This window comes from Heterodontus francisci, chromosome 8 (genome assembly GCF_036365525.1).
Source record: "Heterodontus francisci isolate sHetFra1 chromosome 8, sHetFra1.hap1, whole genome shotgun sequence".
NCBI classification, from domain to species: Eukaryota; Metazoa; Chordata; class Chondrichthyes; order Heterodontiformes; family Heterodontidae; genus Heterodontus; species Heterodontus francisci.
The window spans coordinates 75,742,023-75,879,037 of NC_090378.1; the positions used below are offsets into that span (position 1 = coordinate 75,742,023).

The 137,015-nt window shown below is 43.6% G+C and overlaps 3 protein-coding genes across 5 annotated transcripts; 2 read left to right on the top strand and 1 right to left on the bottom strand.

Annotated features, from left to right (window-relative positions):
- Positions 1–6,741: 6,741 nt before the first annotated feature.
- LOC137372920 (actin-related protein 2/3 complex subunit 5-like) lies at positions 6,742–34,943 on the top strand. The gene is made up of 4 exons (XM_068037391.1): positions 6,742–7,023; positions 25,936–26,008; positions 26,872–27,048; positions 34,582–34,943. Exons 1-4 carry the CDS (start codon positions 6,884–6,886, stop codon positions 34,642–34,644), a joined length of 453 nt encoding a protein of 150 aa, XP_067893492.1. The 5' UTR covers positions 6,742–6,883; the 3' UTR covers positions 34,645–34,943.
- A 15,495-nt stretch (positions 34,944–50,438) lies between these two features.
- Positions 50,439–68,877, bottom strand: LOC137372552 (nmrA-like family domain-containing protein 1). 2 transcript variants are annotated; one of them, XM_068036465.1, is made up of 6 exons: positions 68,513–68,877; positions 64,045–64,167; positions 61,725–61,991; positions 59,776–60,031; positions 55,011–55,204; positions 50,439–54,037 (listed from the first exon to the last, which is right to left on the bottom strand). In XM_068036465.1, exons 3-6 carry the CDS (start codon positions 61,986–61,988, stop codon positions 53,843–53,845), a joined length of 909 nt encoding a protein of 302 aa, XP_067892566.1. In that variant the 5' UTR covers positions 61,989–61,991; positions 64,045–64,167; positions 68,513–68,877; the 3' UTR covers positions 50,439–53,842. The 2 variants fall into 2 exon arrangements, with proteins under 2 accessions (XP_067892566.1, XP_067892567.1); XM_068036466.1 differs by lacking the exon at positions 64,045–64,167.
- Positions 68,878–69,015: 138 nt separating this feature from the next.
- ncf2 (neutrophil cytosolic factor 2) lies at positions 69,016–120,558 on the top strand. Of its 2 annotated transcripts, XM_068037392.1 has the most exons (15): positions 69,017–69,350; positions 78,018–78,100; positions 78,437–78,545; positions 81,416–81,550; positions 82,242–82,349; positions 84,291–84,350; positions 86,855–86,898; positions 88,602–88,743; positions 92,569–92,616; positions 93,216–93,291; positions 94,166–94,224; positions 103,982–104,133; positions 110,264–110,378; positions 110,506–110,590; positions 119,906–120,558. In XM_068037392.1, the coding sequence occupies exons 1-15, from the start codon at positions 69,177–69,179 to the stop codon at positions 119,989–119,991; spliced, it is 1,476 nt and encodes a 491-aa protein (XP_067893493.1). In that variant the 5' UTR covers positions 69,017–69,176; the 3' UTR covers positions 119,992–120,558. The 2 variants fall into 2 exon arrangements, with proteins under 2 accessions (XP_067893495.1, XP_067893493.1); XM_068037394.1 differs by lacking the exon at positions 82,242–82,349 and having other exon boundaries at positions 69,016–69,350.
- Positions 120,559–137,015: the final 16,457 nt, after the last annotated feature.

Here is a 137,015-nt window from a genome sequence, read left to right on the forward strand (position 1 = left end):
CGACCATGACTCATGGCCTTCCTGCCTTGGGCGCTTTGGCATTGGAAGGATGAATGAGAATGCACAGAGACTGCTTGAGTTGTGTACCTATCATAACCTCTGCATCACCAACTCATTCTTTCACACTAAACCCTGTCACCAGGTTTCTTGGAGGCACCCAAGATCACGTCGTTGGCACCAGCTGGACCTCATCGTCACAAGACGAGCCTCTTTAAACAGTGTTCAAATCACACGCAGCTTCCACAGTGCGGACTGCGACACCAACCACTCCCAGGTGTGCAGCAAGGTTAGCCTCAAACCAAAGAAGCTGCATCACTCCAAGCAGAAGGGCTGCCCACGCATCAACACTAGCAGAATTTCTCATCCACAGCTGTTACGCAAGTTTCTAAATTCACTTGAAAAAGCCCTCCAAAACACTCCCACAGGGGATGCAGGGACCAAGTGGGCCCACATCAGAGACGCCATCTGTGACTCAGCAATGACCACCTATGTGTGAAGCGGAATGCAGACTGGTTTCAATCTCACATTGAAGAGCTGGAACCTGTCATAGCCGCTAAGCGCATTGCACTGCTGAACTACAAGAAAGCCCCCAGCGAGTTAACATCCGTAGCACTTAAAGCTGCCAGAAGCGCTGCACAAAGAACAGCCAGGCGCTGCGCAAATGACTACTGGCAACACCTATGCAGTCATATTCAGCTGGCCTCTGACACAGGAAATATCAGAGGGATGTATGATGGCATTAAGAGAGCTTTTGGGCCAACCATCAAGAAGATTGCCCCCCTCAAATCTAAATCAGGGGACACAATCACTGACTAACGCAAGCAAATGGACCGCTGGGTGGAACACGACCCAGAACTGTACTCCAGGGAAAATGTTGTCACTGAGATCGCCCTCAATGCAACCCTGTCTCTGCCAGTCATGGATGAGCTGGATGTACAGCCAACAAAATCGGAACTCAGTGATGCCATTGATTCTCGAACCAGCGGAAAAGCCCCTGGGAAGGACGGCATTACCCCTGAAATCATCAAGAGTGCCAAGCCTGCTATACTTTCAGCTCTGCACGAACTACTTTGCCTGTGCTGGGACAAGGGAGCAGTATCACCGGACATGCGCGATGCCAATATCATCACCCTCTATAAGAACAAGGGTGACCGCGGTGACTGCAACAACTACCGTGGAATCTCCCTGCTCAGCATAGTGGGGAAAGTCTTCGCTTGTGTCGCTTTAAACAGGCTCCAGAAGCTGGCTGAGCGTGTCTATCCTGAGGCACAGTGTGGCTTTCGAGCAGAGAGATCCACCATTGACATACTGTTCTCCCTTCGCCAGCTACAGGAGAAATGCCGTGAACAACAGATGCCCCTCTACGTTGCTTTCATTGATCTCACCAAAGCCTTTGACCTTGTCAGCAGAAGTGGTCTCTTCAGACTACTAGAAAAGATTGGATGCCCACCAAAGCTACTAAGTATCATCATCTCATTCCATGACAATATGAAAGGCACAATTAGCATAGCGGTGCCTCATCAGACCCCTTTGCTATCCTGAGTGACGTGAAACAGGGCTGTGTTCTTGCACCTACACTGTTTGGGATCTTCTTCTCCCTGCTGCTCTCACATGCATTCAAGTCCTCAGAAGAAGAAATTTTCCTCCACACATGATCAGGTGGCAGGTTGTTCAACCTTGCCCGTCTAAAAGCGAAGACCAAAGTACGGAAAGTCCTCATCAGGGAACTCCTCTTTGCTGACGATGCTGCATTAACATCTCACACTGAAGAGTGTCTGCAGAGACTCATTGACAGGTTTGCGGCTGCCTGCAATGAATTTGGCCTGACCATCAGCCTCAAGAAAACGAACATCATGGGACAGGACGTCAGAAATGCCCCATCTATCAATATCGGCGACCACACTCTGGAAGTGGTTCAAGAGTTCACCTACCTAGGCTCAACTATCACCAGTAACCGGTCTCTCGATGCAGAATTAAACAAGCGCATGGGAAAGGCTTCCTCTGCTATGTCCAGACTGGCCAAGAGAGTGTGGGAAAATGGCGCACTGACACAGAACACAAAAGTTCAAGTGTATCAAGCCTGTGTCCTCAGTACCTTGCTCTATGGCAGTGAGGACTGGACAACATACGTCAGCCAAGAGCGACGTCTCAATTCATTCCATCTTCGCTGCCTCCGGAGAATCCTTGGTATCAGGTGGCGGGACTGTATCTCCAACACAAATGTCCTCGAGGCAGCCAACATCCCCAGCATATACACCCTACTAAGCCAGCGGCGCCCGAGATGGCTTGGCCATGTGAGCCGCATGGAAGATGGCAGGATCCCCAAGGACACATTGTACAGCGAGCTCGTCACAGGTACCAGACCCACCGGCCGTCCATGGCTCCGCTTTAAAGACAGCTGCAAACGCGACATGAAGTCCTGTGACATTGATCACAAGTCGTGGGAGTCAGTTGCCAGCGATCGCCAGAGTTGGCGGGCAACCATAAAGGCGGGGCTAAAGCGTGGCGAGTCGAAGAGACTTAGCAGTTGGCAGGAAAAAAGACAGAAGCGCAAGGAGAGAGCCAACTGTGTAACAGCCCCGACAACCAATTTTATCTGCAGCACCTGTGGAAGAGTCTGTCACTCTAGAATTGGCCTTTATAGCCACTCCAGGCACTGCTGCACAAACCACTGACCACCTCCAGGCGCTTACCCATTGTCTCCCGAGACAAGGAGGCTAAAGAAAAAAGAAAACAAAAAGAAGATAGGATACTAACTGTAATCCTCAGATCCATTTAATATTCCAGCAATCCTATTAAATACAAAAGGAATTTTATGATTGAATTTCCATTGAAAGATAGTGAATTGTCACCCTGATCGAAAATCGGACAGTGTATAAAAAGTGCTGCCAATTCGTTATTGTGGTTCATTTATATGAGTGACCAAGACTGATTTCACCCAAACGCAGCTACTAGCTGCCGCCCCACTGGCCGCTCTCCCCCCTTGGCAACTCGCTTTCTCCCCCCTCCTCCCCACTGGCCACTCCCCACCCCCCCCCCTTTAGCTGCTCGCTCCAGACCTCGCTGCTCCCCCCCCACTCTCCTGGCCGATTGTTCCCCGCTCGCTCCACCCCGTTCTCCAGTCACTCACTTGCTCCCCACTACCCACCCCCCCCCCCCACCGCCCACCAGCCACTAGCTCTAGGCCGCGCCACTTTTCTCCTCTCGGCCACTCGCCACCACGTTTAATCGTTCTCCATGCACAGCCCGAAGAAGCAAGGCGGGCTGCAAGGAGTGATGTCGGAGCGAGTGGCCGAAAGGAGGAAAGCGGCGCAGTCTAGAGCTCGCGACTGGAGGAGGGGGCAGGGAGCCAGGTGACCGGAGAGCGGGGTGGCGCGAGCAGGGAACAATTGGCCAGGTCAGTGGGGGGAGGGGGGTGCGGAGAAGTAGCGAGGTCTGGAACGAGTGGCTGAGGGGAGGAAGCATGAAGGTCTGGAGCGAGTTGCCGAGGGAGGAAAGTGCCAGCCTCAAAATCTCCCCTTCAGCCACTTCCTCCAGTCGAGTGGGGAGGCTGGATTCTCAATGACGCTTTAGCATGCATGCAGGAAGATGGACCAGGCGCTGATACGCGATGGAGTCAGCGCTGTGCAATGACATCATCCCGCGCACGCGCCACTTACTCCTGGCAAGATGTAGCTGTGCATGTGCACAGCATGGTGCACTCTGATGATGTCAGCAGTCTGCTGCATTGTCAGGAATCACTTTGGTTCCAAATAAGGAGCTAGTCAAAAGACTAACCTGCTGGGCAACCTGGGGTTTTTTGAATTGTGCCACACAGAAAGGAACAGAAGGCAGTTCGCAACTGAAGCTGGAACAAGGAAGCCGTTCTCTCTCTCTCGCTTTCTCCCAAGCCACCGGACCCACAGAAGACACGTAAACCTCAAGAAAGAAAAGACTCCGACATCGAAACAAGTTGAAGTATGCACTGGGCCCCAACGAATTGCAGGACTTACCGGCAACCAAAGACTCCACAGCAAACTCAAAGGACGGTAAAACAGAAACCCATCTGTTGCCTCAAAGTTTTTCCCTTTATTCTTTTCTACTTTTTCTGTCTCTAACTGCGTGTGTGTTTATTGAATATGCATGCTAGTGTGGTAGCGTCGCATATTTGTAGTCGGTAACCGGATTATAGTTTAAGTTTAATAAACTTCCACCTTTCTTGTGTAAATCTAAGGAAACCTGTCTGATTTTGTTGCCTTACAGTAGGAGCAGTGAACAAGGATTCACTGAGGGGGGAGCTAAAAACACTGTGTTTTAAAATTAAACCCTGTTACGGTTAAACCAGGCAAAGGCTGAGAGGGAACCCCTAGACCCTTTCTCACCTGGTCATAACAGTGACTTACTAACTTTAAATACAGCTAGCCTTTCTAATACCCCTTCATCATCAATTTTTAGCCCATTCAGTGTCTCAACTGGCTCCGCTTTCCCAATGACTTTGGCAGCACCTTCTACATTGGTAAAGACAGATGCAAAGTACTCATTTCGTACCTCAGCCATGCCCTCCGCCTCTATGTATAAATCCCCTTTTTGGTCCTTACTCAGTCCCATCCCTCCTTTACGACAGTTTTCTATACGCCTATAGAAGGCTTTTGGATTCCCTTAGATGTTAGCTGTCAGTCTCTTCTCATACTCTCTCTTTGCTTTTCATTAGTTTTTTCACTTCCCCTCTGAACTTTATATATTCAGCCAGGTTCTCTGTTGTATTAACAACCTGGCATCTGTCATACAGAACCTTATTCTACTTCACTTTAGTCTCTATCATTTTCATCATCCATGGAGTTCTGGCTTTGTTTTGTCCTACCCTTTCTGCTCTTAGGAATGTACCTTGACTGTACCCAAACCATCTCCTCTTCAAATACAGTCTATTGTTACATTACAGTTTTGTCTGCCAATCTTCAACTTCAATTTACCTGGAACAGATCCATTCTCACCCCACTGAAATTGGCCCTCTCTTAATTAATAATTTTTACTCTGGATTAGATTAGATTAGAGATACAGCACTGAAACAGGCCCTTCGGCCCATCGAGTCTGTGCCGACCATCAACCACCCATTTATACTAATCCTACACTAATCCCATATTCCTACCAAACATCCCCACCTGACCCTATATTTCCCTACCACCTACCTATACTAGTGACAATTTATAATGGCCAATTTACCTACCAACCTGCAAGTCTTTGGCTTGTGGGAGGAAACCGGAGCACCCGGAGAAAACCCACGCAGACACAGGGAGAACTTGCAAACTCCACACAGGCAGTACCCAGAATCGAACCCGGGTCCCTGCAACTGTGAGGCTGCAGTGCTAACCACTGCGCCACTGTGCCGCCCATTGGTCCTTGTCCTATTCCATAGCTAAACTAAACCTCATGATACTATGATAATTATCCCCTAAATGTTCCTCGACTGTCACTTGATCCATTTGACCCACCTTATTCTCCAGATCTAGACCCAGCAATGCCTCCTTCCTCATTGGACCAGAAATTTTTTGATATAGAAAATTCTCCTGAGCACACTTTAGAAACTCTTCCCTCCCTCTGCCCTTTACACTATTACCATCCCAGTCGATAGTAGGATAGGCTGCATTTGCTGACAATGCAACCACAAGGTGGCACCGTACTGGCACATGCACAAATGCAGGCTCATCCACTGAAACGTCACTATCTGCAACGTCTCAGGCAGCTGCCAGTAATAAAGATGGCGCTGCTCAATTTATCACGAAATCAAATTAAACCCAAATCCCCTCAATGGCTGCGATCGCCGCCTCCATCCCATCCTCAACAGTACACCGCTCCCTCCTGCCATCGTGCTGCTCTTCGTCGCTCCCTCACGCGCCCGTCTGCTTGCCGCTTGCTCCCCACCTCGCCGCTGCCTTCCCTCAGCCATTCGCTCCTGCCCTCGCCACTTCCCCCTTTGGCAACTTGTTCCCCTCCCCACCCTCGCCGCCGCTTTGGGTGGCATGGCAGACAGCGATTGGATGGGGGGGGGGGAAGCAGCGAGAGCCTGAGTGAGTGGCTGTGGGGGGAGGCGGGGGAGAAGTGGCGAGGGTGGGAGCAAGTGACTGAGGGAAGGCAGCAGGGAGGCCAGGAGTGATCGGCCAAGGGGGGGAAGCGGCAAGGCAGGAAGTGAGCAGCCGAGGGGAAGTAACGAGGGGGGAAGCGGTGAGGGTGGGAGCGAGTGGCTGATGGAAGGCAGTGGAAATTGAAAGCGGCAATTGAAGTGGGAATGGCGGGAGGGAGCGGGGTACTGTTCAGGGAAATGAGGGGTGAGGATGTCATTGCATGGTGACATCAGTGCGCGCATGTGTGCATTCATACCAGCAAGTTGGCAAATGTTCGTATGCACTGATGACATCCGCAATCGCTCTGTGTTGTCAGGACTGAATGTGATTATGATAATTAGAGTTCCCTGTTATTACCACTTAATAGTTTTTTTAACTCTCTGTAGATTCCTTGCAAATTTGTTCCTCATTATCTTTTCCACTTGTTGCTGGCCTATAGAATACACTCAGTAGTGTCTTAATAACTTTTATTCTTTCTAAACTCAGTCCCTGACCCCTGTTGCACATCCTCTTTCTCCAGCATTCCTTGATCAATATGAACACCCCTCACTGCGCGCGCGCGTGGGGATGCGCTCCGCGTGCTGTGGGCGCGCGCGGGCGGGGATGCGCTCCGCGTGCTGTGGGCGCGCGCGGGCGGGGATGCGCTCCGCGTGCCCGGCCCCTCCCCGGCGCTGTCACTGCGGAAGTGTCGGCCGCAGTTTACTTTGGCGGCTCCGGAGCGAGTGACAGTGAACAAGCGGCTCCCTCTCCTTAACTGAAATACAAGAACCGTCCGGGTCTGCGACATGTCCAAGAATACCAGCGCCGACAAGTTCCGCCGGGTTAATGTCGATGACTACGACGAGAACAACTATGTGGACGAGGAGGAAGGCGGCGACAACCAGCTGGGACCTGACGAAGCCGAGGTGGACGCTTCCATTAGGCAATATCCTTCCTGAGCTGGGGTGGGGGTGGGTGCAACGGCCGCACCTGGGCCCGAGGGGAGGGGAGGGAGGGGAGTAGCGGCTCACGTGGGCCCAGTGGGAGGGGGTGGTGGTTGGCAGCGGTGGGGCGGCCCGGTTCCTGCCGGAGACTGAGCCGTTCATTCAGTGAGTCGGACGTCGCTCTCTGACGGCTGTATTCATTGCATTTTCCTGTCGTCTGGGCGTGGTTTTTGCTTCCAGTGTAGTGGTTTCAGATTTAACATCAAGGATCTATTTTATGCTTCTGCATTTAATGCAATGTTAGTTTTTTAAAAATTAAAACATATTTTTGAGAGATTTAGTGCAAGGACACCCTGTGTTTACACAGTCAATTATTGCATTCTGGGGTCAAACAGAAGTGATAAGCAGTGGTTAGCGAGACAGCTACTTACTGAAGGACGTGGCTGAAGATTTAGTTTTTGGGGGGGGGCGGAATAACTTGCCAAAGAGTATAGGGTTAAGACAGCTGTAGTTCTGCCTCATAAAGCAAAGAGGGGTGAGGAGAGATTTGAAGATGAAGATTTTATTTTACTTTGGTTCATTTGGGTACATTCAGTAGAGATTGGTGGGGGTAGGGGTGATGGAGGTATGGGATTTGGGTAGTAGACTTTTGGACAGGTTGGAATTTTTGTAGGACGGCTTCATGAGATAGCTGACGATGACATTGGATAAATCAAGCTTAGAGTTGTTCAACAATAACTTGCATTTATATAGTGCCTTTTTAATGTTGCAAAATGTCTCAAAGTGCTTTACAGGATACCAAACCACATAAAGAGATGTTAGGAAAAGTGATGAAAAGCTTGTTCAGATGTAGACTTCAAGGAGTGTCTTAAAGGAAGAGGCAGAGAAGTTCAGGGAGGATATTCCAGATCTTGGAGCCTGAAGGCATGGCTGCCGATGCAGAAGCTGTGAAAATCGAGGATGTACAAGAGACCAGATTTGGAGGAGCCCAGAGATCATGTAGAATTGTAGAGCTGAAAGAGGTTTCAGATATGGTGAGGGACTAGGTCACAAAAGGATTTGAAAACAAGGATGAGAATTTTGAAGTTTTGGTGTTGCCAGAATGGGAGCCAATGTAGGTCAGTGAGCAAAGGGGACAGGGGTGATGGGTGAATGAGACTTGGTGCAAGTTCGGGAATGGGCAGTTTTGGATGAGCTCATGTTTGTGGAGGATGTGAGGTGGGAAGCTGGCCAGGACAGAATTGGAATAATCAAATCTACAGCCAACAAAGACATGGATAAGGGTTTCAGCAGCAGATGAGCTGATGCAGGGCTGGTGATGGGTGATTATAGAGTTGTAAGTGAGAGCCTTGATAGAGCGTATTTGGGGTTGAAAGCTCAGTTCAGAGTCAAATAGGGTGCTAAGGTTGCAAACTGTCTAGTTCAGCCTTAAACGGTGACTGGGAGGGAGATGGAGTCGGTGGCTAGAGGATGGAGTTTGTGGCGGGGACCGAAGACAATGGCTTTGGACTTCCTAATATTTGGAGAAAATACTTGCTCAACTGGTACTGTAAGTCGGACAGACAGTGGAGAGGTTATGGTGAAGTAGAACTGGGTATCGTCAGCATACATGTAGAACCTGAACTGTTTTTGGATTATGTCACAGAGGAACAGATAAGCAATAGAACGGAGCCAAGGATGGATTGATGGAGGTTGCCACAGGAGCATGAAGACATAAACCTACCGTAATGGTAGGCCCAGAGTTTGTGGGGTGGTGGTTGGAGGATGGTGATGTGGAGCTGGAAATAGGCAGTCTTGGTGATAGATAAGATGTGAGTTTTGTCAAGCAGGACATTAGGATTGCACACCATTGGGCCCAGTTGTCAGGGAGCAGGCTGGAATTGGAATTAGGGTATAGGACAGGTGGCTGCAGTGTTGCTTTTCTCAAGATGGAGAAAGTAATCTCATATTTGAATCATTTTAGTCATTTCCTCATGCAGAAGGAGGAAGATGTCTTTTTGTGCACTACTTATATGGAAAACAGTGTAAAGCTATTAGATAAAACAACCAGTACCATTCGGGGTTCAAGATTTTTTTAAAAATCCAGTTTCACTGACAACCCAAGAAGACTGGGGTCTTATTTAAGAATTATAAAAGGACAAAACATGGATCTGCGCCTCTCCCACTGCTTACACTTCTATTAAAAATTGCATTATGCCATTTTGGTAAAATTATGCGAACTTTGAATGCATCACCAGTATAGACCATTTCCTTAGTGATGAAGTCATGGGTGAATTTTATGAGATATTCTCACTAGGGTTTCCAAATTTGTATCACATTTACTATACTTGCTTGGTTTTATAAACTTCCCTTTTGCTGTGGTGCTGAGCCACATAAACCAGGAAGATCCAAGGTCTCCATTTGTACTGAGTTCACTTATCTTGGGCAGGGAAATAATGGCACTATAATTTGGTTTTAGACTGGGAAGGGGGAAAAGATCAGCCTGGGTTATCACTACTGTTCTTGATCTCCCTGAAAAGTACATGTATCTGAACATCCCAGTGAGTACCAGATCAATTTCTTATACCTTCCATGGTCAAATAGCTTAATAACCTCTGTTCTCATGAAGAATGATGGCTTTATAGGGTTGGTGGGGGGTCCCTGCACAACTGCATCCTAGTCACATGATCTTAACCTGCAAATAATTGGTTCAGATTGCAGTAGCTTTGGAATAGGAATTCAGGATATGCTCATCATTGGAGGATTTAAAAGTTAATTCCCTGACGGCATAGCCAAATTGTTCAGGCTAAGATCATAGGGTGAGATGTAGGAATTTTAGTTATTGGTTGTGGCAACTGTTAGTGCAATGGTCACCTGTGTTGTGGCTTTGTTCATGTTGATGGCATGGGGAAAGGTGTCTAGTGGGGATGGACCAGCAGCTTGGAAATGTGTTGAACAGATCCCAATCTGTACGCCATACAGCAAGTTAGATAGAGTCAGAAACTTCCTGTGTTAACGGTGCATCTTTTCAACACAAAAGATTGTCACCGTTGAGTTAAGTACTGCCTAAAATGGCTGCTTTTCATACCTGCCTTTACTTTCCACAGACACTGAACTATTTGTATGTATGACTTTTAAAAGGTCTCAAGTTGAGTAATGATTAAGCTTTTATATGAGTAGATCTTTAAACATAATTCTTCTTTGACATACGGGTACAAAAGGTGTGACATTGAGGTTTTCAAAAGGCGAACTTTGTTTACTGTGTATTGTGATATGTTTGACCCCTCCCCCAAACTTGAATTTATGGTAAATGAAAATAAAGTATTGTAGATGGTGGAAATATGAAATAAAACAGAAAATGCCAGAGATATTTAGCATCTGTGGAGAGGGAAAGGTAGACTTTAATATTTCAGTTCGATGATGCATCAGCTGATGTCTTTTAGTGAAATCTGTGGAAATGGATGAGTTGAATACTATATTTTCACTGAGTTTCATAAAGATAGGACTTCTAGTTTGTGAGTTATTGGAGAAAATCGAATATAATCTGAGGTACATAGCACAATTTTATACCCACTGAGTAGGACTAGGTGTTTTTAAGTTAGTAGGATGGAATTCTCTTATGGAAGCCCCACTGTTTGTTTCTTGGTTGCTGATGTCTAGTGCAATAACTATTGTGATTACTTTTCACATTCTTAACTTTATCTTCAGCCTTGACCCCAGCTAATCTTGTATAGAAGAAGTATCACACTTGCACATTGCTGTGTTTCAAATGGAATTTCATTTGCTGCCTCCATACTGCCTGCATGTAAATCTTTTTTTGTACTCAGTTCTATTGTGTTTCTCTAGGAATCTTACTATAGAAATTTCAGCATAGGAGGTGACCATTAGTCCCATTGTATCTGTGCTGGAGCTGGCTTTTCAAATGCAAAATTAGCTAGCTTTTCAATTTTAATAGCACATTACTCCAAAACCATATTAAAGATAATCCCTGACTTTTCTCAATTACTAACCATTTGCGTAATCCCCTGCCGCATCCAGCAACAAGTGTGCTGAGCTTGTGGAATTCTTTTGTCACTAAGAATGAGACCATTCATTCAGTTGTCTTTGCTGCTTCCCTTCTCCTTGTCCTCCAAGCCAAACATTCCCCTACCCCAGCTCTTATCCTGTCTCCTTCACTGGTTTCTCTCCTTTCTTCCCTTCATGCCCTCTCTGGGTTCATCTTTTCTGTGAAACTCTTGACAGCGACTTACTGAACCCCTCACCCACCCCCCAACTTGCCTTCCTGGCTCAAACCCCCACTGTCCCCAGCCAGTTGACATTGTAAATGGTTCCCGCTCCTCTGGTATTGCTTCCTTTTAAAAAAAAACTCCCATCATTGCTCACTTCCTCAAAAAAAAGCACTTTTAACCCCTCTGTCCTTGTAAACTACCACCCAACTCCATGTGTCCTTGCCTGTCTGCAGTTCTTGAATTTGGGATGCAACAGCATGCTCATGTGCAACAAAAACAAGAAATGCTGGATTCACTCAGCAGGTCTGGCAGCATCTGTGGAAAGAGAAGCAGAGTTAACGTTTCGGGTCAGTGACCCTTCTTCGGAACTGACAAATATTAGAAAAGTCACAGATTATAAACAAGTGAGGTGGGGGTTGGGCAAGAGATAACAAAGGAGAAGGTGCAGATTGGGCCAGGCCACATAGCTGACCAAAAGGTCACGGAGCAAAGGCAAACAATATGTTAATGGTGTGTTGAAAGACAAAGCATTAGTACAGATTAGGTGTGAATATACTGAATATTGAACATCAGCAAGTGCAAACCTGAAGAAAAACAACCTGAAAAAAACAGTGGGTAAGCAAACTGAACAAACTAAGATGGAATGAAATAAATGCAAAAAAAGATTGTAAAAAATGTAAAAAGGAATGCAAAAAAAAGGAAGAAAAAATGACTAAAAATGAAAGTAAAGTGGGGGGCTGTCATGCTCTGAAATTATTGAACTCAATGTTCAGTCCGGCAGGCTGTAGTGTGCCTAATCGGTAGATGAGATGCTGTTCCTCGAGCTTGCGTTGATGTTCACTGGAACACTGCAGCAATCCCAGGACAGAGATGTGAGCATGAGAGCAGGGGGGAGTGTTGAAATGGCAAGCAACCGGAAGCTCAGGGTCCTGCTTGCGGACTGAGCGGAGATGTTCCGCAAAGCGGTCACCCAGTCTGCGCTTGGTCTCCCCAATGTAGAGGAGACCACACTGTGAGCAGCGTATACAGTATACTACATTGAAAGAAGTACAAGTAAATCGCTGCTTCACCTGAAAGGAGTGTTTGGGGCCTGGGATAGTGAGGAGAGAGGAGGTAAATGGGCAGGTATTACACCTCCTGCGATTGCAAGGGAAGGTGCCCTGGGACGGGGACGAGGTGGTGGGGGTAATGGAGGAGTGGACCAGGGTGTCGCAGAGGGAACGATCCCTTCGGAATGCTGACAGGGGAAGGGAGGGGAATATGCGACTGGTAGTGGCATCACGCTGGAGGTGGCGAAAATGGCGGAGGATGATCCTTTGGATATGGAGGCTGGTGGGATGAAAAGTGAGGACAAGGGGAACCCTGTCACGGTTCTGGGAGGGAGGGGAAGGGGTGAGGGTAGAGGTGCGGGGAATGGGTCGGACACGGTTGAGGGCCCTGTCAACCACAGTGGGGGGAAATCCTCGGTTGAGGAAAAAGGAGGTCATATCAGAAGCACCGTCATGGAAGGTAGCATCATCAGAGCAGATGCGTCGGAGACGGAGAAACTGGGAGAATGGAATGGAGTCCTTACAGGAGGTAGGGTGTGAAGAAGTGTAGTCGAGGTAGCTGTGGGAGTCAGTGGGCTTATAATGGATATTGGTAGACAACCTATCCCCAGAGATGGAGACAGAGAAGTCGAGGAAGGGAAGGGAAGTGTCAGAGATGGACCATGTAAAGGTGAGAGAAGGGTGGAAATTGGAAGCAAAGTTGATAAAGTTTTCTAGTTCGGGGCGGGAGCAGGAAACAGCACCGATACAGTCATCAATGTACCGGAAAAAGAGTTGGGGGAGGGGGCCTGAGTAGGACTGGAACAAAGAATGCTCATGTGCAAGTTCTCTGCAACTTCATGTCTGAATCTCTTCAATCTGATTTCCACTGCAGCCAAAACACTGAAACCATTCTAATAAAATCATAAGTGCCATCTGCTGTGACTGTGACCATGGTGCATTTTCCCTACTCTTTCTCCTCAACCTTGCTGCAGCCTTTGACTGCACCAACCCCCTCTATTGTCTTGCTCATTGGGACTGCCCCCACTTGGTTCCAATTTTACATATTCAGTCATAGCCAGAGCATCCCTAACAATAGCTGCTCTTCCCACCCTGCACTGTTATTTCTGGAATCTCCCAAGAATCTGTCCTTGACCCCTCTTTCTCATCTACGTCCTGCCCCTTGGCGATATCATATTTCCAAGGGTGGGATCCACCATCCGTGGTTAACTAAAACAGTTAAAGGTAGTATCAAACTTAAAGAAAAAGCCTATAATTGCACAAAGAGGCAGGTCAGAAGATTGGACAAAATATAAAAAACAGCAAATAATGACTAAAAGATTAACAAGGACGGAAAAATTAGAGTACAAGAGAAAGCTAGCTAGAAATATAAAGACAGATAGTAAGAGTTTCCATAGCTATTTTAAAAAGAAAAGTGTTAAAGTGAGCGTTGGTCCTATAGAAAGTGAGTCTGGGGAATTCATAATGGATAATAAGGAGATGGCAGATGAATTGAACACATTTTGCATCGGTCTTCACTATTGAGACTAGACACATCACTGTATTAGCTGTAAGTCAGGAAATGGAAGGGAGGGAGGAAGGAACTCAAGAAAATTACAATCACCAGGGAAGTGGTATTGAACAAATTGTTGGAGCTGTGGGCTAACAAGTCCCCAAGTCCTGATGGACTTCATCCTAGGGTGTTAAAAGAAGTGGCTAGTGAGATAGTTGATGCATTAGTTTTAATTTTCCAAAATTTCCTAGATTTGGGGTAAGGTTCCATTAGATTGGAAAGTAGCGAATGTAACTCCTTTATTCAAAAAGGGAGGGAGACAGAAGCAGGAAACTACAGGCCAATTAGAAGCTATTAAAGACTTTTTAGTAGGGCATTTAGAAAAATTCAAGGTAAGCAGGTAGAATCAACATGATTTTGTGAAAGGGCAATCATGATTAACCAATTTATTGGAGTTTTTTGAGGGAGTTGCATGTGCTGTGGATAAAGGGGAGAACCGATGGATGTATTGTACTTAAATTTCCAGAAGACATTTGATAGGGTGCCACATCAAAGGTGATTGCAGAAAATAAAAGCTCATGGTGTAGGGGGTAACATGTTGGCATGGATAGACGATTGGCTAGCCAACAGGAAACAGAGTAGGCATAAATGGGTCATTTCCTGGTTGGCAAGAAGCAACGAGTGATGTGCCACAGGGATCAGTGTTGGGGCCTCAAATTTATACAATTTATATAAATGACTTGGATGAAGGGACCGAAGGTATGGTTGCTAAATTTGATGATGACACAAAGATAGATAGGAAAGTAACTTGTGAAGAGGACATTAGGGGGCTAGAAAGGGATATAGATAGGTTAAGTGAGTAGGCAAAATCCTGGCAAATGAAGTATAATGTGGGAAATTGTCCACTTGGGCAAGAAGAATAAAAAAAAGCATATTATCTAAACGATGAGAGGTTGCAGAGTTCTGAGATGCAGAGGGATCTGGGTGTCCTAGCGTATGAATTGCAAAAGATTAGTATGCAGGTGCAGCACGTAATTAGGAAAGCTAATCGAATATAATTTATCGCGAGGGGAATTGAATGCAAAAGTAGGGAGGTTATGCTTCAGCTATACAGGGCATTGGTGAGACCACATCTGGAGTACTTTGTACAGTACTGTTTTCCTTTCAGGAAAGATGTAAATGCGTTGGAGGCAGTACAGAGAAGGTTTACTAGACTAATACCTGGAATGGGCGAGCTGTCTTACGAGAAATGATTGGACAGGCTAGGCTTGTATCCGCTGGAATTTAGAAGAGTAAGAGGCGACTTGATTGAAACATGTAAGCTCCTGAGGGGTTTTGACAAGGTGGATGTGGAAGGATATTTTCCCTTGTGGGAGAATCTAGGACAAAGGATCATTGTTTAAAAATAAGGGGTCACCCATTGAAGACCGAGATGAGAATTTTTTTCTCTGAGGGTTGAGAGTCTTTGGAATACTCTTCCTCAAAAGGTGGTGGAAGCAGAGTCTTTGAATATTTTTAAGGCAGAGGTAGATAGATTCATGATCAGCAAGGGGGTGGAAGGTTATCGGGGGTAGGTGGAAATGTGGAGTATTCAGGCGTGAACTTATTGAATGACAGAGCAGGCTCGAAGGGCTGAGTGGCCTAATCCTGCTCCTGATTCGTGTGTTCATACATATCATCTAAAGACTTTGGGTCAGCTTCCACATACATGTTAACACCCAGATCTACATCCTACCACCTTGTGCTTCAGGGGTAGGCGGTGGCGTAGTGGTATTATCACTGGACTAGTAACCCAGAGACCCAGGGTATTCCTCTGGGAACATGGGTTCGAATCCCACCACAGCAGAAGGTGGAATTTGAATTTAATAAAAATCTGGAATTAAAAACTAGTCTAATGATGGCCATGAAACCATTGTTGATTGTTGTAAAAACCCATCTGGTTCACTAATGTCCTTTAGGGAAAGAAATCTGCTGTCCTTACCTGGTCTGGCCTACATGTGACTCCAGACCCACAGCAATGTGGTTAACTCTTACATGCCCTCTGAAATGGCCTAGCAAGCCACTCAGTTGTACCTAACCGCTACGAAGTCTATAAAAAGGAATGAAACCGGACGGACCACCCGGCATCGACCTAGGCACCGGAAACGACAATGGCAAACCCAGCCCTGTCGACGCTGCAAAGTCCTCCTTACTAACATCTGGGGGCTTGTGCCAAAGTTGGGAGAGCTGTCACGCAGACTAGTCAAGCAACAGCCTGACATAGTCATACTCATGGAATCATACCTAACAGACAATGTCCCAGACACTGCCATCACCATCCCCGGGTACGTCCTGTCCCACCGGCAGGACAGACCCACCAGAGGTGGTGGCACAGTGGTATACAGTAGGGAGGGAGTTGCCCTGGGAGTCCTCAACATCGACTCCGGACCTCATGAAGTCTCATGGCATCAGGTTAAATATGGGCAAGGTAACCTCCTACTGATTACCACCTACTGCCCTCCCTCAGCTGATGACTCAGTACTCCTCCATGTTGAACACCACTTGGAGGAAGCACTGAGGGTGGCAAGGGCACAAAATGTACTCTGGGTGGTGGACTTCAATGTCCATCACCATGAGTGGCTTGGTAGCACCACTACTGACCGAGTCCTAAAGGACATGGCTGCTAGACTGGGTCTGCGGCAGGTGGTGGGGGAACCAACACGAGGGAAGAACATACTCGACTTCGTCCTCACCAATCTGCCTGCCGCGGATGCATCTGTCCATGACAGTATTGGTAGGAGTGACCACCGCACAGTCCTTGTGGAGACGAAGTCCCACCTTCACATTAAGGATACCGTCCATCGTGTTGTGTGGCACTATCACCGTGCTGAATGGGATAGATTTCGAACAGATCTAGCAATGCAAAACTGGGCATCCATGAGGCGCTGTGGGCCATCAGCAGCAGCAGAATTGTACTCAACCACAATGTGTAACCTCATGGCCCAGCATATCCCCCCACTCTACCATTACCATCAAGCCAGGAGACCAACCCTGGTTCAATGAAGTGTGCAGGAGGGCATGCCAGGAGCAGCACCAGGCATACCTCAAAATGAGGTGTCAACCTTGTGAAGCTACAACCCAGGACTACTTGCGTGCCAAACTGCGTAAGCAGCATGCAGTAGACAGAGCTAAGCGATCCCATAACCAATGGATCAGATCTAAGCTCTGCAGTCCTGCCACATCCAGCCGTGAATGGTGGTGGACAATTAAACAACTAACTGGAGGAGGTGGCTCCATAAATATCCCCATCCTCAATGATGGGGGAGCCCAGCACATCAGTGCGAAAGATAAGGCGGAAGCATTTGCAACAATCTTCAGCCAGAAGTGCCGAGTTGATGATCCATCTCAGCCTCCTCCTGAAGTCCCCAGCATCACAGATACCAAACTTCAGCCAATTCGATTCACTCCACATGATATCAAGAAACGACTGAAGGCACTGGATACTGCAAAAGCTATGGGCCCTGACAATATTCCGGCAATAGTACTGAAGACCTGTGCTCCAGAACTTGCTGCGCCCCTAGCTAAGCTGTTCCAGTACAGCTACAACACTGGCATCTACCCTGCAATGTGGAAAATTGCCCAGGTATGTCCTGTACACAAAAAGCAGGACAAATCCAACCCGGCCAGCTACCGCCCCATTTGCCTACTCTCAATCATCAGTAAAGTGATGGAAGGTGTCATCAACAGTGCCATCAAGCGGCACTTGCTTAGCAACAACCTGTTCAGTGACGCTCAGTTTGGGTTCCGCCAGGGCCACTCAGCTCCTGACCTCATTACAGCCTTGGTTCAAACATGGACAAAAGAGCTGAACTCAAGAGGTGAGGTGAGAGTGACTGCCCTTGACATCAAGGCAGCATTTGACCGAGTATGGCATCAAGGAGCCCTAGCAAAACTGAAGTCAATGGAAATCAGGGGGAAAACCCTCTGCTGGCTGGAGTCATACCTAGCGCAAAGGAAGATGGTTGTTGGTCAATCATCTGAGCTCCATGACATCACTGCAGGAGTACCTCAGGGTAGTGTCCTAGGCCCAACCATCTTCAGCTGCTTCATCAATGACCTTCCTTCAATCATAAGGTCAGAAGTGGGGATGTTCGCTGATGATTGCACAATGTTCAGCACCATTCGCAACTCCTCAGGTACTGAAGCAGTCTGTGTAGAAATGCAGCAAGACCTGGACAATATCCAGGCTTGGGCTGAAAAGTGGCAAGTAACATTCGCGCTACACAAGTGCCAGGCAATGACCATCTCCAACAAGAAAGAATCTAACCATCTCCCCTTGACATTCAACGGCATTACCATCGCTGAATCCCCCACTATCAACATCCTAGAGGCTACCATTGACCGAAAACTGAACTGGAGTAGCCATATAAATACCGTGGCTACAAGAGCAGGTCAGAGGCTAGGAATCCTGAGGCGAGTAACCCACCTCCTCACTCCCCAAAGCCTGTCCACAATCTACAAGGCACAAGTCAGGAGTGTGATGGAATACTCTCCACTTGCCTGGATGGGTGCAGCTCCAACAACACTCAAGAAGCTCGACACCATCCAGGACAAAGCGGCCCGCTTGATTGGCACCCCATCTACAAACATTCACTCCCTCCACCACTGACGCACAGTGGCAGCAGTGTGTACCATCTACAAGATGCACTGCAGCAAAGCACCAAGGCTCCTTCGACAGCACCTTCCAAACCCGCGACCTCTACCAACTCAAAGGACAAGGGCAGCAAATACATGGGAACACCACCACCTGCAAGTTCCCCTCCAAGTCACACACCACCCTGACTTGGAACTATATCGCTGTTCCTTCACTGTCGCTGGGTCAAAATCCTGGAACTCCCTTCCTTCCAGCACTATGGGTGTACCTACCCCACATGGACTGCAGCGGTTCAAGAAGGCAGCTCACCACCACCTTCTCAAGGGCAATTAGGGATGGGCAATAAATGCTGGCCTGGCCAGCAACGCCCACATCCCATGAATGAATTTTAAAAAAGTTTCCCCCGGTTAAGCTTTGGGAAGACCAAACCTATTGTCTTTGGACCCCACTACAAACTGTGTACATTATCTTGCTGTTGATTACATCTCCCTCCTTGACCATAATCTCAGGCTGAGACAGTCTCTTCCCAATATACGCATACTTTTCAACCCCAATTAGAGCTTTCGACTCCGTATTCTCTCTATCACACAGATGGCCTACTTCCACCTCTATAACCTTACCTGTCCACCAAAGTCCTCTCTAATTTTTCTTCGTTGTGTGCAGCCTATTCACTTAAGTGCACAGTGCCTTTACGATTTTTTCATGGCTGCGGTGTGTGCTCTTTTAAAGGGGCCAACTTGTGCACAGCCTGAAGGGTAACTTCTGAATTGCTTAAAGGGAACATCACTTCTCACGCCTCGGCCTTCGCTCATTTTGTGCCGAAACTCTCATCCATGCATTTTCACCTCTAAGACTCAGCTATTCCAGTGCTCAATGGCTAGCCCCCAAACCTGCAAGCGATGTAAACGTAGTTTATCCACCCTTCTTTTCCTTTTGATCCTTCAAAAAAAACCAACCTTTTCGACCAAACTTTTGCTCATTCCTCATTTTCATCTGTGATTCTACCTCCCTTTTTTTGATTACACCTCTGAACTGCCTTGGGCCAAATTGATTTATTATACTTAAAATCCATGAAGAAACTGAATACAGTTTTTGCAGTGAGATCTGTCAATATTCTGATGCTCTGAATGAAAAGTCACTTCTGAAGACAGGTAATTCTGAGCTAACTGCTTGACCTTTTGGGTGCAAGCTGTATGGATTCACATCCTGAGACTGGTGTTTTTAGTATGGAGGGTGGGGGAGAGAGCCATTGTACACCTGACTCCCATTGTTTCCAAAAAAAAAAAAGCAACAGTCTAGATTCCATATTGGTTGGCTCCCATTACTGCTATACTAGCAGTGGGAACAATTATTGATGTGTCACAGTAATGGCTGCAGTGAGTTAATGCTCATTATGTAGAAAGTCTTGAGGGTCTGTGCACATGGGCTTATAGTCACCTGAAGTTTGAGACTTGTGAGATGAGAGTGGAGTGAACCCTGATTTAAAATGACCCACTTCCTTGCTTTGAAAGGGAATTATACACTTAGTTGTAGATGCATGTATGGAGTCAGAGGAATTGCCACCCCAACTAAAGTGATGTCAATGGGTGCCGAATGAGGACTTGAGTGCTGTGATGTGCAGACATAAACACTGCTGGTGACCATGGCCTTCACACATGAATGCTCTTATTCCTGGTAATGTTGCTCGTTACCTTATTCTCTGTCCCCCACTCATGACTTCCCTTTTACAGGTTCTGCTTCTGACTCTGAGCTCATTTGAAAACTTTCTGCTTGCTTTCAAGTTCATTATTTTTAACTGTAACCAGCATTTTTCCTGACTTTATCATTAATGTAGTGTTTGTGAGGCTGTATCTAGAATAAATTAAGAACAATGGGTTAAAATGAGCATTTTGAAACATGTTCTCTGAGTGATGAAGTGATTAATTTTAGAAGGAAGAATGAGAGGCAATATAAAAACCAAATTATACAATTTTAAAGGGGGTGCAGGAGTAGAGTCCTGGGGCTGCATGTACATGCAACTTTGTAGGTGGCAGGACAAGGTGAGAAGGCAGTTGAAGTATGTAGTTTATTAATGGAGGCAGATTACAAAAGTATGGTTAGGTTTCAACTATTGTGTTTAATTCTGGGCACCACAGGAAGGATATAAAGGCTTTAGAGAAATTTACTAGAATGGTACAGGGGATGAGGGACTTCAGTTATGTAGTGGAGAAGCTGGGCTTGCTCTCCTTTTAAGCAGAGAGGGTTAAGAGGAAGATTTGATAGATGTGTTCAAAATCATATAGTTTTGATAGAGTAAATAAGGAGGAATTGTTTTCAGTGGCCGAAGGGTCAGTTACCAGAGGATTTTAAGTGGTTGGCAAAAGCACCAGAGGCAATGTGAAACTTTTATTTTAAATGCAGTGAGTTATGTATGATTTGGAATGCACAGCCTTAAAGGGTGATGGAAGCAGATGAAACAAAACTTTTAAAAGGGAATTGGATAAATATTTGAAAGAAGAACATTTGCTGTGCTGTGTGGAAGGAGCGTGGGAGTGGGACTTGTTGGAGAGCTCTACCAAAGAGCTGAGACAGGCGTGAGTGACCTCCTGTGCTCCTCATTCTGACTATAAAAGAACACTTAATTCAAAAGCTGAAGTTTTGTTAACACTTCATAGCACTAATTTATAAACTTTGGTTTTGCTCCCTCCAGGAAGCCCACAGCCCCAATCCATTAAATATAAATTTTGAAACATGTTATTCAGTCCTAGCTTGTCACTCAAGCCTGCACAAGCCCAAAATTAAGGAAAGAACCAGCACAACTCAAATTTCTCTCCTGTCTGCTTAAAATAAAAGCTTTTCTAAGTTGATTTTTTTCAAGTTAACACAAATGAGGTAGCTGCATGTTGTAGCAGATACAATCTAAGTGCCAGCCTCAAAACTAAGAGTGGAAAGATTACTGGGAATCCACTAGTGAGTAGAGAGATGTGATGTAAAAACTAGAAAGAGAAATGTGCATTGATAAAATGCCTTATCGGTCGTCTCTAACATCTCAGTTCCTCACGTACAACGAATAACTTCGAAAAGTAATATAGTGGTAATTGGCCAGTTTCACCTGAGGCGATTTGAATAAATTATGTAGGAAATTGACATCACTTTTGAGTTTAGTAAAGGAAAGGAACTGAAGTTTGGATTGAAGATTGTTGGGAAAGTATGCACACTATGTAATTCAGCTAATGGAGACTTATTTTAAATTATAGCTATCCAATTCGGTGTGTACGTATGTTTTACATATTGCAGATCAATTGCTTTGCTAATGTGCAATTTGTACTGGGTTAATGTGTCACGGGACATAAGGGGAGTTGCATGGGACACATGAATTCCTTTGTATATTGTTTAGGAATGAATTGTTCCAGGTCAGCTCATGACTTACAGATTGCAAAGTGGTAGACTTCTTGGGGATATTTGTAAAGTTGATATAGATGGTAAGGGGTGAACTTGTAGCTGTCTGCCCCCAGCTACACCGGACATTACGGCCTCAACTTGTGGTGTGCAGTGTTGAAGTCGAGGTTGATTTGCTCTGGAGCTGTTGTGCTTTGATAGGGACATGTGATTTGTTTTCTCATGCATCAACTTTGAGTGGCTTTGACAGGCTAGTCAGTTCCTGTCTGAGTTAGCCAGACTGGGTCCCTCTGTTTGTATCCATACATACCAGAATAGCATTTGCTTATCTTTTTAAGGATAAATTACTGCTGGGATTTAAAGGAGCAATTTAAAAATGATCTTCACTATTACACTCAAGGAATCTTGATCAGTGTAATGTTTTAGATTGTGAGTGTCACAAAATGGCTGTATTAGTTTTTAGACTAGTGATTTTAACATCTGGTAGAAATGTAATTTTTGAGAACTGGAAGGGAGGTCAGATATTAAATCTCCAAATAAATGTGTTAAAAAATCTCACGGTTATTAAAGATGTGGGGCTAAGTCATGTAACTTTGGTCAGACATTACAACTTGCCCGTTCACTTGAGCATTTTGATTATCTGAACTGCTCTGGAATAGTTGGGAGTTGAATATTTGGGAACTCAAGTGACTGAAAGTTGCCAATTAAAATGTTTGGATAAACATCAAAATAACTGATTAATATGTAATATTCTCACAAAGTAGAAGTGTTACAGTAGTCTCTGAGTAATACTATTCATTGTGATCTTTCATCTTCCTTAGCTTGCAATCTTGAATACAAATCTGCCTCCCCTAAATGAGCTTTTCTGCTTGTATTGCTTTTTAATCATGTTGATTTGGGCTGTTATAATCATCCATTTTGGACAGCTTCTCAAATTACTTTTTAGTCAGGTTAGAGATTAAATGTGATTTAGAAACATGTAAATATTAATGTGCCAGATTTTACATAGGAACATATGAACATACGAATTAGGGCCACTCGGCCCCTTGAGCCTGCCCTGTCATTCAACAACATCATGGCTAATCTAATTGTAACTTTGACTCCACATTCTTGCCTACCCCTGATAACCTTTCATGCCCTTGCTTATCAAGAATCTATCTACCTCTGCCTTAAAAATATTTAAAGACTCTGCTTCCACTGCCTTTTGAGAAAGTGAGTTCCAAAGACTTGCGATGAGAGAAAAAAATTTTCAGCTGTCTTAAATGGGTGACCCCCTATTTTTAAATAATAACCCCTAGTTCTAAATTCTCCCACAAGGGGAAACATCCTTTCCACGTTTACCTTGTCAAGACCCCTCAGGATCTTATATGTTTCAATCAAGTCGCCTCTTACTCTTCTAAACTCCAACAGATACAAGCCTGGCCTGTCCAACCTTTCCTCATAAGACAACCTGCCCATTCCAGTTATTAGTCTAGTAAACCTTCTCTGAACTGCTTCCAATGAATTTACATCCTTCCTTAAATAAGGAGACCAGTACTGTACACAGTACTCCAGATGTGGTCTCACCAATGCCCTGTATAACTGAAGCATAGCCTTCCTACTTTTGTATTCAATTCTCCTCGCAATAAACAATAACATTCTATTAGCTTTTCTAATTACTTGCTGTACCTGCATACTAACATTTTTGCGATTCATGCACTAGGCCACCCAGATCCCTCTGCATCTCCGAGCTCTGCAATCTCTTGCCATTTAGATAATGTGCTTTTTCATTCTTCTTGACAAAATGGACAATCTCACATTATGCTCCATTTGCCAGATCTTGCCCACTCATTTAACCTATCTATATCCCTTTGAAGCCTCCCAATATCCTCTTCACAACTTACTTTCCTCCCTATCTTTGTATCATCATCAAATTTAGCAACCTACCTTCAGTCCCTTCATCCAAGTAATTTATATAAGTTGTAAAAAGTTGAGGCCCCAGCACTGATCCATGCGGCACACCGCTCATTACATCTTGCCAACCAGAAAATTACCCATTTATGCCTACTCTCTGTTTCCTGTTAGCTAACCAATCTTCTATTCATGTCAATATGTTACCCCCATACCATGAGCTTTTATTTTCCGCAATGAGCTTTGATGTGGCACCTTATCAAATGCCATCTGGAAATTTAAGTATAGTACATCCCCTGGGTCCCCTTTATTCACAGCACTTGTTACTACTTCAAAGAACTCCAATAAATTGCTTAAACATGATTTCCCTCTTACAAAACCATGTTGACTCTGCCTGATTACCTTGAATTTTTCTAATTGGCCTGTCGTTGCCTGCTTTCTGTCTCCCTTTTTGAATAAAGGAGTTACATTTGCTATTTTCCAGTCTAATGGAACCTTCCCAAAATCTAGGGAATTTTGGAAAATTAAAACCAACGCATCAACTATCTCACTAGCCACTTGTTTTAACACCCTAGGATGAAGTCCATCAGGACCTGGGGGCTCGTCAGCCCCGCAGTTCCAACAATCTGCTCAGTACCACTTCCTTGGTGATTGTAATTTTCTTGATTTCCTTCCTCCCTCCCTTCCATTTCCTGATTTACAGCTATTTCTGGGATGTTACATGTATCCTGTATAGTGAAGACCGATGCAAAATATCTGTTTAATTCATCTGCCATCTCCTTATTTTTTCCATTATTAATTCCCCAGACTCACGTTCTATAGAACCAACGCTCACTGTTAACACTTCTTAAATATCCATAGAAACTCTTACTATATGCATGTCTTTTTATACACACCACAGAAAGTTAAGTCATTTCAAGTCTTAAATACCTTCTTAATGTGATGAGTTTTAATTATGGCAAAACAATCTAGCACTGAAAATTAATAATTGGAAGCATGGAGTCTCATTGTTTCAAGTTTTAATTGTTATTTTAAAAATGTTAAATTTTAAATTTAATCTTTTCTGCTTGTCCTTTGTCTCCTTTCTCTCTCAATCCATCCTTTCTTTCCTTCTCTTTCTCTTCCTGTACCTGATTTGACATTGAATTTACCCACTCAAATTTTTACTTCCTTCTCAGTCGTTTTGCTGTTAATTTCACAATCCTTCAGTCTGATTGGTTAAAGTGGTACACAGTTGCTTGCCCTGTTCACTCAGTTCTCCAGTTTCCTCTTTCTCACTTTCAACAACTTGCCATGAAAAAAATGTAAAAACCTAAATGTGCATGGACAAGTCTAACTAATGACAAATGCTATTAGATGTCCTACCACAGCAAATTATGGCCCATTGTTTAATTTTTTAAAAATTAAGCTTTACAATTACCAAATAATTCATTATAAAATATATGTAAAACAATATTTTCACAAATTTGTAGTATCTTTTCTCCCTTTCCTGTTCACTTTGCTTAGCAGTTTCATTTGCTACAAAATGTCAGTATAGCTCACAAATACTGAAATAAAAGCAAAATACTGCGGATGCTGGAAATCTGAAACAAAAACAAGAAATGCTGGATTCACTCAGCAGGTCTGGCAGCATCTGTGGAAAGAGAAGCAGAGTTAACGTTTCGGGTCAGTGACCCTTCTTCGGAACCGAAGAAGGGTCACTGACCCGAAACGTTAACTCTGCTTCTCTTTCCACAGATGCTGCCAGACCTGCTGAGTGAATCCAGCATTTCTTGTTTTTGTCACAAATACTGAAGGTTGGTTGGTTGAAAGATACCTTCAACCTGAATAGCCAGCAGAGCTTGATTGAGGATCTATTGGTGATGTGGTGTATTAGTATCTGCAGACAGCAGGACAATAAGATCAGCCTGTCTCTTTTTTGTACTATATGTATGTGTCATCTTGGCCTAGTTGTGTCATCTGTGGCTCAATTGGTAGCATCTCACCTCTGAATCAGAAGATTGTGGGTTCAAGTTCCGCTCCAGGACTTGAGCACAAGTCTGATACTCCAGTGCAGTACTGAGGGAGTTTCGCAGTACTGAGGGAGTTTCGCTGTACTGTCAGAGTTGCCGTCTTTCAGCTGAGACATTAGACCGAGGCTGCCCCATCAGGCAGGCGTGAAAGATCTCATGGCACTATTTCGAAGAAAAGGGGGGTTATCCTTTGTGTTCTGCATTCTTATAGGCAAATTATGAATTCTGTGGTATTCCTTAATGTCTATGAACAGGAAATCTGAATGCAGCTCTCCAGGCAGCACTGAAAAATCCCCCAATTAATACAAAGAACCAAGCTGTTAAGGTAAGGTTGAAGGATTAAATGGCTAGCCCTCTCAGCATTTTGAAACTTGGAAGAATCTGAGGTAATTTTGCTCCTGTCTGTTCCTTGGGATTTGCCCCAATACATGAGATGGCCTGAAGATTTACGTGCAAACTCCAAAAGTGACAAATTTTGATGCAAAGATTTTGTTTGCTTGTAAAGGTACTTAAATGTTTGTCAACTTCAGGAACTTAATTTCAGTTTGAATTGAAATTGGGTTAAACCTCATGTGGAATTTAGAGTAATGGACCGAGTAGGATTGATTCAATGTCAATTTGTTACATTTGGCAATTCTGTTTAAATTGAGGCCTAATCAAACTTGCCATCAGAAAAAAACACTACTACTTCAAAACTAGTGTCTCTTGCTCAAATTCTTATCTGCTTACAATATGACCCACCTTGGGATTGGTTTGCACTAGAATCAATTTGGGCATGTGCTACCACAATCTCAACCACACAAGTCAATGAATAGTGTCTCATAGCATCCCCTCTTCCTACTTCTACAGTTGAAGTGCATGTTCTGTCTGCACAATCGGATGCATGGACATAAATGAGTTGTGGGGGAGGGTAGTGCAAGGGAAAGGTTTTTGTGAGTTGCCTTATTGAAAGTATTCCAAATAACCTTCTGCTCCACAAATTCACTTGTCTTTGCTAAACATAGGGACCTCACTTTCAATTTGCCAGTCAGTACAAGCTATTTGATACAGTGGTAGTTCAGTAGTTAGCGCCTCTGCCCAGTTCATGTCTAAAGTAAAAAAAAAACAAAATAAACATTTAAATTCAGTTGATAAAAATTCAAATTTAATATAATTGCCACTGACAAAGCTGCTTTTTTTTTTAAACAGGATCGGGCAGAAAGTACTGTTGTTAAAGTTTTGACTTCATTTAAAAGTAATGATATTGAAAAGGCTGTTCAATCCCTTGACAAGAATAGCATTGACCTCCTGATGAAGTACATCTACAAAGGTTTTGAAAAACCAACAGAAAATAGCAGTGCAATTCTACTACAGTGGCATGAAAAGGTTAGTATAGTATTTATCAATGTGAGAATAATTCTTTTGCATTTTCCCTGCCACAGGTTTATAGCCGAACTTGATAGGTTTTGGGGAAACTACAGCCCTGATATTAATATGAAGGCGGTTTCCAGGCAGGGAGGTGGAATTGCATGGGAGAAACCAGGCCGTCAACTCATTTGGTCAGAATCTGCAATCTCAGCTTTATTCAACCAATTAATTTTGACTTCTGGGTTTTGCATCTCCAAGCTGTGCAGCCAAAGTGATTTACAACGTCATGACTCTGTATTTAAAACAGCAGTGTACAAATGGAAATTGGAGGTGTTCAGGATGAATGATTTGCAATAAAGCAACAGTAACACCCAGATTTAATGATGCATCCTTGGAATTACTGCTGGGTGCAGTCAGGAACAGGAGGAGGGACATACTTTACCCCAGTAGAGGAAGGAAGAATTCTGTGGCTCTCAAGAAGGTCTCGGAGGAGGCTGAGGAGGTGAGCAGCAGCAGCATTGTGCCTAGGTCTTGGATGCAATTTAGGAAGCAGTTTACTGACCTAACAAGGTCAGGAAAAGTGAGTACATTAGCTGAGTCAAACTATATCCTATGGTTTAAGCACCCACCCCCTTTCACTCTGTCTTGCTAAGCATTCTGCATCACATCACTCTTCACACTCGCTCAACTTTCAGCAGTTCCCAGCTTCACTTTCTATGCAGTTCATCACCTTATCCCAGTTCTTAGACAATTTGATGCAACTGTCTTATGGTCACCCTCACTGAATGCATTGCATCCAAACAGTTGAATGCCTAACCTTCACTTATTCACAGATCTGTTTCACGCCTCTTTTAGAGAGCACAAAAAGCGAGGGAGAGGGCTGGAAGTGGGCCGCCACAAATAGTCCAGCTAATGGATGCAGAAGAGGGGTCCTTGAGATAAATGTGCCCCCCTCAGTTGGAGATGGAGAGACAGGGAGCTTGCTGAAAAATCCACAATTTTGACAATCAAATAATATCTTTTCAGAGCTTTTACATACACGACAAATGTTCTTGGACATGCATGAGGCCAACTCCTCAGAGGACCTCATTCCTTCTTAGTGTGCACTGTTACCAGGACATACAACCATGCACCAGTGCAAATACTCTTTCTTTAGTGGTTCCACTTAGCCAGTCAGTTGTCTTTTCACCTGGTGATTCACACCTCACAAATGAGCATGAGCAGACACTGGTGGCATGAACAGCTGCGGAGAATTATGTCGAGGAACACAATCCTCTCCAAGCTGTGCCCAGCTGTACACTGATGCTGAACCCCTGAGGGGCTGCTGTTGGGAAGGAGAATGCTAGATGTGCATCAGCAACTCAACCAGCTACTCTCAGATGTGCCATGCGCACACTCGACAGACGAGGAGAGCGTGGTGAAACCTAACTCAAAGGCTGGTGGATCAGTGGCACATGCAATTGTGTCTGCCAAGACAAAAGTAACAGCCTCCATGGAGCTTCAGACATGGCTCTGAAATGAGTCCACGTGACTGTGGCCGTACAAATTTTTGATGCCAGCTTCTCTGCAGCCTTAAACAGGATGACATACTGTCTCTGGCTTTATGACACGTCACTAGTTTCCATTAGGCTGGTCTACAACATAGTGGTAGAAGTGAGTTGGGGCTGGTTCAGTGAGGGATGATGGCAGAAGGGAACTCCATTCAAAGCACCTGTACTCTTTCCCCACCATCTCCAATCCAGTATATGGCATGCTGCCTCATCTGATGGCCATGTCTGCCCTGTGCGATTGCAGGTGGAGCTGTCTTTGGTGGGGCTCTTAGACTTCAAAATCCAGAGGGCATGGCTCAAAAGCATCTCAGCAGGCAGAGATCCGAGCAGCCTGCCTCTACCTCTGTTGAAGTCACACAGGATGCACAACATAGAAGTGGTAGAAAGCATAAGCTCAAGAAATTGTAATTCACCAAAGGTATGCTCATGGGTATTCGACAAAACTTTTTCCTTTTTTAATATTTTATTGATCAGCATCACTTCCATATCTTCCCATTATTGTCTTTTCCCTTGTTTCATGCTGAATGTAAATATATAATGGGACCCACTCGGTGGATATGCAACGGGTGGATGAGTGGTTGAAGGACTGTTTTAGTGCAGAAGGATGGGTGAGCGTGGACCTGGTGGTAGGAGAAGACTGCAGAATCTCATTTCTTAAATTTTACACTCGGTGAACTTTATAATATTAGAGCATCCCTGGCATCTCAAACAGCAATGTGCAAGTGGCTGGTCTGGCACTGGGTGCCCCATTTTCATCCACATCCTTCTCCTTCCTCTTCCATGTTCTCCTCATCCAGAAATGAGTGATGAGCCCTTTCATCCTTCTGTACCTGCAGTCCTCTGATGCACAGGATACAACACAGCATTATTTTTATGGAGACCCTTGCTGGCGAATACTGAAGGGCACCTCCAGACATATCCAGGCATGTGAAGCACATCTTCAGCATTCCAGTGGTTTGCTCTGCCAGATGGTCATGTGGCTTTTGCAGTGTACCTGTGCCTCACAGGTAACATGAGGCAAGTTAGAAGGGGTGGCCCTTGAGTTGCTGGGTTAAAATTCTGGGACTTCCTCCCTAACAGCACTGTGGGTGTACCTACACCACACGGGCAGCAGTGATTCAAAAAGGCAGCTTACCACCTCCTCAAGGGCAATTAGGGATGGGCAATAAATGCTGGCCTTGTCAGCAACACTCACATCCCATGAACGAATAAAAATAAACTGCTTCCTGGAATGAAAGTATAGGAATGTTGATTTGCTACAGTTTAAATGCATCATGATGGCTACCAGGGAATCTGGCACAGACTTGCATGAACCTCTTGTCGTTGCATACCAGTTGTGCATTGATAGACAAATGTCCCTTGTGGTTTATTATAAACTCCTGGTTGCTGTGATGCCACTTTGATTACCACATGTGCAGTTAATGGCAACCTGTATCTGTGGGAATCCAACCAGAGGGGTGAATCTGAACGCCCACTCATTCTGGTTATCGTCATGGTGGGGTGGGGGAGTTTTTTAATTGCCGGCCCTGGTATACAATCCATCGGTGATCGACCTTGTGCATTTAAGTACAACCAACTGGGAGATCTGGATATGATTCACGGTAGTGTCCTGGAAGGATCCAGAGGCATAAAAAGTTGAGGGCAGTGGTCACTTCCATAGCCACAGGTAGGGTGTGGCTCCCAGCTCCATCAGGGAGCAGGTCTTCCTCCAGAAGGCTGAAGATAATTGTCACCACCTGATGTGGCAATTTCAGTCTGTGGAAGTGATTTTTGAGAGATTAAGGAAACTGAACTTCTGTTAGTAAAACGTGTGTGGGTAGTGCCTCCTGCAGCCCCTCCTGTGTATGTGTTGAGCCCACCACAGCTCATCGTGGCACCACGAATGGTGATTGTCTTTCTCTTAATATGCTTTCAGATACATCCAACCCATCTCCCGTTCTGCTATCCGTTTGAAAGCCTCCAAGGTTGGGGGAAAAGAACTATATACACATGAATGCTCAGTCACATGTTTGGCATCAATAAGTGAACTTTTATTCAAATAGGGCAATGATCAGTTTTAAATACTCACCTGAACTCCATCCTCAAACTTGCCTCTGTTTTCCTTGTCAGTTTCCCAAACCTCGGAAACCATGCTGCATAGGTTAAAGTTAAGTGGTTTAAATCCATTTCCAAAAATCTTATTAACGTCTCCTAAGGATGTCAGTTGCACCAATTACCCACCTGCCTGCAATATCTTTGGTGAGTAAGTTTCTCATCCACATCCAAACACATCTCAGTCAGCACGTTGAAATGGGGCTGCCGTCGTGCTTCATGTTTCTCCAACTTTAAGTACACACCTGATCCCACCCTACCCATTCTTGCCTGTTAAAATTCCCCCCTACATGTCTGGTGTATATGTGAAAATGTGACCGTGCAAGTAGGCAGTAGTGCGCTAGTTCTACACATGTTCCATAAAGCCCCAAGACCTATACCATTGTACTCATTCATTTTTCCCCAACTAAAAATTCTTTACTTCCCATGTTGGATATCTCATTAAAAGTTCAGGGCAAAGTCACTGGCTTCTCTTCAGGAGTAAGTTAGTTTGGACAGACTTGTGTTTTTTTTCCTCTGGAGCCTATGTTTTATGACATTTGGTGATGAGCTGCTAGTAAATAGACTAGACCGTCATTTCAGAAGCGTAAAAATTAAAGAACAGCTATGCTCTTTGGATTGTATGACTAGCAACCAATCCAGTGTTCCCCAAATGGCTATATTGCAAAATATCTCAAAACAAATGAGAGTACTAATGAACAATGGGTTATGTGCAGAACGTATAACTATATATTAATTGCAGTAACAAACTGAGATCCCTTGTCCTTGCAAACAGATTGTTTTTATATAGACAATGATCTGTACAACAGGGTTCCACTGTACTCCATTTGTTGATGCTGACAATCATTCCATAAAATACTTGATGCTTAAATACGATGCAGTGTACCAAATTTGCCTTGCGTTCATGACACATGCCCTTAAGGAACAGTTGCACCATGTTTCTTGCATTATTCAAAGTACAATAGATGAGTAGTTTAAGACTAAGAAATCCAGTCATGCTTCAGGGTCCTGGAATGGTTTTCAAGGAATCTGTAGCTTTAACTGACAGTAGGGACTCACTGGCGTCAGAGGACACAGACCAGCCAGCCTAAGTGACAAGGGCATTTTTATGCACAAAAATTTCAAGAGTTATTTGGCACTTGTAGTACCAAGATATTGTTGGCACAGACCAGGCAGTTTATTTTGTTCAAGGGTAGAATACGCCCAAATCCCAAAAAAGGTAACTGAAATGGATAACTAGCTGGCTGCAAGACAGAAAGTAGGGGTAAGTGTAGATATTCGGAGTGGAAGAAGGTAGAAACTGGGGACCCATAAGGATCAGTGCTAGGATCACTTGCTCACAATTCATCGTAATTTAGATTTTGGAATCAAACAATTTCTAAATTTATGGATGGCATTATGGTGAGGTGAGGGTGGGGTGGTCAATACTGAGCAGGACTGCAACAAATTATAAGCCAACATTGGTAAACTTTCAGAATGAGCATATAATTAGCAAATGAGTTTCAACACAAGTAAGTATGAGGTATTACATTTTGGTAAGAAAAATAAGATTACTTAGAAAATAAGAATCTAAATGGGGTAGAGGAGCAAAGCGATCTGGGAGTACAAATACACGTCACTAAAAATAGTGACACAGGTTAATGGGGTTATTTATTAAAAAAAAGAAAACCAAGGAATCTGGTTTATTTCCAGATGGATAGAATTCAAAAGTAGAGAAATTATGCCAAACTTGTATCGAACCTTGATTAGGCTACATTTGGAGTACCATATACAGTTCTGATCACCATAATATAAAAAAGATAGAGGCACTGGAAAAGGCCCAAAAAAGATTTACAAGAATGACACCAGAAATGCGAGGTTAGATCCATCAGGAAAGGCTGAATAGGCTGGGTCTCTTTTCTGTTGAAAGAGAAGGCTGAGGGGTGACCTGAAATGTTTTGATAGTGTTGAAGGAAGTGGCTATAGAGAGTGATTATCTTCCAAAATTCTATAGATTCTGGAAAGGTTCTTGCAGACTGGAAAGTAGCAAATGTAACCCCACTATTTAAGAAAGGAGGGAGAGAGAAAATGGGGAACTTGAGACCTGTTTGTTTGAAGTCAGTGGTAGAGAAAATGTTAGATTCCATTATAGAGGATGTGATAACTAGACACTTAGAAAATCTGATTGGGCAGATTCAGCATGGATTTATGAAAGGGAAATCATGTTTGACAAACCTGTTGGAGTTTTTTGAGGATGTTACTTGCAGCATAGATAAAGTAGAAACAGTGGATGCGGTGTAGTTGGATTTTCAAAGGCTTTTGACAAGGTCCCACACAGGAGGTTTATAAACAAAATTAGAGCACATGAGATTGGGGGTAATATACTATGGATTGAGAATTGGTTAACAGACAGAAAAGAGTTTGTGAATAAGTGGTTCATTCTCAGGATGGTAGGCTGTTACTGGTGGGGGTACTGCAAGGATTAGTGCTTGGGCCACAGCTGTTCACAATCCATATAAATTATTTGGAGGGGATCAAATGTAATATTTCCAAGTTTGCTGATGACTAGGTGGCAATGTGAGTTGAGGAGGATGCAAGGAGGCTTCAAGGGGACTTGAACAGGCTAAGTGGGCAAGAATATGGCAGGTGGAATATAATGTGAATAAATGTGAAGTTATCCACTTTGGTAGGGAAAAAAAAAAGAGAGTATTTCATAAATGGTGAGAGTTTGGGAAGTGTTGATGTCCAAAGGGACCTGGGTGTCCTTGTTCATGAGTCATTAAAAACTAGCATGGAGGTGCAGTGCGCAATTAGGAAGGCAAATGCTATGTTGGCCTTCATCGCAAGGAGTTTTGAGTACAGGAGTAAAGAAGTCTTGCTCAGTTTTATAGAGCCTTGGTGAGACTGCACCTGGAGTATTGTGTACAGTTTTGGACTTCTCATCTAGAGAAGGATGTACTTGCCATGGAGGGAGTGCAACAGAAGTTCACCAGACTAATTCCTGGGATGGTGGGATTATCTTGAGTAGAGATTGAGGAAACTGAGCCTGTATTCTCTAGAGTTTAGAAGAATGAGAGGTGATCTCATTGAAACTTAAATTCTGACAGGATGGATGTAGATAGGATGTTCTTCTGGGCTGGTGAGTCCAGAACCAGGGGACATAGTCTCAGGATAAGGGATTGGCCATTTAGAACTGAGATGAGGAGGTATTTCTTCATTGAGTGTGTGGTGAATCTTTGGAATTCTGTACCCCAGAGGGCTGTGGAAGTTCAATCATTGAGCATGTTCAAGACTGAAATCGATGGATAGCTGGATACTAATGACGTCGAGGAATATGGGGACAGCACAGGAAAGTGGCGTTGAGGTAGATGATCAGCCAAGATCGGCAGAGCTGAACGGCCGCCTCCTCCTATATTCCTATGACAGAGTGTCTTTCCGCTGCAGGAATCCAAAACCAGAGGGCATTAATATAACACAGTCACCAAGAAATAAAATAGGGAATTCAGAAGAAACTTTTTCACCCAGAGAGTGGTGAGAATATGGAACTCGCTGCCACAGGGAGTGATCGAGGCAACTGGTATAGATGCATTTAAGAGGAGGCTAGATAAGCATATGAGGGAGAAGGGAACAGAGTGTTATGCTGCTAGTTAGATGAGGAAGGATGGGAGGGGGTGTCTGAAATGAAGCATCAATGCCACCATGGATTGGTTGGGCCAAATGGCCTGTTTTTATCTGTATTTTCTGTGCAGTTTGCTTAGTGATACAGGACTCCTCTCAAATAAGGAACCTTCAGCTCCAGGATCCCAGCAAGTACCAATGAAGCAACCAAGCAGCCAGCCAGTAATGGGTAGCTTTTATACTGAGTGGCTAAAATATTCACACACTTTTATATCTATTAGAAGTTATTAACACTGAATCTCTTGTTTCTTAGGTATTAGCAGCTGGAGGAGTGGGATCTGTAGTGCGAGTTCTAACAGCAAGGAAAACTGTTTAAGCAATGGAACAAAGAGCAGCTGTCTGGTACAGAGAAATTGCTGGTGCCGAGACCAAAAGAACCAGTTTGTGCAACACTGGAGTCATATAATCTCCTTCTTTCATTTTTTAAAAGAAAATTTTGGCTTGCTTTTTATGACCAGTCTGTTATTAGCTCTGTTCATTTGTCTGTTAACCAGAATCAAAGGTGCAATCCAATCTTCATTTTATAAACTCAGTATTTCGTACAATTTTTGTATCCAAACAACATTTCTGAAGCCCAGTTTTATTTAAAATAAAAACTTGCCAGAAAATCAGGAATTTTTCTTTGCAGAAAACTGTATCTTTTTTTTTTACTTTAAATGTTTAATTGAATAAAGGTACAGTATATGAATGTGTCATGCAGAAAGTGAATAAATCAACTAAAATTTAATGCATTCAGATGCAGCTGGCCCCACATACAGCTGTTCATGAGCATAGCTTAACCACATAAAATCACCAGAAATATTTGTTTGAAATCATGTCTTGGTTGATAATAGTAATAGTGAATAATGAGGTTTTGGCATGTTGGGGGTTACTTAACATGCTATAATTATCCCTGGCATGAGAGGTGATCCTGATACAAGCAGGCCTCAAAGATAATTGCTTCCTATTAATCTGTAGGTGCTGCATAACATGTCACTTTTTTGAAAGTACATTTTTAAGTTTAAAATTAAGAATCGCACTAGAAGTGCACAAAACAAATAAATAAAATTCAGACAATTACTGCATCAATATGCAAGGGGTTTACAGTACTGTGGTCACTTACAGTTTTGCTACCGTGTCAGCAATGATGTCATCCAAGTTTTGTAGACTTGACTTGCCTTAATATTATTTCAGAATTATCTAAAATCTTCAAATTATTAAATTAAGAATGAAACTTAAATACAATGGTTTCACTGATTTAAAAGACACAATGGAAATTGTCATTTGGATTTACTGTCCATCAGTTGAAAACTCAGTTCAAAAATGGCACAGAAGCTTACAACTAATGGCCTTTTGGTTTGCACCACATGTCCTGGTTCTAACTAGTGTAAGCATTTCAAAATGGTGCATTGAGCTGATGATGAATGTTAATGTTTAATTTTAGAGCAAATCACTACTTAAATTAAAAATTGTTGGGTTCACATTGAAAATGCAAAAGTGGATCAACTGACCTACTATTTGTCTATCAAGTTTATGCCTTTAGCCAGGAGCTGGTTTTCCACCTATACATTCGATTTATCTTGAGTTTGATGGTAAGTTATCTTTTATACTACCTGGGTCAGGCATCAATTAGACCTGATTTCGAGTCTCTGCTGGTGATATTCAGTATTTTAACTACTTCCTCTTTGTGGGGGAGTGGCTTGGATTAGGAACTCCGCGTGGATATTGAACCTGATTTCAGCTCTCCTGGCATAGGAAGCTGGGAACAGGAGCAGGCCATTTCAATCTCTCACACCTGTTCTGGCATTCATTTCATTCATGACTGATTTGTAGCTCAACAATCCAATTTGTTATGTTGTTGTGCTAAATTGAGTATGTAATTAAACTGAGGTTAAATTAATTTCACAAAACACAATTGGTGTGCTTCATACTTTTTGAAACTTGGGTTGTGAATATACTTAGAGACTTAATACCCCATTATACTTGGGTCACAAACATAAAAGAAGCACAATCAGCAATGCTGTGTCTTTGAATTTAGTGCAATATTGTGAAATGGAGGTTTTTTTTTGCACTGTTGGTGCCATCTATTACTATATTTCTTGTTAATCCTGACACACCTGTAGTGATCTTCCCTCCCCACATGGCTAGCTAAATAGCCACTTAGCTAGTAAAGTTGATACAAGTTTGGTTGTTCAGCTGTACATTGTACATGCTCATTTGTCCTGACTTTAAAAATGCTGATTTACCCACCAGGCTCAATTGTTACGAAGAGCAAATCCCAGGTTTATAACATTTTTATCAAAGTCAACTATACAGACTTCTCCAAAGTAAAGTAATGCATAAGTTATTTTTGGATTTTAATAATGGAGTTTTTAATGCGGGCAATCTCCGCTGAGCCCAGCATTATTATGCTTGGGAGTGCTGAGGTTAGTTGAACTTGCCCTTGTTAAATTACAGTGGCATTACTTACCCTGTTGATAGATTTGAGGAATATGTCAACACTAACACTTATAGACACGATCATCACAGTGCTTCTAACAATCAAACTAAAAATGAGAAACCAAGTCTGAGCTTTTTATCCATGGCAATATCTAGGTCTAAACCATACAGAATCAGACCATTAAATCATTCAATCCCATTTCATTGCTCAAAGAGCCTTCTTTCACACTCTGTAAAGGAGTTGACTCTGTTTATTGTCTAAAACATTTGCCCAAATATAAGCGCAGTGGTGTGGGGTGGGGTTGGGGGGGGTACAGTAGGAAGAGTGCTCCTTGGTTGCTTATCCAATTCAATTATAGGGATAAAGAAAAGATATTGAACCAGATGAGGTTGAAATCCCATTTTCTGCCGGGCTTTCTATAATGTCAATGGTAATTCTGTACATTTGGAACATCAAAGATTTTGTGTTAATTTCAACAGACTCTTATCCTAAACAGCAGGATACTCATTGCATTTATGCATTTTTTTTCTTTCAATTCAGTAGTTTTCATTTATTTGGAGCTGAATTCAGTCACATAACTTAAGGTTGAACCAGACTGATCACAACCTTAGTGTCATATTTGACCGAGACGAGTTCCAGACTACATTCACGCCATCAATAAGACCACCTATTTTCACCTTCATAGGATTGCCAGACTCTGCCCCTGCCTCAGTTCATCATCTGCAACCCTTATCTGTGCTTTTGTTATCTCTAGACTTCGCAGAATCGTTACAGTGCAGAAGGAGACCATTTGGCCCATCATATTTGCACCAGCTCTCTGAAAGAGCAACTCGCTCAGTTCCATAACCCTGCACATTCTTTTCATATAACTGTCTAATTTCCTGCCTCCACCACGTTCTCAGGCAGCACATTCTAGACCTTAATGAATCACTGTGTGAAAAAGTTTTTCCTCTTGACTATTCTAATGCACTCCCATCCAACCTCCCATGTTCTACCCTTCATAAATTTAAAGTTGTCGAAAACTCTGCTGCCTATGTCCTTGATCACAGCAAGTCCCATTCACCCATCACCCTGTGCTCACTAACATTGGCTCCCAGATAAGTAATGTCTTGTTTTTTTTCAAATTCTTGTTTTTTTTAAATCCCTCCATAGTCTCCCCGTCCCTATCTCTAATCTCCTCCATCCCTACAAAACTCTAAGATATTTGCCATTCTGGCCTCTCAAGCATCCACTATTGACTTCAGGGCCAAGGCCCTAAGCTCTGGAATTTCCTCTCTAAACCTCTCTGGCTCTCTATCCTCCTTTTAAGACACTCCTTAAAACCCACCTGTTTGACCAAGGTTTTGGTTATCAACTAATATTTCCTTATGTGCCTAGATGTCAAATTTTGTTTGATAAAACTTCCCAAAGCATAACAGGAGCTTTACTACCTTAAAGGAGCTACATTAATACAAGTTGCTTTTGATGGTTAAAAGCAACTTAGATGTTAACATTGGTAGAACATTTGCAACCCAGTAGATTAACATTGGGACTGCAGTGACTTGTTACCCTGGGAAAGATAGGTAGCTAATTGGTGGCTGGCGGGTAAGTAGGAGATAATGGGAATTTGAATTAGATCAGGAAGGAAATTCAAGTTGCCTTGAATGGATAATGCAAAACAGGCATGAAAGTCACCAACTTAGATGGACACTGACCATGAATTGAAGGAACTTAAGCAGGCAGGTGGAAAACATGGTCAATGAGATGGTATTAATTCAGGTGGCCAGGCTCGGTGAGGTTGCAAAAACATCCAGGGGTGTGTTTGTACCATTTAAGAAAAGGTTTATTTAACGTTAAAACCATTAAAATTTCCATATCTCCAATGACCTGTTTGTGCGTAATTTGTCTTCCAAGATATTTTAAAGTTGCACTTGTGTTATTTTAGGCTGCAGGCTTGTTTCCTGTAGCTACACGATCATTCCACTGTTTTAAGCTGAATTGCCATTGTATGGATTTGGAAGTAAACTCAGCCTGTTTGTTTACCCCCTCACCCACTCAACATTCAAATTGCATCTTCTGGGGGACTCAATACTTTCGTAACTCCTGAGTTATGTCGCAGAAGCAGTTCCGCAATAGTGCATAGAGAAAAAAAAAGAGCTCGAGCACATTGTACATTGCACATTGTAAATTGCTCCAAGTTTACTAGACAGCCGGGCCTGGTACCACTGTCAGGGTTTAATCAGGATTTAAAAAGCAAAATACTGTGGGTGCTGGAAATCTGAAACGAAAACAGAAAATTCTGGAAATACTCAGCAGGTCAGGCAGCATCTGTGGAGAGAGAAACAGAGTTTAGTTTAGTTTAGAGATACAGCACTGAAACAGGCCCTTCGGCCCACCGAGTCTGTGCCGACCATCAACCACCCATATATACTAATCCTACACTACTCCCATATTCCTACCACATCCCCACCTGTCCCTATATTTCCCTACCACCTTCCTATACTAGGGGCAATTTTTTATAATGGCCAATTTACCTACCATCCTGCAAGTCTTTTGGCTTGTGGGAGGAAACAGGAGCACCCGGAGAAAACCCACACAGACACAGGGAGAACTTGCAAACTCCACACAGGCAGTATCCAGAATTGAACCCGGGTCGCTGGAGCTGTGAGGCCGCGGTGCTAACCACTGTGCCGGCCCAAACCGAACTGGACAGAACCATCCACTACAAGAATCAGCTTACCACCTCTGGTGGTGCCACTGCCTGCCTTCAGAGAATAATTAGGTCAAAGTGTCCTTTAGGTAGTCTATCTCTGAAATGTTAATATGTGCAAGTGTACAGACTAAAGAAAATCAATTCATTGTCCCTGATGACTGACCTAAGAGATTGGCTTGTTTGTGGGGAATGGGGTAAGGGGGCAGTGCAGGGGGGAAGATAGTTAATATTTCATTCAAGACAACATTGTATTGAAAAACTGCCCCCAGCTGTTCCGCTTTAGTCCAGTTTGTCTGCTAAATTGGATTCCGAGGGGGTTGACACAAATAGTCAGCACTGTAACACCAAATTTCTGTGAACCTGAATATCAAATTAGTGAAGGACCTACCCGCCGGGGAAAGTACTGATCATCCATGCTCCCAATGCCAAGGCAACCTCGGAGTTAACGTTTCAGGTCATTGACATTTCATCAGTTCTGATGAAAGGTCGTACAAACCTGAACAATTATCTCTGTTTTTCACTCCATAGATGCTGGCTGACCTGCTGAGTATTTCTAGCACTTCCTGTTTGACTCCATAAAACCTTACTTGATTGTTAGGGTCAAATGGGTTCCTCCCCACATGGTATGGGCACAGTCATATGACCCAGAAAAAAACTTTTTAAAAAATGTACACTATGTGGCTCTGCAACAAGCAGTAAATAACTATATTCCATATCACTAGCCAGTGTTCCTCTGTAAACTCTCCAGAGACTGCTTTGTTACAAAATCGCAAACTTTTTAAAAAGATTTTGCCACACAAAGCACAGAAAATAACGCCCGCCCCCCCAAAAAGATCAGCTTTTAGTGATTAATGGAAATCACCTCCCAAAATACGTTTTTTTTTACACTCTTCTAGAGAGAGGGAGCAGCTTAATGCAAAATGAGTCATGATATACACTAGATCTCTTGTTTGTTATCCACACAGTCTAAGGTTTAGACCTTTACACTAAAATATTCAAAGTCCATATAGATGGTTTTGATAAAAGGTCACAGACCTGAAATGTTAACTCTGCTTCTCTCTCCACGGATGCTGCTGAGTATTTCCAGCACCTTCTGATTTTATTTCAGATTTCCAGCATCTGCAGTAGTTTGCTTTTATTTATGGAGTCAAACATTTACTTTTATTTTAAATAGTTTAACTGAATAGAAATCACTTGAGCACACCCAGTTGATTCTTCAACTCAGCCTCTGTAATCTTCCCCAAGTTTTCTCCCAAGGTAGTTCCCATGAATAGTGAGGCTGTTGAATGGGAGGCACTGTCAGTCCTCCTACACAATGAATCGTTAAACAAGATCTTAGCAAACAAGTCTCATTTTAGGATGAGAGTAAGTCTCAATAGTATGTAATAGAGGACAAAAAGTCCCTCACTACTTGTTTGCTTATGCCTACTTGTTTTATGCTAACTTGACCAGAGGAAAATATCCCCCAAAGCTTTTATTTCAAGATTGGTTTTCTAGTGACCATATATGGCTGCACACTGGTGTTCTTAGCACTATCTGTCTTATACAGAAGAAGTGCTATTTATAATATTGCTGTGTTTTTCTTTTAAGAGCAATTACATTCAAAGAAGGAGCAACGGATTCAAAATGGACAAAGTTTAAAAGAAAAACGTGCATTTATATACTGCTTTTCACAACCACCAAATGTCTCAAAGTGTTTTACAGCCAATGAAGTATTTTTGAAGTGCAGTCACTGTTGTAATGTAGGAAACACAGCAGCCAGTTTGTGCACAGCAAACGCCCACAAACAGTGATGTGTTCATGACCAGATAATCTGTGATGTTAATTGAAGGATAAATAACTCCCCTGCTCTTCATAATAGTGCCGTGGGATCTTTTACTTCAACTTGAGCAGATGAATGGGGCCTCAGTTTAACATCTCATCTGAGTGAGAATTGAACCCAGAACCTTGTGATTCAGAGGTGAGAATACTACCAACTGAGACACAGCTGATAGTAATAAAATCCCTGATGGGAGGCAATGTTCCTGATATATGGTTGTGTGATCTCGTAGTCCTATTTATTACTCCACTGATTCCATATTCACCGCAAGATTAAACTACCAATGTTCTGAGAGTAAAGCGGAAGGAATAACATCACCCTTATGAAAATTTATGAAGTAACAAGCTGAATTTCTGCAGAGCTGAGCAAAAAGCAGGATGTGGTCAAAGCAACGTGGCAGAAAATGAATGAACTATTGAAATTATTTTCAAAATCTGGTGTTCCTTTTAAGGTTTGCCTTCACTTGAGATCCTTTTAAGGTGTGCCTTCGCTGGGGTTCTATACAAGAGCTGCTTTGAAGTTCTTTAAATGGACACTATATGGGCCTGTAATTCTGCCATTGAGATAACAGAGATGGTTTTGGTTATGTAAGTATGGAGAGCTTGGTCCTTTTATTTCTGTGGGCTGTGGTATAGAAACAGAAGCCAGAGCACCAGCCACCCAATTCTAGTGTAAAAGTGATGGAACAGTGCACAGACAACAACATTCTGCAACAGATGCAGTGTCAGCACATGTATGAAAGCAGTGTTTAAACATTCATTAGGAACAAAAAGAGTGGCCCTACTAAACTTGGCATTTTCCCAGATGTATACCACTTGTAATTGAGTAGTGTCAAATAATCCTCAAGCTTTCAACCTTATTAAGCAGCACTGTGTTCAAAATTCATGTACTTTAACAGATGGTTCTCCCAAAATAGAAATCTTGCTGTGAAGATTGACAGGCCTAGGACAGAGACGAGATACCTGAGCTTTTCATCCACAGATTCTGATTGAATGCATTCAAACCATGTTACAAAAAAAAGAATAACAGATTGGGAAGAACCTCATTCCTCGTCTGCGCTGAGTTTACTAATGCGGAGCATTTAGGGTACTCTAATTGGCTTCAATGCTACTGTGCAAAGGAGAGGAAATCAGTCAGAGTACCTACTGCTATTCTCTGTCCAGTGATCCTGCTGGAAAATGTGTGGTGTGAACATTGGATGAGGGCGATGATTCTCTTCTTGGTCAAATAGCCTGCTGACACCTTCCAGGCTCGATGATAGGCACCTGGCCAAGGGCTCTGACACTTGTGTAAATGCAGCCCATTGACAGTATCTTCAGGAGGATGGAAAATTCATTTTAAAAAACAATAAAAATTAGAAAGCTGCAAAAATAAAAATACACTTTTTATTTTTGGTAACTTGGTCCCATATGTCATACACATCAGCTGGGAGACCAAACCAGTTTCAGTTTTTAGATTTGCCTATTACTTTCCTACCAATGTTAGTCATTCCACCTTGTGGCCCAGGACAAGGTGATCAACGTAACTGCTGCAGCAGGCAAGATGGTGATAGAGAAATTTAACCTGTAAACATTTTGGTATTTGGACAGTTTCTAATGCCTTTTCTATACAACCACCCCACATCACTGCTGTATCTGAAAGCTTGTTTAGAAATTTCAATTAGCCCTCAGCCAAATAGCTATAATCTGCACATTAAAACTAGTTCATATCCAGTAGCGTTCATACTGAGCTGAGGCCTCCTGGAGTCTGGTGATTGACAACAGATTCAGAAGGCCACAAAGCCAAGATCTGATGTGATTGAGGCTGTATGTATGGTTGGGGTAGAGCAAGAGAGAATCACTCAATCTTTGCTGCCTTAGTTTAATAATGCAGTTCTCATAATAACTCACACAAACTAGTAAACTTTCATGTGGTTTACAGCACACTGGCTGAGGCTTATGCACTGAACTTCCATTTATGGCCTTCCTAGCTTTGGGATATTAAGTTTTCCCCCTTCTGCATCCCAGCATCCACGGAGCAAATGAAGGCTCCAGTGAAACTATGGGATCTGTAATTTTATTAGTATTCCTAAAGTTTTCTTCTTCCCTGATTTTCAGGAAGTCCTTGGCTTCCATTTGGCATTTGCTCATAATGACACTACTGAAATTAGCACAGTGTATGGGTGTCCTGGTCACAGGTCTGCATTCTATGGTGCAGCAAATTAGTACAGTCTGGAGATTTTCCCTCATTTAAGATACTGCTCAACAAAAATACTGGTTTAAGAACCCATGGAGTAAACAACAGCCTTCATACTCACTCCCAACCATTGAGGATTGTACATCTTCTGTTATTTATTTATTCTGGCCTTTATTACAAGGGGGATTGTTATGACTGAGGTGGGAGGAGTGCACTGTCTTTTCTAGTTCCAACACTCCACAGGTCACAACATATATTTAAATGTTTACCCAGTTACCGATATGGTCAATCATAGACTCTGCTCTTTATCCCAGAATAAAATACATCAACCAGGTTTCTTCAATAAACAACAAAATTATCCGTTTATGACCAGTAACAAAGCAAAGCATTAACACAGAGTGAAATATGAAAGTTTCCTTTTACCTTAGCCCCTCACATATAGACACACACACCAGTTAACTGAAAAAAAAAGAGATTTTCTTTTTAGAGCTCCGTTACAAAAAAAGGCAAAAATAATACTTTGGCTAAATACTTGCTAATTCTTGAAAAAAAAGGAAGATACTGCAAGATGTCAGTTGTCCCTTTTTTGGTTTGGCATCACAAATACGCATAGACGTCAGTCACTGGGATCTTTCTGGAACAATTCTTTTCAGGTGATATTAAAGATCAGTTTGGCAGATTTTCTGGGCAAAATGCAGCATCAGGAGTTTCTGGCTGGCCTTTCAGGAGGAATGCAGCATCAATTTCTCACACTTGCTTCAAAGAGCTCAAAGAGATGGAAAAGCTGGCAGGCTTTTCAAAGAGATGGAAAAAGCTGAGCTGAGGTCTCTGATCTCTTGGCTGGCTTTTAAAATTCCTTTCAAAACACTCCACACCCCAACTCACTGTCCAAAGCAAAACTAAAAACAACATTTCAAGAGTTAAGCGTCCTAACCCCTATAAATCTTGACATGTCATTTCTCTGTAAACATCTTCCCCAGGTCAAAAAAATCCCCTGGTGGGTATTTTCTGAAGCCAGGTGACTTCCAGCTGTTGAAAATGTTGTTTTCAAACAAGACCTCTCAGTGCCCCTTCAATGACCCCAGTGAAAAAAAATCCATGAAATTCTTTTCAGTTTTTTTTTTGCACTGGAGTGCTGACTTGGGTTGTATTAGAGTGCTATAGTGGAAGTTTGGTAACTGAGGATAATTAAGGGTTAATTTTATCTTAAATCTAATCTGTCTTTTATTTAGCCAATTAATTTAACAGTTGCTGTTAGAGTTGGAGAAGGTAAGTTTTAGACCAGCTTTAAACAGGGTTCACTCAGGCTCTGCTTGCAGCTGCACCTTGTTAATTAGATAACTGGCTTAAACCAGTTTTCAGGGGGCTAGAGTCAGTCAGTATAAAAGTGAGCCATCTTACAGTGCTGACTTTTTTGCACTAGAGTGCTGACTTGGGTTGCATTAGAGTGCTATAGTGGAAGTTTGGTAACTGAGGAAGTTCAGTAAGGAGGGAGCGAGGAGCTCCTTTATTTCCTACCTGTCCTCAGAGTGAGGGAAGCCCAGAGCTTCAAAACAGCTGACTGGGAGAAGACTCGGAGGGCGGAGTTCCAGACCGGTAAGTATAAAAAAACTTACCTCGTAAAAAAACTGAAAGTGACATCACAGGAAAGCTGTCACCTGATTGGCTGGTAGGGATTTTTTTTTACTGAATTTGAAAATAAAACATTGATAAAAATTGATTAAAACCCTAATTAACTAACTAATAAGTAGAGTAACTAAACCAGAGGGAGGAGATTACTGTATTTACTTAACATTTTATATTTATAGTAGGAATCTAGAACTAGGGACCATATAGTTAATTATAACAATTTAGTAAGGATTTAATAAATATTTATTTATTTTAAATTAATTTACTAATTAGTGCTAGAAATGTCAGTTAGAGGGGTGAAGTGCTTCACCTGTGAGATGTGGGAGGTCCGTGATGCTTCCAGCGTTCCGGATGACTACATCTGCAGGAAGTGTACCCAGTTGCAGCTCCTCACAGACCGCATGGATCGGTTGGAGCGGCAACTGGATGCACAGGAGCATGCAGGTGGCAGAAAGTGTCATAGACAGGAGTTTTAGAGAAGTGGTTACACCCAAGGTGCAGGCAGATAGATGGGTGACTGCTAGAAGGGACAGGCAGTCAGTGCAGGAATCCCCTGTGGCTATCCCCCTCTCTAACAAATATACCATTTTGGATACTGTTGGGGGGGATGGCCTATCAGGGGAAAACAGCAGCAGCCAGAGCAGTGGCACCACGGCTGGCACTGTTGTTCAGCAGGGAGGGACAAAGCGCAGAAGAGCAATAGTTGTAGGGGACTCTATAGTCAGGAGCACAGATAGGCGCTTCTGTGGACGTGAAAGAGGCTGCAGGATGGTATGTTGCCTCCCTGGTACCAGGGTCAAGGATGTCTCTGAACAGACAGGGGGCATTCTGAAGGGGGAGGGTGAACAGTCAGAGGTTGTGGTACACATCGGTACCAATGACATAGGTAGGAAGAGTGATGAGGTCCTGCAGGGGGAGTTCAGGGAGTTAGATAGAAAGTTAAAAGACAGGACCTCTAGGGTTGTAATCTCGGGATTACTCCCTGTGCCACGTGCCAGTGAGGCTAGAAACAGGAGGATAGTGCAGCTAAACACGTGGCTGAACAGCTGGTGTAGAAGGGAGGGTTTCAGATATCTGGACCATTGGGATCTCTTCAGGGACAGATGGGACCTGTACAAGAAGGACGGGTTGCATCTAAACTGGAGGGGCACAAATATCCTGGCTGCGAGGTTTGCTAGCGTCACTCGGGAGGGTTTAAACTAGTATGGCAGGGGGGTGGGAACCAGAGCAGTAGGACAGCAAGTGAAATAAATGAGGGGGAACTAGTAAATAAGGCCAGTAAGACTGAGAGGAAGAGCAGGCAGGGAGATGTTGCGGAGCACAGCGGGACTGGTGGTCTGAAGTGCATTTGTTTCAATGCGAGAAGTATAACAGGTAAGGCAGATGAACTTAGAGCTTGGATTAGTACTTGGAACTATGATGATGTTGTTGCTATTACAGAGACTTGGTTGAGGGAAGGACAGAATTGGCAGCTAAATGTTCCAGGATTTAGAAGCTTCAGGCGGGATAGAGGGGGATGTAAAAGAGGTGGGGGTGTTGCATTACTTGTTAAGGAGAATATCACAGCTGTACTGTGGGAGGATACCTCGGAGGGGCCGTGCAGCGAGGTATTATGGGTGGAGCTCAGGAAAAGGAAGGGTGCAGTCACGATGTTGGGGGTTTACTATAGGCCTTCCAACAGCCAGCAGGAGGTAGAGGAGCAGATATGTAGACAGTTGTGGAAAGATGTAAAGGTAACAGGGTTGTAGTGGTGGGTGATTTTAACTTCCCCTATATTGACTGGGACTCACTTAGTGCTAGGGGCTTGGATGGGGCAGAATTTGTAAGGAGCATCCAGGAGGGCTTCTTGAAACAATATGTAGATAGTCCAACTAGGGATGGGGCCGTACTGGACCTGATATTGGGGAATGAGCCCGGCCAGGTGGTCGAAGTTTCAGTAGGGGAGCATTTCGGGAACAGTGACCATAATTCCGTAAGTTTTAAGGTACTTGTGGATAAGGATAAGAGTAGTCCTCGGGTGAAGGTGCTAAATTGGGGGAAGGCTAATTATAACAATATTAGGCAGGAACTGAAGAATTTAGATTGGGGGCTGCTGTTTGAGGGTAAATCAACATCTGACATGTGGGAGTCTTTCAAACGTCAGTTGATTAGAATCCAGGACCAGCATGTTCCTGTGAGGAAGAAGGATAAGTTTGGCAAGTTTCAGGAATCGTGGATAACGCGGGATATTGTGAGCCTAGTCAAAAAGAAAAAGGAAGCATTCGTAAGGGCTGGAAGGCTAGGAACAGATGAATCCCTTGAGGAATATAAAGACAGTAGGAAGGAACTTAAGCAAGGAGTTAGGAGGGCTAAAAGGGGTCATGAAAAGTCACTGGCAAACAGGATTAAGGAAAATCCCAAGGCTTTTTATACATATATAAGGAGCAAGAGGGTAACCGGGGAAAGGGTTGGCCCACTCAAGGACAGAGAAGGGAATCTACGTGTGGAGCCAGAGGAAATGGGCAAGGTACTAAATGAGTACTTTGCATCAGTATTCACCAGAGAAGGACTTGGTGGATGATGAGCCTAGGGAAGGGAGTGTAGATAGTCTCAGTCATCTCATTATCAAAAAGGAGGAGGTGTTGGGTGTCTTGCAAAGCATTAAGGTAGATAAGTCCCCAGGGCCTGATGGGATCTACCCCAGAATACTGAGGGAGGCAAGGGAAGAAATTGCTGGGGCCTTGACAGAAATCATGCATCCTCATTGACCACAGGTGAGGTCCCAGAGGACTGGAGAATAGCCAATGTTGTTCCTTTGTTTAAGAAGGGTAGCAAGGATAATCCAGGAAATTATAGGCCGGTGAGCCTTACATCAGTGGTAGGGAAATTATTAGAGAGGATTCTTCGGGACAGGGTTTACTCCCATTTGGAAACAAACGAACTTATTAGCGAGAGGCAGCATGGTTTTGTGAAGGGGTGGTCGTGTCTCACTAATTTAATTGAGTTTTTTGAGGAAGTGACAAAGATGATTGATGAAGGAAGGGCAGTGGATGTTATTTATATGGACTTCAGTAAAGCCTTTGACAAGGTCCCGCATGGCAGACTGGTACAAAAGGTGAAGTCACACAGGATCAGAGGTGAGCTGGCAAGATGGATACAGAAATGGCTCAGTCATAGAAGACAGAGGGTAGCAGTGGAAGGGTGCTTTTCTGAATGGAGGGATGTGACTAGTGGTGTTGCGCAGGGATCAGTGCTGGGACCTTTGCTCTTTGTAGTATATATAAATGATTTGGAGGAAAATGTAGCTGGTCTGATTAGTAAGTTTGCGGATGACACAAAGGTTGGTGCAGTTGCGGATAGTGTTGAGGATTGTCAGAGGATACAGCAGGATATAGATCGGTTGGAGACTTGGGTGGAGAAATGGCAGATGGAGTTTAATCGGGACAAATGTGAGTTAATGCATTTTGGAAGGTCTAATGCAGGTGGGAAGTATACAGTAAATGGCAGAACCCTTCGGAGAATTGACAGGCAGCGAGATCTGGGCGTACAGGTTCACAGGTCATTGAAAGTGGCAACACAGGTGGATAAGGTAGTCAAGAAGGCATACGGCATGCTTGTCTTCATCGGTCGGGGCATAGAGTATAAAAATTGGCAAGTCATGCTGCAGCTGTACAGAACTTTAATGTGGCCACACTTAGAATATTGCGTGCAATTCTGGTCGCCACACTACCAGAAGGATGTGAAGGCTTTGGAGAGGGCACAGAAGAGGTTTACCAAGATGTTGCCTGGTCTGGAGGGCATTAGCTATGAGGAGAGGTTGGATAAACTCGGATTGTTTTCACTGGAACGATGGAGGTGGAGGGGCGACATGATAGAGATTTACAAAGTTCTGAGCGGCATGGACAGAGTGGATCGTCAAAAGCTTTTTCCCATGGTGGAAGAGTCAGTTACTAGGGGACATAGGTTTAAGGTGAGAGGGGCAAAGTTTAGAGGGGATGTGCGAGGCAAGTTCTTTACACAGAGGGTGGTGAGTGCCTGGAACCTGCTGCCGGGGAAGGTGGTGGAAGCAGGTACCATAGAGACGTTTAAGAGGCATCTTGACAAATACATGAATAGGATGGGAATAGAAGGATATGGGCCCCGGAAGTGCAGAAGGTTTTAGTTTAGGCAGGCATCAAGATCGGTGCAGGCTTGGAGGGCCGAATGGCCTGTTCCTGTGCTGTACTGTTCTTTGTTCTTTGTTTGTTCTTTTCTCAAATAATAACAATGTCCAAAATACTAAAATATGAGTCCTCAAAAAAAACGCAACAAAAAATATATAAGCACCTTCATAACAGGATGGAGTATAAAAGTAGGGAAGCCTTACTTCACCTGTACAGGTGAACCACACCTTGAGTAATGCGTATAATTATGGTCAGCTTATTTAAGGAGGGATATACGTGCATTTAAGGCTGTTCAGAGAAGGTTCTTGAGGCTGTTTCCTGGGATGAAGAGGTTTGTCTTATGAGGAAAGGTTGAGCAGGTTGGGCCTATACTCATTGGAGTTTATAAGAACAATTGGGGATCTTATTGAAACATATAAGATTCTTAGGGGGTTTTAAAGGGTAGATGTTGAGAGGAGTTTCCCCTCGTGATGGAATCTAGAACTAGGGGGCACAGTTTCAAAAAAAAGGGGTCTTCCATTTAAGATGGAGAGGAGGAGAAATTTCTTCTTTCAGAGGGTCTTTAATCTTTGGAATTCTCAACCCCAGAGAACGTTGGAGGCTGGGTCATTGAATATATTCAAGGCTGAGCTAAACAGATTTTTGATCGACAAGGGAGTAAAGGGTTATGGGGAGCAGGCAGGAAAGCGGAGTTAAGACCACAATGAGATCGTCCATGATCTTATTGAATGGTGGAATAGGCTCTAGGGGCCAAATGGCCTACTCTTGCTCGTTTTTCTTATGTTATAAATAGAGTCATAGAGAGATACAGCACCAAAACAGGCCCTTCAGCCCACCGAGTCCACGCTGACCATCAACCACCCATTTATACTAATCCTACATTAATCCCATTTCCTTCTCCCACCACCTACCTACACTAGGGGCAATTTATAATGGCCAATTTACCTATCAACCAGCAAGTCTTTGGCATGTGGGAGGAAACCGGAGCACCCAGAGGAAACCCACGCCGTCACAGAACTTGCAAACTCCACACAGGCAGTACCCAAAACTGAACCCGGGTCGCTGGAGCTGTGAGGTTGCGGTGCTAGCCATTGCACCACTGTGCCGCCCTTTATAAAGTTAATTCTAAATGTACCAATGTAATGAATTTTTCAGGAGTGTTGTAATTCTGAGAGAACCACACAATACAAAGGACACTTACAGATTCATGTGAAGTATTTTTTAATACCAGGAATGAAAGCTTGCTGCTGTAGAATAGTAATGAGGGATTTGTGTTTTAAAGCATTGAGAAAAAACTGATGTCTATAATGCGTTCTTTATGTTGTCTGATGCAACATACATGATATGTGTGGAGTCAAGTTTGCTGAAGATCTCAAACAGGTTTATTACAGCGAAACTATTATATACAGTATAGACCAAACTATATACAGAACCTTCCTCTAGGTGTTACTTTTGCAGAGTGACTCTGGCTTCAAGTCACATGACTACGTCCTGGTACTTAGCTCATTAACATACTAAGCTCTTAAAGGGACATCACTCTTAAAGACAATCGTATAATAATGTTAGTTGAAGTGTGCAATAGTAGCAGTGTTAACTAGAGCTCCTAGGCATTATGTCATGGGCAGGTAGGATAAAGGTTTACACTTGAGAAAAAGAGAGTATCACCTTGGCTTGTTCTCAAATAAATCCTAATACCGGGCAGTGTCTAGCCTCAATTTCGCTGCTCACCCATTCATTTCAAGGATACTAAGTTACACAGGGAACAGTAGGGAGTGGAGAATTTTATTTTAAAAACTTACAGAAACAAAATTATATGATAGCTGCAGAGTCCAAGAGAGTGAAAATGATGTGGCATCATGGAATAGAAACACCTAAAATATCTCTCTGTATGCACTAAAATCAGATAATATGAGCAATGTACAGGAGACGAAGGGTCTCCACCTGAAACATTACTTTTTTGTCTTTCAAATACGAATTACCTGTGTATTTCAAATTTTTCTTTTTATATCCATGTTTACTACAGGCTGAAATGCTATGCTTGATCAAGAAGATTGACATTTCAAATTTAAGTATTCCTGAAAATAGAGACATGTTGTTGAAGCTTGTCCTCTTGCACTCATCAGGACAACTGGCAAGAATACCAATATAAGGGAAAACAACAACTTGCTGTTTGATACAATCCGCTAGTCTTTGGGATGTACGGTCTATATACCTAGCATCACAACATGTCCCTTCTGCTGTTCGCAACAGGAAAGGTACAGGCTGTACCCAACCAACCCATGCTTGCAAAACTCAAAACACAGTGTCCAACATTACATGTGATTCCACGATTGGACAACATGTGCTGAATAATCCTCAGTGTGCCAAGAATTACACTGACAACCAATTTAAGATTGTCAGTAAGGCTCACAGTGTGGTGCATTTGTGCGTTCTGGAAGCTGCATATATTAATACACAGGGCCCTGTTCTTTGCAGACAGAAAGAATATATACAGACATTGCACCTGTTTCAGCTAGACAAAATAAGTGACAGCCATTCACTGGTTCATTCCTCAGGGCAATACCTTGACCAATCAGAGTCAAGCTGCCTGGTTTAAATTTCAAACAAAACTTGGCAGTTAACTGCCAATCACTGTAAACTGGCGCATTCTCCATGGCAACACCTCTACCAATCAGAGTTCACTTGCCAACCAATAAGCACTCTCTTCTCATAAATATAAAGTTGTTGTTTTACTTTACATTGGTATTCTTGCGGATTGTCCCAATGAGAGCAAGACGAAAAGCTTTGACAACATGTCTCTATTTTCAGCAATAATCAATTTCAAATTTAGTTTAGATATGTAAAGTTTTCCGATTCCAGGCCTGGGATTTTTCAGAGGCGGCAGGTGTCCTACCACCGGGGCTGAAAAGAGGGTGGGGTGACATTTTATGGGCAGCAGCCAATTAAGGACAGCGGCCCGCCCCCAAAAGCTGCCAGCTGAATCAGAGGGCTGGCAGCTCAGTAGCCTCAGCAGCACCATCTGGAGCAGTGGCTACTGCTGGGGCGGCACCTGAAGGATAAAGGTGCATCGATGGACGTGCGCCCTCACAACCAGCTAAGTGGGGTTTGTAGGTTCCAGGGCCAGTCAGGCAGACCCTGGCAGGGGGGTGGTCTGGGGTCATTGCTGAGGATGGGGGTGGTCACTGAGGGCAGGTGGTGCTGATGTCGCAGGAGCTGCTGGGGGTCCCTTCATGCACCATGGTCCAAAATGATTTACTTCTGGCGGGTCTCTCCACGTGACGAAGCACCCCCACCCCGCCACTAGTAAAATGCCAGCAGAGGTGAGAAGAGGCCCTAAATTGACCATTTAAGTGGCTCAATTGGTTTATAGGTGAGACATCTGCCACCTTTCCCACCACTGGCAAAATTCCCATGCCATTTTGCCAGCCTTTCTGCCTCCAAGCCCATCCCCAAAGACCCCATAAAATTCCGGTCCAGGACAATGCAGTGGTGTGTGTGTGCTTCCTTATGCTACACAACAAGTAGGATAGATTTGGGCATGGCAAGTATTCCCACATGGTGACAATGAAGGAGCTGTTCCCAGTCTATGGAGTGCAACACACATGGTGCACCAAAAAATATGAAGGAAAATCTGATACGAATCGAGCTGCATCAGTTGTGTTCTCCCTCATCAACACTAACAGTGTAGCATTGGCAAAAGCTGGGAGGAACCTGCTGCACAAGTTCACAGACCAAGGTGGGTAGACAGTGTGGGTGAACTTACAAGGATTAAAAAAACTTGAGTTTCCAAATAGGAAGTGACATTTCAACAGCCTATGACCACAGTATGAGAGAATTAATGGAAAACTAAATATTTATCAATGTTCACAATATTGGAGAAACTGCTAACAAATTAACATTTGCTCACTGGTTAATTTATTCATGGTTAAAATTAGTTTTAAAATGAAATTTTCTTAGTGGCTGAAAATTAAAACAGATTAGTGCTTTGTATTTATTACACAGCACACTTCTTGTTTCTATAAATTGCTAATGAACGTTCCATGTAACATGGTGACATTAGCAGTTTGTGGCTGAGGTTTTAACCTCACATACAGATGGATGATGGTACAAACATATGTTAAAATTAGCAGTAATACTGCAGACATGAATGTGGAGATTAACTCAGTTGTTGCATCCCTAGTTTGTGGGTATTTCATTTTTCTTACTGGGGTAGTTGGGGCAGTGTGTTGTAGAACCAAATGTGCTGTTGTATGGCTGTGGGGACCACAGTTTGATCCCGCCAGATACTAAACTCTCCAATATTAATTCTGAAATCCTGAAATGGGAGGAGGAGATTTTAGAGGATGCCATTTCTGGGCTACTCATTTCTTCAGAGTGACACTGGCAGAGGCCAGTGAGGAAATTGTTTTATAGGCGTCAGCTAGAGTTTGACACAGTGAGATGAGGATTAGAGTGAAATAGAGAACTTTTATGCATGTAAACCCAAAAGAACAAATGTTATTTCTGAATACCAACTTTTGCTAAACAAGGTCAATGTTGCATTCTCCAATGGTGTCCCATATCAAAGCTCTTTACCTTCCTATATAAGATCCAGAAACAGGCACCTATATGTCTTCAGCTGCCCATCAGTACTGCCTGTTAATTATCCAGAGCAGTCCTGAGTAAGGTGCTGTTTACTGAAACCCACTGTTGGAATTGTTGTAACTCTGGATACAGTTCCAGAGTCAAAGCACTGTTCATTTTCTGCCCACCTCGCTTCCAGAATTCAAACATATTCCCAAGGTCCTGAGCTCCTGGTCCTCCAAAAAACTCCACAAAGTCTCGCACTGAAATCTGTCACAAAGAAAAATAAATGGCAAAATGTCATTCAGATTATTAGGGAAACAATATAAAATGTATTGACTGGCAGAGTGGGTTGTTCCTACTTTGTTCATTTTCAAAATGACTGCCTGTCACACTTGAAGAGAATTGAGATAAGCTCTTATGACACAATGGAGAGGATTAAAGTACATTTTCCCACTAGTACTACTCAATGAACAAATAAATCAAACTTTAACATTTTCCATTTAAAACATTCACCTTTCAGTTGTTGTATAAAATGAAAAGTGTGAGATAATCATCTGGTACTGTTTTATTAAGCTGGGTTATCAAAACCTACACAAAGTGGGATAAACTGGCTACCACAATGTTTTTGCTGTTCTCGTCATTCAAAAATTAGTTTAAGTCGACCCTCCCCTATCAGATCTAGGGGTTTGTTCTGCACATGGCAGTGATCCTATTGGAGAGTAATTGAATAGTCATAGGTAAATAATGCAAAAAAGCATCTTAAAAAGTTTTTATTTTTGCTGCCCATTTAGTATCTAACTCTTGGAGAAAGGGATTTCTTTCAGCTATCATCATCAGCTATTTCAAAATAGGTAAACTATGCAGAGTTAAAGTCTGGGTCAATTCAGAGGAGCACCGCTGCTGCACTAGTGTGATGTTTCCATTTTTCACACCTCCTTGTGATCTGAATTATGCTGTTTAATGTCACATTAGGGGCAGTTCTGTGCCAAAAATTTACATCCAGTAGAGATTAGGTGGAGTTAGTCTATAAATTCATTTTACTTTGGGTCTTTAACAGCCAATATGGAGGACACACTCATCTGTGTTGTCCAGATTTCAAATCTAAATCCCTGAAGTGGAATGACTGTGTCCTGACCCATTGCACCATGCCCTTCAACTGCACCTCTGTTTCACTTTCACTCACAAGATGCTTATGAGAATAATCTAATTTAATGACAGTACTTTCTTGAGACAGTCATACCCGGGAATCTTTAAACTGTTTGGGATACAGATGATGTGTCAGGATTTGTGCATATTCCTGGATCCTCAGCCTGCCTGCTGACAGAAAGCAGCTTTTTCCTATCCAGCGCTGTGGGTTTTTAAATAAGGTGGTGACAATCGGACCGATCTGTTTGATACTTATTCCGTCCATGGCTGCTTCTCCCATAGGAATGGCTGAAAACAACACAAAAGTTCTAAAAAGCAAAACAACAGCATCTATAATAGTTCCACCAACTGAAAGAATTAAACACTCTTTAAACAGTTAATAAAGGTTATACAGGTTTGAGTCATACCTAGCGCAAAGGAAGATGGTTGTGGTTGTTGGAGGTCAATCATCTGAGCTCCAGGACATCACTGCAGGAGTTCCTCAGGGTAGTGTCCTAGACCCAACCATCTTCAGCTGCTTCATCAATGACCTTCCTTCAATCATAAGGTCAGAAGTGGGTATGTTTGCTGATGATTGCACAATGTTCAGCACCATTCGTGACTCCTCAGATACTGAAGCAGTCCGTGTAGAAATGCAGCAAGACCTGGACAATATCCAGGCTTGGGCTGATAAGTGGCAAGTAACATTCACGACACACAAGTGCCAGGCAATGACCATCTCCAACAAGAGAGAATCTAACCATCTCCCCTTGACATTCAATGGCATTACCATCGCTGAATCCCCCACTATCAACATCCTAGGGTATACCATTGACCAGAAACTGAACTGGAATGGCCATATAAATACCGTGGCTACAAGAGCAGGTCAGAGGCTAGGAATCCTGAGGCGAGTAACTCACCTCCTGACTCCCCAAAGCCTGTCCACCATCTACAAGGCACAAGTCAGGAGTGTGATGGAATACTCTCCACTTGCCTGGATGGGTGCAGCTCCAACAACACTCAAGAAGCTCGACACCATCCAGGACAAAGCAGCCTGCTTGATTGGCACCCCATCCACAAACATTCACTCCCTCCACCACCGATGCACAGTGGCAGCAGTGTTTACCATCTACAAGATGCACTGCAGCAATGCACCAAGGCTCCTTAGACAGCATCTTCCAAACCCGCGACCTCTACCAACTAAAAGGACAAGGGCAGCAAATAAATGGGAACACCACCACCTGCAAGTTCCCCTCCAATTCACACACCATCCTGACTTGGAACTATATCGCCATTCCTTCGCTGTCGCTGGGTCAAAATCCTGGAACTCCCTTCCTAACAGCACTATGGGTATACCTACCCCAAATGGACTGCAGCGGTTCAAGAAGGCAGCTCACCACCACCTTCTCAAGGGCAATTAGGGATGGGCAGTAAATGCTGGCCTGGCCAGTGACGCCTACATCCCATGAATGAATTTAAAAAAAACACTCTTTATGAGCTAACATGCGGTTTAGACATTAACAGTTATCTTTGCTTCAACCATGTACTAAGAAAAGAAATAATGTGCATTTCTAGCACATTTCACATCTTAGAACATCCCAGAACACTTCACAGTCACAGCCAATTAATTATTTTTAAAGCATAGTTATTGTTGGTATGTAGGCAAACTCAGCAGCCATTTTGCTCATGGCAATAACCCACAAACAGCAAAGGACCAGTTAATTTGTTTTGTTGATTGAGGGATGACTGTTGGCCAGGACACTAGCAGAACTTCCCTGTTCTTCTTCAAATCCTTTTTGTCCACCTGAATAGGCAGCTAGAGCCTCATCGTGAAGTATCATCCAACAGATAACACTGCCTCTATAATGCAGAACGCCCTCAGCACTACACTGAATGGTGAGCTTCAAATTGTGCACTGAAATTCTGGAGTGGGGCTTGTGTCATCTTGATCAGAAGTGGCAGTGTCGCTACCCATCAAACTGATGCAAACTAGAGAAACAGAAAGGAGGCCACTGTCTCCTTTGCAAACAGAATGCCTCTAATCAATAAGAGATCCAATTCAATTATTCTATTATCCCCTACCTTCCTTCAGAATCATAACAACAATGGCACAATTATTGTAATGTCCACTTCTTCACAAAGCCACAACTACCTGCTACATCAGGTGAATTAAGTTTTATTGGTATAATAAGTCAGAAAAAATATATAATTTTTGCTTGAACTTCTGGTGTAGATAGAAATCATATTAAGGTTCCAGTGTATACAGTATTTACCAAATGAGTGGACCCAGTCTCATTTCATATTTCCTTTGTGCAGTACCAAAGTGTGGGGCAATGCTTCAATGCCCAAACAGCTGATAATGTATCACAGTTATCATGAATGAAAAATACCACTCACCAGACCAGTTCTACAATCACCTTTTTAAATGGTTGTTGGGAAGGTTTTCATGAACCTCCCTATCCCAAATACCTTCTCTGGCGACCATCTCCCATAGAAGCATAGAAAATAGGAGCAGGAGCAGGCCATTCGGCCCTTCGAGCCTGCTCCGCCATTCATTATGATCATGGCTGATCATCCAACTCAGTAACCTGTTCCCGCTTTCGCCCCAGACCCTTTGATCCCTTTAGACCCAAGAGCTATATCTAACTCCTTCTTGAAAACATACAATGTTTTGGCCTCAACTGCTTTCTGTGGTAGCAAATTCCACAGGCTCACCACTCTCTGGGTGAAGAAATTTCTCCTCATCTCAGTCCTGAAAGGTTTACCCCGTATCCTTAGACTATGACCCCTGGTTCTGGACTCCCCCACCATTGGGAACATCCTTCCTGCATCTACCCTGTCAAGTCCTGTTAGAATTTTATAGGTTTCTATGAGATTCCCCCCTCACTCTTCTGAACTCCAGCGAATATAATCCTAACCGACTCAATCTCTCCTCATACGTCAGTCCCACCATCCCAGGAATCAGTCTGGTAAATCTTCGCTGCACTCTCTCTATAGCAAGAACATCCTTCCTCAGATAAGGAGACCAAAACTGCACACAATATTCCAGGTATGGCCTCAACAAGGCCCTGTATAATTGCAGCAAGACATCCTTGCTCCTGTACTCGAATCCTCTCGCTATGAAGGCCAACATACCATTTGCCTTTCTTATCGCCTGTTGCGCCTGCATTCTTACCTTCAGTGATTGGTGTATTGAGAACACCCAGGTCTCGCTGCATATTCCCCTCTCTCAGTTTATAGCCGTTCAGATAATAATTTGCCTTCCTGTTTTTGCTACCAAAGTGGATAACCTCACATTTATCCACATTATACTGCATCTGCCATGCATTAGCCCACTCACTCAACTTGTCCAAATCACTCTGAAGCCTCTCTGCATCCTCCTCACAACTCACCCTCCCACCTAGTTTTGTGTCATCTGCAAATTTGGAGATATTACATTTAGTTCCCTCATCTAAATCATTAATGTATATTGTGAATAGCTGGGGTCCTAGCACCAATCCCTGCAGTACCCCACTAGTCACAGCCTGCCATTTGGAAAAAGACCCATTTATCCCTACTCTTTGTTTCCTGTCCGCCAACCAATTTTCTATCCATCGCAATACACCACCCCAATCCCATGCGCTTTAGTTTTACACGCTAATCTCTTATTTGGGACTTTGTCAAAAGTCTTCTGAAAGTCCAAATAAACAATATCAACTGGCTCCCCCTCATCAACTCTGCTGGTTACATACTCAAAGAATTCTAGTAGATTTGTCAAGCATGATTTCCCTTTCGTAAATCCATGCTGACTCTGCCAAATTCTACCACTGTTCTCTAAGTCCTCTGGTACAAAATCTTTGATGATGGACTCCACAATTTTCCCCACTACCGACATCAGGCTGACTGGTCTATAATTCCCTGTTTTCTCTATACCTCCCTTTTTAAATAGTGGGGTTACATTAGCTACCCTCCAATCTGTAGGAACTGTTCCAGAGTCTACAGAATCTTGGAAGATGACCACCAATGCATCCACTATTTCTAGGCCCACTTCCTTAAGTACTCTGGGATGCATACCATCAGGCCCTGGGGATTTATCGGCCTTCAATCTCATCAATTTTCCCAACACCATTTCTCTACTAATACTGATTTCTTTCAGTTCCTCTCTCTCACTAAGCCCTGTGTTCCCCAACATTTCTGGAATGATATTTGTGTCCTCCTTTGTGAAGACAGAACCAAAGTATGCATTTAGTTGGTCAGCCATTTCTTTACTCCCCATAATAAATTCCCCTGTTTCTGACTGTAAGGAACCTACATTTGTCTTCACCAATCTTTTTCTCTTCACATACCTATAGAAACTTTTCCAGTCAGTTTTTATGTTCCCCGCAAGCTTGCTCTCGTACTCTATTTTCCCCTTCTTAATCAATCCCTTGGTCCTCCTTTGCTGAATTTTAAACTGATCCCAATCCTCAGGTCTGTTGCTTTTCCTGGAAAATTTATATGCCTCTTCCTTGGATCTAATGCTATCTCTATTTTCCCTTGTAAGCCATGGTTTGGCTACCTTTCCCGTTTTACTTTTGCGCCAGACAGGGATACCCAAGCACTCAAACTGGGTACATTGAATGAGGCTGGGTGACTCCCTCTGATATCACCCTTTCTCAATGGGAAATGCAGGAGCTTTCAGGTCCCTCCCATAGATGTATAGCTGACATGTGAGCAATTGTAAGCACAATTCCATATCCTACCAGTCAGTGACCCAACACATTGGGGCTTCAACTCACTGAACCATTGTTATTCATTATCTTTGAGGGATACATTGTGGGTTGTTCGGAATTTTTCCCCTTAAGATTATAGTAAATAGAAGGTTTTATTGCAATTCATTAAAACTGAAATTCAGTCCTTACCAATTTTATAAATATTATTTCCAGCTGGACTTGGTTTGAATGTTGTCAGAAAACTTTCAAAGTAAAATGGAACTATGATCTCAGTCTTGGGCAAATCAATTTCATTCATATATTCATTGATGCAGGCCTTTGCATCCATGTGCCTTGCTGGGAGGCTGTATATCCTGTGGACATGATGAGCTCCACTCAACACAACCTGCCTGATGTTGTGCTGTTTACATAGGTCGGCTATCCTGTACCCCTGCTGAATTTCAGTCTGTAAAAGATGCAAATGTTTTCGGTAAGAAAAAGCAACTGTTTTTAAATAGTAAACTCTCGAGTTATTGTCTTGTTTCTTTCAATGTCTCATCACCCCATCAGCCGCAGGAGCAGCCCAGGCTACTTCTGATATAGACTGCGTCCAATGGAGTGGTGGATGTTGAACAAGTAAAGGTGCTGGTGGAAATGATGGCATCAGTGAGCAGTAATGTCATCACATTTGTGGACTTTCACAATACTTGGCACTGTAAACTGTCTACTATTTTCTTTCTTGAAAACACAAGATAATATAGCTTTTAAACAGGCTTTATTCAGGTGACAAAATGGTTTGTTCACTTGAGAGAGGAGTGAAAATGAAGTCATCTTATACTGAGCTGGTGATGTGAGGATTATGCTTGTTGGTTATGCAGTTGTTTTATTCAGGTAATTGTTGGGCCAAGACTTGTAACAGTGGTCAGACATCTCTTTCCCAAGTGCTTTTCATAGTCTTAACTGCAGGGATAATCAGCTGTTTGCTAAATCATTCCAGGACTTTCACCTTCACCTCCTAATCAGAAATCCATTCCATGTCTCCAGACCTTTATAGTCCTAATTTTACATTTTTCCCAGTTTGAACTTGTGATCTGATAGTCACGGTTTAACTTGGAGTTATGTTCTGGGTGGGGTTGCAGGGGTTGCCTTTTCTATGCCATTTACTATCTTTTATACCTCTAGATAGTCACCTCCCAGTCTCCTTTTCTCTATGTTGTAAAGCCCGTGTTTCTCAGTTTTTTCTCACAACTCCATTCTCAGACACCATGAGCAGAATTTTCACTGGTTTGCTGATTTGCCAGCACCATTCTGCCTCCAAGCCATTTTCCTGGAGGTGAGATCAGGTTGGAAGGGCTGCCTGCCCATAAATGAGGTGTAGCCAATCAAGATAAGTAATAGGCCAAGTATCAGAGGCCAACTGGAATTTTCCAGTCAACCTGCGGGGCCCCCGCAACATTGGGAACAGGCCAGCTGAATGGAGGCAGCCTCTCTGTGGCAGAACAGGGGGCCAGAGCTCCCGGCAGGCTTTGAGGCCCTCCTTGCCTACCTGGCCACAGCTGTGGCCATTTTTTAATTGAAAAGTTTTAAAAGTGTTGAGATGGCACTTCAAGATGGAGGCGCTTTCTCTCTCTCTCTCTCTAACCTGCAACAGCAGCCTTCAGCTCCTTCTGTGCTGGAGGGCCTCCCATTGGGCCTCCAGCTTCAAGAACCCGCCCGCTGTCCGTAATTGGGTGGTGATTGTGCCCTCTGGCCACAAATTGGCCAATTCAGGGAAAATCACTGCCGTGTGTCTGTTTCTCACACAGTGTGAGGTTGGGACCTGCATTTGACGCCAAAGTTGGGGTCCAAACCCAGAATCCTGCCCCAGGGGTCACCACATTTCTGTTCTCTGCACTGCCTCCATGGTTTGAATCTTTCTCTCTTGCATCTAGGTGATGCATGTCTCAGTTGGCTCTTTGCCAGACAGCTCTCCCCGCACCACCCCCCCCACCCCACCCCCCACCCCCCACATCACAATGTTAAGTGCTAGTTCATCACTTCCCTTTCTGTATATGTACTTAATATCTTCAGTAATTAAGACAGACTAAGCTGTGGGAGTGACTAAAATAAACACATCTCCTATATTTACATGTTTGATTGTAAAGGGCAATGAGACTAACAATTAGAGGATCCGTGTTGTTGAAATCTGTGTGGGTGATGACAAAGCATTTGTGTGCACCACACAGTGCAGCGTTGATGCTTGCAGGTTTGTTATAGTCTACCAGCAAGATGTGTGCCCCGCCTGTCTGCAGCTGCTGAGCAGTTGGAGAGGTTAACTCTTGCACTACAGCACGCACTGTGAAATGACCATCCTCGAGCAAGGCAGTGGCTACCGCATTCCCTTGACACTTGTCAGCACCAAAAACAGTCACGGTCTCAAGCATACTCTGGAAAGAAAGGATAATGGAGGATTAACAGGGTATGTTGGGAGAGAAATACTTCCTGCTGTAAATTGAACGGGAAAAGATAAAAATCTTATTTTGCATTTGCACAGTTTTTCTCTGAAATTATCAACATGATGAATTTCTTTCCCATTAGAATCATAGAATGTTTAAGGCACAGAAATAGGTCACTTGGCCCGTTGTGTCTGTGCTGGCTGAAAAATGATCCACTTATTCTAATCCCATCACAGTACTCAAGTGGTGGCCTAACCAATAAGTTATACAGTTCCAGCATAACCTCCCTGCTCTTATAGTCTACACCTCGGCTAATAAAGGAAAGAATGCCATATACCTTTTTAACCACCTTATTGACCTGTCCTGCTACCTTCAGGGATCTGTGGACATTCACTCCAAGATCCCTCACTTCCTCTACAATTCTCAGTATTTTCCCATTAATCATGTATTCCTTTGCCTTGTTTGACCTCCCCAAATGCATCACCTCACACTTTTCAAGGTTGAATTCATTTGCCACTTTTCTGCCCATCTGACCAGACCATCAATATCTTCCTGCAGCCTACAGCTATCCTCCTCGCTCTCTACCACATGGCCAATCTTTGTGTCATCTGCAAACTTCTTGATCATACCCCATACATTTACGTCCAAATCGTTAATATATACTACAAAAAGCAGGAATCCCAGTACTGAGCCCTGCGGAACACCACTGGAAACAGCCCTCCAGTAACTAAAACACCCTTCAACAATTACCCTTTGTGTCCTGCCACTGAGCCAATTTTGTATCCAGCTTGCTGCGTTTCCCTGGATCCCATGGGATTTTATATTTTTAACCAGTCTGCCATGTGGGACCTTGTCAAAAGCCTTGCTAAAATCCATGTAGACCACACCAATTGCACTCCCCTCATCTATCTTCCTTGTTATGTCTTCAAAAAATTCGATTAATTTGATGCATTGGGGTGTCAGTCCAGTGACAAGTAATTGAACTAGCAAGAAAGCTAGTAATTGAGGTGTGGGTACTCTAAATGTAAGCAGGCTTTTTGACTTATGACTGTTGATTACAGCATTGAAGAATATGGGGGTAAAATTAGCAAGACTGAAGTTCAGGAGAAAAGTTCTTTCCTTCAGAGCATTGGATATGTGTAACAGTAAAATCAGTTAAATCTCAGATGCTCAGTCTCTTTAGGAGCTGAATAAATCTTTGGGATTAGAGATTATAGAGATAGGAGACTGAGATGAAGTCTCAGTGGGAGACACTGTGCTGTGGGTAAAGTTATCGGAGGACTGCAGGTCAGTTTAAAACAATGGAGAGTGAAAATGTTTTGGTGTTTGCCTTTTAATTACATTTGGGAATTGGGTAGAATTTCAAAAGGATTAAATGGAGTCCACAATAAGACAGGTGACACAAGTCCTATATTTAAACTGAGGGTCAACTGGCCTTTTTTCCACTTTTTTATGTAGGTCTCAAAAGGTGTAAAGTCTGCCAACAGAAGATTAGGCTACAGCATAACCAGGGAGGAGACATTGAGACCAGGGCGTACAGTGTATCCAGGGAGCAGAGATTGGAATCAGCGACTACAGTGTGGTAAGGGAGGAGAGTTCAGGACAAGGGCCTACAGTGTGGCCAGGGAACAGAAATTGGCACCAGGCCCTACGGAGTGACCAGGGAGCAGAGATTGGGACCAGGCCCTACAGAGTGACCAGGGAGGAGAGATCAGGATGAGGGCCTACAGTGTAGAAGGGAACACAGATCAAAGCCATGGCCTATAGTGCGACTAGGGAGTAGAGATCAGCACCAGGGCCTACAGTGTGGACTGGGAGCAGAGATTGGCACCAGCGCTATAGTGTAATCAGTTAGCAGCGATCAGGACCAGTTGCATCAGACAACACAAAAAGAACTCATTATATGGTGGCAGCTGTGGTGAGAAGACAGAATTTAAGATTGAAGACCACAGGGAAAACAGCTTTAAAAACTACCTTCCTACAGTTAAAAGAGAGAAAGTTATAAGCAATACTGGCCCAAACAGGGAAAGAAGAAAACACTTACCTCAAGCTGTAGAAGACAGAGCACTGAACGACAGGCTGCAAATCAATCACTACGATTGGGTGAGTCGTTATCCCAATGGTCCAGGAATCCCCTTTGAAAGAAAGCTTTGAGGTGCTTGTAAAGCTGATTTTTTTAAATGCTCAGTTAAAAAAAACATTGGGGAAACCCAATCCCTATCTCAGGCTAATCAATTGTTTTCAAAGGATCCCCTCCCAGGTTGTTCGAAGTCAGCACCATTACAGGAGGCACCTGACAGCAAAAGCGCAGAAATCATCCATTCACACTGCTGGCAACTAAAGCTTTAAAAAAAATCATCAAACCACTCAAGTGTGAAGACCTTTCATTCACTCAGCCAGAGTTTTAAAAACTCAAAAAACCACTCAAGCATGAAGAATTCCCTATTGAATGGCTATATAAACAAACTCTAGCAGAAAATAGTAGTTGAAATGTCGATTGCACAACTGTGTAAACAGACAGACTAGAGTGCTGGAAGCTAGATAAACAGACAAGCACTGCTAAACACATGCTCCTGTCAATCAAAGCAGTCAAGAGAGTTTTCTTTAAAGGGGAAACAGAACAGACTCATAGAATAAGTCTTAAAGCAAGTTTTAAGTAAAAGAACAGCAGGAAGATGGATACCAAATTTCCCATCATGAACTGGAAGGGCATGGATATCCTACCCTACTTCCAACTTTTTAAACAGAGAATGCAGTTATGTTTTACAGACCAAGTAAATGTAGAACGAGCAAAACAAGATGTAAAAAAAACTAATGGCAGTTGGAAATGAGGAATTACACAGAATTAATACCTCAGGCTTATCTGAAGAGGACCAGAAAGATCCCACAAAAATATGGAAATTGCTGGAAGATCAAATCTGTTACGAGTGAATTTCAGAATTCACCACCTGGAATTGATGTCCTACAGGCAACAGCCACAGGAATCAATAGACCAGTTTGTCAGTAGATGACGTAGTAAGGGCAACGAATGTGATTTCTCAGAAACTGAGAGTTGTCAGACCAAATAATGGAGCTAGTGATTGTATCGACCAACACCCATTGAAGCATTTCAAAAGGACCTCTTGGGGGAAAAAGGTCACAGCATTGATGCACTGCTGGAAGATGGCTGGAAACACGAAGCCATTGTAGCTGGACAACAGCACTTGCAAGCACTAGGTGCAGCCAACAGTATCGGCACAATAACTAGATCAAAAAGAGCAAGCAAGCTGTGTGGTAAGTGTGGTTGGTCCCACTCATGGTGAAATTGCCCTGTATTTCGTGACCTGTGCAAGATGTGCGGTGCAAAAGGACACTAGGCCTGCCTATGTAAGAAATCTGGCTCCAAAGATGCAGCCAGAAGTCATTGTAGAACACAAGCAAACAGAAAACAGGGCAACAGCAGCAAGGAGAGCACCAGAGACCTGTATAAATGCAAGCCAATACACAAAGTCCACAGCGAAACAGACCTGAGATGAGACTCAGGGAGAAGTAGGTCTCAGCCAAAAGATGAACAGGCATTCCACATTGTGAACCTAATACATCATATTGATTAAGTCAAACAACTAGAAGCTTTCGACACTATTAACATCATGTTTGGGGCGGCACAGTGGCGCAGTGGTTAGCACCGCAGCCTCACAACTCCAGGGACCCGGGTTTGATTCTGGGTACTGCCTGTGTGGAGTTTGCAAGTTCTCCGTGTGTCTGCGTGAGTTTCCTGCGGGTGCTCCGGTTTCCTCCCACAAGCCAAAGACTTGCAGGTTGATAGGTTAATTGGCCATTATAAATTGCCCCTAGTATAGGTAGGTGGTAGGGAAATATAGGGACAGGGTGGGGATGTGGTAGGAATATGGAATTAGTGTAGGATTAGTATAAATGGGTGGTTGATGGTCGGCACAGTCTCGGTGGGCCGAAGGGCCTGTTTCAGTGCTGTATCTCTAAACTAAACTAAACTAAACTAAAGCTGGCAAACACACACTCTGGGTCAAGAATGACACCGGCGCTAGTGCAAATATCCTACCAGTCCGAATCCTCAAAGCTTTGTATCAGAGTCACTGGAAATCAATGATACAACTGCCAACTGCCAAGTTATCTGCATACAATGGGTCACCCATCCCTTGTAGTGGCACACTGATAATGCAATGCAGCTATGGCAAGTCAGCATGGAAACCACAAATATTCTACCTGGTAGACACAAGCGGACCAGCAGTGGCAGGACTACCAGCGTATAATAACCTCAACATCATAACTATCCATGGGCGCATTGCCAAGGGGAGATCTCCAAGGACTGGAACCCGCTCACAAACTCTGACCAGCATCAAGTCTGGAAACCCAGCAACAGCACAACTATGCCGCACCTTAATTTCTGCTCTCTAGAGAACCGTCAGCACCACAATGAGCCAGAACAGACAGGTATCTGTATGAGACCAAATATTCTTCCCCCAACAAGTCCTCGATCTTGAGCCCCAACCCGTCAAGTGTGAAGGATAAGGAGAGGCGAAGGACATACAATGCCCTGAAGAGGCAGGGGAGGAATGAGTTGAAGCATTGTCTATTGGCTCTTCGAGATGAGGTGCCGGACCTTTCCAAGAATGACAAGGCCCCAAAAGTGGTCATCTTGAGAAAAGCAAGAGAGTATGTTAGCAATAAAAACAAGAAATGCTGGAAATACTCAGCGGGTCTGGCAGCATCTGTGGAGAGAGAAGCAGAGTTAACATTTCAGGTTAGTGACCCTTCTTTTGCTTTTATATTAGAGTATGTTAGCAGGCTGAAGGCAGAGCAATAGAGGCTGAATGTAGAGAGGGAGAAACTTCAGAAAGAACAGCAACAGATGAGACACAGATTCCCCGAGTAAGAGTTGTCAAATTACTGAGATGATAATGGACTTTTGAGCCTCTATATTTGTAAATATCACAATCTCTATTCATGTGTAAATAATTTTGATATCTAATCTTGTGTGTTTCTTACTTTTAGCATACGAGACTTATCTTTGGAAAGAAGGGGACTGTTGTATGATTGCCTTTAAGAGTAATGTGCCTTTAAGATCTGAGTATGCTAATGAGCTAAGTACCAGGACATAGTCATGTGACTCAGAGCCAGTGTCACTCTGCTACTGTAGCACCCAGAGTAAGGTTCTATAAATAGTTAGCTCTGTACTGTATACAATAGTTAGCTATTTAATAAACCTGTTTGAGATCTTCAACAACCTGGACTCCATGCATCTCATTTATGTTGTAGCAGACAACATATAAAGAACTCATTATAGGCACCAGGGCCTACTGTGTGGACAGGGGGCAGAGATCAGTGCCAGGGCGTACAGTGTGGACAGGGAGCAGATACTGGCACCAGGGACTACAGTATGGATAGGGAGCAGAGATCAGCGCCAGGGCCTATAGTGTGGACAGGGAGCAGAGATTGACACCAGGGCCTACAGTGTGGACAGGGAGCAGAGACTGGCACCAGGGCCTACAGTATGGATAGGGAGCAGAGATCAGCGCCAGGGCCTACAGTGTGGACAGGGAGCAGAGATTGGCATCAGCACCAACAGTGTGGACAGGGTGCAGAGACTGGCACCAGGGCCTACAGTGTGGACAGGGAGCAGAGATTGACATCAGGGCCTACAGTGTGGACAGGGAGCAGAGACTGGCACCAGGGCCTACAGTGTGGATAGGGAGCAGAGACTGGCACCAGGGCCTACAGTGTGGATAGGGAGCAGAGACTGGCACCAGGGCCTACAGTGTGGATAGGGAGCAGAGATTGGCACCAGGGCCTACGGTGTGGACAGGGAGCAGAGACTGGCACCAGGGCCTACAGTGTGGATAGGGAGCAGAGACTGGCACCAGGGCCTACAGTGTGGATAGGGAGCAGAGACTGGCACCAGGGCCTACGGTGTGGACAGGGAGCAGAGACTGGCACCAGGGTCTACAGTGTGGACAGGGAGCAGAGACTGGCACCAGGGTCTACAGTGTGGACAGGGAGCAGAGACTGGCACCAGGGCCTACAGTGTGGACAGGGAGCAGAGACTGGCACCAGGGTCTACAGTGTGGACAGGGAGCAGAGATTGAGACAAGGGCCAGAGAAAGTCAGTCAGGGTGTTCTTTGGAAATCTGACACACAGTACCAAGGAGCAGTAGATTGTGTTTGTGCCCTCAGTTGCCCTCAAAACATTGAGTGATTGGTTTCAGCCATACTATTATAGTGTGGTGAAGTAAAGAATAATGCAAACACAAATGTAATTCTTAACTAGGGAATGATTGCTATTGAAAAGAGTGACTGCTGTCGAACAGAACAATCTCCCATCTACTGCACCATTTGGTACCCGAGTGGTGATGAAGTGGAATGTCGTCACGCAATTGAAACAAAAAATTGTATTAAAGTTAATCACTTGGGAACATTAAACTGTATGTAGTTAGTGACTGACTCACATCAGCATAATTATTGACAGAAAGTCAGACAAAATGCACAAAGCTACTCACCAAATCTCAATGCTTTTTGCCTTTTTCCTAATTGGGAAAGATGGCCCTTCAGCAGTTTGTTGTCTCTGCATCTGGTCTCTCTCGGAGGTGGATGGCTGAACTATTTGTTGTTAATTTCCTTGTTGCCATGGAAACATCAAGGCGGAGCTGTTTCAGTATGACAGCAGCCAGACTGTAGACTGCCTAGAGTTAGATCCTTTATTCCATTTAACAAGTGAATTCCAGTGTCAGATATATTTGATTAATAAGTTTGCAACAGAAAAATAAAAGACAAAATATACAAAAGGATTTGTAGAAAGGAATGGGATTAGGAAAACAAAATACTTTGCATCCATATTTTTCTAATCCTTCTTGTCAACATCATTGTAGGGATCATATTTTTCAGACTGTTTACATTTGCACACGATCCCTAGCTAATGAATCAAATGGTAATGGCAGTGCATTAACTTCCTGTGAAACTGATCCAGTCAGAGCTGAAATTAGTCACATTGTCACATTTCCTGAAGTATTTTTGCAATGTATTCTGTCAGTGGAGGAAGCAGATGGCAAAAGAGGTAGTGTCTAGAAATGACTAGTTACTAGTTTGCTAGTTAAACCAGTGCACAAGATATACTAAATTTATCACATCACCGCCTGTGTGTAAGCACACACACCAGAGCCCAGCATGTCTTTGACGGATACTATAAGACTGTGGGATGAAGGCATCACCGCAGCAGACCAGCAAGAATGGGTAACAGCACTGGATATGTTTACTGCTATTCTAGAGCCCAGCTCCAAAATCTGCTTCAACATCGGCTGCCTGCACCTCTTACTGGGGCAATTGAACCAGGCTGAGAAGGTAAGTGACTCCTAATTCAGTTCCACCATTTAAAGGAGTACTTAGTAACCTGAGATACTTATTTATCCATTCCAAGGCAAGAAAAATGATTATAATTAGCAGATTAACATTGTAAATCCTTGAGCAGATTAAAAAAAGATATGATGTTCTAAGAGGTTCAGTTCAATAAGAATAGTAGGAAACATCGTTTTTTGCTTATTATAGGGAAGGGGTGTAGTTGGTGTATTGTTTTATGGATTCAAGCAATTTAACGAAAAAGTGGAAATGAAACTGCTCATGACACAGATATAAATCAGTTTTAGAATATACCGGATATTAATCTAACTGTTGTGTACTGCATTGGTGCAGTTGTGACATTCAGTTGTAATATCAATCAAATAAAAGCAAAGGTTACCACAACCTCCTTTGAACATTACAAATGGCAGGTTTGGGTTAGCAGGTGGCAGCTGTCATTCTTGCCGCATGTACCAGGCAATGACCATCACCAACAAGTAAAGGCTTAAGCACCTCCCCTAATTCTCAATAGCAAAACCATTGCCATGTTACCCCACCATCATCATCCTTGAGGTTACTATTAACCAGGACACCATCGTTTCCAAGTCGCACCCTAGCTTGATTTGAATAGTATGTAGTTCCAGCATTGTCACTGGGTCAATATCCTACAATTTCCTATCTAACAGCGTCTTGAAAGTCTCATCATCTCAGCTATTTCTTCCTCATTTTACTCAGAATCCTAAGATGTATCCCATCAGGTCTCAGCACCTTTAGCTGAACAAACTTCTCTAATATTTTACTTTTTATTTATAATATCTCTCGACTCACTTTTAACCATTTCAAGATTTTCCTGCTCTCCAATATCCTTCTCTTTTGTCAACTCTGAAATGAAGTACTTGTTAACTATTCCCACCAATTTCTGCTTATCGTCTGCTAACTCACTATCCTCTCCTCTCAGGATCCATCTCACATTTAACAATTCTCTCTTTATTGAGATTTGTAGAATACTTTACTGTTCTTTTTAAGGTTTTTGAGATTGTCTCCCCATACTTCTTCCTTGCTTTCCTTATCCCTCTTGTAACCTCTTTCCTTATTTTCTCATTTATCACTTTTGTCAAAATTATAGGCCCCATCTGCCCTGTTCTTCAATTTTAATTTGTTTTTAACCTCTTTATTTATCCACAACATCCTGAAACTTGAGGTAGTTTCCATTTTTAATTGTACGTATTTATTCTGCAACTTATTCTATTAATAATCGTTGAATAATCGGACAAAACGAAAGTCCTGGGAACAGAGTAGCACTGCGATTTGACTGTGAGTCTGAATGGAATGGAAGGGAAAAAATAATATTGAAAAGTGATGTTGCGGGTCAAGGAGTCACAAGGGGTGAGTATACTGGTAAGTTTTTATTTTAATTTAACTTAACCAACTATAAAATAAGACTAGATCAATTAATTAGTGTAAAGACTAAAGAAAATTGATAATTTATCATCTAATTACGATCAGTGTTCACTCTGGTGAGAGTGATGGTTCCTCTGGGGAGTGCAGACAGAATCAAGTCCATGGCACCATGGCTGGCTCAGCTGTACTGATGACTGCAGGAGGAATGTTGAGAAAACAATAGTGATAAGGGATTCTGTAGTTAGGGGAACATACAGAAATTTCTGTGGCCGCAGGTGTGAATCCAGGATGGTATGTTGCCTCCCTGGTGCTCGGGTCAAGCTGCACAGCATTCTCAATGGAGGGAATGAACAGTCAGAGGTCATAGTCCATATCAGTACCAATGACATAGGTAGAAAGAGGGATGAGGTTCTGCAAGCAGATTTTATGGAGCTAGGAAAGAAACTAGCAAGTAGGACCTCAAGGGTAGTAATCTCCGGATTATTCCAGGTGCCACCTGCTAGTGAGTATAGAAATAGGAGGAGAGAGCAGATGAATGCGTGGCTGGAGAGATGGTGCAGGAGAGAAGGCTTTAGATTCCTGGGGCATTGAGGCAGGTTCTGGGAGAGATGAGATCTTTAATAGGCTGGGCGGATTGCACCTTAACAGAGCCGGGGCCAATGTCCTTGCGTAATGGTTTGCTAATGCTATTGGTGAGGGTTTAAACTAACTTGTCAGGGGGATGGGAACCAGGAGGTAACATTAGAGAGGAAAAACATGGTGCACAAAGAATTGGGAGAGACTGATAGCACTAGAGTAAGAAATAGTAAACTATTATGTGGAGTCAGAGTAAGAGGAAGTGCAATAGGCCTAAATTAGGTATACTGTGCATGAGTGTGCTAAATAAGGTTGGTGAGCTGCAGGCACAGCTAGCTACGTGAGACTATGATGTTGTGGTGATAACAGAGACCTGGCTCAATAAAGGGTAGGACTGGATACTAAATATTCCTAGGTACAAGTGCTGGAGAGAAAGGTTGTTCTAGTGGGGTCAAGGACAGAATCTATCTAGTTAGACCTAAGGAACATTAGAATACTAGATGTATTCTATAGGCCACCAACTAGTGGGAAAGATATAGAGGGACAAATTTGCAAGGAAATTACAGAGAGGTGCAAAAACTGTCGAGTAGTTATAAAAGGGGGCTTTAATTATTCTAATATAGACTGAGATAGTAATAGTGTGAAGGACAGAGAGGGGAAGAGTTTTTGAAGTGTGTTCAGGAGAATTTTCTAGATCAGAACATTTCCGACCCAACAAAGAAGAAGGCATTGCTAAATCTGGTTCAGGGGAAGGAGGTGGGTCAGGTGGATCAAGTGTTAGTAGTGGAACATTTAAAGGACAGTGATCATAATATCAAAAGGTTTAGGTTAGCTATGGAAAAGGACAAGGAGCAACCCAGAGCAAAAGTAATTAATTGGGGGAGGAGCAATTTCAGTGGGGTGAGAACAGGTCTGTCCCAGGTAAACTAGCATCAAAGAGTGGCAGGTAAAAGTGTACAGAATAATGACCTCCCTTTGAAAAGGTTTGGGTACAGTCGAGGTACATTCCCATGATGGGGAAAGTTAGGACAATCAAAGCCAGAGTTCCCTTGATGCTGAAAGAGATAGAGAATAAGATGAAGCAGAAAAAGGGTCTGTGACAGATCTCAGGTTGCTAATATAAGTGAGAACTAGACTGAATATAGAAAGTTCAGAGGGGAAGTGAAAAAAGAAATAACAGAAGCAAAGAGAGAGTCGAGAAGATGCTGGCAGCTAACATAAAAGGCAATCCAAAAATCTTCTATAGGCATATAAATAGTAAAAGGGTGGTAAAACAATTAAACAAAAAGGGAATTTATACATGGAGGTAGAGGACATGGCTGAGATACTAAATGAGTACTTTACATTTATCTTTACCAAGGAAGAAGGTGCTGCTAAACTCGTAGTGAAAGAGAAAGTAATTGAGACAATGGATGGGTGAAAAATTGATAAAGAGGAGGTATTAGAAAGGCTGGCTGTACTTAAGGTTGGTAAGTCAGAAATCAGACAGTGTGAGTAAAGGGTAGTTTTCAGAGTGACAGAAAGTGGGAAGTAGTGTTCTACAGGATCAGTGATGGGACCACTGCTGTTCACAATTTGCCTTAACAATTTGAACTTTGGAATCAAAAACACAATTTCTAAATTTGTGATCACAAGAAGTTGCGGGGTGATACTGAAGAAGACTGCAACAAATTACAGGAGGATGTTAATAAACTTGCAGATAGGCAAATAATTGACAAATTAAATTCAAAACAAATTAATGTGAAGTAGTACAGTTTGGTAGGGAGAATAGGGAGATCACATTACTTGGAAGATGCAAGTCGAGGTGAGGTAGAGGAACAAAGTGATGTCGGAGTTCAAATACACCGATCACTAAAAGTTGTGCCACAGATTAACAAGGCCATAAAAAAGCAAACCAAGTACTAGACTTTATTTCTAGAGGGATAGAGTTGAAAAGTGGGGAAGTTATGCTAAACCTGTATCAAACTGTAGTTGGACCACACTTAGAGTACTGGTCACCATATTATAAAAAGGTTGTGGAGGCACTGGAGAGGGTGCAGAGAAGATTTACAAGGATGATACCAGAAATGCGTCAGTATATATTGTGATGGAGTTCTCGTGAGCAGATTGCGTTCTGTGCAGCTGGCCTGTTGGATGCTGTGACTTTGGATTCAAAGTGTTTTTTTTTTTAGACAGACCTTGATTTGAAAATGAAACTAAAAGCTTCAATGTTCTGGGAGGTCAGAATCAGGTTAACAAAACAAACATTTTTTTTACCAGAGACATGTGATTGGAGCTTCAGTTTCAGTTTTCGCAAGAAGTCTCCAGTAGGTGGAAGCCAGTTGCAAAGCTGGATGTTGTTGTTTTTTAAAAAAGCAAAGCTCTTTGAATTGGAACCTGTTTCCTGGAAGCTGACTCTTGGAAGATACAAGTTGCTACTGTTATTTTTGGTGCCTTAAGGAGTTATGTTAGGTGGCACCAGTGAAGCTACACCACTGGGACTGTTGTGAGCAAAACTATGGAAGTTCTGGAAGGGTGCACAGTTTTGGTGGAGCTAGTACCGGTGGATTCAGATTGCAGAGGAACCGCCATCGAGTGAAAACCGGCGTTTGCAACTTGGGAATCTGGAAATCTACTTGAAAATATCAAAGACCTGAAGGACTTTATGATGGTTTGGCATCATCCTGCAGATAGGACTGCCAATGGACTTGCAAGATACATTCTTGTTACATCTGATAGTTAACGTGTAACCTTTAAGATATATATATATATATCAATCGTGGTTTATCTGTTCGTTCATGTTTAATTTATATTGGTTTTGTTTTGAGTGTTAAAGTAAAATTGATAAAAGTGAAATCTTGTCCATTTGGTTTTTGATTCTTAAATTGGGGTCTGTCAATGGATTCAATTCTTTTGGTTTGTTGGTGGTCTCCATGAGATCACAACACATATCAGGAAAGGACGAACAGGCTGGGTTTCCTTTCTGTTGACCAAAAAAGGCTAGGGGTAATGTAATAGAGGTCTTTGAAATTATGAAATTTTAAATAGAGTAGATACAGAGAGAATGTTTTCATTTGTGGGGATGAGAATAACTAGAGGCCATCAGTATAAGATAGTCACTAAGAAATTCAACAGGGAACTCAAAGAAACCTCTTTACTCAAGGAGTGGTGAGAATGTGGAACTCGATACCGCAGGGTGTGTTTGAAGCCAATAGTATAGATGTGTTTAAGGGGAGGCTAGACAAGCATATGAGGGAGTAGGAAAATAGATGGTTACAATGATAGATTTAGTTGAGGAAAGATGGGCGGAGTCTCGAGTGAAGCATAAATGACAACATGGACTGGTTGGGCTGAATGATCTATTTTTGTGCTGTATATCCGATGTAATCCTATGTGAATCACCAGGACCAGACCAGATGCATCTGAGGATACTGAAGGAAGTGAGGCTCAAAACTGCAGAGGCACTGACCATACTGCTCCAATCCTCCTTAGATACAGGAGTGGTGCCAGAGTACTGACAAATTACAAATATTACACCATCGTTCAAAAAATAATACAAGGATAAGTTCAGCAATTGCAGGCCAGTCAGTTTAATATCAATGGTGGGAATGCTTTTAGAAATCATAGTCTGGGACAAAATTAATAGTCACGTGGAGAAATGTGGATTAATTAAGGGAAAGCCAGCATGGATTTGTTAAGGGCAAATTGTGCTTAACTAATTTGATGAGGTAACAGAGAGGGCTGACAAGCGTAATCCAGTTGATGAGGTGTGCATGGAGTTCCAAAAAGCATTTGATAAAGTGCCACCTAACAGGCTTATCAGCAAAGTTGAAGCCCATGCAATTAAAGGGAGAGTGGCAGCATGGATACCAAGTTGGCTGAGTGATAGGAAACAGAAAGTAAAGTTATTTACAACACAGAAGGAGGCTATTTGGCCCATCAAGTCCTTGCTGGTTCTCAGTGGAGCTATCTGGTCAGTCCCATTCCCCCACCCCCCCAATCCCTGTAGCCCTGCAAGTTTATTTCCTTCAAGAACCCATCCAATTTCCTTTTCAAATCATTGATAGTTTCTGCATCCACCAGCCTCGTAGGCAGTGAGGTCCAGGTCATTACTATGTGCTGTGGAAAAAAGTTCTTCCTCACATTCCCCTGCATCTCTTGCCCAAAATCTTCAATCTGTGTCCCCTAGTCCTTGTACCATCAGTTAATGGGAACAGTTTCTCCTTGTCTACTTTAACTAAGTCTGGCAAAATCTTGTGCACCTCTATGATATCTCCCCCCAATCTCCTTTGCTCGAAGGAGAACAACCAGGAATACTAGATAACCAAGGAGCTAGTGAGAAAGAGGAACTGAAAGAAATTAATATTAGTAAAAAGGTCATACTGGAGAAATTAATGGGACTGAAAGTTGATAAATCCACTGGACCTGATGATTGACATCCGAGCATGTTGAAAGAGGTAGCTGGAGAGAGAGTGGATGCATTGGTGGTCATCTTCCAAAGTTCTATGGATTCTGAATGGTTCCTGCAGATTGGAAGATAGCAAATGCATCCCCAGGTCCCTGCACACTCTTTAGAACTGCGCCATTAATTCTATATTGCCTCACCCTATCCCTTCTGCTAAAATGCATCACCTCACATTTGTCAGTATTAAATTCCATCTGCAACCTGTCTACCCATTCTGCTGGTCTATCTATGTCCTGTTGCGGGCAGTTCATATCATCCTCATTATTGTCACACCTCCAAGTTTGGTGGGCATCGGCAAATTTTGAAATTCCACTCTGTATTCCAAGATCAAAGTCATTTATATATCGAAGTGTCTCCGGACAGCGCAGAGCAATTGCTGACATCATCAGTCTGCGTCCGAACATTTGCCAGCTTGCCAACGTCACCACATAATGACATCCGAGCGTTGCCTCAACCTTCAATGGTTGTGATCACTGCCTCCATCCCCTCAAAAGTATCCTGCTCCCTCCCACGATCGGCACCTTAGTCACCCCTTTCTCTTCCCTGCTCGCTCCCACGCCCGTCTATTCGCCGTTCTCTCCCGTGCCCATTTGCTCACCGCTTCTGACTGCTCACTGCTCCATCCCACCGTTCTCTCCCGCTTCTGACTGCTCACTGCTCCATCCCGCCGTTCTCTCCCGCTTCTGACTGCTCACTGCTCCATCCCGCCGTTCTCTCCTGCTTCCGACTGCTCACTGCTCCATCCCGCCGTTCTCTCCCGCTTCCGACTGCTCATTGCTCCATCCCGCCATTCTCTCCCACTTCCGACTGCTCACTGCTCCATCCCGCCGTTCTCTCCCGCTTCCAACTGCTCACTGCTCCATACCGCCATTCTCTCCTGCTCCCGACTGCTCACTGCTTGCTTCCCCTCTCACCACTCGCTCCTCACCACCACCCCCAACCCCATCCCCCCCACCACTTCTCCAGATGGCAAGGTGGAGTATGAGCAGCAAGCAGTCAGGAGCAAGAGGGAATGGTGGGATGGAGCAGTGAGTAGTCGGGAGCAGCGGGAGGGAGTGGCGAAGAGAAGCTGCAATCGCGGAATGGAGCGGAGAAGAGAAAACGATGAAGAGAAGGTGATCACATGAGGGAGCGGGGTACTGTTGGGGGGAATGGAGGCGGCAATCGCAGCTATTGAGGGTTGAGGCAACGCTTGGACGTCATTACAGCTGATGTCATTGCGTGGTGACAGCAGCGTGCATTAATACTGGCAAGCTGGCAAATGTTCGCACGCACCCATGATGTCAGCGATCGCTCTGTGCATGCTCTGCATTGTCAGAAGACACTTTGTTTTAGATTACAGAAGACCACATCCCCTACAATAGTCCTCTGCAATAACATTGCACATTGGTGGGTCTGCACTTCTTCTTTCAGATTTAGGAAGCTGTGTTTAGCAATGGAATCATGAGAGAAGCTAACTCAAGGACATTGCTCTCCCGTGATCCAAATTCCAGAAGTAGTAATTGTACAAAACCTGTGAAGAAGAAAGAAAGAACTTGCAATTATATAGCACCATTCACAATCTCAGGATGCCCCAAGTTGTTTCACAACCAATGTTGCCAAACACAGCAACCGATTTGCACACAGCAATATCCTTCAAGCAGCAGTAAAATAAGTGACTAGATAATCTGTTTTAGTGATGTGGTTTGAGAGATTATTGTTAGCTGGACACCAGGAGAACTCTCCTTTACATCAAATAGAGTTATGAAGCCTTTTACTTCCACCTGAGAAGGCAGGTTTAATGTCTCATCTGAAAGATGTGACCTACCAACAGTGCAGCACTCCCTCAGTACAGCACTGGAGTATTGGCTGAGATTTGTGCTCAAGTCCTGGAGTGGGAATATTACCATGGAACCAAGGCTGACATCTAAGCGACTTCTCAAACACAACTATGCCAGTTCCCATGGAGAGTATTTGACAGCTTTTGCCTTTGGTTTTTTTAATTAGGAGCAGGAGAATGGCTGGTGTTTGTATGTCTTTTTTTACAACACTTTCAGGTATCACTTATTTTGTTCCCACAATTTTGCTAGCAAGTTGAAAACAGGCATTCTCTTCTTTTGTTGTAAGAGATGAATTTCCCCCAATTTAACAGTTGTTATTGAATGAAAGTTAAATACCATTGCAAAACACTACAAGATCTTGAAGTGGAGATGGGTTACCATAGGGTTTCTTTGTTTGAAAAGGAAGATTATTGTGTACTCTTTACTTTCTAGGCATTTGACAAGAGCATCTCTAGAGATGAGCACTTGGCAGTTGCTTTCTTTCAACGTGGGATAATTTTGTACAAAAATGAGAAGTAAGTTGCTTTGCTACACTGTTTTGGAGTCGGCTCGAAACATTTCCAATTGAAATCAGTGACCAATGGTACCAAACTTCCAATGGTAGACCAGAGCAGACTTTGGAAAAGTTTGAATTCTGTCTTTCCAGTTTCAATAATGATCTAGAAAAGCATTTTAATGTGAGAATTATGACTGCCTCACTTTTATTTATGTTGCTTCTGAACTTGGTGCTACATGCATGCTGGAACTTGCAAGTCAAAAATTCCTGATGACAGTATTCATTGAAGTTAAAGGTGGATGCATTTTTGGAATTGCGTTTTTATCCCTGACATTGCTGCAAATTTTGTGTTCAGGTATGAAGAGGCCTTGAGAGACTTTCTAGAAGCCTTTAACCGACTGAGAGGGAATCAGTTGATTGACTACAACCAGCTGGGCCTGAGGTATAAGCTATGCACTTGTCAAGTAAGTACATTTAAAGAGCCGATCATCAAGGGAGGAAAAACTGCCCACTCCAGCTCACCAGGAAAAGTGCAGTTGTGGTGCTGGCAGTAAAGTAAATCAATCATTCACAAGAGCATAGTAAAGACAAGTAGGAAACACTGGAGATCTTACTGCAGGAGGTGTCCCAAAGGAAGGTGATCCTATTAGTGGATGAAAGCCACCTTCAGTAAAAGCATAGCGGCCATCTGCATAGATTACTGACTGAATCCCTAACTCCAAATGAGGAAGAATTAGCTGCTGTCAAGAGAGGTGAAGGTAACTGTACTGCTCCCACTTTTCAGGAATTTCTTGTAGGGCCCATCAACAGTGACAGAAACCTAAGTTGTGAATGGCTGCTCCTTCTGGATTGTGCACAGACTTTCATGCATATTTTTTCAATTTGCTAAGGCTGCTGGGTAAACTTTTTGTGACGATGGAGGCGGCAGTCAAGAATCGGCAAACAAATGACAAGATGTCTAGGCTCAGGTGTTCGCCTGCTGTTAGGGAGTTTCCAAGTCCGATTAGCAGGCATATATGGCAGAGGATAGCATTGTTTACTTAGAAGCCATCCATCTCCTTTTTAAAAAATCTGAAGAACCGTAGAGTGCTGCTTCCTGGATAATGTGCAGGATGATTTTCTGAAGTGGATACCACTTAAACATCAATTGAGTGTAAAGGATTTCTTTTTATTAAGGTGGGTAATGTGAAGAACATTATCTAAACATTATTAGATAAGTACATGTGTGACTTTTTGTAGATGAGGGTACCCGCATGGGTCCTAGTTATGCCTGTCTTTTTGTGGGATATGTTGAACATTCCTTCTTCCAGTCCTTCTCAGGCCCCCTCCCCCAACACTTTTTCCAGTTCATTGTGACTGTATCGGTGCCGTTTCCTGCTCTCGCCTGGAATTGGAAAACGTTATCAACTTTGCTTCCAATTCCCACCCTTCTCTCACCTTCACATGGTCTATCTCCGACACTTCCCTGCCCTTCTTTGACTTCTCTGACTCCATCTCTGGGGATAGGCTGTCTACTAATATTCATTACAAGCCCACCGACTCCCACAGCTACCTCGACTACACTTCTTCACACCCTGCCTCCTGTAAGGATTCCATTCCATTCTCCTAGTTTCTCCGTCTCTGACGCATCTGTTCTGATGATGCAACCTTTCACAACAGTGCCTCTGATATGTCTTTCTTTTTCCTCAACCGAGGTTTCCCACGCACTGTGGTTGACAGGGCCCTCAACCACGCCCAATCCATTTTCCGCATTTCTGCTCGCACCCATTCCCCTCCTTCCAGAACCGCGATAGTATTCCCCTTGACCTCACTTTCCACCCCACCAGCCTCCACATCTAAAGGATCATTCTCAACCATTTCAGGCACCTCTAGCATGATGCCACCATTAAACACATCTTCCCCCCTCCCCTGTCAGTGTTCCAAATAGACCGTTCCTTTGTGACACCCTGGTCCACTCCTCCATCAACCCCAACACCTCGTCCCCTTCCCACAGCATGTTCCCATGCAATCGCAGGAGGTGTAACACCTCCCTTTTACCTCTTCTCTCCCCGCCATCCAAGGCCTCAAACGCTACTTCCAGATAAAGGAGTGATTTACTTGTACTTCTTCCAATTAGTATACTATATTTGCTGCTCACAGTGCATTCTCCACTACATTGGGGAGATCAAACGCAGACTGGGTGACTGCTTTGCAGAACACCTCCACTCAGTCCACAAGCATGACCCCGAGCTTCCGATTGCTTGCCATCACAGACCTTCCCTTTTGTTCTTCTACTCCCTCCCCCTTTCACTTGCTCAAAGCCCATTGCATTTCTAACCTTTGTCAGTTCTGATGAAAAGTCATTGACCTGAAACATTAACTCTGTTTATCACTCCACAGATGTTGCCAGATCTGCTGAGTATTTCCAGCACTTTTCTGTTTTATTTCAGATTTCCAGCATCTGCATGTTGCCCTGTCCGAGTTAATGTTCATCACTTACTTAGAGAGCTGTGTACTGCAGATTGCCTGGTTTGATGTGGAAGATGTTTCTTGGAATGGGTTGGAAGGATGCCAACTCTACCATTCTGAAAGAATGTCAACACTATGGCAGCTTGTTCCATACAGTGAAGGTGGTGGGTGGGTTTTCTCTAACCTGTCTAGGAACAACTCCTGCAGTAGTGATGGTCGTGGCCAAAGTATATTTGTTGGCTCATCTCAATTAAGAAGTGCGTTCAGAAACCCCCAAGGAGTACGCCTTCAGATCTATTGTAAAGTACTACGTCAAAGCCAGTGGTATGCAAGAATATTGAAGCAAAGTAATATTGGAAAAAAAACTAAAATTCAACAATGGAAACCTTGAACAAAAAACAACTAATACACAGAGCAAAATTCAGCCAAGGGCATATGAAATTGCAAATCCTTGCCTCCCCAAAAATAATTTTAAAAAATCTTCTCCATTCAAGAGAGTAACCTGAGTAGGTTAGCTGCCAAGCACTCTGGTGCACCTAATTTTTTTGGGTAAGACTGGCATTTTTGTGGAGCCTAAAACAGGATTTAGCATGTGACCGCCACCCTGCTCAGATAACTAGGTAACAAAGCCCACGTATGCTGATTACTTGACCAGCTTGACATTGCCCAAACACTGGTTATAAGATCAGGCATGGTAGGAATTGGGCACACAAAGTCCCATGCACGATTCCCTGACATGCCCACAATGTGCAAGGCTAGTAAAGACTCATATTATTTACACTGTATCATAGTTCAATCGTTGTTGTTAATAGCTGATGTTTCAAACTTAAAGGAAGACGATATACCAGTTTTCCATACTTAAACTTTTGCTGATTGATCTTTCTAGGTACTTCACAATGTGGCGCTGGTACATGCCACAATGCAGAACTGGGACAAAGCTGAAGAGGCTTTAAAGAAAGCCGAAACTTATAAAACAGAGGCTAAGCCCAATTTTGTGGATCAAGCTCTGGAAGCTGTTTGGGTATTAACTTTATTCAAATGTTCACAAGTCTCTAAAGCCTTCTATATCCTCCCATCCTCTAATGTGTCCACTGTGCCCTTCCAAGCTCTAATGTGTCCATTGGATCTTCCTGTCTACTAATCTGACTGATTTGGGGATTTTTCCTAAAATGCTTATTTAAACATAGAGTTTTGCCTAGGGGAAGATATGATTAATTCCCTGGCTCTGTTAATGTGCAAAATAAGAATCAACTAGTACTAGGATAGGGAGGAATCTCAGCTCAGCACAGTTTTACTCAGTTAATAGTAGAATAAGCAACTGATCTCCACTTCAGACTCATTCCCTGATGCAGTACCAGACCGGCACATCTTCGGACTCAGTTGACATTAGTTAGGGCGTTATCACAGCTTCCATTAACATGCAGGAGTGACGAGGATGGAAATCATCTTTCCTTCAGTGGAGATATTCACTCATTGAATTTGTATCTGATGAGAATTAAACATCAGTCATGGGGTTCCACATGACTGGAACCGTGTATCGACTCAGGGCAAAATTTGATGGTGGAAATATAAGTGAAAATAAACTTAAAGGGCTGAAAGTAATTCTTCCCACGGTATAGTGCTCCTTTCTAAAGCAACTCCTGCAAGGTTGGGAGGAACATTGTGTTTTTGTCACATGTTGACTTGATCTAATCCCTGATTCCTCTTCACAGAAGCAAGAGCTGTTTCCACTCCTACAGCTGCCAACGGGAGAACTTTTCAGGCCCAAGAAAAGAGTAGTGGCTCAGCTGGAAAAGCAGGACTTCCTGGGAGAGGCCAAGGTACCGGCTCATTCCCAAAGGATTCCCACTTAATCAAGCAACTCTGAATGATTTTGAGCATCAGACCTCTGTGAACTTGATTCACAAGTGATTTGCTCAAGAGAGCTCCAGCCCACTGTTGTGAATGTCATATACACTGTTGCTGAACAAGGAGCTGTACTTCACAATCACAGATACGATCGGAAACACTCTAACTTGAGAGATTACACAGAAATGGAATGTTTGTGGTCTTATCCAAAAATGTAAGGCTTCAGAACCCCTTCAGAAGTTTATAACCAGGGGTACCATCTGATGCAAATTCAAAACTTCCCCATCCCAACCTCTATCTGGTTAAAGGGTGGGTTCATGGATTCAGTTCTGAGGCTTGCTCTGCTGGTGATGAAAACCATAATAGCCTTAATTGTTCATGTATTGACATAACTAGATACAAAAGTAAGACATTGACTTTTATTTGAAAATGTAGACTTATTTTGTTTATGGTTTATTCATTTCTGGACAGCTGCTGAAAACCTGGAAGAATAGCAACACAAGATTAGCAGGCGGTAATAATATTAGAGAAGCAGACACTGTGACATAACCTCTTCAAAATGATTTTCTGCCTTTTTTTCATGATAACTATTAAATCTAGAATCGAGCATTTTTAACTCATGCTTCATTTGCCCTGCTGAGAGTCAGACCGTTGACGTGCTGTAAGGCCTCTGCCAATGCTGTTCTTGTACAGCTCTGAGAGAGGCCATTGTGCCTTTTAAGTGGAAATTGGATCCACTATTTGAAGCAGAGGCAGATACAGGGCTGTTGGGAGAGAGCCAGGGGCAGTGGGATTAGTTTTGGATTGCTCTATCAAAGAGCTCACACAGGCACAGTGGACCGATGGCCTCCTTCTGTGCTGCAGTGGTCCTACAAGAGAGGTCTGGCCACCACTGGCCATCCTCCCTAGTGGCTGAGGTCAGAAACATACTGGGGGCAATTTTGATTTTGTGCAATAGTGTAAAATAGTGACTCAGCAAACCATTTTACATTGCTGACTATTTTTGTTTCTCTTGATTTCAATTGTAATAAAAAATTGGGAGTTGTAAAACAAGTTGCTAAGTCACTCGTACATTCAGTCAAAATTGCCCCTGTTGTGTGGAGCTTGCAGACCACCATTACTATGGCGACAAGTCTTTCATGAATGAAATAAAAACAGAAAATCCTGGAAATACGCAGCAGGTCAGGCAGCATCTGTAGAGAGAAAAACAAAGTTAGCATTTCAGGTCTGTGTGACCTTTCATCAGAACTGGGAAAAGTTAGAAATGTATTAGGTTTTAAGCAGGTAAAATGGGGGAGGGTGGAAAAAGGACAAAAGGAAAGGTCTGTGATTGGGAGGAAGACAGGAGAGATTAAATGACAAAAATGTTGGTGGTGCAAGGCCAAAGAGAGTGTTAATGGGACAAGTAAAGCAAAAAAGATGTGTCTAGAGGAGGTGTGAATGGCAGAATGATAAACAGCTGCTGTCCGAAAGCAAAAATGAGAAAAACGAGAGTAAAGTCAAAACTTGCCGGAAAAAGGGAAACAAAATGTGGGCAGAGGTTATGATCTGAAATTGTTGAACTCAATATTGAGCCCAGAAGGCTGTAAAGTGCCCAGTCGAAAGCTGTTTCTTGAGCTTACATTGAACTTCATTGGAACACTGCAGGAAGGTGAAGATAGAGAAGTCAGAGTGAGAGCAAGGTGGAGAATTGCAGTGACCGGCAACTGGAAGCTCTGGGTCATGCTTGTGGAATTTCATGAATGAACTTGTGTTTGTTGCGTGTTTTAATGTAAATGGGTTATCTTAGAGTATGAATGTTTAGGTTATTAACTGAATCAGCATTGTGCAGTCTGCTGATCTGACATAACATTCACCCAGTGTTGAGAAATGACAGACTGATTCCAACTGCTGTCTTTTTGCTTGCACTCTAGGTGGTAGCATCGATCATTGACAAAGATGCATTCTCTGGCTTCGCACCCCTGCAGCCTCTGGTACATTTCACTTTATAATATTGTTTAAACAAAAAACAATGAACATCTGGTCTAGGCCACAGGTATTAATTACATTAGTTAATCTCTGGTTACCAGACTGTAGACTTGACACAAAAGTACTTTCTGTAGAAATATGGGCCCTGAAATTCTTTAGTTCTGGTGCCAAATGAATGGCACAGTCTGGGTGGACAGGGAATGAATATGGGGCCAGACCTGGTTCCCCTGCGAACCTACCCATTTTTGTCCCTGTCAGACATTCCATTGATCTTTGGGCCTGATGCATTGTAAACAAAACTGGCTTACCATTACCTAGCTTTGACGCCTCAACATGGAATAATACGCCAGATTTTTCTGTAGGAATGAATTTAACTGCCTCTGCCATCAGTTAGACTTGCCTGTGCACGTTTAAGTTTTTCCATTTTTTACATGGCAAGTTGCTGAAAGTGCAGTCTGATAACATAAAAGTGAGGGAAAGTGGGCAAGTGGGACCTGAGTGAACAGGACAAGCAACTGTATATGTCCTTAACCAATCAGATTGAGGGACTGAGAAATTAATAGCGCAAGGACTGAGAAGGAAGTATAAATTAGAGAGGATGAATTCAATGTCAAATCAAGTACAGAAAGAGAAATAAAGCCAGCAAAAAAGGAATGAATTAAGAGAGAGAGAGGGAGAAAAAAAGCCAGAAATAAAAGTTAACAAAAAAATCCATTTTACATTTTTAAAATCTCTAAGGACCATTAAAACCTGAATGAGTGAGACTCCATACTTATAATTATCAATTTTCAGCGCCAGAGAAGTTGTTTGGTAGTAATTAACATTTGTCATGTCATTAAAAGGGTACTTAGTCTGGAATGGACAAGACTTAACTTTCTGTGATGAGTTTAGCAATCTACCACACAAATCAACTTCATGCCATTCAATGCATTGCAATCGTGAGGCAAATAGAGAAATTGCATTTCCGCAAAGCTTATGGCCGAGCGGCACAACTCAGATATTTTGGGTTTAACTGTGCATCTGCATCTCAGATGAAGCTGCTGTACCATTTGTGTATAAAGGCAACGAGTGCCACTTAGCCCCACCATTATTTTGACAAGAAAATCTGAGCTGTTATCTACAGCAAGTAGTGACATGTAATTTTTGATATATTTGTAAGGTTATATTGTCATTTGGAAGCTCTGTTGTTTTACATATATATATTGTAACTGGATTAAGTAGAAGAAAAATTGTAATGACTGTACCACTTTTATTGGTTAAGGTAAAATGATCTTTACTGTAAGCTATTTATAAACTTATGTTTCTGCTATAATTGTCTTACAGCTGCTTGGAATTCTAACTCTTTTTTTTCTCCTATGTTTATTTTTAACTGCTGATTCACTTTCATTCTCTCTCCCTCTCCCTTTCTCTCTCAGTCTTTCTCTACTTGATTGCCTCTGTGAAATACTCGACCATATGTGCGAACTTAAGTCTGCTGGTTTCTGATGTCTATTATTTTGAATTTCTCCCTCACAGCCCATTTCTTTCCTCTTGGTACATGTTCAGAGACCCATAGCCCAAAGAAACTGCACCAGCAATATATTATGTAAAATTTCATATTGTAGATCTACTATTGTAAATCTCTGGAAGAAACACATGGCACTACCTTCTGGATTGCTGCTGTAAACTGAACTTATATTAATGACTCCCTCTAGTGGCACACTGTGCATGCTACACCAAGCATATACGGTGGCCTCAAATGAACAGTACACTACATACCAAATGAACAATAAATGAACAATACACCACATATTAGATTACGCACTGTCCAACTTTCAGAAGAATACAACCATGTATTCAAATCTCTAGGAAAGGCAGAGGCTGGTAAAAATGTACAAACATTTTTATCCTCCTCTTTTTGCTCCTGATGATACTGACTCATGGAGGAGTGCAGTTCAGCATGGAGCAGTGGTGCAAAATTATCATTCATTGAGAATCTGGCTCTTGAGTGCTTGTGGTCTATTCATCCATAGGATCCACAACAGCCAAGCCCAATTCAACAGCCACACACATGGACGTTTCATTAATCAGTTGAAAGGCCACATGTGTGGACTTTTCATTATTGCTCAATCAATAGCAATCATAAATGGAAACCCTGGCTGATTATTTTTTCTCTCTCTCCATCTCTAGCCTGGGGACAGGGATGCCAGTTGTGAAGGTTTATTATTGCCCTAGGTGAGACCATTTAGCCCAGATAGGACATTGATGCCCAAACCTTCTTAGTCTGGTTTAGTCAGTACTCCACAATATGGTGCAAAGAACCATTGAAACATTGGAGGCTAAAAATGTGCCCTGTGTTCCTGTGTCCTGTGAGTTCCACAGACCATATCACTCTGGTTTCCCTTCAGTAAACTAACGTACATCCTCTGTATCTTTCTATAATGCAGCTTGTGCCGTTCCTCTTATTTAGTGCATTGTTTGGTCCTTTCCAACAATTTAATGGGATATATTATTCAAATTTAATTAACAGGCACCAGAACCTGTTTCTCAAAGAAAAGCTCCAGAAAAATTCAAGTAAGTAGAACTTACTCACTGCTTTTCTCTACTCTGAGCTCCATCCAGTATTTAGGCTTGTTTGCTGATTAGTGCACAGCAGTTACGAGTGGTATGGGAGTAGCTGTATGTATGTATGTGTATAATATGTGACTCTAGTGAGTTATGGAACCAATCACACTGTTATGATAGTAATATAAAATGCAAGAATAAAAATTCTCAGAAAGGCGAGTACTTACTGCCACTGCTGAGCAGAGGTGCTGAGGTTAAATTACTGGCTTTGAGTCACTGTTCCTCTTCACAGATTTGCACTCTGCCTGTTCTATTCCAGATAGCCAGGCTGTGAAGGATAGTCATAGTCATAGAGCCATTTGCAACACAGAAGGAGGCCATTTGGCCCATCTCGTCCATGCCGGCTCTCGTTAGTCAAGTAAAAACTGTTCCCATTAACTAATGCTACAAAGACTCGGGGACACAGATTGAAGGTTTTGGGCATGAGATGCAGGGGCAATATGAAGAAGCACTTTTATACACAGTGGGTAATAATGACCTGGAACGTGCTGCCCACAAGGGTGGTGGAAGCAGAGACAATCAATGACTTCAAAAGGAAATTGGATGGCCAGTTGAAGGAAATAAACTTTCAGGGCTATGGGGATTGAGCGGGGGAGTGAGACTGACTGGATAGAACTGGAGCCTAATCTTTACACATTTATAAGCTTTTATTTAGAGACACATGTTATAAACATGCAGCTCCAAACCCAACAATCACAGTTTCAGTCTGCTCTTATATATCGGGGTACAAGTGAATCCCCAGTTAATGCCCATCATCTAAATACAGTTAAACACTCAACTAATAACCCGCATGTCAAAGACTTGCAGGTTGATAGGTTAATTGGCCATTATAAATTGCCCCTAGTGTAGGTGGTAGGGAAATATAGGGACAGATGGGGATGTGGTAGAAATTAGTGTAGGATTAGTATAAATGGGTGGTTGATGGTTGGCACAGACTCGGTGGGCCGAAGGGCCTGTTTCAGTGCTGTATCTCTAATCTAATCTAATCTAATAAAGAATTAACACTTCCTGTGCTGTTACATTCTTTTCTCTCAGGAAAGACGGCACCTTCTACAGACCATGTATAATCTGCCCCTTTGTGAACTCTACCTCATCCATTTTATCTCCCAAGGCAAATGTCTGTAAAATACTGCTTGATCCTGAAAGGTAATAAAGCAATACTCCAGAATAGTCACCCATTCTCATGTCTCCACTACAGCCCTGCCTGCTGGGTTCTCCTTGTCCCCATCTCCAGGAGCAGAGATAAATGTGTTCTGTGGAGAAATTTGAATACTGCACTTCAGTTCTATTCCCATTCTAAAACCATTCCTAACTCGGCAATTATAGGGCTCATTCTTTTTGAAAGAGTTAATCAATTTAGCCTCTTACTAGAGGTTTGTTTGCCTGCCTTCTTGAGACAGATTTCTGCCTTTCAGCTTATACCCGACATTTACTAAACATAAAAATAACACAATGCATTGGAAATGTGACACTTGTGCCACAGCACTGTGAGACTCAGGTCCAATGGCATTAAAAGGAGTCTGTTCAGATAAACTGTCCAAAACTGACTATGAAATGGACTACTGTTGTGATATTCTACATTGAAAAATAGACATAAAGTCAACATAAAGGGGTCTGACTTCAGATTTTAGAGCATTTCTTTTTCCTTGCAGGACACTGGAGGGTGTACCTCACCGGGTGTTGTTTAACTACATCCCAAATAATGAAGTGGAACTGGAAGTACAATCAGGAAACATAGTCTTCCTGCTGGAGAAAGGGCAAGACAACTGGGCCACAGTCATGTTCAACAACAAGGTGAGTTCTAATTGAGTCGCATTCATTTACCAGAGCATTGCTCGAGCAAATTGATGAGTGACAGAATAAAACTACAGGTTGCAACTGGCTGGTCAGCAGTCCCAGAATCATATTCCAGATTCTCTTAGCGCAATAATATTTTGGTAGTTTTATGATGGAATCATAGACAGAGATCTAATAACATTCAAAGCAACCTGCAGGATGCATGTTTATAATTATGTTGAAATACCTAATACCATGTGGGGTAGGGGGTCCTTTTGGACAACGTATGCCAGCCAAGAGCGACGTCTCAATTCATTCCATCTTCGCTGCCTCCAGAGAATCCTTGGCATCAGGTGGCAGGACCGTATCTCCAACGCAGAAGTCCTCGAGGCGGCCAACATCCCCAGCATATACACCCTACTGAGCCAGCGGCGCTTGAGATGGCTTGGCCATGTGAGCCGCATGGAAGATGGCAGGATCCTCAAGACCACAATGTACAGCGAGCTCATCACTGGTATCGGACCCACCGGCCGTCCATGTCTCCGCTTTAAAGACGTCTGCAAACGCGACGTGAAGTCCTGTGACATTGATCACGTCATGGGAGTCAGTTGCCAGTGATCGCCAGAGCTGGCGGACAGCCATAAAGGCGGGGCTAAAGAGTGGCGAGCCGAAGAGACTTAGCTGTTGGCAGGAAAAAAGACAGAAGCGCAAGGGGAGAGCCAACTGTGTAACAGCCCCGACAACCAATTTTATCTGCAGCAACTGTGGAAGAGTCTGTCACTCTAGAATTGGCCTTTATAGCCACTCCAGGTGCTGCTTCACAAACCACTGACCACCTCCAGGCGCTTACCCATTGTCTCTCAAGACAAGGAAGCCAAAAAAGAAGGGGAAATAAAAGCAGTTCCGAAGAAGGGTCACTGACCCGAAACGTTAACTCTGCTTCTCTTTCCACAGATGCTGCCAGACCTGCTGAGTGATTCCAGCATTTCTTGTTTTTGTTTCAAAAAAGAACGGGTCCTTTTAAGTATTTAACACAGAGCTACAATCAATACATCAATAAGTTGTCCTACAAATGTGGGCTTTTTAATATGCCTGCTTTGTCTGTGTAATGGGTAAATCAGGAAAAGGAAACCCAGAAGCTGAACCAAAATGCTCGACTGTAAAAGTTATTTATCTTTGGTAGTCTGTTGGTGGGAGGCAATGCTATACCTCAGAGCCCAGTCTCAACCACCATGGGCTACACCTCCTCGGAGAGCTGGCAGTTTTGTCCATAATGTGAGAGGTGGTAAGGTGAGAGCAAAACAAGATTGGCAGGTGGGTCATTTCAGTGCCCCATCCTGGCAAGATACACACCAGAGGTTGTCCACCTATCTCTCAGAATTCAGGCTGAAGGAAATGAAAATAGCTAAATAATTAAAAGAAAGGCTACATTGTGCCTTAGCTGCTCATGACTCCAGTGCATGATTGATTGTGGGCGTTCGCACAGGAATAGGGAAGCCTTGAACAGAATGTGTTCTTATTTAAAAGCTTCCCATGAATCTTCCACTGGATTCAGAAAATGCTGGTCTCTGAACAGACTGATTCCACTGACATGATGGACAGAGAACAGACACATTGAGTACCTCTGCTTCTATCCCTTTCCCCATTTTTTAATGAGATTATGTACCTTTTAACAAATTTATTTAACAGAATGCTCCAGTAGTAAGTACTTATTGCTCATGATACAGAAGTGCACAATTACCTTCTCCTTTAGTGGTCAGATTCCAATCAGAGGATCTGCTCAGTGATAAACTCAGTCCCTACAGACTCATAGGATCACTTGTGTGTCAGTCTTTGGTTCTGAGACACTGGGCACCACTGACCTCAGGTTTCTAACCTTGCCAGAATAACCAGGCGTTTCCCAGAATTCAGCAATTTAAATTTCCCACAGAAGTGCATCACCCCGCCCCCCCACCCCCACCCCCAGCTTCATGATGTCACTGGCTGCTGTAAGGGAAGCCTCTGGTTTGGTGACATCGCCTGCAGAGAGCTGTAACCGAGTGGAGGAGGCTTTCTGTATTCGGGGGGGTGGTGTCAGCATTCAGGAGGGCTCTGAAATGATGCGAGGAGTAGCGGGGCTGGCTTTTCGGCTTCCCCTCTTTTGCTGCTCACAGGTGGCCTCCTGGTTGTTGGAACATGTCACACAACAGCTACTGATGATAAACCAGGAGCAGAAATACTCAACTACAGGGGACCCAATCTTTATAAGGTACATTTGTACCTTAACATTTGTAGAATAACATTTGTAGAAATCATGTGAATATGTCACATAATTGCCATGTGATCAGCCATCATGTGGTCAGGATGTCACATGATTAAACCTCCACTGATGCCTTCAACCAGAGTTAGCACCCCTACCCGACCTGCAGCTAAAAAGGCTCCTATGAGATGGGGTGCGGGGGGGCTTGTTGCAATGGGTCTCCACAGTGGACCTTTACAGGGCTGAAAATCATCTGCTACAGGAAGACAAACTATCAGCTCTGGTATATTTGGAACAAGCATTAACATAGAGAGTAGCTGTTTTTTCTGTTCCTCTTCCTGTCCTCTGTACATTGCTCCATCCAGTGACCTCACTGAGAACTACAAAAACTCATTGAAAGTGAGGCTGGCTCTGTCACAATCCATTTACTCTCAGTCTCATTTTGGGTCTGACGTGAGGTGATGTACCTATTTTGGGTCTTGGCATTGTGAAGCTAGAATTCCAGGACTATCAAATGGTTTAATGTTAGCCTACATTGTGGCAAACTCTATATTTTTTCATTCGTTCATGGATGTGGGCGTCGCTGGCTAGACCAGCATTTATTGCCCATCCCTAATTGCCCTTGAGAAGGTGATGGTGAGCCGCCTTCTTGAGTCGCTGCAGTCCTTGGGGTGTAGCTACACCCACAGTGCTGTTAGGAAGGGAGTTCCAGGATTTTGACCCAGCTACAGTGAATGAACGGTGATATAGTTCCAAGTCAGGATGGTGTGTGACCTGGAGGGGAGCTTGCAGTTGGTGATGTTCCCATGCATCTGCAGCCCTTGTCTTGCTAGGTGGTAGAGGTCGCGGGTTTGGAAGGTGCTGTCAAAGGAGCCTTGGTGAGTTGCTGCAGTGCATCTTGCAGAAGGTACACACTGCTGCCACTATGCGTCGGTGGTGGAGGGAGTGAATGTTGAAGGTGGTGGAAGGAGTGCCAATCAAGTCCTAGATGGTGTTGAGCTTCTTGACTGTTGTTGGAGCTGCACCCATCCAGGCAAAAGGAGAGTATTCCATCACACTCCTGACTTGTGCCTTGTAGATGGTAGACGGGCCTTGGGGAATCAGGAGGTGAGTTACTCACTGCAGAATTCCCAGCTTCTGACCTGCTCTTGTAGCCACAGTATTTATGTGGCTGGTCCAGTTCAGCTTCTGGTCAATGGTCAGGATGTTGACAGTGGGGGATTCAGCGATGGTAATGCCATTGAACATCAAGGGGAGATGGTTAGATTCTCTCTTGTTGGAGATGGTCATTGCCTGGCACTTGTGTGGCACGAATGTTACATTATTTGACTGAATGGTGCAGGAAAGTCACTGAGATCACTTCAACAAGATGCGTTTGTTAACACAACAGCTGTCAATAGAACCCCTCCCTTGAGCACTCCACTGATGCTTACTCTTTAAAAATGTTCAATCTATATAAATTGATAGTCCAATAAAATACTAATGTAATTTTAAAACATCTTTCTGGCTGTTATTGTGAGTAAATCCATTTCGGTTTAGTTTGATTTCTGAGTGTCATACATGGTTATAAATATTTCCTAACTGTGTTTTCTTTCATTTATTAGACTGGCTTAGTTCCCTACAACTACTTGGAGCCACTGGAACTTGAAAAGGTAAAGCTGTGAGTGGTGTGTTTATAAGACAAATGTTCTATTCTGCTTGATTCAGAAAATAGAATTTTCCATTTGATTTGATTTTGAGAATCTCCCCGAAGGCCACATAGATCAGGAAAGTGTCATATTCAATCCCCGCTTGGTGCTGATTGTATTTAGGGCAGTGGTAGGGGCTCTATAATTGGATGCAGTGCAGCTGGGTCAGGCATTGCCAATCCTGATTGCTATCCAATGAGCTTTGTTGGCAGTGCGTGCCATTCTGGTCCCCCTTCTTTGGTATAGATTCTACCCTGATTACCATCAGTGATGGTCAGTGAATGACCAGCAGGAGACACAGTTCAAGCAGCATCTAATTTCTTCACTTCCCAGTACTGAATTGTTATGTTCCCTGGTATAGACACCAGGTAGGGAACCAGTGACATTTGCCCAAATAAGGCAAACCCAGGATTTTCTGATTTTATATTTGTACAGAATTTAATTTAAAAATGCTGCTTTGTGAGATTCTTTTTGTAATTTATTTTAGATAAAAGCCCTATTTCAGCTCATGAACAAAGAACATGAACTCCTAAAGAGATGTAATCTGTGTGTTTCTTGATTAGGGTGAAACATCTCCCCCTCCTGATATTCCAGCACCACCCACGACAACAGCCCCTGAAAGACCAGCCGGTGTGAAAGGTGAGGAGTTAGAATATCATCAAATAGTGTGACTGTAACTGCATCAACTAGAAAGTTATAGACATAATAAATTCTGTAAAATATGAAAATCAAAATGACCAAAAGCCTTTGAAGAATTAAAAGTGAGAGGTTCAGTGCATTCTAACGATGACTGATGGTGATATGGGAGTACATATTTCAGTCTTACTGTTGTGAAAATGTGCTGAGTAAGTGCCAGGCTAGCTGTCATTGATGGGAGCAGGAAACTGAGAACTTTGTAGCCTGACATCCTACACAGCAATGACAGAGGGCTAACAATAGAAGTCCATCTTGTGTCTGGCTGCAGGAAATACATGGACTGAAAGTCCTAGGGGAAACTGGAGAAAAGACAGTTTTTCCAACTGTTTATGTTCCTTCCCCTGACTCCTATTCTTGTGAAGGCCATGGCTCATGCTTTCATATGGTTAGATAGGCATTGGCAGCTCTCTGGGGAAGGTTCATGGGTAGAAAATGTAAATTATCAATTGGCGTTGGAAGTGTCTACATGTGTGCAGGCTTCTGCATGTACAGCTGTTCATAAAATAAGTTTGGGATTTTGAACCTCCCCAAATGCTGTTGCATCACCATTTCTGTAATGGAAACAGAATTAGATCTAGAGCATGCGAACCTGTCATCGATTATATAACTGATTCAGGGAAATGGAAGACTGCTCTCCTGTTGGCTGATGATGAAGCAGAAGTGACCTTGGCCATTGAAGAACAAGGCCTAAACTTTGAGCTACATGGCAACAAGTAATCACATTAGAGAAAATAATAAATTTAACACAATAGCTAGCGCAATATTGAGAGTTAAATTCACAGTGATTTCTGAAAAAATGTATTTGTTCATTTTTCAGATGAGAATTTACTCACCATTACAAGACAACAGGTGATAGATCCTTCAAAAAAGATTCAGGTAAGGGACTTTGTAACAATAAGACTCAGTTTTTATCTGTTCGGACTGTTTTGGTCAGTTTAAGGGTCAGTCTGTGGGTGGGTTTATTTGGTGGGTGTTGCCTGGAGCACGCAGAGAACTGGAGCGCGTGATGCATGTGCAGCTGACAACAATTGGTCGCTGGGATGGGGTGTGGGGGATGGCGGGATGGGGTTGTTGGTGGAGAACAAAAACAGCAGGAAGTAAGGGGATCCCAACAACAGAGTTACGCTTGCTGGCAAGATTGTTTCTTTGAGGGATGGGAAAAATTAATGGGTGGGATGGGGTTGACATAGGAGAGGTGGTATGGGAGGGTGGATGCAATGTTGGAATTGGTTAAGTGTGACAAAATGGCGGTGACAATTATTTGATACAACTTATTATTCAAAAGCTATTCTTTGTGCTAAAAATGAAGATTCGCTAGATTTGAATGAAAAAGCTGTCAGGTGAATTAAAATAATACATCAGTGTTGATTCTATAGATGAAGTAGACGAATAGTTTATACCCTCCAGAGTTTCTACACAATCCAACTCCAATGGGCATGCCACTGCACAAACTTATAGTCAAGGAAGGAGCAGTTATAATGATGCTTCGAAACTTGAATCCTGAAGAAGGACATTGTCATGGAATAAGATTGGTAGTTAGGAAGTTGTTTTCTTTGATGATAAATGCTGAAATTATAACAGGTAGATTTCAAGAACAAAGTGACTCCTGACAACGCAGTGGCCCGCCAACATCATCACAGTGTTCCAAGCTGCACATATGCGCAGCCTACGTCTTGCCAGGACTAAGTGGCGCTAGCACAGGATACAGTCAACGTGTAGCGCCAATGTCATCGCGCATCTGCGCCTGGTTGTTCTTCGCGCACTCGATAAAGCATCATCCGGTATTGAGCCCCTTTGAGGCTGGTGCTCGATCCCCGCTGCTCGCTCGATGTTTTCTACCCTTCCCCCTTGTCCCCACCGGCCACTTATCCTCCTCAGCTGCTCGCTCCAGACCTCGCAGCTCCCCTGACCCCAGGATGATTGTTCCCCGCTCCTCGCTTTGCACAAACCCGCTCTCCTGCTGCTCGCTCCCCACTTCCCCACCGCCCCCCCCACAGCTCTAGGCCGCGCTGCTTCCCTTCTCTCAGCCACTTGCTCCAATGTTGCCCCATCACCCCTCGCAGCCCACCTTGCTTCTTCGGGCGGTGCATGGAAAACGATCAAACGTGGGAGCAAGTGGCCGAGAAGTGGGAAGTGGTGCAGCCTAGGGCTGGTGAGTGGGGGGGGGGGGGGGGGCGGGGGGGCGGGGACAGTGCAAAACGAGGAGAAATCGGCCGGGGGAGGGAGATGGCAGTGAGGTTTGGAGCGAGCGGTTGAGTTGGGGTGAAATCAGTCCTGGTCAGTCATATAAAATGTGGATAACTAATTGGCAGCACATTTTATACTCTGCTCGATTTTCTTCTCCATCGATCGGGGTGCCAATTCACTAACGCCTGAAAGTATCAGAACATGGAAATTCAATCATAAAATTCCTTTTGTATTTAATAGGATTACTGGAATATTAAATGGATCTGAGGAGTACAGTTAGTATCCTATACTCCATGCTAGTATAATACTGGGCTTCCATCCAACTTAATGTAAGGTTAGTTTGCTAGAACTGACTAGCCAAAAGCATTTCCTGTGATAAATTGAGCAGCACCATCTTTAATCCTGGCAGCTGCCTGAACGTCGCAGACAGTGACGTTTCAATTGAATTAGCTAGTACAGCGCCACCTAGTGGTTGCGTTGTCAGCAAATGCAGCCTTTCAAGAAATAGACGTGGAATTTAATGGTCCCCAGAGATGGGCTAGGAGGTGGGGAGGCCCATAGAATTGCAATGGAAGGTTGGGGACGGAGGGACCGTTGCCTTCCTGTTGTACCAGGGACGGGGCCAGTCCAGTAGGCCCCATCGACCCCACCTCACTTAGGGCCTGGTCCCAGGCTTCCTGTAGTACCAGCAGTGGTCACTGCTCCCAGTGGCACTGCTGATACTACTGAGCTGCCAGCTCTCTGATTGGCAGCTCTGGGAGGTGGAATCCCCCTCCTTAAAGGGACAGTGATCCTGGTGCTGGGCAGTTTATTGCCCGAGTGCCATTGAATTTCACCGAAGCAGGGGCGGGGCAGTGAGATGGGCTCTGAAAGGCTGAGGCAGTGTTCCCCTCACCTTTTTGGCCCAGCACTGGGAACCTTGCTGGCATGACTAAATTCAGCCCAGAGCGTTTATTCCTTGAATAAATTGAGCTCATCAGAGGTAAACCTGCCTTTTCAACTCAGAAGAAAAAAGATTCGAATTAGACTTTCATATTCTCTGACTATAAACAAGTTACAAGGCCAGACTCTTGACAACATTTGTATTTATATTCCTAGGCCTGTCTTCACACATGCACAGCTTTGTGTGTTTTTTTCCAGAGTGAGAAGTTTTGATTCTTTGATTCTTAAAGTCTTTGATGAAAAATAACTAGAAATCCTGTATTTAAAGTACTGTTGCAATAAAGATACTAATTTGATTGCAAATATTTTGTGGGTCTCTACTAGTCTTAAGAATTAAGGAAAAAGAAAGCAATCTGTGCATTTATGTTGTACCTTATCAGTTCTTAAAGTACTTCATGCGCAATGAATTATGCTGTGACTTATTATGTAGCAAAGGCAGCAGTCATCTTGTGGATTGCAAAAACCAACAAACAGTAAAGAGATAAATGTGTTGATGGTGTTGGTTGAGGGATGAATGCTGGCCATGACATGAGGAGAAACCGGCACTTTTCTTTCTGGAGTGCAGTGAGATCTTTAATGCTGATGTGAACTCATGGAATAGAGAGTCAGAGCCCTGGGCTGGATTTTATTCAAAAGCCGCAAGTCCCGATGTCGGGACCGGAAGCAGGTGCGGCTTCCATTCAAGGCCACATGCAATCAAGTGATGGCTGGTCAACTAAGCTGAATGAGGCATGAGGACCATCAATGAAGTGGATGGTGGCGGGGGCGACGTTGGAGACGCTGGCATCAGCTGACGCTGTGGCAGGTGCTGCCGCCATAATTAACGGGCTGCCATCCCTGCATTCAATGTATGATCTGCAATTGCAAGGACTTCCTCAGGGAGAGAGGCTGCGCAATGATGGCAGAAGGAAGATCCCGGGTGACCCCACACTTCAGTGATGCTTCCCTCCAGGTTCTCCTACAGGCTGCCTGGGAAATGTGGGAGGTACACTTCCCCAGGGATGGCCTGAGAGCCTAGCACATGACCAAGCAAGCCTGGCCAGAGATAGCAGAAGAGGTCAGCACCTGTGGGGTCACCCCTAGGACCTGAATACAGTGTCGCAAATGGCTCAATGACCTCATCCGGGCAGTGAAAGTGAGTACCGCATAAACCCTTGGCATTTGTCAGAGGAAGAGTGCATTGGACGAAGAGAGAGTGCCCACCCAGATGTGGGCAAAGAGTCAGGGCATAAAGACAAGATGGCGAAATGGCTCTGAAAGGCGGCTGTGTTTCATTGGAGACTCTCCAAGGAAGACCCTGGAAAGGGGCCGCGTGCAGGAGGCATCTGTGTGCCCCCATTAGTAACAGCTGAACTACCACCAGCATATGTTTTGGGCTTGTCCCCACTGGGAGACCAACAGTGTTCATCTTTGTATCTGCAGGAGATGATAGTACACAATGGCAGACAGCAAGCCAACACTGGCGGTGGACTGCTGATTCTTCATGTCCTGAACCCGATGGAGAAGGCAGCTATGGAGCTGGAATGGCTGCAGGACTGACATTCTGTTGTGGACAGAGAGACAGGGTCACATTCCAAGCTAGTGAGTCAAGTCACCATGGGACACGAGGGTGCATCAGCAGCGATGGAGCCATGCTGCTCATGAGGCATCTGGTACTTACAGGGATCTCCAACATAGGGGTGATTGCAATGTTTGGGGGGGGAGGCCCTTGACTCTTCAATGTCTCTGTTCTCTCATGAAGGTCACATAGAACATCCACAAAGAGCCTCTGAGACTTTGGGAGAGCCTGCGACATCTGAGGGGGAGGACGGAGCTTCAGAGGGTGCATTGTCACCTTGTACCCCCACACCCTCCACCAGTGCAGATACGTTGTTGGGTCTGCACTTGCACAAGTTCAGGAACACAGCCTAGTGCACACAGCATGAACACGCACAAGCAGCTGAAACAGCCCATGCCTCTAATAGATGGAGGACAGTGGGAGGCCAGGCCCATGCTGAGCCCCAGGCTCATGATATGCCTCTAGTGTGGCCAGCATCACAGGAAATGCTGTAGCTGTAGCGAGAGGTCAGGCAACATCCGGCAGAGATACCAAAGGCTATGCGTGCCCAAGCACGGATGATGGAGGAGTCCATCCAGGCTTTGTCTCTAAGTGGTGCACAGGTGGCATCCTCCATTGAGAGATGGGCACCCCTCCTGGAGAGTACACAGTGTCTGTAGGAGATTTGTGCAGACCTGCATATCCTTGTCTTGGCCAAGAGCTTAGGCAGCAGTGGTAAGGCGAGGCAGACGAGGCACCTGGAGTCACCACCAGGTCCTCTACCCTCTCAGGTCAGCAGGGAGGCACAAGTCTGTCTTACAAGGGTGGAGGAGGGGCTGACCCTGCATCTGAGGGCTCCTTTCAGGTTGCTTTTGATGCAGGGAGCAGTTCCTCAGCCCCTCTGCCAATGACGCCAGATCCTCCTTCATCCCTGACGACAGCGGTTGGTACTACTACTGTGCAGGAGGCCCTCAACGTACTGGGGCCCACCAGGCCTAAGGCATCCAGAGGTCAACCGCCAAGGACATCCCTAGCCAAGGGGCATCAAGGTCTGCAGCTTGCCTGCACTTCAGCTGATAGCATAGGGAGAGCACTGTGTAGGAGTGCATGCAAAAGAATAAAGAACATCTGGAAGCATGGGAGATTCATGGCTGAATGTCAATAAAAAGACTAGTGTTTGTTATGAGGGATAATAGAGATAAGCTTCTATTTCACAAACTCCTTCCTCTCATTTTAACCCTGCCTCTGTCAAGGGCCCCGAGGCGAGTGATCTTGCTTCGAGGCGTCAAGTTTGGAGCCTTGTCAGCTGAGCGCTGTGCCCTGGGAGCTCGGCGATGTCTTGCTATAGGAAGGAAGGTGACAACAAGGCTGCATAAAGGTATGTTTGGCAGTACGGATCATTGTATAAGGGCAGAGCGAACTTCCCTTGCACGTATCTCATGGCATCTTTCCTGTTGACCCTGGGGTCCTTTTATCTGGTGATGCTTGGCCAGCTTCTGCCTCCGCATCTTCCATTGTCTGAGGACTTGTCGTGCTCCTCGATATTCTCATTGTTCAACACACCACCCCGCCCCCTTCCCTTCTGAAGCGACAGATTGTGCAGAGCACAGCAGCCCATCATGATGCGTGAGACCCTTGCGGGACATACTGAATGGCTCCACCAGACTAACCCAGACACCTGAATCTTATCTTCACAGACCAATGACCTGCTCAATTATCACTCGCGTTGCCCGTGGCAAGTGTTGTAACTTTCCTCTGTATCTGTGCAAGGTTCATCATGGACGTCTGTAGCCATGTCCTCAGTGGGTTGCTCTTGTCTCCAAGGATCCATCCCTGAAGGTGTGTGGGGGGGCCGGAAAAGCTCTGGCATCAGGGACTGCCTCAAAATGTAGGCATCGTGGCAACTTCCCGGGAAGCATGCACAGGCCTCCAGGATCTGTTTACGTGGTCACAGACAAGTTGTACATTGAGGGAGTGGAAGCCCTCCCGTTGATGAAGGCCACTGCCTGGTGTGCAGGAGTCTTGATAGACGCACGTATGCAGTTGATGACATCCTGCACCTGGGGGAATCCAGCGATGGCCTCGAACCTGATGGCCCTCTTGGCCTGAGTTGGGATCCGTGTAGAAGCACACATACTTACCAGCCCTCCTGAAAGGGGCATTGGTGACCTCCTTGATGCACCGATCGACCACTGACTACGAGATCCCACACTTGTCCTCAGTAGATCCCTGGAATGATCCAGAGGCGTAGAAGTTCAGTGCAACATTGATCTTCAGCACCACTGATATTGAATTTCCACTAAATCCCCTGGGTTCAGTTTGCCTTGCATCATAGTACAGAGGTCAATACCAGCCTCCCTGCAGAGGCAGAGTCTTAGTTGGCACTGCCTCTCAGATATCTGTAGGTAGCTGAACCTTGACCAGTAGACCATCTCTAGAGGGTAGCTTCTCCTGTGTGGAGGAGGCTGCTGGCTTTTCCCTCTGTTCCCTTTTCCACTTTCTGGAGGCCGATGTTGACCTTTCTGTGATCTCACAGGTCAATGCGGTGCCGCTGCCGCTGCCTGGACCACCCTCCCGTTCTGCTGCACCTCCTCTACAATGAGGTCCCCAAAGCCTGGATGAATGAGGCACATGATAGGTGGCATCTCCCTAAGTGTAACAGCCCTCCACCTCTTTCCCCCACTTGTAACCTCTGATGAGGTGGCATTTACCTATTGTATGGTTCCCCTGCAGTGCTGGCACTTTTGCCCCCGCTGCTCAGACGATTCCCGATGCCCTCCCTTCTCCACCCTGCCTGGCAGTTGATGCTGCTTCTCCCCATGGCCTCCCTTTGCAGCCACCAATGAGCTCCTGCTTCCATGTTGCCTCCCTCGACCAGGCGAGGCTCTGAAGCCCCGTGATTCCTGAATGCCGTTATTAAAATTTAAAACTGACAGTAAAATCTGTCAAGAAACCTCTTAACTACCTTAATTGTCTGCTTGATGATTTTGTTTGCTCTCCATCCTCTATGTTTGCCGCCATTGATAAAATTAGGATGGGCTGTCAGCAGTCCGATGTCTGCTGTCTCGATTTTATGCCCCCACCCCACCTCTATTCATGTCCCCAAGGGCCGCATAAAATTCAGCCCTTGGTTTAACTTCTCAACTGAAGGCCAACATCTCTAACATAGCACTCCCTAATTTATTGTAATAGAGACGCCTAGGTTATGTGCTCAAGCTCTAGAATGGGGCTTGAACTCACAACTACAAAGTAAAAGTGTTACCAATTCAACCAAGTTATTTCTCATCCTGCTCCCCAATAAAAGAAGTATAAAAGTTTAAGTTTTAGCTTCCTAATGGTAGAACTATGTGGTAATTTATTTTAAAATAAATTTTTTTTAAAGGAAGATGACGGTACGCGATGACGTCATCGGCGCATGCGCAAACTGGTCCTGGCAATCCGGACCGCAGCGCATGCGCAGAGGGCCTGAGACCGTGTGCGCATGTGCGCACCGCGGCGCATCCTGATGACGTAGCGTTGTCATCAATCACTTTGTTTAAAATTACAGGTAGGGCTTCTCACCCTTCTGTCGAGCACAAGGAGGAGGTCTGTGATTTCCTTCACAGATCCTTATGATATGATATTTCTTTGTTTGATAAGTACTGAAGATCATGTAGGGTGAAAAGGATGTTCTGCTCCAAGGAAAAATGCTTTTGTTTTGACCTGAATTTTTAATTTAAAAAAAATTATTTATTCTTGGGATGCGGGTGTGACTAGCAAGGCCAGCATTATTGCCCCTTCCTAGTTTCCCTTGCGAAGGTGTTGGTGAGACACCCTCTTGAACCACTGCAATCCCTGTGGTGAAGGCAGTCTCACAGTGCTGTTGGGTAAGGGGTTTCAGGATTAAGGAATGGTGATGTATATCTAAGTCAGGATGATGTGTGATTTGGAGGAGAACTTGGCAGTGGTGTTCCCATGTCTGTCCTTACCCTGCTAGGTGGTAGAATTCACAGATTTAGGCATCAATCTCTTAATAGAATAAGCAACTCTTACCTCTTCCCTTTGTATTGAGCTCCCCATGTCAGCTACCATTCCTACCTGACAACCAATCTACATCTAGGCTTCTATCTAATGTACAGGAATGCGAACAGTTTAGTATGGATCTTCCATTGGTATGCCTTCTGTCACCTTGGAGGAAGTATCTGGTCTGCACCTCAGTGTTTCCTCATGACAGCATAACCTAACTCAAAAGTCTTTATGTGAGGAGCAAACTCACATGATACTGCAACACAGTGGAGCTTCAGGTAATTGTATAACTTTCCCTTATTTTTGTTCATTCTTGGGATGTGAGCATCGCTGGTAAGGCCAGCGTTTATTGCCCATCCCTAATTGGCCTTGAGAAGGTGATGAACTGTCTTCTTGAACCATTGAAGTCCATGTGGTGTAGGTAAACCCACAATGCTGTTACGGAAGGAGTTCCAGGGAGTGCATCTTGTAGATGGTACACGCTGTTGCCACCGTGCCCTGGTGGAGGGACTGAATGTTTAAGGTATTGGATGGAGTGCAGATCAAGAGGGCTGATCTGTCTTGGATAGTGTTGAGCTTTTTGAATGATGTTGGAGCTGCATTCATCCAAGCATGTGGAAAGCATTCCATCACACTCCTGACTTGTGCCATGTAGATGGTGGACAGACTTTGGGGAGTCAGGAGGTGAGTACCCAGCTTTTAACCTCCTCTTATAGCCACAGTATTTACATGGCTGGTCCAGTTAAGTTTCTGGTCAATAGTAACACCCCAGGATGTTGATGGTGGGGGATTCAGCAATGGTATCATCATTGAATATCAAGAGAAGATGGTTAGATTCTCTCTTGTTGGAGAAGGTCATTACCTGGCACTTGTGTGGTGCAAATGTTACTTGCCACTCATCAGCTCGAGCCTGAATGTTGTCCAGGTCTTGCTGTATGAGGGTACAGACTGCTTCAGTATCCTGAGGAGTTGCGAATCATACTGAACATTGTGCAATCATCGGCAAACATCCTCATTGCTGACCTTATGATGGAGGGAAAGTCATTGATGAAACAGCTGAAGATGGTTGGGTGTAGGAAACTACCCTGAGGAACTCCTGCAGTGATGTCCTGGGACTGAGATGATTGCCTTCAACAACCATCTTCCTTTGTGCTAGGGATGACTCCAACTAGTGGAGAGTTTTCCCCCTAATTCCCATTGATTTTAATAGAGCTGCCTTGATGTTACAGGCAGTCACTTTCACCTCACCTCTGGAATTCAGCTCTTTTGTCCGTGTTTGGGCCAAGGCTGTAATGAGGTCTGCAGCTAAGTGGCCTTGGTGGAACCCAAACTGAGCATTGGTGAGCAGATTATTGATGAGTAAGTGGCACTTGATAGCACTGTCGATGACACCTTGCATCACTTTACTCATGCTTAAGTGTAGACTGATGGACCAGTAATTGGCGGGTTTGGATTTGTCTTGCTTTTTGTGGACAGGACATACCTGTGCAATTTTCCACATTGTTAGGTAGATGCTAATGCTGTAGTTGTACTGGAACAGCTTGACTAAGTGTGCGGCTTCTCTGGAGCACGTCTTCAGTACTACAGCTGGGGTGTTGCCTGGGCCCATAGCTTTTGCTGTATCCAATGCTTTCAGCTGTTTCTTGATATCACGTGGCGTGAATCGAGTTGGTTGAAGACTGGCATCTGTGATGCTGAGAACCTCAGAAGGAGGCCGAGATGGAGTCACATGTAGGCCAGACTGGGTAAAAACGACCTTTGTGGCACATCTTACCTTACCTTGTGTGGAACAGTACTAAGCGAAGAAATGCAATTATTCATAAAGGCAATGAGGACATGGGTGTTGGTTACCACCTCTAATTCCTTAAATAAACCAATAATTTGACCAATGTAAACAATTTGTGTTACTGACTGTATAATTTAAAATGTCACCAATCTGCAATTTTCTTCCTTGTGGAACAGTGCAAGGACCACCCTATGCCTGTACCTTCCATTGTTAAAGTGCACTTCATGTACACGGTGGCTATACGTGTAAAACCAGGGCTGTCACACAATGAGCTGTTGGCCGTCATCAGTAAGAAGTTTCATCTACCTGAGAACAGACTTGGACTGAGGTATGAGTAAGACTTTTTCAATATGTTTAACGGCATCATAAAAATGTTTTCTTTTTCACATTCTTTCATTTTTTATTGAATTTTTGCAATTATCAGATGAAGAATTATCAATGCTGGGAAATTTTATATTCAAAGTTGTCATTAGTCACCTAGATCAGGTATAGCACAACTTAGATGCAAAGTAAGTTTTTTCCACGCTACTATGTCTCATCTCCGATCTTTTACTGCATCAACATCACATTTGTACCTTGGTAGCCTGAGTAGTGCTGCCAGTTTACTTCCAAATTGGGGCCATTGTTGCACTGTGGTTGCTATACTGACCTGAAATTGGGTTGAGCATGTCAAGTCTATTTTCAATTGAGCTATTATAGTTAACAGAGAAAGAATGTTCTGGATTCAAACCTAAAAGTGAAAGGACACTGTACTCACCCATTGTAACACCCAAGCCCCAAAATGAACTGCATTTTAATCTAAACTTATTTTTTAATAAGTTAAATGTCCTCCAATGCGAAGACACAGATCTATCTGTTCAGTACTTTCTTAGAGCAGGTGTGGAGTTGTTAGGATCCAGAAGGTGAATTATCATCAGTTTCCATTTTCTTTCGGAAACTGCTTCAACTTAAGTCATTTGCTGGCAATTTTCTGACGGCTGCTCCTGCTTCACCATTGTAACTTCACCTAAAGTGCAGTAGGAAGAGTGTCTACTCATGTAAATGGCATTTCTGACAAAATCTTGCGAGTGGAGTGGGAGCAACTCAGGAAATTCCCAGTCATTGTAAATGACAGTATTGTTATAAACTTAATAAAGCGGATCTCTTTTTTCTGGGATGTGGAGGCAGGGTGAAAGTGTTCTCTTGCAGTGATAATAATGAACACTGCACTGAGCTCGTTATGGGGCATTTTACCGGATGTTGAATTTTCACATGGCTTTCTTCTGGCTTCTTTGCAATCATCAATTTCATCATCACAAACTTTACCTTGCTGCAGAGTAATGTCCTAGGCCCAACCATCTTCAGCTGCTTCATCAATGACCCTCCCTCCAATGCAAGGTCAGAAGTGGGGATCTTCACTAATTGCACAGTGTGCAGTACCATTTGTACCTGTAAGAATTAAGGTAGTTATGGAAAAGGACAAAGATGGACTGGAAATAAAGGTACTGAATTGGGGGAAGGCCGATTTCAATTTGATAAAACAGGATCTGGCCAAAGTGGACTGGGAGCTACTTGTAGGAAAGTCTACATCAGAGCAGTGGGAGTCATTCAAAAAGAAAATAGTGAGAGTTCAGGGCCAACATGTTCCCTTAAAGATGAAGGGTAGGACCAGCAAGTTCAGGGAACCCTGGATGTCAAGGGATATAGAGGATTAGATAAGGGATAAAAAAGGAGGCTTATGGCAGATTCAGAGCACTGAAAACAGCAGAGGACTAGAGGAGTACAGCAAGTGTAGGGGGGTTCTCAAAAAAGTAATTAGGAGAGCGAAGAGGTAAAATGAAAAAACATTGGCAGGCAAGATAAAGGAAAATCCCAAGGCATTTTATAAGTATATTAAGGGCAAGAGGATAACCAGGGAAAGAGTAGGGCCCGTTTGGGACCAAAGTGGCAATCTGTGTGTGGAGCCGGAGGATGTCGGGGAGGTTTTAAATGATTACTTTTCATCTATGTTCACTATGGAGAAAGACGATGTAGGTGTAGAGATCAGGGAGGGGGATTGTGATATACTTGAACAAATTAGCATTGAAAGGGAGGAGATATTAGCAGTTTTAGCTGGCTTAAAAGTGGATAAATCCCCAGGCCCAGATGAGATGTATCCCAAGCTGCTGTGTCATAGTCATAGAGTTATACAGCACAGAAACAAGCCTTTTGGCCCACCATGTCCACGCCGGCCATCAAGCCTATCTATTCTAATCCCATTTTCCAGCACTTGACCTGTAGCCTTATATGCTATGGCGTTTCAAGTACTCATCTATACTTCTTAAATGTGTGGCAAGGGGGGAGATTGCAGGGACTCTGACACAAATTTTCAAATCCTCTCTGGCCATAGGAGAGGTGCCAGAGGATTGGAGGTCAGCAAATGTGGTACCATTATTCAAGAAGGGTAGTAGGGATAAACCAGGTAATTACAGGCCAGTGAGTCTAACATCAGTGGTAGGAAAACTATTGGAAAAAATTCTGAGGAACAGGATTAATCTCCACTTGGAGAGGCAGGGATTAATCAAGGATGGTCAGCATGGCTTTGTCAGGGGGAGATCATGTCTAACAAATTCAATTGAATTTTTTGAGGAGGTGACTAGACGTGTAGATGAGGGTAAAGCAGTTGATGTAGTCTACATGGACTTCAGTAAGGCTTTTGATAAGGTCCTGCATGGGAGATTGGTCAAGAAGGTAAGAGCCCATGGGATCCAGGGCAATTTAGCAGATTGGATCCAAAATTGGCTTCGTGGCAGGAGGCAGAGGATGATGGTCGAGGGTTGTTTTTGCGATTGGAAGCCTGTGACCAGTGGTGTACCGCAGGGATTGGTGCTGGGACCCTTGCTGTTTGTAGTGTACATTAATAATTTAGATGTGAATATGGGAGGTATGGTCAGTAAGTTCGCAAATGACACGAAAATTAATGGTGTCGTAAATAGTGAGAGCAAAGCCTTAGATTACAGGATGAAATAGATGGGCTGGTAAGATGGGCAATGCAATGGCAAATGGAATTTAATCCTGAGAAGTGTGAGGTGATGCATTTTGGAAGGACTAACAAGGAAAGAGCTGTATAAAACATTAGTTAGGCCACAGCTGGAGTTCTGTGTACAGTTCTGGTTGCCACACTATAGGAAGGATGTGATTGCACCTGGAGAGGGTGCAGAGGAGATTCACCAGGATATTGCCTGGGCTGGAGCATTTCAGCTATGAAGAGAGGTTGGATAGGCTACGATTGTTTTCCTTAGAGCAGAGAAGGCTGAGGGGGGAACCTGATTGAGTATACAAAAAATTGAGGGGCATTGATAGGTTTGGAAAGGAAGAAACTTTTTTCCTTAGCGGAGGTGTCAATAACTAGGGGGCATAGATTTAAGGTAAGGGGCAGAAGGTGTAGAGGGAATTTGAGGAAAAAAATTCACCCAGAGGGTGGTTGGAATCTGAAACACACTACCTGAAGGGATGGTAGAGGCAGGAACCCTCACAGCATTTAAGAAGTACTTTGATGGGCATTTGAAACGCTATCGCATACAAGGCTACGGGCCAAGTACTGGAAAATGGAATTAGAATAGATAGCTGCTTGATGGCCAGCACGGACACAATGGGCTGAAGGGCCTGTTTCGGTGCTGTATAACTCTATGACATTCCTCAGATTCGGAAGCAGTCCGTACCTGCATACAAGACCTGGACAACATTCAGGCTTGAGTGCTGGGCAATGACCATACCTGATCAGAGAGAATCTAACCACCACCTCCCCACCCCCCACCCCCACCCCACCCCCACCCCGCTCCCCCCCACCACCCGCCCTTGAAATTTAATGGAATTACCATTGCTGAATTTCCACCACCATCAACATACTGGGGGTTACCATTGACCAGAAACACAACTGAACCAGCCATGTAAATACTGTGGTTACAAGAACAGATCAGAGGCTGGGTGCTCACCTCTTGATTCCTCACAGCCTGTCCACCATCTACAAGGCACAAGTCAAGAGTGTGAGGGAATACTCTCCACTTGCCTGGATGTGTGCAGCATTAGCAACACTCAAGAAGCTCGATACCATCCCTGAAAAAGCAGCCCACTTGATCATCACCGCATCCACAACCTTAAACATTCACTCCCTGCACCACCGGCGCACCATGGCAGCGGTGTGTACCATCTGCAAGATGCACTGCAGCACCTAGCCAAGCCTCCCTCGACAGCATTTTCCAAACCATAACCTCTACCATTTAGAAGGACAAGGGCAGCAGATGCATGGGAACACCACCACCTGCAAGTTCCCCTCTAAGTCAAGCACCATACTGACATGGAACTATATCGCCGTTCCTTCACTGTCGCTGGGTCAAAATCCTGGAACTCTCTCCCTAACAGCAGTGTGGGTGTGTATATCTTCACCACATGGACGGCAGCGGTTCAAGAAGGTAGCTCACCACCACCTTCTCAAGGGCATTTGGGGATGAGCAATAAATGCTAGTCTTAACAGTGACACACATCCTAAGAACAAATTGTCACAAAAGATTTTATTTTTGTACTAAAATTTTGGTCTTCCATGTGTTTAAAAAAAAACTGACAGAATGATGTTGCTCAGTGAAAGACACCTGCAAAAATAATTGGAATTCCAGCAATGTTTTGAAAGGAAGTTCAGAACAAAGAGTTGAACTTGATGGATGTTTTGAAAGGAAGGTTAACAGTTTCAAGGAAATCACAGGGGTTTGATCGTTCTTCAGAGCAGCTTGAGTGACAAGGGGGAGACACTGTGTCTGGACATGTGACCATGTTCGGGAAGGTGTTTTTTCCACTTTGGATCCTTTAAAAAGCCTGTGAATTAGACAAAGGGCAGGCATTTGAAATCTTTGCTTGACCTGGCTGGAGCCACAGAGAAAAGACCCGGAAAAGTGCTACCTCTTTCTGTAAAGGAGACTCGCATCTTTTGAAAAGGAATTCTGCATTTGAAAGGTGGCAGATTCCTGTTGCCTCCGGTCTCTGAAGAATTTCTGCATCCAGTGAGATTCCTGCTGCCTCTTGTGTTCTAAGAAAATCCTGAAATCTGAAGAAATCTTCTACTGCTAGACTGCTGCTTCAAAGCTCAAATAGACCTGTTGCTATACCCCTGATGGAAGACCTGTGCAATGCCTGCTGCAGTTAAATTGCCGTGAATACCTACCCTTCACAGACTGTTCATTAACCTCGCCTGGAGAGATTTTGAGTGGCATCCGACTATTTGACTCTGAGACACTTCGCCATACTGAAAACATCCAACCAGAACATGAACCTCCATTATTTTTATTATTCCTTCTATTCCTAAGAAACAGTTATAATCCAAAACCTCCTTTTGAAACCGGTCAATTGTTTCTTTTTGAATGTATGTGTGTGTGCATGAGAGAATAAGGATTTTTTCATGTATAGATTTATCTCATTAGTAGTTAAGACCTATTTATTTTCTAGTAAATAGTTAATGTTGTTGTTGTTTTAAGAAACCTGGTTTTGTATGCTTTATTCTGGGGGAAAAATACAGTATTTAATTTGGCTTGTCTTTGGTAGGTGGGAAACTTTATTTGATATACTATGACCTGTGGAGTAGTGGAACTGAATTAACAGTGCATTACTCCCGCCGTGGTCATAACAAATAGAATAAATATTTTAAAAGCAAAATAACTTGCTCATATTTAGCACCCATACCTTTCATTTCCTGCTTGGTTTATGCATTTAAATTTCTGCTCCATTAAATCAAAATCATTTTTTGACAGTCACTTTCACTGCGTGGTAGCATGGTCCATTCTGTACATTAACCATTTTAGATATATTTCTTATATGACTCGGTTTACAATTGTGTCCATCAGGGTTTTTCTGGTTCCACATGAAGAACTCCAAAACGCACTGAAAGTCATCTACTTTGTGACTTTGACAATAACGATTGTTCTCCTTGTCATGCCCCTATTTTTAACTTAGTGCCAATTTTGTTTTTCTAGCCTAGCGATTTAGATTGAACACTCCCAACAGCTATTAAAGCAAATCACTTGAGATTTCGAAATGCTGTTCATAATTTGGTAAACATGTCAGTCATTTAAACCTTTTGAAGGTCACTCTCCCATAATGTTCCACCATACTATTGATACCTAGTCCATACCTGGTGTTCACCTCTTGATCCTATTTTTCTAATACTATTCCTTACTTTTAATATTTTAGCCTATGACATAAAATTGCCAACATCTGTAAAATTTAACAGCATGAATACACCAATATTGAGATAGGGCTTTCTATATAACTATAGCCCCTACATAAGAGGAGAGACATATCAGATATGCTTTAATGCCTTTTGTAAGTGCTGGAAACTGGGAAATTGGGGATGCAGAACAAAAATGAGCACAAATGTGGACCTGCTTGCCCGAAGTCTTCGGTATAGCATAAGAAACAATATGATTTCCATCTCTAATGATTCTTCCTTTCAGTTACAAGGCACAAGAGAGTGGTGAGCTCATTCCCATTACCAGTGAAACCAAAATGAAGAATGCATGGACTGAGGTCAGAAATCAGCGTTTGACCATTTGGTGCAAGTTTCTGGAGGTGAGAGATGATTATTCATACTGTAAATGTTCACATGGTTTTGCATTGGCTTATGTTATTTTTCTCAAGCCCATGGTTCTTCTTAACTAACATGAGATTTTTAAATTCATTCATCTTTCCACATTAGGCAGTAGCACTGTATGATTATGAGGTCTCTGACCCTGCTGATCTGGGCTTTCATAAAGGAGACATCATCCAAGTTTTAGCACAAGGTGAGAATCATAAGGTATCACTGCTTATCACTTAAGGTTCTGAAGTAAATATTTAGCATGACCTTTGTGTAGGCAATCTCTCTAATGCATTTTTTTGGACTAGCCATTTTGTTAGTAGTTTGTAAGTGCCACTTTTATACATTCACATTGACTGTTCAATTTCACAAAAGCCATAATATATTTTACTGCTTATGTAAAAAAGGAAAAATGACAATCCACTCAAACATTGACTTCAGAAAAAAAATGGCCACTCACATCAATACATAGAAACACAAAGAAGTTTCAACATGGAAACAAGCCATTCGACCCATGCAGTTTATGTTGCCATTTATCCGCACCCCACCCCCCCCACCCTCTTTGTCAGCAAATAGTTCTAACTATATCGTCAGATACAGGAAAAATGCCGTGAACAACAGATGCCCCTCTACATTGCTTTCATTGGTCTCACCAAAGCCTTTGACCTTGTCAGCAGACGTGGTCTCTTCAGACTACTAGAAAAGATTGGATGCCCACCAAAGCTGCTAAGTATCATCACCTCATTCCATGACAATATGAAAGGCACAATTCAACATGGTGGCTCCTCATCAGAGCCCTTTCCTATCCTGAGTGGCGTGAAACAGGGCTGTGTTCTCGCACCCACACTTTTTGGGATTTTCTTCTCCCTGCTGCTTTCACATGCGTTCAAGTCCTCTGAAGAAGACATTTCCTCCACACAAGATCAGGGGGCAGGTTGTTCAACCTTGCCCGTCTACGAGCGAAGTCCAAAGTACGGAAAGTCCTCATCAGGGAACTCCTCTTTGCTGACGATGCTGCTTTAACATCTCACACTGAAGACTGCCTGCAGAGCCTCATCGACAGATTTGCGGCTGCCTGCAATGAATTTGGCCTAACCATCAACCTCAAGAAAACGAACATCATGGGACAGGATGTCAGAAATGCTCCATCCATCAATATTGGCGACCACGCTCTGGAACTGGTTCAAGAGTTCACCTACCTAGGCTCAACTATCACCAGTAACCTGTCTCTAGATGCAGAAATCAACAAGCGCATGGGAAAGGCTTCCACTGCTATGTCCAGACTGGCCAAGAGAGTGTGGGAAAATGGCGCACTGACACGGAACACAAAAGTCTGAGTGTATCAAGCCTGTGTCCTCAGTACCTTGCTCTATGGCAGCAAGGCCTGGACAACGTATGTTAGCCAAGAGCGACATCTCAATTCATTCCATCTTCGCTGCCTCCGGAGAATACTTGGCATCAGGTGGCAGGACCGTATCTCCAACACAGAAATCCTCGAGGCGGCCAACATCCCCAGCTTATACAGACTACTGAGTCAGCGGCGCTTGAGATGGCTTGGCCATGTGAGCCGCATGGAAGATGGCAGGATCCCCAAAGACACATTGTACAGCGAGCTCGCCACTGGTATCAGACCCACCGGCCGTCCATGTCTCTGCTTTAAAGACGTCTGCAAACGCGACGTGAAGTCCTGTGACATTGATCACAAATCGTGGGAGTCAGTTGCCAGCGTCCGCCAAAGCTGGCGGGCAGCCATAAAGGCAGGGCTAAAGTGTGGCGAGTCGAAGAGCCTTCGTAGTTGGCAGGAAAAAAGACAGAGGCGCAAGGGGAGAGCCAACTGTGTAACAGCCCCGACAAACAAATTTCTCTGCAGCACCTGTGGAAGAGCCTGTCACTCTAGAATTGGCCTTTATAGCCACTCCAGGTGCTGCTTCACAAACCACTGACCACCTCCAGGCGCTTATCCATTGTCTCTCAAGATAAGGAGGCCAAAGAAGAGCTCTAACTATATTTACCCATCTTGTTACCATTATCTCTTCAACTCCTTTTCCATCACCCACCTAAGCAATCCAACTTTGAATGTTGTCATAGTTTCTGCCTTAACCTTTAACTCTGGAAGTGAAAATACAGATTCAGCACAGATTCCAAAAGGGAAAGTCATGCTTTGACCAACCTTATTGAACTCTTTGAAGTAACATCCTGGGAAGTGGTCTTTCACAGGGATTGGTGCTGAGACCACTGTTGTTCACAATTTACATTAATAATTTAGTCTCTGCAATCGAAAGTACAATTACAAAATTTGCAAATAACACCAAATTGGGAGGTGTTTTGAATACAAAGGAAGACTGTGACAGAATACAGCTTGCAGAAGGGTATGTAATTGGCAAATGAATTTCAATACAGCTAAGTGTGAGGTGGTACATTTTGGTAGCAAGAATAAGGATGCCATATACTGCTTAGATAAGAGTCTAAATGAGGTAGAGGAGCAAAGGGATGTAGGGGTACAGATACACAAATCACTTAAAGTAGTAACAGATAAATAAAGTCAGCAAACCAAGCACTGGTATTCATTTCTTGAGGGATAGAATTGAAAGGCAAAGAAGTTACATTATTAAACTTGTATTGAACCTTGGTTAGACCATACTTCAGAGAACTGTGCAGTGTTCCGATCTCCATATTATGAAACGGATACAGTAGCATTGATGAAAGTACAAAAGGAGACTCACAAGGATGATACCAGAACAAAGGATATATTCATCAGGACATGCTGTGGTTCTTTTCTCTAGAAAAGAGAAGGCCAAGGGATGACTTTATAGATAATGAGACAGTTTGATAGGTTAGATGTAGAGAAAATGTTTTCACTTCTGGGGAGTCCAAAACTGGAGATTATTAATGTAAGAAAGTCACTAATAAATCCAATAGAAAATTTGGGAGAAACTTCTTTACCTGCAGAATGTGGAAGATGCTAGCTACCGCAAGGATTAGTTGAGGCAAATAGCATAGGTGTATTTAAGGGCAAGTTAGATAAGTATGAGGGAGAAAGAAATGGAAAGTTGTGATAATAGGGCTAGATGAAGTAGGATGGGAGGTGGTTCGTGTGGAACATAAACTATTTGGGGTTGAATGGCCTGTTTCTGTGCTGTACGCTCATGGAATATACAGCACAGAAACAGGCCATTCAGCCCAACCAGTCTATGCTGACATTTATGCTCCACTCGAGCCTCCTCCCATCCTTCCTCATCTAACTCTATCAGCATAGCCCTCTCGATCATGCTTATCCAGCTTCCCCTTAAATGCATCGATACTACTTGTCTCAACTGTTGCAAGTTCCACATTCTCACCACGGTCTGGGTAAACACATTTCTTCCGAAATTCCTGTTCTATGTCTTGCTGACCAACGTTCCCTTTAATTTTTTTTTGGAGTGCATGGGTGATTTATTTAAGTGCGCGGCGCCTTTAAATTTTCTGAGGCAGTAATTTAAAGAGGTTGACTTGTGCGGTCTGCACGGGGACTTTCGGATTGCTGCGCACTTGCGCAGCTTACAGGCAATATTGTTGCTGACCATCTTATATTTATGTCCTCTAGTTTTGCTCATTCCCACAAGTGGAAACTCTCTTTTTCTCTACTGTATCAAAACCTTTCATAATGGTAAAGACCCCTATTCAGTCATCCCTCAGCCTTCTTTTTCAGGAGAAAAGAGACCTAGCCTGTTCATCCTTTCCTGAAATGTATAACTTCATAGTTCTGGTATCACTCATGTAAATCTTTTTCGCACTCTTTCCAGTACCTTCTTTTTATTATATGGTGACCAGAACTGTACACAGTACTCTAAGTGTGATCTAACCAAGGTTTGATATCAGTTTAGTATAACTTCTCTGCTTTTCCCTTCAGAAATAGACCCCAGTGCTTGCTTTGCTTTTGTTAGACCTTACTGAACTGCATTGCTACTTTGTGATTTATTTGCATTCTCAGATCCCATTGCTCCTCTACATCATTTAGATTCTTTCTGACGAACATGTGACCTCTTGTTTGTTACCAAAATGTAATACCTCACATGCTGAAATTCATTTGCCAATTATATGCACATTCTGCAAGTTTCTTAATGTCATCTTGTAATTTGTTGCAGTCCTCCTTAGTGTTGACTATCCTCCCAATTTGGTGTCGTCCACAAATTTAGAAATTGTGCCTCTGATTCCAAAGTCTAAATCATTAATATAAATTTTGAACAACAACAGCATTGATAAAAGTGCAAGAGTGATGAATTCCACAGCCTTATAACTGTGTAAAACAATTTCTCTTGCTTTCTGTTCTAAATCTTACATGTAATCTTGTATCTATGACCCCATGCTCTTGCCCCCTAAACCACTGGAAACAATCTGCTTCTATCCTATTATAATTTTAAAAGAACATTTGTGTTGTTTTAATGAAAAGATGTAATTTTGCATGCTTTTCATATCAATTTTTCCTCATACTCAGCAGCATTCTAGTTAAATTTGAGTTGTAACTTCTCTATATAGCTTTATTAAATGGAGGTGGTGTCTTTAATGTTCTGGGTCTGCTAAATCCCTCTGCTATTTCACAGCACTGAGCTCACTTTAAGAGTTCCATCATAATCTCATACTTACTGATGTTGAATTCCACCTTCCACCTTTATCCATTCCACTCATCTCATTAATATCCCTTTGCAGGTTTGGGTTTCATGTCTATGGCTTTGTGCAGGTGCTACAGGTACATCTGCAATTTCAACACTACTCCGCTGAGGTCCATTTCCAAATTATTGATAAATAAAAGTGACCCCAGAACTGAATCCTATGGAATATCAGTATCCACTCTGGAAAAATGCCCTTAACTCCTACCCTCTTTCTGCCTTCCAACCAACTTTTGATCTAATTTACTGTCCTCCCTCATGATCCTAAGACATATCCCATCAGGCCATGGCACTTTGTCTTCCTTTAGCTTAACCAACTTATTATGTTGGAGAAAAGGAAACTTTAGCTATCACTTGTTCTACTCTCAGCCACTTCAGGAGTTACCTGTTCACAGAATCACAGAATAATACAGTGCAGAAGAGGCCCTTCGGCCCATCGCGTCTGCACCGATACATTAAAGACACCTGACCTGTCTACGTAATCCCATTTGCCAGCACTTGGCCCATAGCTTTGAATGTTATGACGTGCCAAGTTCTCATCCAGGTACTTTTTAAAGGATGTGAGGCAACCTGCCTCTACCACCCTCCCAGGCAGGGCATTCCAGACCGTCACCACCCTCTGGGCAAAAAAGTTCTTCCTCAAATCCCCCTTAAACCTCCTGCCCCTCACCTTAAACTTGTGACTCCTCGTAACTGACCCTTCAACTAAGAGGAACAACTGCTCCCTATCCACCCTGTCCATGCCCCTCATAATCTTGTACACCTCGATCAGGTCACCCCTCAGTCTTCTCTGCTCCAGCAAAAACAACCCAAGCCTATCCAATCTCTCTTCATAGCTTAAATGTTCCATCCCAGGCAACATCCTGGTGAATCGCCTCTGCACCCCCTCCAATGCAATCACATCCTTCCTATAATGTGGTGACCAGAATTGCAAACAGTACTCCAGCTGTGGCCTTACCAAAGTTCTGTACAACTCCAACATGACCTCACTGCTTTTGTAATCTATGCCTCGATTGATAAAAGCAAGTATCCCATATGCCTTTTTCACCACCCTATTAACCTGCCCTTCTGCCTTCAGAGATCTATGGACAAACACGCCAAGGTCCCTTTGTTCCTCGGAACTTCCCAGTGTCAAGCTATTCATTGTCACAGTACTCCTTCCAAAGTGTTTCACCTCACACTTTTCAGCGTTAAATTCCATCTGCCACTTTTCTGCCCATTTGACCATCCCGTCTATATCTTCCTGTAACCTAAGACACTCCACCTCACTGTTAACCACTCGACCAATCTTTGTGTCATCCGCGAACTTACTGATCCTACCCCCCACATAGTCATCTATGTCGTTTATATAAATGACAAACAATAAGGGACCCAGCACAGATCTCTGTGGTACGCCACTGGACACTGGCTTCCAGTCACTAAAACAGCCGTCTGTCATCACTCTCTGTCTCCTACAGCTAAGCCAATTTTGAATCCACCTTATCAAGTTACCCTATATCCCATGTGCATTTGCTTTCTTGATAAGTCTTCCATGTGGGACCTTGTCAAAGGCTTTGCTGAAATCCATGTAAACTACATCAACTGCAGTAACCTCATCTACACACCTGGTCACATGCTCAAAAAATTCAATCAAATTTGTTAGGCATGACCTCCCTCTGACAAAGTTATGCTGACTATTCCTAATCAAATTTTGCCTCTCCAAGTGGAGATAGATTCTCCCCTTCAGAATTTTCTCCAATAGTTTCCCTACCACTGACATGAGACTCACTGGTCTGTAGTTCCCTGGCTTATCTCTACAACCTTTCTTAAATAGTGGGACCACATTAGCTGTTCTCCAGTCCTCTGGCACCTCCCCCGTGGCCAGAAAGGAATAAAAAATTAGGGCAGAGCCCCTGCAATCTCCACCCTCGCTTCCCACAGCATCCTGGGACACAAATTGTCCAGACCTGGAGATTTGTCCATTTTTAAGCCTTCCAAAACCTCCAATACCTTGTCACTCCCTATGACAATTTGTTCAAGAACCTCACAGTCTCTCTCTCTCTCTAAGTTCCATATCTACATCCTCATTCTCTTGGGTGAAGACAGATGTGAAGTATTCGTTCAACACCCTACCAATGTCCTCTGGCTCCACCCACAAATTTCCCCCTTTGTCCCTAATGGGTCCTACTCTTTCCCTGGTTTTCCTCCCCATTGATGTACTTATAGAATATCTTGGGATTTTCCTTACTTTTACCAGCCAGAGCTTTCTCATATCCCCTCTTTGCTCTCCTAATTGCTTTCTTAAGCTCCATCCTACACTTTCTGTGCTCCACTAATGCTTCCATTGATTTGCTCTCCTTGTATTTGCTAAAAGCCTCTCTTTTCCTTCTCATCGTACCCTGAATGTTTCTGGTCCATGGTTCTCTGGGCTTGTTGCTCCTACCTATTACCCTTGAGGGAACATGTTGGGCCTGTACCCTCCCCATTTCCTTTTTGAATGCCCCCCACTGCTCTTCTGTAGAGTTCCCGACAAGTACCTCTTTCCAGTCTACCTTGGCCAGATCCTGCCTTATTTTACTAAAATTCACTCTCCCCCAATCCAAAACCTTTTTTTGCAACTTGTCTATTTCTTTCTCCATAACAAGCTTAAATTGTACCATATTGTGGTCACTATCACCAAAATGCTCCCCCACCAACACATCAACCACCTGTCCGGCTTCATTCCCCAGCACTGCACCCTCCCTTGTTGGATCCTCTACATATTCTCCTGTATACATTTTAAGAACTCCACTCCATCTAAGCCCTTAACACGATGACTATCCCAATTAATGTTGGAAAAGTTGAAATCACCTAATATAATTACCTTATTATTTTTACACACCTCTGCAAATTGTGCACATATTTGCTCCTCAATTTCCCGCTGACTATCTGGGGGTCTATAATAAACACCTAACAATGTGGCTGTCCCTTTTTTATTCCTAAACTCTACCCATAAAGCTTCATTTGATGCCCCCTCCAAGATATCATCTCTCCTTACTGCAGTAATTGACTCCTTAACTAATATTGCAATGCCCCCTCCTCTTTTACCCCCTCCTCTGTCTTGCCTGAAGATTCTATATCCCGGGATACTGAGCTGCCAATTCTGCCCCTCCCTCAACCATGTCTCCGTGATGACTACTATATCACAATTCCACGTGTCAATCCTTGCCCTTAACTCATCCGTTTTACCTGCAATACTCCAGGCATTAAAGTAGAGGCCTTCCATCCTGGTCTTACTCCCTTGAAACTTACTTCTGCTGTATTCCCTCTGACTTGTTCACTTTCCTGTGTTTAGCTGTGTCCCTATTCTGCTAGGAGTCTGCATTCCCTCCCCCTGCCAAATTAGTTTAAACCCCTCCCAACAGCACTAGCAAACCCGCCAGCAAGGATGTTAGTCCCCCTCTGGTTCAGATGTAGACCGTCCCGCTTGTACAGGTCCCACCTTTCCCAGAAACGGTCCCAGTGGACCAGGAATCTAAAACCCTCCCTCCTGCACCAACTCTTAAGCCACGTGTTCATCTGTGCTATTCTCCTATTTCTATACTCGCTAGCATGTGGCTCTGGGAGTAATCCAGAGATTACAACCCGAGAGGTCCTGCTTTTTAGTCTACTGCCTAACTCCCTGAATTCTTGATGCAAGACCTCATCCCTCTTTCTACCTATGTCATTGATACCAACATGTACCATGACCTCTGCCTTATCACCCTCCCCATTCAGGATGCCCTGCAGCCGTTCAGTGACATCCCGGATCCTGGCACCAGGGAGGCAACACACCATCCTGGAGTCACGTTGACGGCCACAGTAGCACCTATCTGTTCCCCTGACTATAGAATCCCCTATTACTATTGCTCTTCCTCTCTTTCCCCCTTCCTGTACAGACAGGCTGCTTGCGGTGCCAGAAGTTTGGCTCTGTCTGCACTCCTTGGAGGAACCAGCCTCATCAGCCTCCAAAATGGAATACCGATTTGCAAGCGGGACCCCAGAGGACTCCTGAACTACCTGCCTGTTTCTGTTGGATTGCCTGGTGGTCACCCATTCCCTTCCTTCCTCAAGTCCCTTCAGCTGCGGTGTGACCACCTCTCTATACGTGCTATCCACAATGCTCTCAGACTCGCGGATGCTCCACAGTGTTTCCAGCCACCGTTCCAGCTCTGAAACCCGAGCTTCCAGGAGCTGCAGCTGGACACACTTCCTGCACACATGCTGGTCCCAGGGACTGGAAATGTTCCTGGATTCCCACATGCAGCAAGAGGAGCAAACCACGGCTTTGAGCTCTCCTGTCATGACTAAACCCTTTAAATTTAAAACTTTAGGAGACTATTATAATTTTAAAAACAACTAAGTCTTTCTAAAACAATGACTTACAATTCAATTCAGTTTGAAAAATACCCACCAGGACTTACTCAACTGTTCTTGAAGATATTCTTGTAAAGACCGAGGCAAATTACTTCTTAAATACCTCTACCATTTATTGATCATCTGCAAGTGAACAATTTTCTTCTCTTAGGGGTTCCCACTTTAACAAATCTCTTTTTACCAATATACTTTATTGTTCCTTTTGATGTTTCTTTTTAAATATGTTTCCCACACACCCTCTTAGCTTTCTTTATCCTAAACCTACTTGTGTTTCCATTTTTGAAAAGGAACAAATACAGACCCTCGTTAATGTTTACATGTCAATTTTTTTCTAAAAGTTATCAAATGTTGAACTGAAGGCTTGTTCTGAAATTATGAATTTGAATTATATTCTAATATATATTGACAGTCACAAATGTACTTCACTTTCAAGTCAAATTTAAAAATCTCTAGCATCTCGTTTTTAAACATTATTTCACTGCTTTTCTTTCTTTCCACAGTAAACAACAACTGGCTGGAAGGACAATGCAAAGGAAATACCGGCATCTTCCCAGCAACTTTTGTCAAAGAATTAAGCATGGCATGAATTCAGGAATGTAAAGTACATGCAAATGTGTGTACTGATTTTGAAGTAATCCCTTTCTCCTAGGGTGATACTAGAATGATTATCTACAGATGATAAGATTTTTTAGTGGTTTGAATTTCTAAATTTTTTTTTCCAAACACAAGTTGATTCAGTTTGTGTTTGGACTCATCACTGCTTCCAAAAAGGATTGGGAAAATAATGCTGAGTTTCCTTTATTTGAGTGTTGTGTTGCAAGACAGTGTAACTTAAAGTGACCAGTTTTCACCACTCAAAATTGCATTGGTATAAAATCAGTTTAGTATAACTGAACTGTAGATCTTCTTGGACAACATCTAACTGCTCAAAACATCCTGCTTTCCCAAAAATGTTTTTAATACCCTTAGCTGAAATCATAGTTATGAACAAGGAACCAACGTCCAAATGCTTGGCAGCTCCAATGATCCTGTTCTCAGGTGACAAAAATTTTTAATTATTTTTACTTTGGAGGGATCATATGAAGTAGATTCCAAAATATATTAGACATTATCTCTGCAGTACCTGAAGTTAATAAACCCATAATGGATCAGATTAATTGCTTTTGCTTTTTCATTCACCAGTCTTTGATTGCATGCTTTATAAAAGAGTATTTTTCTCAAAATGCTGGTGTTAATTGATACCATTCAAGTTCAGAACACTTGGTATATCAAGTATTAGTTGCCTACTACTACTTAACCTGAAGTTAAAGACCAGTTCTACAAGGAACTCCATAATATCATTAGTAGCATCCCCAATACTGATCATCTGTTCCTGCTGGGGGACTTTAATGCCAGGGTTGGGGCCAACCATGACTCATGGCCCTTCTGCCTTGGGCACTATGGCATTGGAAGGATGGATGAAAATGGACAGAGACTGCTGGAGTTGTGTACCGATCACAACCTCTGCATCACCAACTCGTTCTTTCATACTAAACCCTGTCACCGGGTTTCTTGAAGGGACCCGTGATCACGTCGTTGGCACCAGCTGGACCTCATCATCACAAGGCAAGCCTCTTTAAACAGTGTTCAAATCACATGCAGCTTCCACAGTGTGGACTGCGACACTGACCACTCCCGGGTGTGCAGCAAGGCTAGACTCAAACCAAAGAAGCAGTACCACAGGACATGCGCGATGCCAATATCATCACCCTCTATAAGAACAAGGGTGACCGCGGTGACTGCAACAAATACCGTGGGATCTCTCTGCTCAGCATAGTGGAGAAAATCTTTGCTCGAGTCTCTTTAAACAGGCTCCAGAAGCTGGCTGAGCGTGTCTACCCTGAGGCACAGTGTGGCTTTCAAGCAGAGAGATCCACCATTGACATGCTGTTCTCCCTTCGCCAGCTACAAGAGAAATGCCGTGAACAACAGATGCCCCTCGATGTTGCTTTCATTGATCTCACCAAAGCCTTTGACCTCGTCAGCAGATGTGGTCTCTGCAGACTACTAGAAAAGATCGGATGTCCACCAAAGCTACTAAGTATCATCTCATTCCATGACAATATGAAAGGCATAATTAGCATAGTGGCGCCTCATCAGACCCCTTTCCTATCCTGAGTGGCATAAAACAGGGCTGTGTTCTCGCACCTACACTGTTTGGGATCTTCTTCTCACTGCTGCTCTCACATGCATTCAAGTCTTCTGAAGAAGGAATTTTCCTCCACAAAAGATCAGATGGCAGGTTGTTCAACCTTACCCGTCTAAGAGCAAAGACCAAAGTACGGAAAGTCATCATCAGGGAACTCCTCTTTGCTGACGATGCTGCATTAAAATCTCACACTGAAGAGTGTCTGCAGAGACTCATCGACAGGGTTGCGGCTGCCTGCAATGAATTTGGCCTAACCATCAGCCTCAAGAAAATGAACATCATGGGGCAGGACGTCAGAAATGCTCCATCCATCAATATTGGCGACCATGCTCTGGAAGTGGTTCAAGAGTTCACCTACCTAGGCTCAACTATCACCAGTAACCTGTCTCTCGATGCAGAAATCAACAAGCGCATGGGAAAGGCTTCCACTGCTATATCCAGACTGGCCAAGAGAGTGTGGGAAAATGGCGCACTGACACAGAACACAAAAGTCCGAGTCTATCAAGCCTGTGTCCTCAGTACCTTGCTCTATGGCAGCGAGGACTGGACAACGTATGTCAGCCAAGAGCGACGTCTCAATTCATTCCTTCTTCGCTGCCTCCGGAGAATACGGCATCAGGTGGCAGGACCGTATCTCCAACACAGAAGTCTTCGAGGCGGCCAACATCCCCAGCTTGTACACACTACTGAGTCAGCGGCGCTTGAGATGTCTTGGCCATGTGAGCCGCATGGAAGATGGCAGGATCCCCAAAGACACATTGTACAGCAAGCTCGCCACTGGTATCAGACCCACCGGCCGTCCATGTCTCCACTTTAAAGATGTCTGCAAATGCGACATGAAATCCTGTGACATTGATCACAAGTCGTGGGAGTCAGTTGCCAGCATTCGCCAGAGCTGGCGGGCAGCCATAAAGATGGGGCTAAAATGTGGCGAGTCGAAGAGACTTAGTAGTTGGCAGGAAAAAAGACAGAGGCGCAAGGGGAGAGCCAACTGTGCAACAGCCCCGACAAACAAATTTCTCTGCAGCACCTGTGGAAGAGCCTGTCACTCTAGAATTGGCCTTTATAGCCACTCCAGGCTCTGCTTCACAAACCACTGACCACCTCCAGGCGTGTATCCATTGTCTCTCGAGATAAGGAGGCCAAAGAAGAAGAAGAAGAGACGTGACTATTCAAACAGGAGACTGACCAATAGTCTATCTTTCACCCTCTGTAAACTTGGTCATTCAAAACACTGCTGCTTGTGCCTTAGCTTGGACCAAGTCCCATTCACTGATCTACACTGGATCTTAGTTAGGCAATAGTTCAATTTTAAAATTTTCATCCTTGTTTTCAAATCTCCCCTTCCCCTCCCAATTTTGTAACTACCTCCAGCCTTACAACCAAAGTTACCTTTACTGTGCTGTTCTAAGTCTTGTCTCTTGCGCATCCCTGGTTTTAAATACACCACCATTGGCAGACATGCCTTCAGCTGCCAAGGCCCTAAGGTCCGGAATTCCCTCCCTAAACATCTGTCTCTCTTTCCTCCTTTAAGACACTCCTTAAAACCTACCTGTTTGACCAAGATCTCGTTAGTGGCTTGGTGTCAAGTTTTACAGAATCATAGAATGGGTACAGCACAGAAGGAGGCCATTCAGTCCATCATGTCAATGTCAGCTCTCTGCAAGAGCAACTCAGCTAGTCCCATTCCTCAGTCTTTTCCCATAGCCTTGCAATTTTTTTCGCCTGCTAATTATCCAATTCCCTATTGAAAGCCATGATTGAATCTGCCTCCACCACACTCTCAGGCAGTGCATTCCAGATCCTAACTACTCGCTGTGTAGAAGAGTTTCCTCATGTCGCCTTTGGTTCTTTTGCCATTCACCTTAAATTGGTGTCCTGATTTTCGACCCTTATGCCAATGAGAAGTTTCTCTCTATCTACTTCGTCCCAAGCCCTCATGTTTTTCAACACTTCTATCAAATCTCCTCTCCACCTCTCTTCGCTAAGGAAAACAGCTCCATCTTCTCCAATCTATTCATGTAACCTAAGTCCCTCATCCATGGAACGATTCTCAATCTTTTCTGCACCCTCACATTCTGCATCCTTCTGAAGTGTGGTGCCCAGAATTGGAGACAATACTCTAGTCAAACAAGTCTTTAAAAAGGTTCTCCATAACCTCCTTGATTTTGTACTCTCTGCCTCTTTTATAAAGCTGAGGATGCCTTATTAACTGCTTTCTCAATCTGCCCTGTCACCTTCAATGATTTGGGCACATAGACCCCTAGCTCCCTCTGATCCAGCATCCCCTGTAGAATTGTATCCTTTATCTTATATTGCCTCTTTTGTTCGATAATGCACTTGTGAAGTACTTCAGGACATTTTACTAGGCTTTATATAAATAGTTGAAATTCTGCTGGTTTTGTCCTTATTCATTCCACAGTTGGAATCAGCCACTTTAGCTTTAATAATGTTACATAAACAGACGTTGCGGATTCTGATGCATTTTGCCAACTGCAGCACATTTTTGGCCTGCATTTTTTCCAATAGTGTTAATATCATCAACAAATGCAAAACAACCTTAAAACTGAGGAATCACTGCAACAAGGTTGTACAACATCTAAACCCTTGCCCCACTTAGAAGTTCTCCAGACTGTTTCCAAGTTTCTTAGAAGACACTGCAAGCTCAAAGAACTGACTAAACTAGCAACAGGGCACTCAAGGTGTCAAATTTTAATACTCTAATCAGATACATTAAGATACAACACATTTGCTTATTCAAATAATTACTGAACATTACAAGCCTCATGAGACGTTTTGGAATGCTATTTTCCATTTTGAATAAGTTACTTCTGCTGGAAAGAAATATAGCGTCTTTCACGACCTCAGAACATCCCAAAATGCCTTACAGATAATTAAGTACTTTTGAAATGTAGTAGTAACTGTGGTAATGCAGGAAAAGCAGCAGCCGATTTACAGACAGCAAGTTCCCACAACAGCAATGTGATAATGATCAGAATTTTTTAAAAGTGATGTTGATTAAGGGATGAACATCGGCTAGGACACAGAATCACAGAATTGTTACAGCACAGAGGGAGGAAGTTCAGCCCATCATGTCTGCACCAGCTCTCCAAGTGAGTAATTCACTTAGTGCCATTCCCCCGCCTTCTCGCCAAACCGTTAATTTAATGTAACTCCCACATTCACGCACATACATTCAAAAAGAACAGTGGTCTGGTTTTAAAGGTAGAGTTTTTTAAATTAGCTGTCTCTTGAGAATAAAATAAATAAGTAAGATTTGCGTTTTACATTCCCGATGAATGAAGTCTTCTAAGGTGAAGATAATCAAAGTTCACTTGAAGTCTTTATCTGGATTTGTTGGAAATACTCTGTTCTTGATTCGGCATTCAAACAGTTCAGTTGCAGTAACATTAAACAGCTCTTTCAACGATGAGCACAGCAATACAAATAACTTGTTTGAAAAAGAAAGCTTTTCTTCCTTGCTCAGGGAATTAACTTAGCCTGCATCTTTGTCGAATTATTCTTGAGAGAGAATAGAACAACTCCTATCTCCAGATCGCCTCTCTGGAAAAAGCTCTCAGAACCAACTGCCATCGCCCTGCCAGCTCCACACAGTCAAAATGGATACATCATACTATGTGAGCTGCTGTAGTTCAGGGTAACCAAAAATGCAGCTGTGGGACATTGTGTCCCCAGATTTCTACAATCTTCTCTCCCTTGAAGGTGCACTGTTTTTTTAACAGTCTTAAAGGCCAACCATCAGGAAGATCGCCCCCCTCAAGTATAAATCAGGGGACACGATCACTGATCAACGCAAGCAAATGGACCGCTTGGTGGAGCACTACCAAGAACTGTACTCCAGGGTAAATGTTGTCACTGATACCACTGTTAGCGGGAATGAATCTAGAAGAATCACTCGACAGTCAGGTCTGCTCCAATGTCAAACAGTTTATTTAGTTACGCCAGCGAGGAGCAGGTCACTGGGCTGTCCAGATGCCTCTCCACTGAACAAAGGAAAATCATCCATACTTATACATTTTCAAACAGTTACTCAGCCCATCCCGGCCGGACATGGTCCAATCACAATGATTATCGATTATATACATTGATTATTAGAGCCAATAGAAGTGGTTACTAGGCATAGAGGGGCTGCATGACCGGCCCATACACAGATAGGTGATTACTCATGATGTTTTCACCTCGTTACAGGCTAGCACCTTTGTCAGCATTCCACAAGGGTGTCTGCTTTTCATTTTAATTAGCCTTTTATTTGAGATTGGATTACTCAGCTCCTGTGGAATGTGGTTAAGTTAACTGAGCCCCATGGTGCTTTGCAACCTCCTCACTGTTCACTAATATTATATGTTACTGGTTACTCAAATAATATTTAAACAGTATGATATTTACGGCAGGTGCCTCTGCGCTTGGGAATACCCTACAACACCACCCTCAATGCAGCCCAGTCTCTGCCAGTCATGGATTAGATTAGATTAGATTAGAGATACAGCACTGAAACAGGCCCTTCGGCCCACCGTGTCTGTGCCGACCATCAACCACCCATTTATACTAATCCTACACTAATCCCATATTCCTACCAAACATCCCCACCTGTCCCTATATTTCCCTACCACCTACCTATACTAGTGACAATTTATAATGGCCAATTTACCTACCAACCTGCAAGTCTTTTGGCTTGTGGGAGGAAACCGGAGCACCCGGAGAAAACCCACGCAGACACAGGGAGAACTTGCAAACTCCACACAGGCAGTACCCAGAATCGAACCCGGGTCCCTGGAGCTGTGAGGCTGCAGTGCTAACCACTGCGCCACTGTGCCGCCCTGGATACTGGACAAAATCAGAACTCAGTGATGCCATTGATTCTTTAGCCAGTGGAAAAGCCCCTGGGAAGGACGGCATTACCCCTGAAATAATCAAGAGTGCCAAGCCTGCTATACTTTCAGCATTCCATGAACTGCTTTGCCTGTGCTGGGATGAGGGAGCAGTACCACAGGACATGTGCGATGCCAATATCATCACCCTCTATAAGAACAAGGGTGACCGCGGTGACTGCAACAACTACCGTGGAATGTCCCTGTTCAGCATAGTGGGGAATGTCTTCGCTCGAGTCGTTTTAAATAGGCTCCAGAAGCTGGCTGAACGTGTCTACCCTGAGGCACAGTGTGGCTTTCGAGCAGAGTGATCCACTATTGACATGCTGTTCTCCCTTGGCCAGTTATAGGAGAAATGCCGCGAACAACAGATGCCCCTCTACGTTGCTTTCATAGATATCACCAAAGCCTTTGACCTCGTCAGCAGATGTGGTCTCTTCAAACTACTAGCAAAGATCAGATGTCCACCAAAGCTACATCAGTATCATCATCTTATTCCATGACAATATGAAAGGCACAATTCAGCATAGCGGCGCCTCATCAGATCCCTTTCCTATCCTGAGTGGCATGAAACAAGGCTGTGTTCTCGCACCTACACTGTTTGGGATCTTCTTCTCCCTGCTGCTCTCACATGCATTCAAGTCTTCAGAAGAAGGAATTTTCCTCCACACAAGATCAGATGGCAGGTTGTTCAACCTTGCCCGTCTAAGAGCGAAGACCAAAGTACGGAAGGTCCTCGTCAGGGAACTCCTCTTTGCTGACGTTGCTGCATTAACATCCCACACAGAAGAGTGTCTGCAGAGACTCATCGACAGGATTGCGGCTGCCTGCAACAAATTTGGCCTAACCATCAACATCAAGAAAATGAACACCATGGGACAGGACGTCAGAAATGTTCCATCCATCAATATAGGTGACCACGCTCTGGAAGTGGTTCAAGAGTTCACCTACCTAGGCTCAACTATCACCAGTAACCTGTCTCTCGATGCAGAAATCAACAAGCGCATGGGAAAGGTGTCCGCTGCTATGTCCAGACTGGCTGTGAGTGTGGGAAAATGACGCACTGACATGGAACACAAAAGTCCGAGTTTATCAAGCCTGTGTCCTCAGTACCTTGCTGTACGGCAGCAAGGCCTGGACAACGTATGGCAGCCAAGAGCGACATCTCAATTTATTCCATCTTCGCTGCCTCCGGAGAATCCTGGGCATCAGGTGGTAGGACCGAATCTCCAACGCAGAAGTCCTCAAGGCAGCCAACATCCGCAGCATATATACTCTACTGAGCCAGCGGCGCTTGAGATGGCTTGGCCATGTGAGCCGCATGGAAGATGGCAGGAGCCCCAAGGACACATTGTACAGCGAGCTCGTCACTGGTATCAGACCCACCAGCCATCCATGTCTCCGCTTTAAAGACATCTGCAAACACGACGTGAAGTCCTGTGATATTGATCACAAGTCGTGGGAGTCAGTTGCCAGTGATCGCCAGAGCTGGCGGACAGCCATAAAGGCGGGGCTAAAGTGTGGCGAATCGAAGAGACTTAGCAGTTGGCAGGAAAAGAGAAGTGCAAGGGGAGAGCCAACTGTGTAACAGCCCCGACAACCAATTTTATCTGCAGCACGTGTGGAAGAGCCTGTCACTCCAGAATTGGCCTTTATAGCCACTCCAGGCACTGCTCCACAAACCACTGACCACCTCCAGGCGCTTACTCATTGTCTCTTGAGACAAGGAGGCCAAAGAAGAAGGAGAAGAAGAAAGGCGCATAGAATTCTTTTATTTGAGGAGAAAGAAAATACAAGTCCATGACAGGGCGTAGAGGCATTTTTCATTTCTTTTGAAAAGATAGCCAAACAGATTAAGTGGCCAAAGGAAAGCTGGACACTGCTTATGCAAAGCAGGTTGATGGGCAGAGCTCATGAAGTTTATGCTATGCTTTCTGAGGAGGCTTCTGCAGGTTATGAGATGGCAAAATAGGCTATTCTCGCTGCATATGAGTTTGTCCCTGAAGCTAGTCGGCAGAAATTTCAGAACTTCCGGAGATTGTCTGGGCAGACTTGTATAGAATTTGAGAGGGTAAAGCAAATTAATTTTGATCGTTGGATATGGGCACTAAAGAAGGAAGCCACTCATGAGAACCTTAGGGAACTAATTTTCCTGGAAGAATTTAAAAATTCACTCCCTCCATTAGTAAGAACCCATGGAGAGAACCAGAAGGTTTCAAAGGCCAAACAGGCAGAGGAAATTACAAGGACGCAAGAGGGCACTGGCAAGCAAGAACCTGGTTTAAAGTGTGTCTACTTCAACGCCAGGAGCATCCGGAATAAGGTGGGTGAGCTTGCAGCATGGGTTGGTACCTGGGATCTCAATGTAGTGGCCATTTCAGAGACATGGGTAGAGCAGGGGCAGGAATGGAAGTTGCAGGTTCCGGGATTTAGATGTTTCAGTAAGAACAGAGAAGATGGCAAAAGAGTGGGGGGGGGGGGGGGGGGGGAGGGGGTGTGGCATTGTTAATCAAGGAGAGTATTACAGCGACAGAAAGCACGCTTGAGGATTCGTCTACTGAGGTAGTATGGGCCGAGGTTAGAAACAGGAGAGGTGAGGTCACCCTGTTGGGAGTCTTTTATAGACCTCCAAACAGTTCCAGAGATGTAGAGGAAAGGATAGCGAAGATGATTCTCGACAGGGGCAAGAGTAACAGGGTAGTTGTTATGGGGGACTTTAACTTTCCAAATATCGACTGGAAATACTATAGTTCGAGTACTTTAGATGGGTCAGTTTTTGTCCAGTGTGTGCAGGAGGGTTTTCTGACACAGTATGTAGACAGGCCAACCAGGGGCAATGCCACATTGGATTTGGTACTGGGCAATGAACCCGGCCAGGTGTTAGATTTAGATGTAGGTGAGCACTTTGGTGATAGTGATCACAATTCGGTTAGGTTTACTTTAGCGATGGGCAGGGACAGGTATATACCGCAGGGCAAAAATTATAGCTGGGGAAAAGGAAATTATGATGCGATTAGGCAAGATTTAGGATGCGTAGGATGGGGAAGGAAACTGCAGGGGATGGGAACAATCGAAATGTGGAGCTTATTCAAGGAGCAGCTACTGCATGTCCTTGATAAGTATGTACCTGTCAGGCAGGGAGGAAGTTGTCGAGCGAGGGAGCCGTGGTTTACTAAAGAAGTTGAAGCGCTTGTCAAGAGGAAGAAGAAGGCTTATGTTAGGATGAGACGTGAAGGCTCAGTTAGGGCGCTTGAGAGTTACAAGCTAGCCAGGAAGGATCTAAAGGGAGAGCTAAGAAGAGCAAGGAGAGGACACGAGAAGTCATTGGCGGATAGGATCATGGAAAACCCTAAGGCTTTCTATAGGTATATCAGGAATAAAAGAATGACTAGAGTTAGATTAGGGCCAATCAAGGATAGTAGTGGGAAGTTGTGTGTGGAATCAGAGGAGATAGGGGAAGCGTTAAATGAATATTTTGCATCAGTATTTACAGTAGAAAAAGAAAATGTTGTCGAGGAGAATACTGAGATTCAGGCTACTAGGCTAGATGGGATTGAGGTTCACAAGGAGGAGGTGTTAGCAATTTTGGAAAGTGTGAAAATAGATAAGTCCCCTGGGCCAGATGGGATTTATCCGAGGATTCTCTGGGAAGCTAGGGAGGAGATTGCAGAGCCTTTGTCCTTGATCTTTATGTCGTCATTGTCGACAGGAATAGTGCCGGAAGACTGGAGGATAGCAAATGTTGTCCCCTTGTTCAAGAAGGGGAGTAGAGACAGCCCTGGTAATTATAGACCTGTGAGCCTTACTTCGGTTGTGGGTAAAATGTTGGAAAAGGTTATAAGAGACAGGATTTATAATCATCTTGAAAAGAATAAGTTCATTAGCGATAGTCAGCACGGCTTTGTGACGGGTAGGTCGTGCCTCACAAACCTTATTGAGTTTTTCGAGAAGGTGACCAAACAGGTGGATGAGGGTAAAGCAGTGGATGTGGTGTATATGGATTTCAGTAAGGCGTTTGATAAGGTTCCCCACGGTAGGCTATTGCAGAAAATACGGAAGTATGGGGTTGAAGGTGATTTAGAGCTTTGGATCAGAAATTGGCTAGCTGAAAGAAGACAGAGGGTGGTGGTTGATGGCAAATGTTCATCCTGGAGTTTAGTTACTAGTGGTGTACCGCAAGGATCTGTTTTGGGGCCACTGCTGTTTGTCATTTTTATAAATGACCTGGAAGAGGGTGTAGAAGGGTGGGTTAGTAAATTTGCGGATGACACTAAGGTCGGTGGAGTTGTGGATAGTGCCGAAGGATGTTGTAGGGTACAGAGGGACATAGATAGGCTGCAGAGCTGGGCTGAGAGATGGCAAATGGAGTTTAATGCGGAAAAGTGCGAGGTGATTCACTTTGGAAGGAGTAACAGGAATGCAGAGTACTGGGCTAATGAGAAGATTCTTGGTAGTGTAGATGAACAGAGAGATCTTGGTGTCCAGGTGCATAAATCCCTGAAGGTTGCTACCCAGGTTAATAGGGCTGTTAAGAAGGTATATGGTGTGTTGGCTTTTATTAGTAGGGGGATCGAGTTTCGGAGCCACGAGGTCATGCTGCAGCTGTACAAAACTCTGGTGAGACCGCACCTGGAATATTGCGTGCAGTTCTGGTCACCGCATTATAGGAAGGATGTGGAAGCTATGGAAAGGGTGCAGAGGAGATTTACTAGGATGTTGCCTGGTATGGAGGGAAGGTCTTACGAGGAAAGGCTGAGGGACTTGAGGTTGTTTTCGTTGGAGAGAAGAAGGAGGAGAGGTGACTTAATAGAGACATATAAGATAATCAGAGGGTTAGATAGGGTGGATAGTGAGAGTCTTTTTCCTCGGATGGTGATGGCAAACACGAGGGGACATAGCTTTAAGTTGAGGGGTGATAGATATAGGACAGATGTCAGAGGTAGTTTCTTTACTCAGAGAGTAGTAGGGGCGTGGAACGTCCTGCCTGCAGCAGTAGTAGACTCACCAACTTTAAGGGCATTTAAGTGGTCATTGGATAGACATATGGATGAAAATGGAATAGTGTAGGTTAGATGGTTTCACAGGTCGGCGCAACATCGAGGGCCGAAGGGCCTGTACTGCGCTGTAATGTTCTAATTCTAATTATGAACTTGTGTGTTACTTTAGTTTCCCCATCACCCCCACAAACCAGAGTAGGATAGAAGGTGGGAGGGTGAAAGGAAGGCAAGTAGCCAGGGATAACAAGGGACAGCTGGCAACGCCCCAGGATCTCTTCAGGCCAGAAAGGAAGGTGCTGAGGGTGGAAATGAGGTTTGCAAGCCTAAATGTTATCATTGTCACAAGGTGGAACATCTTCCTGCGGAATGCTGGAATTTGGAGGGAAAATCCCATGGGACTTATTGGGCACACAAAGCCAATGCAGAGAAAGGGGCCCTGACCAAGAGCACAACAGATCAGGCTGTAGCTAGGACTGCAGCTGTAAGGCCAAGTACAAAAACTAATGTGAGTGCAAGGTTGTGAATAGGATACCTGAGAGTTATAGGGAATTCTTGTTGAAAGGAAAAGTAACACTTTATCCCTCAAGTGAGGCAGGAAAACCTATAGTTATAATTAGGGATACAGGAGCCACCCAAATTCTTTTACTAGGGAAAGGCATAACATTTCTACCAGAGAGTGCACTCTCCAAGGTTTTAGTGAATGGTATCGGCAGAGAGTTTTATACCTTGTACCTTTGAATTGGGTGCACCTAGAATGTGACCTAATGTCTGGAACGGTAACTGTAGGAATTGTCCACAGTTTGCCAGTAGACGGAATTGACCTACTCCTGGGGAATGATTTGGCCGGTTCAAAAGTAGTAGCTTCTCCAGTTGTCATGAAAATACCAAGTGAAGTTACAAGAGACAGAACAGTTGCAGGAAAAGGTTCCAGGAATTTTTCTTTCATGTGTAGTAACCCGAGCAATGGCTAAACAAGTTCCATTGTCGGAAGTAAAATTGGCAGCACCATCAGATAGTCAAATATCTGAAACGTTCTTTGGGGATTTGGATAATCCAAAGGAAAAGCTTAATATGTCTGCTCTGATCACAGCTCAGCAAGCTGACCCAGTGTTAAATAAGGTGGCACAATCAGCTCTAACAAAAGTGGAGGCAAAAGGAGTTCCAGAAGGCTATTATATCAAAATTAGGATGCTGATGAGGAAGTGGAGACCTCATCACAGTCCTGCAGACAAAGAATGGATGGTATTTCATCAGATAGTGGTACCACCAAAGTATCGTCGGGAATTATTAAGGATAGCGCATGAAATTCCTATAGTGGGACATGGGGGGATGTGGAAGACCCAATCATGTATACGTCAACATTTTTAGTGGCCAGGTCTTTCCAAGGACGTGATGCAGTTTTGTAAAATGTGCCATAAGTGCCAGATTGTGAGAAAACCACAACCTGCCATAAAACTGGCACCTCTAATTCCCATACCAGTTTTTGGGGAACCACTTAGTTGGGTGTTGGTAGACTGTATAGGGCCTTTACCAAAAACAAAAGCGGGACACCAATATATACTCATTATCATGGATATGGTTAGTCAGTTCCCAGAGGCCATTCCCTTGAGAACAATTTCTGCTAAGGTAATTGTTGAGAAGTTAATGCAGTTCTTCACTAGATATGGATTACCGATTGAGATTCTGTCAGATCAAGGTTCCAATTTTATGTCTAAAATGTTTCAGGAAGTTATGGATAATTTAGGTATAACACAGTTAAAGTCTTCAGCATACCACCCACAGACACAAAGAGCTTTAGAAAGGTGCCATCAGACCCTCAAAACGATGATCAGGGCATTCTGTCCTGGGATAATTGGGATAAAGGGACAGTATTTCTTTTGTTTGCCACTAGGGATTCACCTAATGAGTCTACAGGTTTTAGTCCTTTTGAATTAGTTTATGGACATGAGATAAGAGACCCTCTAAAACTAATTAAAGAAAGGATTTCAAGAACAGAGGGACGAATCTTCTGTGCTAGATTATGTATCCGTGTTCCAGGAACAGTTCACGAGAGCTTGCAAAGTGGCTCAGGAACAACCCCAGCCACACATGATGTGGTTGTAGGGGAATCCTTTCCTATAAAGCAGCATCCTTATTGCTTAAGTCCAGAGAAACAGGCCCAGGTAAAAGCCGAAATTCAATACATGCTGGAGAACCACCTAATAGAATGCAATCAAAGCAGCTGGAGTTCACCAGTAGTATTAAAGCCTAAACCCGACAGTTCAACTAGACTTTGCATAGACTACAGAAAAGTTAATGTAACAAAAGCAGACTCCTACCTACTTCCTCACTTAGAAGACTGTATTGATAGTGGGCAGTGCCATATTTCTTACAAAAATAGATTTGTTAAAGGGATACTGGCATGATTCTCTGACACTCCGAGCTAAAGAAACATCGGCATTTGTCACACCAGGCGGTCTTTTCCAATGCCGGGCGATGCCATTCAGGCTAGGGGATGCCCCAGCCACTTTTCAAAGACTAGCGAACCAAGGGATAGGCAGTATTCCTAACCAGATGGTTTACCTTGAAGATGTGCTGGTCTACAATGACACTTGGAAGGATCACTTGGAACAACTGGGGGGCTATGTTTGGAAGGTTGCAGTCAGCTGATTTGGTGATAAACTTTGTTGAAAAATTTAAAAACCAGAATGCCAGACTATTCTGATGGAGTTTATTATTACAACCTTATCGCTTAAAGATTATCCACATTGCGTGAAAAAATGTTACTGCAGATCCTTTATCAAGAATCTAACTTTGCTTTGAGTTACATGAAAAAAGGGTACACAGCAAAACTGTATTAACTACAAGAGTGAATGAGTATGAGTGCGAAAATGTCTTAAAATTTTTCATATATTTTTCCCCACACTTTGTAATGAAACATTTAAAAATGGTGTTTTATTCCTCCAAGGGTGGCAGTGTTATGAAAGTGATTGTTTTATTAAAAATATTTTGAGGAATTCAGTCATGAAGAAATGTTAGACCAGTTTTTTTTCCCCAAGAGGGTCAAGAGGACACTGAAAGAACTAGTTCGGCAACAATGATACTGGTTGTCACATGACTCATTAAAAATAGAACAGAAACCTTGGTAAAAGGGGAATATGAGTGCAGAGAAGTCACAGGTCAGAAGGTGGATTTTCTGTTTCCAGCTTCACTTTGAATTTGTTGCAGTTTAAAAAAATGAAGGACAGAATCCCAGCTTAGCCCAGCCTGTTCCATCTCTTTACATAGCCTGAAGAGGAGGATTCCCAAGGAAGACCACAACTCAGCCCAGCTTTCCAACACCGCTCTAAAAGACCCTAAGAAGTCCACTGTGTCAACTCATCTCATCTCCTGTCTGAAGAAAAGCCTGCTAAATTAATTCTCAACGCCACCTGGAAAGAACTGTTGTAAAACAGCCCAGTGACCCAAGTGTATTCGGAGGCTAGACTGTATGCCAGTTTTGGAACATATCTCATCTGTTGTTTTCTTCAAAATGAGCAAGTATTCAGACCAAGTGTTTTTTTTTGTCTGTAACAGAGCTCTGAACAAAAATCCCATTTATTTTTCTGGTTAACCGGTGTGTGTATATGTGTATGAGTGGCTAAGGTAAAAAGGGAACTTTAAAATTTTAATCTGTGTGTTTATGCTTTACTTCATTACTGGTTAAGACTTGTTTTATAATACTGATAATTTTGTTGCTCATTAAAGAAACCTGGTTAATGTGTTTTATTCTGTGAAAAAGAGTGCATGATTGACCGTATCAGTAAGTGGGAAAATTTAAATATATGTTGCGATTTATGGAGAAATGGAACTAGAATAAACAGTGCACTCCTTCCACCTCGGTCGTAACACTTTTGAATACCTCAATTGAACCTGCCTCCAGGGCACTCTCTGGCAGTGAATTCCAGATCCTAACCACTCACTGCGTGAAAATGTTTTTCCTCATGTCACCATTGCTTCTTCTGCCAATTACCTTAAATCTGTGCCCTTCTCGTTCTCGATCCTTTTACAAGTAGAAAGTTTCTCCCTATCTACTCTGTCCAAACTCATCATTTTGAATACCTCAATCAAATCTCCTCTTAGACTTCTCTTCTCCAAGGAAAACAGTCCCAACTTCTCCAATCTATCTTCATAAATGCAGTTCCTCATCCCTGGAACCATTCTCATGAATCTTTTCTGCACTCTCCAATACCTTCACATCTTTTCTTAAATGTAGTACCCAGTACTGGATGCAATACTCCAGCTGAGGCCAAACTTGTGTCTTATACAAGTTTAACATAACCTCCTTGCTCTTGTAGTCTATACCCCAATTAATAAAGCCTATGATACTGTATGCTTTATTGACTGCTTTCTCAACCTGTCCTGCTACCTTCAATGACTTATACACATATACACCCAGGTCCCTCCGTTCCGGCACCCTCTTTGGAGTTGTACCCTTTATTTTATATTGTCTCTCCATGTTCTTCCTACCAAAATGAATCACTTCACATTTCTCCACATTAAACTTCATCTGCCACTTGTCCACCCATTCCACCAGCTTGTTGATGTCCTTTTGAAGTTTTATACTATCCTCCTCACAGTCCACAATGCTTCCAAGTTTATCATCGGCAAATTTTGAAATTGTGTCCTGTACACCAAGGTCAAAGTTATTTACATATCAGGAAAAGCAATGGTCCCAACACTGACCCCTGGGGAACTCCACTATAAACCCTCCCGAAAAATATCCATTAACCACTACTCTTTGTTTCCTGTCACTCAACCAATTCCGTATCCATGTTGGTACTATCCCTTTTATTCCATGAGCTATAACTTTGCTCAAGTCAGTAGTGACACTGTATCAATCCCTTTTGGAATTCCATGTACACATCAACAGCATTGCCCTCATCAACCCTCTCTGTTACTCTTTCATAACACTCCAGCAAGTTAGTTAAACACTATTTCTCTTTAACAAATCCATGCTGGCTTTCCTTAATTAACCCACATTTGTCCACATGACTATTTTGTCCCGAAGTATTGTTTCTAGAAGTTTCCCCACCACCGACGTTCAACTGACTGGCCTGATCTTTATTCCCTTTTTTGAACAAGGGTGTAACATTTTTTCCAGTCCTCTAGCACCACCCTGGAGTCTAAGGAAGACTGGAAAATTATGCCCAGTGCCTCTTCAATTCCCACTCTCCCTTCCCTCAGTATCCTTGGATGCATCTCATCCAGTCCTGGTGCTTTATCAACTTTAAGTATACACAGCCCATCTAATACCTCATCAATTCTAAATCCTTCCAGTGTATTATTTATCTTCTCTTTCACCATGGCCTGGGTAGCATCTTCTTCCTTGGTAAAGACAGCTGCAAAGTATTCATTTAATACCTCAGATATTCCCCCTGCTTCCATGCATAAATCTTCCTTTTAGGCCCTACTCTACCTTTTACCACACTTTTACTATTTATATGCCTTTGGAAGACTTTGGGATTCCCTTTTACATTAGCTGCTAGTTTCTTTTCATACTCTGCTTTTCTTTTTC

Bases quoted from the DNA above. Each gene is read 5' to 3' on its own strand.
- LOC137372920 (XM_068037391.1), top strand. From the start codon at position 6,884: ATGTCCAAGAATACCAGCGCCGACAAGTTCCGCCGGGTTAATGTCGAT. The intron at 7,024-25,935 runs ATATCCTTCCTG...ATGTCTATGAAC, and splicing joins GTGGACGCTTCCATTAGGCA to AGGAAATCTGAATGCAGCTC. The intron at 26,009-26,871 runs GTAAGGTTGAAG...TTTTTTAAACAG, and splicing joins CAAAGAACCAAGCTGTTAAG to GATCGGGCAGAAAGTACTGT.
- LOC137372552 (XM_068036466.1), bottom strand. From the start codon at position 61,988: ATGCTTGAGACCGTGACTGTTTTTGGTGCTGACAAGTGTCAAGGGAAT. The intron at 55,205-59,775 runs GTAAGGACTGAA...TGTTGTTTTCAG, and splicing joins AAATAATATTTATAAAATTG to CCATTCCTATGGGAGAAGCA. The intron at 54,038-55,010 runs GTATGACTGTCT...TCTTTGTGACAG, and splicing joins AACAGTTTAAAGATTCCCGG to ATTTCAGTGCGAGACTTTGT.
- ncf2 (XM_068037392.1), top strand. From the start codon at position 69,177: ATGTCTTTGACGGATACTATAAGACTGTGGGATGAAGGCATCACCGCA. The intron at 78,101-78,436 runs GTAAGTTGCTTT...TTTTGTGTTCAG, and splicing joins ATTTTGTACAAAAATGAGAA to GTATGAAGAGGCCTTGAGAG. The intron at 93,292-94,165 runs GTGAGGAGTTAG...TTCATTTTTCAG, and splicing joins AAGACCAGCCGGTGTGAAAG to ATGAGAATTTACTCACCATT.